Genomic DNA, 121,896 nt, shown 5'->3' on the forward strand with positions numbered 1-121,896 from the left:
TTATAATTAGGCACCCCAGGGCATGTACCCAGAGTGCCACTTTTCCCCCCTCTGCCAACAAGATAACTTGGTCAGTGGGATGGGGGGGCTGCGGCACTCTGCTGATGGCTGATAACAGAGGGAACAGCAGCAGTGATTACCAACCAGGACTTGCTCTGAATCTGTTATACTGCAAGAACAGAAGGGCCCGTGATTAAGTCACCATCATGTGATCAGAGCAGAAGGGGGCAGAGCTCAGCACTGGAGGGGAGAAGTGGTGGTGAAGGACCTGTGAGGACGTCACTGATGTGATCAGAGCAGAAGGGGGCAGAGCTCAGCACTGGAGAGGAGAAGTGGTGGTGAAGGACCTGTGAGGACGTCACTGATGTGATCAGTGTAACAGGGGGTCGAGCTCAGCAGTGGAGAACTGGTGGTGAAGGACCTGTGAGGACGTCACTGATGTGATCAGAGCAGAAGGGGGCAGAGCTCAGCACTGGAGAGGAGAAGTGGTGGTGAAGGACCTGTGAGGACGTCACTGATGTGATCAGAGCAGAAGGGGGCAGAGCTCAGCACTGGAGGGGAGAAGTGGTGGTGAAGGACCTGTGAGGACGTCACTGATGTGATCAGTGTAACAGGGGGTCGAGCTCAGCAGTGGAGAACTGGTGGTGAAGGACCTGTGAGGACGTCACTGATGTGATCAGAGCAAAAGGAGGCAGAGCTCAGCACTGGAGGGGAGAAGTCGTGGTGAAGGATCTGTGATGGCATAATGTGACATGAGGGGCAGAGCTTTGTGTGGAAGAGAAGAAAGTAAAGTGATGGATTCAGTGTGAGTCAGTGAAATACTTGGAGTTGTAGTTCTCTCCTCGTAGGTCGCATTCACACAAGCGTATGTCCACCATACCCATGTTGTGGACCACAAACTGCGGGTTCGCAAAACACGGGCACCAGCCGAATAAACTCCACATCACAGGGTGGACCCATTGACTTGAATGGGTCATCGATCCGCAAGATACAGCAAAAGATAAGACGTATCCTATCTTCTACGGAGCAGAGGCACAGACCTGGAAGCCCACAGAAGGGCTTCCGTGTGTTTCCGTGGGCTTCTGGGTCTGTGCCTCCGATCCGCAAAAATAGGACGCGTCTTATCTTTTGCTGTATCTTGCAGATCGCGATTCAGAGTTCACACTGCTGTTGGCTGTGTTTTGCGGACCTGTGCGGGGTCTGCAACACGGGCACAGCGGCCCTGCGGTTGTGTGAATGGGGCCTTACTATAATCTGCCTCATGGTGTTTTGTAGATTTGTAGGCAGTGTGGCTTTCAGTTAAGCGTGCATACCTATGAGGGAGTTGGGATAGCTGATGGCCTACAGAGAGTCCAGTTATCTAAATTATGTGGACATTGGAGGTTGTGGTGGGGGCACTAAAGTGCCTAAGGCAGCATGAACTGTAAATACGGCCCTGGATGTGGGGTGTCAGACCCCTGATGATCAGATATTGATGGCCTGTGCCAGACGTGTCCATTAATTCGCACAATCTTGATCTGCATCTATTAAAATTATAGTGTTGCCTCAGCAAACAGGATGATCTTATTATTTTGTCTGTAGGCTCAGTCACACAAGTCCGGTTTATTTATATATGGGGATCATGATTGAGCCGGATTTTATTTTGTCCAGTCTCTTACAAGATAAATCGTCTTCAGTGCAATTCCTGGGAATGGAGAAGTGAATGGCGGAATTATTCCTGATAGTCAAGCCCTTGATTTCTGGTTTATGCACGTACCCCGCTGTGCGTGGAAATAGATATGTTGTTTTATGTTTCTGAAGTTCTTCTGTCCCCATATGTTAGGATTGTAATTATTTGTTCAGCTGCCTGAGCACCGTGGGAGATGTCCATAGTATCTTTCCGGATCAGTATAAGGACCACATTCTACACTGAAATCGCGGGATTTTACTGTGTTGACAAAAAAAAAAGCAAAGAAACAAGTTAGAATAAAATGTGGGATTGAGCTATATTTAATACGTCATTTTTCCCCCTTTCTTCCTGTCATTTTTGGAGAATTACAGTATATGGACTGTATAAAATACATGTATTTTTTGATCTGGTATAGTCTCAAGGACGCGACTATAATCTTTTATAGCTTTGTTCTATTTGAAACATATCAAAACCCTTTAAATGACCAGTCACATACAAGTACGTTATTGGTCGCAAGAGGATGTATGGAGCAGGCTCAGGTGCCGGTATTATTATACATCTGATACATGCCTGCAGTACTATATATATAGTTTTTTTAGTTTTACTACTTTTGCACAATATAAACTCTTACAAAAAAAAAATAGTTTTTTTTTTTATCTCCACATCCCAAACTTTTTTATTTTTCTTTCTACAGAGCTGTATGTGGGGCTTCATTTTTGCAGGACATCTTGAGGTTTTCATTGGTATCATTTTGGGGTACATAACATTCTTTGTTCACTTTTTATTTTGTTGTTTTTTAGTGGCAAAAAACAGCAATTCTACCGTTGTTTTATAGGCATTCATCATGCATGATAATTGTATAGTTCGGGTTGTTACAGATGCGACAATACCAAATATGTGGAGGGGATTTTATTTTTGCAGCTTTTTATCATCGAAAAGCATTTTTTTTTTCAATGGAAAGGTGTATTTTTTTTTTTACTTTTTTCTTTTCGAAAACTTTTTCACCTTTTATTTTTACTATTTTTTACTCCCACAAGGAGACATTGACATGGGATCCTCTGATCGCTTCAATAATGCACTGTACCACTTTATGTATCACAGTGTATTATACTATCAGTAGGATACTGACAGGTAGCATCAGGTCCTCGCATTCTTGAGGTTTGACCTGCTGGAAAACTTTGAGCATAGCTAGACGCTTGCAAAAAATAATACAATGTTTTGAGGGACAAAGTTTATTCTGAAAGAGAGTACCTGAACACAATTCTGTCACAGTTTTATAGATTTTATGGCGTTCCTTATGCGGTAAAACTAGCCTGTTCCCTTTATTCTCTGGGTCTGTACTATTACAGCAATATGACATTTATGTAGTTTTTTCTTGTGTTATAATACTTTGGAAAACCAGTACATCGTCTTATTCTGACCCCCATAACTTCGGTTAATAGTTACAGGCTGCGGAAAGCATGGTAGTGTCTAGCAGGCTTGAGGCTATCACAGTGAACACACGGCTTCTCCATTCTCCGCACGGCGAACCTGTTGGGACCCTGGGAGCACAGCGCTCCAGGGGAAAGTTGCTCAGGTGCTGTGGTAACCATTGGCATGGAGTCTTAATCCTGCTTGATTTTACACTAGTTTGCATTCAGATAGGTTCAAAGACCGTCAATGGACAAAACATGTTATGCTGCTCTTTATAGTGAAGTGTATACCGAAAGAGGAATACGATACCGCAAGGTCCACCAGTGATTCCCTGTGGTCATTTTCCACCTTTATCCAGTGTCCATTACACAGATGCTACTGGTGGACATTTAGTTATTTGGGATTGGTTCCTCAGCTTCTATGCCCTGTATATGGAGAGAGGAGAACGGGGAAGCATATAATTTCTGTTTCCCATACCAGTTCTTCATCCGAGTTTTTTTTCAGCCTTACATACAGTAACAGTATACATTATCAAAGGATGCCACCAGTCACGATTTTTAGTGTGTCCACCCCTTAGAAAATCATCTTGTGGGACTCTCTTCGGAGCTCAGGCTGAGGACGTGATCCACCACGTAGAGAAGAAGTAGTAGTAGCACGTCCCATACACACGCTCCATCATGCAACTCTGCACTGGTTTCAGCCTGACTTTAGGTCTCTTGGCCAACACTATGGTTGCGTGCGCAGTTTCTGGTTATTCATACCACACTGCGTTCAAGTCTCAGGTAGATGTATACCTTTGATGGAAGACTCAGACGTGTACTAATGCATAGTTGGATACATCGCTAATTAAGAAAAAAAAAAGGATATTTTATATACCGTTGGAAAAAACAAAGCTATGCCAATCCATACCTCCCCAACTGAGGCCAAAAGGACACTCTTCGCTTCTGTCGGGGGGTATGGAACACTATGTACAGTGAGGAACAGAAGTATTTGAACACCCTGCAATTTTGCAAGTTCTCCCACTTAGAAATCATGGAGGGGTTTTAAATTCACATTGGAGGTGCACTCCCACTCTGAGAGAATTAAAAAAAACAATTCAGGAAATCACATTGTATGATTTTCAAAGAATGTATTTGTCTTGCACTGCTGAACATAAGTATTTGAACACCTGAAAAAAATCAGGGTTAATATTTGGTACAGAAGCCTTTGTTTGCAATTACAGAGGTCAAACGTTTCCTGTAGTTCTTGACCAGGTTTGCACACACTGCAGCAGGGACTTTGGCCCACTCCTCCACACAGATCTCCACTAGATCTGTCAGGTTTCGGGGCTGTCTGCTGAGCAACACAGAGTTTCAGCTCCCTCCAAAGATGTTCTATTGGATTTAGGTCTGGAGACTGGCTAGGCCACTCCAGAACCTTGATATGCTTCTTACGGAGCCACTCATTGGTTATCCTGGCTGTGTGCTTTGAGTCGTTGTCATGTTGGAAGACCCAGCCATGACCCATCTTCAATGCTCTGACTGAGGGAAGGAGGTTGTTGCTCAAAATCTCACAATACATGGCCCCATTCATCCTCTTCTTAATACAGTGCAGTCGTCCTGTCCCCTTGGCAGAAAAGCACCCCCAAAGCATGACGTTACCACCTCCATGCTTCACAGTAGGGATGGTGTTCTTGGGATGCAACTCATCCTTCTTTTTCCTCCAAACACGACGAGTGAACTTTAGACCAAAAAGTTCTACTTTGGTCTCATCTGACCACATGACGTTCTCCCCTGGATCATCCAGATGGTCATTGGCAAACTTCAGACGGGCCTGGACATGTGATGACTTGAGCAGGGGAACCTTCCATGCAATGCATGATTTGAAACCATGACGGCGTAGTGTTCTACCGACAGTGACCTTTGAATCTGTGGTCCCAGCACTCTTCATGTCATTGACCAGCTCCTCCCTTGTAGTTCTGGGCTGATTCCTCACCTTTCTTATCATCAGTGATACCCCACGAGGTGAGATCTTGCATGGAGCCCCAGTCAGAGGGAGACTGACAGTCGTCTTTAGCCTCTTCCATTTTCTAACAATTGCTCCAACAGTTGATCTATTTTCACCAAGCTGCTTGGCAATTGCCCCGTAGCCCTTTCCAGCCTTGTGGAGGTCCACAATTGTGTCTCTGGTGTCTTTTGACAGCTCTTTGGTCTTGCCCATGGTAGTAGTTGGCGTCTGACTGACTGTGGGGTGGACAGGTGTCTTTAAAGAGCTCAGACAGGTGCTACTAAGTAAGATTAATGAGTGGAGTAGAGGTGGACTTTTTAAAGGCACAGTAACAGGTCTGTGAGAGCCAGAATTCTTGCTGTTTCTCAGGTGTTCAAATACTTATGTTCAGCAGTGCAAGACAAATAAATTCTTTAAACATCATACAATGTGATTTCCCGAATTTGTTTTTTTAAATACTGTGTCTCAGAGTGGGAATGCACCTACAATGTGAATTTCAGACCCCTCCATGATTTCTAAGTGGGAGAACTTGCAAAATCGCAGGGTGTTCAAATACTTCTGTTCCTTACTGTCTTTGACATATATGCTAGGAACTCTTCCTGGCAAATACACCAAATGAAGGGCTCTGACCCAGTGTGCAAAGACCCTTGTAATGGCGAGGAAGGTTTTGTGAAGAGTTCTGCGTCTTGTCTATGCAGATCTCAGTTTCTCTTCTTATTAGTGATGTCGCTTATTCACATAATGTATTACTGTGTGTGACCTACACTTCTGTAGAACGGAATAATCTAGAAAAAAGGTGGAATCAAATCCTAACGTTAAAATTGTAAAAATCAAAGGTGGTATGTAAATATGGAAAAATGTAAGCTGTTTACTCCAGGCCAATAGTACATTTACAATATGCATTTTCTTTTATAAAAGTTAGTTATTTTCCTTTAGGTTTGCCATCCTTTGTGGGCACCTGTCAGAGCATGAAAGCATTCAGAAGCGCATTCAGACAGGATATCTTTTTAAGGTAACCGCTGTTATTGTTTCTCCGCTCTTTGATATAGGGCAGGGATGCTCAACCTGTAAAACTACAACTCCCATCATGCCCTGCTGTAAGCTGATAGGTGTAGGCTGTTCGGGGCATGCTGGGAGTTGTAGTTTTGCAACAGCTGGAGGGCCGCAGGTTGGGCATCCCTGGTATAGGGAATACAGGAGATTGACTCCACGTATTTGCCGCATACGACAGCTGCTCTATATAATCTCATCCATCTGTGCGCGCTGTAGCAGTGGCTATATAGTCCTAACTCAGATTAGGTGCCCTATATTTTGCCTAAGTGGTTCCCAAGGGTGCCCATTTTTATGCATGGCTTGAACTTTCATGGTAGAAGTAGCTTCTCAGTCTACATCTCTTTTTAGGAACACATTGAAAAGGCGATTTTATTACAGCCAAATGATGCTCAGTGTTACTACTTGCTTGGCCGATGGTGCTATGAGGTAAGTGTGAATATTCTGCAGCACGGTTTCAAGTGGAAGCAATAAAAGAACAGCCTGTTGGGTGCTACAGGTTGTGGTATAGCAGCGGGTGCCTACGGGCACTGGGACTCTGTTGAAGCCTTCCTTCTCCATGGATTCCTAGGTTGTAATTTTTTTATTTTTCGGGCGAACGCTGCACTTCCAGTGTAATTCTGTTTGTTTTAGTGAATTCACCATCACCACCTCCTCAGGCACAGAGCTCCATAGTCTCACTGCTCTTACCATAAAGAATCCTCTTCTATGTTTGTGTACAAACCTTCTTTCCTCCAGACGCAGAGGATGTCCCCTCGTCACAGTCACAGTCCTGGGGATAAATAGATGATGGATAGATCTCTGTACTGACCCCTGATATATTTATACATAGTAATTAGATCTCCCCTCAGTCGTCTTTTTTCTAAAGTAAATAACCCTAATTTTGATAATCTTTCTGGGTACTGTAGTTGCCCCATTCGAGTTATTACTTTAGTTGCCCACCTCTGGACCCTCTCCAGCTCTGCTATGTCTGCCTTGTTCACAGGAGCCCAGAACTGTACACAGTACTCCATGTGTGGTCTGACTAGTGATTTGTAAAGTGGCAGGACTAAAATAACAACCTTTATGTAGTATCAACATATTCTACCGCATTGAAAATTGTAGAATTTTTTTAGTGGGCCAACCCCTTTAACGCCCGTGCAACAATATTTTGTGCCACGCTGTTTTTTTCACACCGCCTTTGACACTGAGGAGTAGCAGCGTTGGTGTAGCGGTGTGGTAGGGGCTGGGCTCTCAGACTTGGCACAGGGGATACCAAAGACCGATGCAAAACGCTGGTCTATAATAAATAAAACTTTTGATATGTCATAGAAACATGAGTGCTAAGACCGCCACGGATTGCTAGAACGAGGGGAGAAGCTCTCGGATATCGTGCTCTCTTCTCGCTGCAGGAATCGAGACGGGCCATAGACTTTCGATTGAGTCCGTCTCGCTCCTTCTCCTGCAGTGAGGAGAGAGAGCACAATATGGAGTGCTTCTCTGTTCTCGTTCTAGGGATCGATGGTGGTCTCAGCACTCAGACCCTCACTGATCAAAACTTTTGATACTCCTCTACGACATATCAAAGGTTTTATGAAAACTCAGTGACCCCTTGATTTGCTTCTTACTAAATTGTCCCTTTGTAAAGGTCTCTAATCTTGGCTGGCTGGAAAGGAAAACTGCTTCTGCCCTGTATGACACCCCACCAAGTGCCACTGTGGACGAGGCCTTACAAAACCTCCTGAAGGCAAGTGTGAACAAGTACCATTTTTATATTTTCTTTGCTCATTCTGGAGCTGTTGTACTTTTACATCATTCTTCTTATTTGTTCTTCATAAAGGCTGAAGAACTTTCACCAGGATTTTCCAAGGCCGCAAGAGTTAACATTGCAAAAGTAAGTGCTAATTCTTACACGTTGACAAGTACAGGTGAAACTCGAAAAATTAGGATGTCGTGCAAAAGTTCATTTATTTCAGTAATGCAACTTAAAATTAGAATATTGTGAAAAGGTTCAATATTCTAGGCTCCAATTGTCACACACTAGTCAGCTAATTATTCCATACCCCCTGAGCAAAGGGTACCTGAGATTGTGACTTTATGGCTTACAGCTTATGAAAACCCCAATCATCCAAATTTTAACAAATAAAGGCTTCAAATATCTCGCTTTGCATGTAATGAGTCTCATATGTTAGTTTCACCTTTTAAGTTGCATTACTGAAATAAATGAACTTTGCACGATATTCTAATTTTTCGTAAATTTTCTTATACACATAATTATATACCATACATATGATAATAAAATATTGTTTAAAAAAAAATTAAGTAATTTTATGGAAGACTGAAAATATGTTTTTCCCTAAAGGTTCTATGTCATTTACTTTCCTAAAAAGAGTTTTCCAGAATTTTAATATTGATAGCAGTATCTGATCGGCGGGGGTCTAACACAGTTGATCGGTGGGGTGTTAGCCCTCCGTGATCAGACATTGATGGCCTGTGCTGAGGATAAGCCATCAGTATTAAAATCCTGGAAAATCCCTCTAAGGGGTTTATTTGACGTCCTGTAAAAATTGTCTTTGTATGTATCTAGAGTGTTTCAGGAAATATGTATTTTATGTATTCGTGTTTTGTATTACTCGCCTTTACCCGTATACTCCCCCCAAAGCATATATGAAATTTATTTTGTGCTTTTATCCTGAAGACGTTTTTAATATGTATTGCAAAACTTGTGTGGAGCGTAATGGGATGCAGTTGTAAATTTGTATATGTGCCAGGAAGGGGTGCACTGGGGAGTAATGTCTTTCTATAAGTTGTATTTCTTTTGGATTTATTGTGCGTTTACTGTGATACATTATATAAATATGTACTTCATTAAATTGTGGGGGAAATTAGGAAATTTGATACAGACTACATCCCCAGTTCTGGTGTTATAACCCTTACTTTGTTCCTCATATTAATTGGCAGATGTTTTGTGGGAACCTAGCTCTTCTTAGGAATGGTCCTTCCAATACTGACCCCTGAGCTACCCCACTAGTGACAGTGACCCAATCTGAGTGTGTACCGCTAATAACCACCCTCTGTTTTCTATCACTCAGCCAGTTACTTACCCACATACAGACGTTTTCTCCCAGTCGGAGCATTCTCATTTTATATACTAACCTTTTATGTGGTACAGTGTCAAATGCTTTGGAGAAGTAAAGATATACGACCCCTATTACATTATTTAAAGGGGTTGTCCGGGTTCAGGGATGTATGCCATCTGGACCCGGTGATTTCTCTATTTTAATCTTTTTAAGACACTGCTGCACTTATTCCTGGGTCAGACAGGGCACTTTTAATAGGGAGTTTACTTTGACACTCTGCATTTCATCTTATATTTCATTTTCCTTGAATGCAGTGGAGAAAAGAATATTTTAAAAATATTTAATAAATTAGCTTTTTCCTCATTGCTCTCAGTAACTTATCAGGGCCAACACTTTCAGGTTTAAACCTTTTACTATTTATATAATTGATAAACTTTTTAGGGTTAGTTTTACTCTGACTGCCTCTATCTGTCTTTTACATACCGTATTCAGTTTTTGTTTTTTTCTGATTATAATGCTGTACTCCTGGGGAAAAAAAACTTAAGTACATGTCTCCAAAATCCCCCAACATATTTTAAACTTCAAGTTAAGTTACTGTTGTAAAATGATAACTGTATGACAGCCCCTTGAATTTCTTTTTAGCAAGTTAATCCTCAGCACTAATAGTACAGTGCTGTAATTGCCTGGGCTTTAGGAGCACATGCCCTCGTCAACCCCTATACAGATACAAATGGAAAAATATAAAAAAGGCTAACGTTGCTACTGGTATCAACATTAGCCCATTTTTCCATTTGTACCACAATCCGCTGTTGCCATTGGAGGTGCTGCTTTAGATTGAGCTCAGCGTTGTGCCTGAAATCTCAGCTCCTTTTTCTCCCCTGTACTGTGTCCACAGGTGATGTGCTAGGATGATGCTGTGTGTTTTTTTTTCTCTTGTTACACCTGTATACAGGTAGCAATCTGATAACGTTGATGCTGGCCATTTAACCCTTAAGATGCCGCTATCCACAGCACCTAAGTAGTTAGAGAAATGGGGCTCCTACGCTCACCCTGTCCCCGCAATGTGATTGCATGGTGCCATAAGGTTGCTATTTAGCATGGTCCCCAGACTTGCCGTGTACAGATGGGCTTTGTATCCGTTTTTAGAGTAACTGACATAATACACTGCAGTACAGAAGTATTGCAGTGTATTATATGACTGATCAGAAGACTGCATGTTCAAGTCCCCATGTAATGAATAGTTTTTTTACTGTAGTACAGTAGGTGTGTGACTGTAAAGGTATATGTTAATCAGAAGCCAAAAACACCATGACCATATAGCCTAATGCCATCAAAAATACTTGATACTAGATTAGAAATTAGAAACCAGATTCATTGTAAATTGGTGTGGTCTGTTCCAAAATGTCCCAGGGAACTATTAACAACTGTGAACGTTAAAGAGGTTGTAAAATCATTTCAGACTCCAACGATTTTGAGTAATTTTGATTTATGAAGGGGAAAATTAACCTTCTTTTTTGTTAGTGTTACAGGGACTTGGGTAACACTAGTGATGCAGCCCACTGGTTGAAATTGGCGGCAGAGCTTCCTGAACGCACACGGGAAGTAAGTACTGACTTTAAGTAAAGACGTTATCCCACAAAATTTTCAGGAAAGCTGATAAATGACGGATTAAGGGGCTTCAACAGCTAGGACCCCCAGGGATCCCAAAGACAGGGTAGGAGCGGTGGTGTGCAGGTCAGTCCACTGCTCCATTCACTTCTGTTGGGACTGATGGAGCATCGTCTTGAGCAGTGGACCAACATTTGCACTCATTTGCTCAGTTCAGAGAGAGGACTCAGAATCTTGGTCTTTGGCCTCGCTGGGGATCCGAGCAGTTCGACTCCTTACTATCTGGCATTGAATAAATACCATTTTGTGGGTTAACCCCTTTATATTTTAAGTATTTTTAGGTAGTTCTTGAATGTTCAGAAGCTGTGAGGTTTGTCATTTGACTGTGCCTTCATGGTTATGGTGTGAAAGGACAAACCACCACGTTATGAGGGCCTCAGATGCAATCCCTCTGAGGACTACACATTCCATACAATGTCCCATGTTTCCTTTTAGAAGTGAAGAAGTGGCCACTCTGCTATTGGAAATATGGAAAATGCTAGACACAAAACTGTTCATTGAATCCTAGCATAGGACAGCCACTGATGAGACACGCGTGGCATAACGAATGGTTAGACATAAGTGTGGGGGAAAGTTGCTGCCACCCATTCATAGTGCCAACCACTTACCGTCTCATTCTCAGGGAAGCCACATGCCCTCACAGGTGTAGAGCACCTCATTGAGCTTTTGACAAATATCCTGGGTGGGCTGGATTTTTTTCCATATCATTTATGCTTTTATGTGATGCAAGAATGTATTTTTTCATCTGAATAATATCTCCCATTAATGTTGTGTCTCCAAACAGGATAAGGAGAGCATGTCTGCCATTGAGGAGATGTCAGCAATCACTACTTAAATGAATCGCCAGGACACAGATTATAATTTTATTCATTCTTGGGGAGATATCATTATACTTCTAAAGAATTGGTATTTCATTAAAAATCATATTTTCATCAGTCATTAGAAAGGGGGGCATATTGACATGAATCCATGTTATTAAAGGGGTTGTCTCTCACTTCTGCAAATGACAGTAGTCATGTAGAGAAAGTTAATACAAGGCACTTACTAATGTCTTGTGATTGTCCATATTGCTTCCTTTGCTGGCTGGATTCATTTTTCTTATTCATCTCATTTATACACTGCTCGTTTCCAGGGGTTATGACCATCCTGCAGCGAAGATACGAGGTGTCTGGGATGGAAGCTGCTGCGCATGCGTGCTTATGTGCGCTCCCACAGTCCTGTCCACCAGAGAGGATTGCAGCGATGACTGTAACCCCCAGTAACGAGCAGTTCATCAAAAGTTTCTGAGGAACTCAGGAGAAGAGTTGCTGATGCTCATTAGGCTGGAAAAGGTCACAAAAACAGTCTCTAAAGAGTCTGGACTCCACCGATCCACAGTCAGACAGATTGTGTACAGATGGAGAAAATTCAAGACCGTTATTACCCTCCCAAGGTGTCACTGTGCAACAAAGATCACACCAAGAGTAGAGAGGCCGGCACTTTTTCCTACACTGCTGCATTGCTCTGTGGTCATCACCATGGAAACATGCAATATATAATGTGATGGAAAAAATTATGAAGCCAGCAAAGGAGGCAATATAGAAAATCACAATACATTAGTAAGTGCCTTGTATTTACTTTCTCTACATGATAAATGCCAATTGCTGAAGTGAGACAAGCCCTTTAATGAGGACGAGTAACCTCTCCTGACATGTCTGTTTCAGAAACTATCTGCATTCCACAAGTAATAACAATTCTGTGTCCTCTATTATTATAACTGTATGTTGTGCTATTACTTTATTATTCCTCCTAGAACCGTTATGAATAAATGGACAACTGGGTGTTACCAGTTGGGGGTGTGTCCATGAACAGTCCGACACTGGCAGCACTGATTGGATGGAGTCAGACTGTACAGGGACACACCCTCACCTGGTCACACCCTGATGGACCTTTATTGCAGACTGCTGGCAATTCATTCAGCAACTTCTAGCAGGGATAATCAAGCACCAGAACAACTTGGCTCTCTTTCACGCAGCAGATTACCCGCACGGCACCCGCTCGTGTGAAAGAGCCCTTAGAATACATGTATGTACTAAGACGTAGGCATATCAGTAGAAAACCAAGTCATTGCAGTGTACTACGTTCTTGGATCCTGTCCTTTTCTTAGCGCAGTGGCTGTGGACCTCTGTAAAGCTGCTTGTTCATGTAAAGACAGACGTGTGGTGTCGATTTTCTGGGAATGGAGTCAAAGTAAGCAATGACTATGGACCTCTGGTCTCCTAGCACCGCCACATAGAGGCCCTATTGTGGAAACCTTCCATTTCTGTGCCTTAGTGCAAACTGATATTGTGCGCAAAAGATTACAAAAATCTACATTCCTTTCCTATCGTTTTAATTTTAGTTTTACCTAATAAAATATATGACTTTTGCGCTCAGATGATCTAGATGTGCTGCCTTCTGTCTGTGAATGCCGACTACGTACCAGAATGAGGTTCTCACACCTTTTATCACTTATGCTTATTTTATCTCGACAATCCCTAAAAGGTAGAAACTGCCAATTATATATATTTGTTTTAATTTCAGTGGAAATGTTCTTTTTAATGTGAACTTTTTTGTTTTGATTCAAGACTTGATTCCATTTTGTTAGCTGCTGTCATTAGTACTAGATTGTCATCGACTTGGATACACCAGCGCTTGTTCAGATCTCCCAAAAAACAAGCGCATATTGTATTACATTGCTAAGAGAGATTTAAGCTACTGACAAGAAGTAACCTTCTGGCAAGTTAAAGGATTCAAATGTGACAAACAGTTGTAATTATACTGCACCGCCACTACAAGTGAGATGGCGCACAGATAAACTTTGTGGCACCAACAGCACTAGGTCTTCTTGTGGAGAGCCCCTAGTAGGCCTGAGGAGTCTTATAGCCCAGGCAATGCCCCTCTGGGTAAAAAATATGAAAATCAGCTCTCGTTCCAAAAGGAAAGATGAGCCTCTAACACCACCAGATATAAGGTAGCTATCCCATAAGTCAGTGCTTGACTTTTTAAGCAGAGGAGCATTGCTTGGCCTTTGAGACTCCTTGCGCCTACTAGGTGCTTTCCATATGGCGAAATAGTACAGTACCTCCGGAATCCTGACGCAGGCCTCTTACACAGCTAGGTCAGTTCTCTGTGCATTGATGAGGGGCAATCACCCTGAAACAGCTTTCTGCAGATGGGGCACTGGCTTAGCCATAATTCAAGCTATGTCTGAAGGCCTGTTTAAAACGCAAGCATTGACTTATTGGATAGCTACCTTACATCCGATGGCGTTAGAGGCTCGGCCTTCTTTTACTTTTGGAAAGAGAGCTAACTTGCATACCCTTTTCCCAGAGGAGCATTGCCTGGCCTACAACACTTCTCACACCTACTAGGTGTTCTCTTAAGCCTGGCCTACAACACTTCTCACACCTACTAGGTGTTCTCCTAAGCCTGGCCTACAACACTTCTCACACCTACTAGGTGTTCTCCTAAGCCTGGCCTACAACACTTCTCACACCTACTAGGTGTTCTCCTAAAGTACCTACAAGTCAGAATATTGGGCAGGGTTCAAGATCTCTGTTAGCTTCACCACAGATAAAGCCTATAGTTCTTTAAAACCTGCAGGATGCATTGTGGGAGTTGCATGTCCATTTGATTCTACATTCCCAAGTGATATTTCTAGCCGAATGATTTGTGTTTACTTCACGTATTCTGCAAAGATAGGCACTGAGCACAGGGGTAAAGATGAAGGCTCTGGGCCATTCGTTCTCCTTCACTTAGGCCTGGAACATTGCATAATTTACTGCATGTGTAAATCTAGCTTTGCCATACGTTGTATGGATGCAGATGATAGTGTGAGAAGTGAACCATTTAGACCTTTGTCATCCATCACGACTGACATGCCACACATGGGAAAGTGAGAATTCCCTACATGGCTCATTAAGCTGACATGCGGTGATCGGACTTCCCTGGGGGTGATCCAGGACCTTTGTCACGTATCTGGAAGTTTACATATCATGTAATTACTGTGAATCTATATTGTGCGATCTGTGACTATTTTTTTTTTGTATTTTTTCCATTTTCATGCTTAAACCTGTTACCATAAAAAATGCAATACAATCCACGAACAGCAAACCATAGAGCAGAAGGAGCTGAGCAGATATATCATTTTGTGTGAAAAGATTCTGTATAGCTTAGTTAAATTCAGTAGACCATAACTTAAATCTCTGCCCATTCTATGCTAAGGGGTCCAGGAGACGGTCCTACTCCGTGACTGACTATGCTTACAGAGATGGGTCATGTAGGACTGCCCACATGACTCCTAGCTCAGAATGAATTTAAAGAGTAATTACACTTTTATTACATTTTTGATATGTCATTGTCATAGGGACATATCAGAAGTGTTGATCGGCAGGGGTCCCAGTTCTGAGACCCCCGCCGATCGTTAGAACAAAGGATCAGAAGTGCTCAGGTGAGCACGAGAATGTAGACAATAGAAAGTCTATGAGCTCGTCCAGAGTGAGGAGAAGCTGTGCCCGGCTGTGCGCTTCTGACTCCTTATTCTAGCGATCGGTGGGGGTCTCCGAGCTGGAACCCCCGCCGATCAACACTTCTGATATGCCCCCATGACATATCCAAAATAGTGCAGTTACTCTTTAAGTGAATAAGTTACATGCTTTAGTCAATCTCCCTTTAAAACTATACATCAATCTGCTCTGCTCTATAACATCGTGCCTGCTGATTGCTCTGCATTTTTATGGTGAAGGGGTTGTTCCTTTACAACAACGTATCCCCTATCCACAGGATAGAGAATAAGTGCCTGGTTGGTGGGGGTCTGACCACTGGGGCCTCCACCGATCATGCACTGGTACTTGGTTATCTTCGGCTGCCCCATAGAGCACATGTATCTGCTGCTCCATTCCCATTCAAATGGGGGATCACAGCCCCTATTCCTGTGATCGGCAAGGACCCCAGCAGTCAGACCCCCGCCATTAGACGCTTATCCCCTATCCTGTATATCGGGGGTAAGTTGTCTTGATAGGACAACCCCTTTATCATTGCCATAATTAAGTCATGGAAAGCAGTATGCAGTTGGGGATACAAAAATATATGTCTGCCTGCTAAAAAGACTATGTACACCTTTGAAATAATTTTATAATGTGCCAATGCAACTAAAGATAAAAAAAAAAATAAGCAGTTTTGCAAATAGTCTTTACTAAACATTGCTTTATATCTGATATAGAGACCCAACAAACCCACCATCGTGAACTCATCTGCTCACCTGTCTCCACGCTAAAAATACATTTTATAGGTTAATCAGAGGCAAATGGGAATAGACTTCATAGAGTTTTACAATGGGAACATTGTAAGCATCGGATCTGTACCCGCAAAACAATGAGGGATTTTTAGATGCACTTGAGCAGTAAAAAATGTCTTTTAAATTATATTTCACTAGAAATCAGCACATTTTCCTGTACTTTAAACTGACATTATATTGACTGAGTATATTTTTAAGTGTAAAACTAATATGATTTTGAAGTGCACTGAACAATAAGGTGATTTGTGTTTTTTATTTAATGATGGCTCTAAATAAAGTCATAAAATATTGGTTTGTAGTTCTGCTTGATATTCTACTGTAAGGCACAAAATTGTGAATTGAAAAATAAAAATATTTGGACATTGTTATTGATTTAAATTTTACATCATTTCTTCTAACGGTCATTTCCAATTGTCATTTTATAAGCATCAACTCTTTTTAAAATGCTGACAGCCACCGAAATCCAGTAGGCCAGATTCCTGACATGATGTATAATGGAAAAATGCACCAAAATCATCATCATCCTGCTGCAGTAGTGTGAATAAATCTTATGTGAAAAAGTAAAGCAAGCCAGTTTACAGTGATGTGTTCTCGTCCTCATGTACCCAGCCTTGACCCACTCCACCTCTCAGATTGCCCTCTATGTACCTATCTCCCAGCATAAGGGATAGGACTTGGCACCCGCAGCACCCTGTCCTAGAAGTTCCACCTAGCGGATAAATAACTGGCCTCACCAGTATTACCAGCAGGAGGCCTTTGACCGTTTTGGATTTGCACTAGCTCCATTATTTGCCAGTAATTTTGAGTAGCCAAAGAAAGTATGAGATACCTTCTTGCATGGGCATAAACAGATCTCACAGGCCCCATCGCAAAACTTTGTATGGACCCCCACCCCACCAAGTTTCCCAGTACTTCCTGGCATAAATACACCACCCCTGCAGCCACCACTAAGGGCTGTTGAGTCTATTGCGGGAATCACGCTCCGTGTGTGAGTGTGATCCTCCGCTCTGGACTTGCAGGAGCGCACGGCATGATCATGATTTATAATGCTGTGTGTCTCTGCATGGCCTTTTTTCCACAGAATCATAGTGACATAAAGCTGTCGGTATGATTCTGTAGAAATAAGGTCAAGCAGAGACACACAGCATTATAAATCATGATCATGCCGTGCGCTCCTGCAAGTCCAGAGCGGAGGATCACACTCACACACGGAGCGTGATTCCCGCAATGGACTCGCTCGTGTGAAACAGCCCTAAGAGTACTTTCACACTTGTGGCAGAGGATTCTGGCAGGCAGTTCCGTCGCCGCAACTGCCTGCCGGATCCGGCAATCCGGACGCAAACTGATGGAATTTGTCAGATGACTCCAGATCCATCTGACAAATGCATTTTTAAAGGTCTGCGCATGCACAGACAGGAAAGCCGGATCCGTTTTGCCGGAACACTTATACACTGCCGGATCCGGCATTCCGGCAAGTGATCAGTATTTTTGGCCGGAGAGAAAACTGCAGCATGCTGCGGTATTTTCTCCGTCCAAAAAACGTAAGAGGGACTGAACTGATGCATCCTGAACGGATCGCTCTCCATTCAGACTGCATTAGGATAAAACTCATCATTTTTTTTCTAGTATTGACCTCTTGTCATGGAACTCAATACCGGAAAAGAAAAACGCTAGTGTGAAAGTACCCTAAGGCCCCTTTCACACGAGCGAGTTTTCCGCGCGGATGCGTTGCGGGAGGTGAACGCATTGCATCCGCACGGAATCCTGACCCATTCATTTCTATGGGGCTGTTCACGTGAGCGGTGATTTTCACGCATCACTTGTGCGTTGCGTGAAAATCACAGCATGCTCATCTTTGTGCGTTTTTCACGTAACACAAGCCCCATAGAAATGAATGGGGTTGCGTGAAAATCGCAAGCAAGTGCGGATGCGGTGCAATTTTCACGCACGGTTGCTAGGAGACGATCGGGATGGAGACCCGATCTTTATTATTTTCCCTTATAACATGGTTATAAGTACAATACAATAGCGCTGGAGGGGTTAAAAAATTAAAATAAATCATTTAACTCACAGTACACTTGATCGCGATGCCAGCATCTGCTTCTGTCCCCTTTACTGAATAGGACCTGTGGTGAGCATTAATTATAGGATCAAGGACCTTTGATGACGTCACTCCGGTCATCACATGGTACGTCACATGATCTTTTACCATGGTGAATCACCATGGTAAAAGATCATGTGACGTACCATGTGATGACCGGAATGACGTCACCACAGGTCCTGTTGCTGCACAGAGATCAGAAGGAGATGCCGGGCCGCGAACAAGTGGACTAAGGTGAGTTAAAAATTTATTTATTTATTTTTAACCCCTCCAGCGATGTTTTACTATGCATTCTGTATTCAGAATGCTATTATTTTCCCTTATAACCATGTTATAAGGGAAAATAATACTATTTACAGAACACCGATCCCAAGCCCGAACTTCTGTGAAGAAGTTCGGGTTTGGGTACCAAACACGTGCGATTTTTCTCACGCGAGTGCAAAACGCATTACAATGTTTTGCACCCGCGTGGAAAAATCGCAGGTGTTCCTGCAACGCACCCGCACATTTTCCCGCAACGCCCGTGTGAAAGAGGCCTAAGGGGAGCTCAGTGCATAGGAATTTATACAGTTACCATTAATATCAATGGATACTATAAATAATTTCACACTGAGCGCCCCCCCCCCCCCCCCCCCCCCTTAGTGGTGGCTGTTGGGAAATACAGTAAATCTACATTGCGAACAAGAGAAGCAGCTGAACGCGATGCCACCCGGACTCCATAGAAGTCACATGGTCTGCCTCCATGGCCGGTTCGCCACTGTGTCCTTGCTACTAATAGTCTAAGCTTTAAAACAAGACCAGGATCTTGGTGCTAAGAACATTTATAAAACAAGTAGTAGTAGTAGCTACACATATTACCTGCAGGAGTTAGGCTTCATTCACATCACCGTTCAGCCTTTCGGTTCTCCTGCTCCGTTTAGGAGTAGGAGAACGGAAAGGCCGGAGAAGGCACATAACGGAGCCCTTAGGACCCCATAGACTATAATAGGGTCCGTTATGTTTCCGCTCAGAAGATGATTTTGAAGCGGAGACAAAAGTCCTGCATGCACAACTTTTGTCTCCGCTACAAAATCATCTTCTGAGCGGAAACCTAACGGACCCCATTATAGTCTATGGGGTCCTCCGGCTCTGTTTGTCTCAGTTATGTGCCGAATCCGTCCTTTCCGTTCTCCTGCTCCTATAACGGAGCAGGAGAACAGAAAGTCTGAACGGTGATGTGGACGAAGCCTAAGTCATTTTTTTTGTTTTGTTTGGAAAGGTGGCAACCTGTCCTGGTCCAAAGCATCTGTCATGGCGGTGAACCACAGCAGAGGGGACAGGGAGTCGAAACCCCGCCAATTATATATTGAGGCCCTGTTCTGTCCCATATTACACAGACAGCCCACTGATTTAAATGGGCACTGGGGAAATTCACAGAAATTGCAGACATCCATATTTGCATAAATCCGTTGCAGAACACTAATTCAGATAAACAGCTGATTTTTCAGCCACAGAAATGTCCACAACATCTGCTGCGTGTGAATTCGGCCTCATGCACATAGCTGTATCGCTTTGTGGATCTGCAAAATGCAGGAACCGGACGTGTGCATTCTGCAATTTGTGTGCCCCAATTTTGAAATGCCTGTTCTTGTCTGTGAAACGAAGAATAGGAAATATTTTATAATTTTTTGGCCTGGCCACACAGATGCGGACAGGACATGGATGACATCCTTTGCTGTCCGGCATGAGGCCTTTAGCAATTGTCTAGTATCCTGCTGCCAGGATTTCCCCACAGGGGACACTATACAATCAGTTTATTGTCAAGAGACTATTGTACCAGTGGCATAGCGTCGATTGCCAGCACCCAGGACAAGTCAAGTATTGCTCCACCTAACATATGGAGACATGCACCACTTTGATCCGTGATGCGGACCAAGCACGCCCATTGAAGTCTATGGGTCTGTGAAAATCATGGACACAACACGTTTGGCATTCATGGTGCATCCGTTTTTCATGGAAGACAGATAGAAAATGCTCTTGAAATTAATTTTCAGCTGAGCAACGTCCGTGGATTACGGATGACACACGGACGATATACACGGACCCATCATGGTCATCTTCACGGAAGATACACGGACGCTTTCTTTCATGGACACGGTGGACGAGGTATAACTGACCAAATAACTGAAGTGTGACCTCCGCCTAATCAATGCAGAGATCCAGGTAAGGGCTCATGCACATGGCAGTGCCCGTATTGCGGCCCACAAACAGCGTCAGCAATGCGGAAGGAGCGGTCCGGGATGGAAGCACTAAGGAGCGCTTTCATGGGGTTTCTCTCCGTAGCTCCGCACCGCAAAAAAATACGTTATATATCTTTGCGGTGCGGTCACGGACCCAATAAAGTTGAATGGGTCTGGATCTGTCTGCGGCAACCGCATGGATGGTGCCCGTGCGTTGCAAGGAACAGTTGGCATACGTTCATGTGGCCTAATTCTGTACTAGTGTTCACTTACTTTTCCCCCCAAATAGATTGATCCATGATGAGTGAAATAAATTATAGTTTCAGAAAGCCAAATCTGGACCCTTTGTCAAAATCATCCAACTTTTATCCCTCTAAAAGTTGGATGGTCTTTCTGACGGTTGGTCTGCGGTTGCAGGAACCTTCTGAGCCGCGGGGAGAGCACATGGCATTAGGAGAAGGAACGGCGCGGAGCGTTCTTTCTTTATTGTTTCGCTCTGTTGAGAAGTAAATGATAGGAGTATTTGGCCGATAACTTAGCAGAACTAACGTCTTTCAGGTGAGGTTACTGTGAGCTGTACATGAATAACGTGCACGTATAATTCGCACTAATAAAGAAAATGTGCCGCATTCACTTTCCTATCAGAAAAGCCATATTTTAAAAACTTTGGGAAGTAAAGTGTAAAACGGTAGATATGTGTCAGGCGGCTGGTGTGCTGTAAGTCTAATAACATTAGACAGGGAATGTCATAGAAGAAAGCCTTAGTGACACATAATATATATGGTTGTCCTGTAATTTAAAGTGGGTGTTCAGGCCTACTCTCCCGCTTCACTGATAAACGGGCATGAAGAGACTGAATGCATGCTGGGTGGTCGGGTTGCAGTTCAATGGTGGCCTCTGCATGCAATCTCCATTCTGGCGGTAAGGTATGCCTGCACATCACCTTTAAGACTTCAAGTGAATGCCGCTGAGCTGCAGTAGCGGGCACAGTCCGTCATCTGATTCTGGAAAAAAATCTGACCTTTTTTTTTCTAAGCCAAGACAACCCCTTTAAGCTTAAAGACATGTAGTTGTTGTGCTTTGCTGATATTGACCCTCCTTGGGCTTTTCTAAAGTTGCAAGGTATAGCAGGAGGCATTACACTGTATGAGGGGCAGAGCAGAAGCAATATAGTGTGAGTGGACCCGTAAGGGGCATCACTCAGTATAGGAGGGGTCACATTAAGGGCATCATACTGTGTTGGAGGCACCTAAGGGGGCATCATACTGTGTTGGAGGCACCTAAGGGGGCATTATACTGTGTGGTGGAGCACAAAAGGGGGCATTATACTGTGTTGGAGGCACCTAAGGGGGCATCATACTGTGTTGGAGGCACCTAAGGGGGCATCATACTGTGTTTGAGGCACCTAAGGGGGCATCATACTGTGTTGGAGGCACCTAAGGGGGCATCATACTGTGTTGGAGGCACCTAAGGGGGCATCATACTGTGTTGGAGGCACCTAAGGGGGCATTATACTGTGTGGTGGAGCACAAAAGGGGTCACCATATTAGTAGTGTAACAGGGTGGAGCTTAGTGTGTGACAGTGGCCCCTAAATATAACCTTGCTTGGAGCCCCAGAGACACCAAATCCACCCATTGTATCAAGTGTCCAGAAAGACATAAAAAGTTCTGATTATCAGCTCATCTGCAGTGGTTGACAAAGCACAAGACATGGTCATCTTTATTCAGAAGTGTTGGGGTTAAAGGGGGTGTCCAATCTCATACATTGGAGGCATATTGATAGGATATGCCACCAATGTCTTTCGTACGCCCTATTAAAATGAATGGGCAGCGCACCATGGAAGCGTGGCCACCGCTCCATTTGTTTCTATGAGGCTTACGGAAATAGCTGAGCCAGCGCTCGGCTATTTTCATCAGTCACATAGAAATGAATGGAGGTTAGCTGCGCGTGCGCAGTCCACTCTCTTTGCAGGCTCTGGAATCTGCACCTATCAGACATTGGGGGCATATCCTAGCAATATGCCCCCAATGTATGAGATGACACAACCCGTTTTTTTTCAGAGCCGTGGACCGGAAGATCGGGGGTGCGCTCTGGAAACGCGGATGCACACTGTGTGCTGTCCGCACCCATTCCTGCCCCATAGAGAATGAATGGGTCCGCACCCATTCTGCGGACGTGTGAATGGGTCCGTACTATCTTACTATATACACATTTGGTATAATTCTTTGCTATATATTGAACTCCTGCAGCGACTGTACAAGTGCAGGTTTACTCCATCGAGTACCCGGGATGTTTTTAGTGTGGATGATGTACGGTATTACAGAATTGTGGAATAATCCGCTCCTCATAGAAGATGGCTTCCATCAGCAGAAGTCTGACACAGAGACAAGCTGAAGAAACACATAACAATGTGAATAAGGCGAACTCTCCAGCCTCTCATTATATTGTTATTGGTATTCTCCGTTTCTGTAGTCTGCGCAATGTCCATCTGAGCGAAGTGTCATTCATGACTCATGATATGGCCAAGTGTCAAATGACATCAAGTGCAAACAATGGCAATGTTCAGATCGGATAATTACTGACTGTCTGAAATGATTGGGGTCAATTATCAAACTGGTGTAAAGCAGTGCTAGCTTAGTTGCCCATAGCAACCAATCAGATTCCACCTTTCATTTTCCAAAAGAGCTGTCAAAAATGAAAGGTGGAATCTGATTGGTTGCTAAGCCAGTTCTACTTTACACCAGTTTTGATGAATCTCTCCTAATGGAGACGGGTATAACCCACACGCCAGTGACTGGAGTGAGATGCTTCTCAATAAATTAGCTACATCTCTGCCATACACCAGAAACTGAATTCTAGGATATGTCCCCATTGTCTGATCTGGGACCCACACCTATATCGAGAATGGAGCGGGGAAATTACCTGACTCCTGTATGTCTAATATAATAAATGCTTGTATTAATTCACATATCAAACTCCCTTTAAAAGGAACCTGTCAGCCCACGATTAGGACAGCATGAAATATTGAGGCATTTCAGAGAAAACATTTTAAAAAAATGGACATGATTAGAAACGTCCACTGCCCCAACCCCACCTGATTGACAGATCTGTCACTATATGCCACCTGTCAATCAAATTTAGCAGCAGGGAGCGAAGCGAAGCCTCTCCCAGTGCCCGACTCTTTTTACAATGACATTTTCTTTGAAACACCACAGAATTACAGAGTAAGGGTCCATTCACACGTCCGTAAGTGTTTTGCGGATCCGCAAAACACGGACACCTGCAATGTGCGATCCGCAATTTGCGGATCCGCACATCACAGACACTATAACAGAAAATGCCTTTTCTGGTCCGCAATTGCGGACAAGAATAGGACATGTTCTATTTTTTCCAGGAACGAAATTGTGGATCCCGAAAAAACGGATCCCGAAGAAAACGGATGCGGATCCAGGAAATGTGGATTTGCATCCGTTCCAGCCCCATTGAAAGTGAATGGGTCCGCAAATTGCGGAACAAATGCGGACCCAAATCACGGACGTGTGAATGGACCCTATAAACCATTTAGCCTGTCGCTGTCTCACGCTGCTTGTGGTTAATGGTTATTAATAAACCAGAATTCTTCAGTAGAATATTTCATAATCTTTAGTTATTACCTACATATTATAAATGATTAAAATTGTCTATTGCCACATCAGCGGCTTTATAAGAGGTATTATTCTCAGTATAATACAGGAGATATAATACATCAATTGGCTCAAATAATGTTAGAAATGAATATTTTTTATTTGCAATAAGCTTAAAGGGTCACTAACTTTTCAGAAAACTTTTGATATGTCTCTAAGGGCTCATGGACACGACCGTGTGTATTTTGCTTTCCGCAAAAAATACAGATGACGTCCGTGTGCATTCTGTACTTTGGCCCCTAATAGAACAGTACTATCCTTGTCCGTAATGCTAAATTTTTTTGCGGAACGGACATACGGAAATGGAATCCACATGGAGTAATTTTTTTTGCGGACCCATTGAAATGAATGGTTCCACATACTGTCCGCAAAAGAAAGGACACGGAAAGAAAATACGTTTGTGTGCATGAACCCTAAGACATATCAAAAGTTTGGTCAAAAGTTAGTAACTCTTAAATTATTTATTAGAAAATCTGATAATATATACAAAACCCATTAGCCGATATCTCTAGGTTCATTCCTGAAGTGTCCATTTCCAGAAATAAGACTCCCAGAAGCAGAAGATACAACAGAAAGTAGAATTATATTTCCAGAACAATTGAGAAGATATTGCTGCAATATACTAGAAAAAAAAGAACAAAATATACAGAGTATTCGCAGTTAAAAAAAATTCAATGTAAAATATTCAATCTATTTCCTATGTATTTTAGTTTTAGAATACATAGTAAATAGTGAAGAGATGGACACAGACAAGGTGAACCTGTAGGAGTATGTGTGTGACCCGAGCACTGTATTAACTACATTGAATGGACAGCAAATAAAATGTCAAATGCAGCATAGTAGTAAATTAATGTGTAATTTTCTAAAATATGATTGTTTTTAATAATATTAGTTAATGAGATGTAAGGCGTGTACTATTTAAAATAAAACATATATACTACTATGTACTTCAATCTCTATAGAAACATATCCACAGATATGTGTATATAGAGATCTAGGCAGACATAGTATCCCGTAAAGGTATCAAACGGCAGACAGAAGTATATTTCAGGATAACCTTGTAGGAAAGAGCTTTCAGTCCAGAGTCTCCTGATTTGTGAGCTGTCTCCTGGCTTTCACAGATACTCCAAAGGGAAGAGGCTTGAGGGCCAAGCTATTGATGCAGTCCATTGTTAGCTCCTGTTTTGGGTCTGAATGGAAGGAGCACTGCTGAAGGAGAATAGAGGTGAAAAGAAAAAGCTGCAGCATGGAAAGCTGATCTCCAATACATCTTCTTCTCCCGACTGAGAATATCATCACTCCATGGATGAGGTCTTTGTTAAGCTGGTTATTTTCATCCAAGAACCTGTCAGGTTGGAACTGGTCGGGATTTGTCCATTTGTCCACATCATGGTTGACAGACCACTGGTTGACAAAAATGATAGTGTCTCTGGGGATATAGAAGCCATCAATAAGGACATCACAGGTGGTAGAGTGGGGAATGGTCAATGGCACAAAGCTACTGAAGCGCATGGACTCATAGATAAAGGCTTGGACATATGGGAGCTTGGCTCTATCTTCAGCAGTGGGTACTCTGTCCTCTCCCATGACTCTGTCTATCTCCTCCTGTAGCTTCTTCTGTATATGAGGATACTTAACGAGCAGAAGAATGATCCAGGTCAAGGCAGTAGAGTTAGTGTCTTGGCCAGCACCGAATAAATCTGTGACTGTGCTCTCCACGTATTCCTTGCTAAGCAACTCTCCAGCTCCCACACCATGATCAATGAGCCCGATAAATGCATCACTCATATCTCTGGTGACCTCAGGGTTGTAGGTCTCTCGGTGCTGGCTGACCTTATCCTTTACAAAGTCAAAAAACTCAAGGTTCAAGTCTTTAAAACTCTGGTAGAGTCTTCTCACTGGGTTTGGGAAGGCCTGTAGCCAGGGTAGGAGGTCCACTAGGCTACCTGCACCCACAGTTTGCCCAAATTTGTCATTCCTTCCTACAAGAGCTTTAAACTCATCATCTTCATGGCTGTAGCGTTTACCAAAGCACAATGCACATATCACATTGGCGATGGCCACAGTGCACTCATGGTAAGGGTCAAAGTACTTACCATCAGTGCTGCGAAGAAGAAATACCTGTATAAGATCTTTAACTTCAGCTGCTACATGTTGTTCAAACTGCCTGGTGGTTTCGGTATTTACAGTGGAAAATGCTCTAAGGGTTGAGTGAGCAATTTTCTTGTGAGCTTTCCACAAATCGCTGTATGCACCAAATGCCATACTTCTGCCGCCGGATACTATTTTGAAAGAGGAGAAGTTTGGTCTACCTGCAAATTCTTCCCTGTGCTTCACCAAAGCTTGTCTGATGGTTGACTCTCCATTTAGGACAACAATATCACGAGTACCCAGCTTAATCTTGAAGACATTTCCATATATTTGTGCCATCTTGCAAAATGTTAGATGAGGCATTTGTCCTAGTTGCATGGCATTACCCACAACAGGCCAGGGAAAAGGACCTGGGGGGCTCCTCTTCTGTCCATGACCTCGGACCCACAAACAGGCTTCCAAGCAGATCAGAAATACAAAAGAGAACATCAAAGCCGGGTGGACGCTATGCTTCCAGTCTTCCCATGGTCCAGCTGCTTCTATGTCATTCATTGGAGTCATCTTGCAAATCTTACTAGTTGGTGTGAGTAAATAGATCTACTTCATGGGTTCCTCATAACTCTGTAATATCCACAATGCATAAGAAGTGCCTGATTCTGTAAATTCTCAACAACTTTTTTTGTTTATCCTGCTCTTAAAAGTGCCTACTTATTGAAGTGAACTGCTTCTGTCATTTATAGCATGCAGGAGTGAGGTGGGTAGAGCATGTCTCCTCCCAATCTCCTGGACCTTACAGTACATCCCCTCCAGCCCCACACTGCAAATTTTCATGTGCTCCTATTCTGCACACAACTCCAGTCACTTTCTCAGATGTAAAAGTAGTGAAGCAAACAGAGAAGTAGATAAAAGTGTCACAGTAGTTAGACCCATAGCAATAAGGAACAGAATAGGAAGCATTAATATGGACCTAGAACTATACAAAGATAGATAGATGGTTTAGATGTCATGTAGCATATTATTATCTCAATATATGATAAATAGATCGATAGACAGAGACAAACATTTTAGATCTTTAGATTATCCCCTGTATATTCACTGTAGATAGTAGGGATCGACCAATTATCAAAAGTACCGATATTCAGGATTTTGTACATTATCAGTATCGGCATCTAACCTTGCCGATATACCAATAATGCATATAAAGCGAATACTAGTGAGCGATTCCATTATGGAAGCGTGCACTAGTATGCATCGGGTGCCGGGAGCGGGGAAAAAGCGCAGAAAGCGCTTCCGATACTTGCACTCCCTGGTCTTCTTTGATGGGGCCCGCGCTGCACTGTCCTGACCCCGTACAACGTCAGGACGTAGTGCACGCAGGTGACAGTGCAGCAAGGGGGGGGGGGGGCACAGGGGAGCGAGACGCCGGACCCGGAGATGAAGAGGAGCCGCGGCGCAGGAGAGGTGAGGAGTTTTTTATTTTATTCATCTGAGGTCTGATAGGGGTTAATAAAGGTCTGATCTGAGGTCTGATAGGGGTTAATAAAGGTCTGATCTGAGGTCTGATAGGGGTTAATAAAGGTCTGATCTGAGGTCTGATAGGGGTTAATAAAGGTCTGATCTGAGGTCTGATAGGGGTTAAGAATGGTCTGATAGGGGTTAATAATGGTCTGATCTGAGGTCTGATAGGGATTAATGAAGGTCTGATAGGGGTTAATAAAGGTCTGATCTGAGGTCTGATAGGGGTTAAGAATGGTCTGATAGGGGTTAATAATGGTCTGATCTGAGGTCTGATAGGGATTAATGAAGGTCTGATAGGGGTTAATAAAGGGCTGATCTGAGGTAGTGATAGGGGTTAATAAAGTCAGTGAGGAGTGGGGGGGGGATTGGCATTTGGCACTAGTATATTATAAATGTAAATAATAAATTGACTACCAACTAAGGGCTTTATTAATTTACATTTATAATATACTAGTGTCAAATGCTCATTTCCACCACCTCAGTGACTACCAACTAATATAATATATATTATGAGATAAAATATCGGTATAAATTATCGGCTATTGGCCTGAAAGTTTACAAATTATCGGTATCGGCTCTAAATAATCAATATCGGTCGATCCCTATTAGATAGATAATAGATATTTTATGTCATGTAGCACATTATTATCCCCTGTACAGTCTTTGTAGATAGATTTGATCTGGATAGACAGATTTATGGATATATATCTGAGATCCACACAGTCCTCAACCAGGAGCCTGCAAAAATGCTTGTACATGCCCTCATCATCTCCCACCTAGACTACTGTAACATCCTCTAAAGTGGCCCCCGGTCTAGTACTCTCGCAATCCTCCAATCTATCCTCAACTCAGCTGCCCAACAAATCCACCTCTCCCTCCATTACTCCCCTGCCTCTTCTCTCTGCCAACCCCTTCACTGGTTCCCCATTGCTTCCCAAGAATCCAGTACAAAACACTATGAAATACAGGACTGTAACGGAACTCCTAACACCCCGACCGGGTACCTCCGTTGATAGATGCTCCTAGTGCTTTCCGAGGACTCCAAGCACTCCACTTAACACCGTACGCACTGCAGACCCCACGAACCGCCGAAGCTTGGTTGAGGTCTCACCGTCTCCTACCTACCCTGGACCCACGACAAGGCTCCAGGCTCCAGTGGGTGGACCTCTCCTAAAACCAGAGAGCAGGAACAGCCCTTAAAAGAGCTAGTAGTTATAGCCAGGGGAGTATAGCAAATCTCCCAGCGTATAGCAATCCCCAGCGTCGATCAGTTACCCAAACATCAGCCTCAACATGATAAAGGGTAAAACAGGAACTCCCTGTACTTCACGTACAGCCTCTTTTATTCACAAACCAAAACATAGTACTGCCCACAGGGTTTTGAAATACAACCAATCAATATGTTACAACACATCCCCACAATGCATCATGGTTTCCTCCTCTCTGCCCTGGAGACACCCGAGGAGTAATCCAATTATCTCTCAGGACAAAGGGGAATGGCCAATACACACGTGGGGACAATGGAACAGACATCACTTACTCAAACATACAATGTCCCACCCTTTACAATACACATAGACATTAACACATTCCCAGACAGCTCAAGTCTGAGTGCATATTATTAGGTGAATGGCACTCAGACAACATGAATACAATAAAATTAGCTAACTGGGTACCCTCACATAACATACAATACAATTACACAGACAGATGGTTCTGTCACACATCTCAAAACCCCACATGTCCCCATATGGCTTGGATCTGAGCGCTCAGATGCCACAAACACAGTCAAATCGCCATGGGGTTTAAGTTTTGCATGGGCTGATGAGAGGGCCCATAATCCTGGGGCAAGAGGCTGGTAGCCAGGCCCCTCCAAAACCCAGTGGCGAGGTTGGTTTCGCCACAAGGACCATCCACAACCCTTCCATACATCTGTGACCTGATTTCCCGATACCATCCTACACGCAATCATCAATCCTCACAAGACCTCCTTCTCTACTCTCCTCATCCCACAATCGCCTCCAAGATTTCTCCAGTGCACCCCCCATACTCTGGAATTCTCTACCACAACACATCAGATGCTCAACTACCATGGAAATCTTCAAAAGAAACCTGAAAACCCACCTCTTCAGACAAGCCTACAACCTACGGTGACCCTGCTGCCACTATACTGCCATATGACCAGCTTTACCCGCACCTACTGTGTCGTTCCTCCATACCTTGTAGAGTGTAAGCCTTCGCGGCAGGGTCCACTTTCCTAAAGTTTGGAACTGATCTTGTTCATGCTCATTGCAATTTTTACTTTATGTAAGTACATCCCATTTCATATGTACAGCGCCATGGAATGAACGGAGCTTTAATAATAATAATAATAATAGATATTTTATGTAGCAAATTATCTCCTGTATATTTTCTGTAGATAGATAATGATGATCGATAGATAGATATGAGATAGATAGATAGATATGAGATAGATAGATAGATAGATATGAACTATAAAAGATAGGAACTGATAGAAAAGACATAGATGATAGACAGACAGATATGAGATGGATAGATAGATGTGAGACAGATAGATACATAAATATATAGATAGAAACTATAAAATATAGGGGACTGATAGAGAAGATACATTTTGGTGGTGAGCTGCTTCACTGTTGCGTGTCGGTCCCTCTTGCTCATCCAAAACCCAATAATCATCCCTTTTTTTTTTGCAACTTATAGGAAGTGGTCATAATAATGGGACTTGACCGTGTAGAATGACATATTTATGAGATATATGAAAGAAAGATGTTTTATGCCATGTAGCACATTATTATACCCAGTATATTCTCGATATAGATAGACAGACAGATATATATATATATATAGATATAAGATAGATAGATATTAGAGAGATAGATAGAAACAGCAAACAGGCAGCACTCCAGAATAATCCAGAAATAAAAAATGAAGATCTTTATTCACCCATGTGGAGAAAGGCTCTAGGGTTGAGCTGAAACGTCGTGTATCCACATGGGTGAATAAAGATCTTCATTTTTTATTTCTGGATTATTCTGGAGTGCTGCCTGTTTGCTGTTTATGTACATTGGGCAATAGTCTAGTCCCTTTCCTCTTTTCTTTTTTTATAGTGCTGCCAGATTTTTTCTCTTTAGATAGATATAAGATAGATAGATAGATAGATAGATAGATAGATAGATAGATAGATATAAGATAGATAGATAGATATAAGATAGATAGATATAAGATAGATAGATAGATAGATATAAGATAGATAGATATAAGATGGATAGATATAAGATAGATAGATATAAGATAGATAGATATAAGATAGATAGATAGATAGATAGATAGATATAAGATAGATAGATATAAGATAGATAGATAGATAGATAGATAGATATAAGATGGATAGATATAAGATAGATAGATAGATATAAGATAGATATAAGATAGATAGATAGATATAAGATAGATATAAGATAGATAGATAGATAGATATAAGATAGATAGATATGAGATAGATATAAGATAGATAGATAGATATAAGATAGATAGATAGATAGATAGATATAAGATAGATAGATAGATAGAAGATAGATAGATAGATAGATAGATAGAAGATAGATAGATAGATATAAGATAGATAGATAGATATTAGATAGATAGATATAAGATAGATATAAGATAGATAGATATAAGAAATATAGAAAAAACTTTTATCCAGCTCACCTTGGTATGGTATATAGTCCCGGCTCCAGAGGCCCTGGGGGAGTGTTCCCGTAACAGGCAGAAAACAAATTGGAAGGATTCTGGAGACAAATAAAGGTCCTCTTTTCAGCTCTTCTTTATTGAATATTTCTTAAAACCGACATAGTCACTGTCCCCACGGCATGGTCGCTGACGCGTTTCGGGTGAGTACCCTTAGTCGTAGCTGAAAAGAGGACCTTTATTTGTCTCCAGAATCCTTCTTCCAGATAGATATAAGATAGATAGATATAAGATAGATAGATAGATATAAGATAGATAGATATAAGATAGATAGATATAAGATAGATAGATAATAGATAGATATGAGATAGATAGATAGATAGATAGATAGATAGATAGATATAAGATAGATAGATATGAGATAGATAGATAGATATAAGATAGATAGATAGATATAAGATAGATAGATATAAGATAGATAGATAGATAGATAGAAGATAGATAGATACTGTAGATAGATATAAGATAGATAGATATAAGATAGATATAAGATAGATAGATAGATATAAGATAGATAGATAGATAGATATAAGATAGATAGATATAAGATAGATAGATAGATATAAGATAGATAGATATAAGATAGATAGATAATAGATAGATATGAGATAGATAGATAGATAGATATAAGATAGATAGATAGATAGATAGAAGATAGATAGATAGATATAAGATAGATAGATATAAGATAGATAGATAGATATAAGATAGATAGATAGATATAAGATAGATAGATATAAGATAGATAGATAGATATAAGATAGATAGATATAAGATAGATAGATATAAGATAGATAGATATAAGATAGATAGATAATAGATAGATATGAGATAGATAGATAGATAGATAGATAGATAGATAGATAGATAGATAGATATAAGATAGATAGATAGATATAAGATAGATAGATAGATATAAGATAGATAGATATAAGATAGATAGATAGATAGATAGAAGATAGATAGATACTGTAGATAGATATAAGATAGATAGATATAAGATAGATATAAGATAGATAGATAGATATAAGATAGATAGATAGATAGATAGATATAAGATAGATAGATATAAGATAGATAGATAGATATAAGATAGATAGATATAAGATAGATAGATATAAGATAGATAGATAATAGATAGATATAAGATAGATAGATAATAGATAGATATGAGATAGATAGATAGATAGATATAAGATAGATAGATAGATAGATAGATAGAAGATAGATAGATATAAGATAGATATAAGATAGATAGATAGATATAAGATAGATAGATAGATAGATAGATATAAGATAGATAGATATAAGATAGATAGATAGATATAAGATAGATAGATATAAGATAGATAGATATAAGATAGATAGATAATAGATAGATATGAGATAGATAGATAGATATAAGATAGATAGATAGAAGATAGATAGATAGATAGATAGATAGATAGATAGATAGATAGATAGATAGATAGATAGATAGATAGATAGATAGAAGATAGATAGATAGATAGATATAAGATAGATAGATAGATAGATAGATAGATATAAGATAGATAGATAGATAGATAGATAGATAGATAGAAGATAGATAGATATAAGATAGATAGAAAGATAGATAGATAGATAGATAGATAGATAGATAGATAGATAGATATAAGATAGATAGATAGATAGATAGAAGATAGATAGATAGAAGATAGATAGATAGAAGATAGATAGATAGAAGATAGATAGTTGTTAGTTGTTGTGATTTCTCTTCACTGATTGGACGTCCAGTGTTAATGAACAGATAATTGACATTCACTGGTTTTAGAGAATACTGTAGAGAAGATAACGATGGAGTTCTCAAAAGCTTGAGAAGTAGAAAGCAGTGAAGATGATAGAAATGCGGCAGTAATGGCGGCACCACCTCTGCGTGCTTTCTGATAATACCAGGCCTTGTTCAGAGCCAGCTTTCTACTTAAAATAACAAAACACCAGATTTCCGTTTGACTCCAGATCCAAGACTCCTTGCTCACGTCTTGATTGATCTCATGCGTCACCAGCCTGCTAATTAGGAGAAAGATATATTTCTAATTGTGAAATATAATCATTGTATCAGGAGAGGATGTTCACAGTGAAAGGGATTCTAAAAGAAACAGATTCATCTCTTTTCTGTGGCATCCAACATGCTGGATTATTTTGTTTTTTTGCGATTCTGGGGGTTCCGTGACCCCAATCAGGAAACATGCTGCACACCTCCATAACACACTGGACACATGCCCCAAACATCACTAACATGCTGGACATGTGCTGCACACCTCCATAACACACTGGACACATGCCCCAAACATCACTAACATGCTGGACATATGCTGCACACATCACTAACATGCTGGACATATGCTGCACACATCACTAACATGCTGGACATATGCTGCACACATCACTAACATGCTGGACATATGCTGCACACATCACTAACATTCTGGACACATGCTGCACACATCACTAACATGCTGGACATATGCTGCACACATCACTAACATGCTGGACATATGCTGCACACATCACTAACATTCTGGACACATGCTGCACACATCACTAACATGCTGGACATATGCTGCACACATCACTAACATGCTGGACATATGCTGCACACATCACTAACATTCTGGACACATGCTGCACACATCACTAACATGCTGGACATATGCTGCACACATCACTAACATGCTGGACATATGCTGCACACATCACTAACATGCTGGACATATGCTGCACACATCACTAACATGCTGGACATATGCTGCACACATCACTAACATGCTGGACATATGCTGCACACATCACTAACATGCTGGACATATGCTGCACACATCACTAACATGCTGGACATATGCTGCACACATCACTAACATGCTGGACATATGCTGCACACATCACTAACATGCTGGACATATGCTGCACACATCACTAACATGCTGGACATATGCTGCACACATCACTAACGTGCTGGACACATGCTGCACACATCACTAACATGCTGGACATATGCTGCACACATCACTAACATGCTGGATATGTGCTGCACACATCACTAACATGCTGGACACATGCTGCACACATCACTAACATGCTGGACATATGCTGCACACATCACTAACATGCTGGATATGTGCTGCACACATCACTAACATGCTGGACATATGCTGCACACATCACTAACATGCTGGACATGTGCTGCACACATCACTAACATGCTGGACATGTGCTGCACACATCACTAACATGCTGGACATATGCTGCACACATCACTAACATGCTGGACATGTGCTGCACACATCACTAACATGCTGGACATGTGCTGCACACATCACTAACATGCTGGACATATGCTGCACACATCACTAACATGCTGGACACATGCCCCAAACATCACTAACATGCTGGACATATGCTGCACACATCACTAACATGCTGGACATATGCTGCACACATCACTAACATGCTGGACATATGCTGCACACATCACTAACATGCTGGACATATGCTGCACACATCACTAACATGCTGGACATATGCTGCACACATCACTAACATGCTGGACATATGCTGCACACATCACTAACACTCTGAAAAACAATAATAATATGAACTTCTTGTGTTCTCTTCATCTACTAACCTACCTAAACCTGAAATCTCCCTCTCAGTGTGCGGCTCTACCATAACGCATTGTCCCCTGATCTAACTCCTCTACATATATAGCCCATTTATCATCATTTTGCACCATGCACATTCATACATTGAACAGTTAGGCTCCATTCACACGTCCGCAAATGGATCCGCAATTTTGCGGAACGGGTGCGGACCCATTCATTTTCTATGAGGACGGAATGGATGCGGACAGCACACAGTGTGCTGTCAGCATCCGCATTTGCGGAGCGCGGCCCCGATCTTCAGATCCGCAAAAGATAGAACATGTCCTATTCTTGTCCGCAGCTTGCGGACAAGAATAGGCATTTCTATAGGGGTGCCGGGCGGGTGTGTTGCGGATCCGCAATTTGCGGGTCCGCAACACACCACGGACGTGTGAATGGAGCCTTAAAGGGGTTGTTCACCTTTTATAAAGTGATGTCCTATCCTTCAGATAACTGATAAGCTCATCTGTTCAGCAGTAGTTCCATTGCCAGAAGCAGACATGACAACTTTGTAGAGGACTGAGCTCATCGCTGCAGCACTGTTTACATTCAAATCTAAGGGAGCAGCACTACAGCGACGGGCTCAGTATATGCCATCACTTTATGATCAGCTGGGTCTGACCCTGCGATTGCTGATTCAGCACTCACCATAGGAGATCAATCCAGTGTTCATTTCAGCATATCCGTATGCGGGCGGTACACATGGAGCACAGGCATACTACAGTGGCCTACCGCCGTTTCATATCACTATGGCTTTTCATCGCGGTCTGATGGGATATCGCTGAGTCGTGCTTCAATATCGCATAAAAAATGACATTATATCATAACATATAAAAAAGATAACTATACAACATAAATATCACATAGATCATTCCTATCATTCCTAATAATGCACATTGTAATAATCCTTTCTGCGGGTGCAAATATGCGCTGAAGTTTTGAAGACGTTCATTCAATCTAAATAACTTTTTTTTTTTTATATATATATAAAATAATCTAGTTTTGAATCCCTAGAATTTTTGCTCCTATTCATTGAAAACAGTAAATAACGTGCGAGTAGGAGTTAGTAAAAGAATTTCCTTCCTAAGAAATGAAGACAACGCCACCCTGCAGTCCCCCAGAATAAGCCCCATGTCCTGCTCACCCTTAGCAGTGCGTGACAGGAGCTGAAAGTAAGGGGAAGTGAGTGCTATAAACAGTGATCAGTTCCAGAGAGCGCAGTCGCTCTATTCGTGACTGCCAGAGCCCCTTCTCCTAGACTGCCAATAATCTCACATGCAAGGTTTAAGTGAGATCCTGGCCAAAGAAAAGGGGGTCAGGCAGAGGAAGGAAGAAAGTAGGGGGTGTTAAATGTCTTCAGTGACTAGGAATTCCCAAAACACAAACCTAGACCACAAGAATAAGGGGAGGGGGGGGGGGCACCCTGTGCTATATTAAAGAAAATGTATAATGGCAAACACACAAGTGAGCTGGGAGTAATTACGCCTGGAAACACTAGCGCTCAATGTTTAGGATTAAGTTACGAGAAGTCATTCTTGATGCTGACTCATAACTTACTTTTTTCTCAATGGCGTGTGCTTGAATGGAGTCATCCTGCCAACTAACCCCGTGCTGACCAAAATGGAATGTAGCTACAAATGCCGTACATTGTGGGTTTCACCTCAGATTATGGCTCGAATTATGTACACAATATTCCTTATGCTTTTACTAAAGGCCCAACACGGTGGCGGGCGAGAGAGGACAACTGAAGAATATTCCACAAATGAGACCATGAAGGCTGGGGCTACACGGCGAGCTTGGCCTCGACACCCGTGGTGGCATGATCAAAGATCGTTGTGTAGCATTGCACAAGTTGCTGAATTGTAAAAAATCCAGCAGTGTTGAATTTTTTGCAATTCTGGGGGTTGTGGTCGAGGCAACTTGTGAGGCCCACTGAGACCTCATTGGTCGTGCAATGGGTATCAAGGCCAAGATCGCAATGTAGCCCCAGCCTTAGGGTTTAGACACACGGTCAGGTTTCCTGATGCCGTTTTGGAAGCTATAAAAGGAGAGAAAGTATACAGGACACATAGGACTTCGCCTCTTTTTTTTAATTTTTGTATTCACTCCTGGTTTTGGCTTCCAAAACTGCATGCAGAAACCTGACCATGGATGTATGAATGATAAGTTCTACATGCGTTTTTTTGACCATATTTTGGGTCTTTCAAAGGTGCATAGAGGACACGGTGGCTTTGTACTATTGGGCCCCTGTGTAATGCCTCTAGGGGAAAATGAGTTTGTAATAAAGCATCCAATGAAACAGATTCATAGGGATGTACATATGAAAAAGGAGGCATTAGGGGCTTAGACACTATGGGTGGCATTTGATGGCTCTGTACAGGTTATATTATGGTCGAATTCCATTACTTGTATTATTTTCATGTGAATCTTACCAATAATTCTCAAACACAAACTACAGAAGCACTCTGCAGAACCTTCTCATGTAAGGTCACAGGGAAGGTCCTGAACTAAGGGAGTCGCCTCCTCTTGTAAAGAGCACCTGGGGTCGTTCCTCCATGTCATCATTCCGAGAGGGAAACCATCATAAGCCAACCAGAGTAATACCTCCAATGTGGTATAGTGATATCAAATATATGCAATCACAATACAGTACCTGGGGTCAGGACAATGTCCAAAACCCCAGTACACCCGCCTGATTAATGGGGGGGGGCTGACCTCTCGGGTCCCTGCTGATCATAGGACTACAGGCCATGTGTTATCCTGGTTTGAATGAAATGGCAGTCATGCGTGCTAGCTGCTGCTCCATTCAACTCTACGGGACTGCCAAGATGGTCCAGTGCTTGTACTCGGCTATTTCCAGCAGTCCCATAGAGTTGAATGGAATGGAGAACGGTGTAAATGGTGTTTCCAAATATTGATGACCGATCCCCACAACCCCCAGAAATCAGCTGTTGGCAAGATGCCAGCGCTCAGTCAGCGCCGCGGCCCCTTCCTAGGCCATGTGACGTCATATGGCCTAGATAAATGGGGCTGGGCTGCAATACCAAGCGCAGCCATGGTACCATGTATATAGTGCTGTGCTTAGGAGAGAGGCAGGGAGCTCCGGTAAGTGTGGCGGCTCTCCATAACAGCTGATCAGTCGGGGTGCCGGGACTCAGACCCCTGCCAATCAGATAATAATTACTAGATAGCCCCTTTAACAGATGTCTTTTTTCAGCCTTACAAACTGAGTTAGTTCATTAAAAAATTCTGCCTGCATCCACCTGAAAAAAACAACAAGGGGTCCACTAGGGGTCTCATTCCACCTAATTTGCAGTCCACTGCCTTCTGCCAGACAATTTCCATCCCTGGTAACACAGACTCCGCAGACAGTCAGATAAAGCGGGGGAGTGTCAGAGCTAGCTGAGATCCTGAGCCTATAAACGAACTGCTTCTGCAGTGTCCCACTATGTGCTATATGTGGGCACTTTAAACTTTTGCTACTAACTGTCATATTACATGTATTTCCTAATATCAGGCTGGCATTGTCATTACATCTATTCGCCCCTAGGTGGTGCTGGCGTCACATATTATATATGGGGTTTGTTAATAAAGTTAGTTTGAGTTGAATTACATGTTGAGAGAGAGGAGAAGGAAGTGTATGGAGGAGCAAAGCAGGGTCAGTCCAAAATGTAGCTGCCTTTCTTTCCTCTGGTCCCTGATCAAGCCTAGCACAAGACAGTAAGGCTCCATTCACACAGCCGCAATTCCATTCCGCATTTTGCGGAACGGAATTGCGGACCAATTTATTTCCATGGGGCTGCACGATGTGCGGCCCCGATCCAGAAATGTGGACCCGCACTTCCGGGTCCGCATTTCCGGTCCCTAAAAAATAGAACATGCCCTACTCTTGTCCGCAGTCGCGGACAAGAATAGGCATGTTCTATTAGTGCCGGCAATGTGCGGTCCGCAAAATGAGGAACGCACATTGCCGATGTCTGTGTTTTGCGGATCTGCAAAACACACACGTATGTGTGAATGGACCCCAAGTCTAAGTATGAATATAAAGCAAGTCTAGTAAAGATTAGAGCTGAGTCTAACCAAGGGACTTCACAAGCACAAGTGACCAGGAGTAACTTAAAGGTACCTGGACACAACTGGATGATTAGTGCGCAGAATTATCCTTTTTCACCAAACACCTTCTGGGACATGGTGGACCTGAATTTTTCAGGAGAGCTTCCTACATCAAATAATGTAGCAGAGAGTTTGCCTGCCATGAGGGAGAACGCCCTTATTGGATTGCTCAATATAAAGTAAGGAAACTATTATATTCAGTACCTGAGTGCTAGAGATTGGACTTAAAGTAGAACTATCTAAGAAGAGAACTTTTGTCTCGCCTGTAAAGTAACAGCATTAGGAAAACTCCTCAACTGAAAATTGCCAGACCTGTTATAGGGATTCCAGTTAAACCAACATCTGGATTATTGCATTTCTATATAAATGAACTGTACCAACTGTCCTGAGACCATTGATTCAGTAAATGTACAACTGTTTTTACTACAACTGACTCTTCATCCTTTCTACTACCCTCAACATTTGCACCTTATGGTGCTGGCGTCACGAACACAGGGGCCCAGCCACCAAAGCATCCTAAACACCTATACCATCAAGGGCACCTCAGCTTCCATCTGGCTGGTGTTCCCTGCAATAGAGAGTGCCCCGGAGGGTTTAGTGCTGTCTTCCCCATCACTGCACGCCGGCCCAGGGAGGCTCTGCTAACTGTGAGTAAATTAACTACTACCCCCATTGGCCCACCGTAGCCCGTGCGGTCCGGTCTGGTCCGCTGCACTTCTGAATGTCACAGGGACGTCCTGCCCTTCTGTAAGGAAGCCCAAAAAAGACCTATTCCTTCACAGTCATTATGCAAACTTATTTTGAAAACTCAGATACTCTTTAAGCTCCTGACAGAGGCATCCTATTAGACATATTCTTGTCAACCAGCTTTTTCAGAATAAGATACAGCTAAGAAATGGCTGTACAGATTGTTTAAACAACTTGAAATACCTAGCCCTGAATGGTAACATATATACATACAGCAGATACAGTAGCTGTGTACAGTGTTACTGGTACATATGGCAAATGTAGCGGCTTCACATGAAAGTTTTGAAAGGAGAATGTAGCTAAATAACCTCATTGATGTAAAAGGGACCTTATATTTATGTTTCAAATAACACCAGTAAGCAGAGGCAAACAGGTGATGATGATGCTAAAGAGGAGCCTGGAACCCCAGAAGGGTAAATATGGGTCTGGTCTGTGGTCGGAAAATATTTTCTATGCTAACCCTTTCCGGACCTCCACCATACATGTAGTCCGGTCTTTAAAGATGGCGCCTGCGAGTGAGCGACATAACCTCCGGGTTTCTGCTGTTTTACACAGCAGAGGTCGAGGGCTAATGTCCACGATTGGTGGTAATGCCGATCATGGACAATTAACCTCTCAGCCCACACTAGTAATAGGCCTAAGCCTGTACAAGGCTTCCAGGTGGATTACTAGCATATTCTAAAGCAGGCCTGCGGTGGCAGCACTGCATTGGAATATAATGAATTCAGTATTCTGTAATAGATAGATATTCATTAAGTGGCAATGGATTGTATATTATAGTCACTTAGGGGGACTTAACCTCTTAGGGACATATGACGTAGCGGTACGTCATGATGTGCTGGTACTTAAGGACACATGACATACCGGTACGTCGTGTGTATTTCCGATCACCGCTGCGCAGCGGGCGGTGATCGGAACTGGGTGCCTGCTAAAATCAATCAGCAGGCACCCTGGGACAATACAGAAGGGTCCTGTGATCGCCGCAAACCGCAGGTCAATTCAAACCTGTGGTTTTTGGCGTTTCCGGGTGGTTCGGGGGGCGAGTGCAGTGGCTATCGGGTCCCCGTGCTGCTGTGACAGGGACCCGATAGCAGGGAAGGCAGCGCGATGCCTTCCTTAGGCATCGGTACTGCCTTCCGGTGAAGAGCCTGTGAGATCCAGCCCCCTGGATCTCACAGGCCGGAAGCTGTATGAGTAATACACACTGTATTACTCATACAGCCAATGCATTCCAATACAGAAGTATTGGAATGCATTGTAAAGGGGATCAGACCCCCAAAAGTTTAAATCCCAAAGTGGGACAAAAATTTAAGTTGAAAAAATAAAGTTTCCCCCCCAAAAAATTTAAAGTTTCAAGTAAAGAAAAACAAAAACTTCATTTTCCCCAAATAAAGTTAAAAAAAAAAATGTAGACATTTTAGGTATCGCCACGTCCATAACGACCGACTCTAAAAAAACATATCACATGACCTAACCTCTCAGATGAACACCATAAAAAATAAAAGCTGTGCTAAATAAACAATTTTTTTGTCACCTTACATCACTAAAAGAACAGCAAGCGATCAAAAAGGCGTATGCCCACCAATCTAACCGTCACCTCATTCCGCAAAAAATGAGCCCCTACCTAAAACAACCGCCCAAAAAAAATAAAAAATTGGCTCAGAATATGGATACACTAAAACATCATTTTTTTTTGTTTTAAAAAAGCTGTTATTGTGTAAAACTTAAGTAAATTTAAAAAAGTATACATATTAGGTATCGCCACGTCCGTAATAACCTGCTCTATAAAAATATTACATGACCTAACCCCTCAGGTGAATACCGTAAAAAAAATATATATATATAAACGGTGTAAAAAAAGCTATTTTTTTGTCATCTTACATCACAAAAAGTGTAATAGCAAGCGATCAAAAAGTCATATGCACCCCAAAATAGTGCCAATCGAACCGTCATCTCATCCTGCAAAAATTGAGACCCTAACTAAGATAATCACCCAAAAACGGAAAAAACTATGGCTCTCAGACTATGGAGACACTAAAACATGATATTTTTTTTTGTATCAAAAATGAAATCATTGTGTAAAACTTACATAAATAAAAAGAAAAGTATACATATTAGGTATCGCCGCGTCAGTAATAACCTGCTCTATAAAAATATTACATGACCTAACCCCTCAGGTGAATACCGTAAAAAAAATATATATATATATAAACGGTGTAAAAAAAGCCATTTTTTGTCACCTTACATCACATAAAGTGTAATAGCAAGCGATCAAAAAGTCATACGCACCCCAAAATAGTGCCAATCAAACAGTCATCTCATCCCGAAATTAGCCCCTACACAAGATAGTCGCCCAAAAAATAAATACAACTATGGCTTTTAGAATCTGGAGACACTAAAGAAACATAAAAAAAAAAAAATGCTTTGTTATGTAAAACTGAAACAAACAACCCAAAAAATTATTTGGTATTGTCGCATCCATGACAACCTGATCTATAAAAATATCACATGACCTAACCCCTCAGATGAACACCGTAAAAAAAAATAAAAAAAATGCTTTGTTATGTAAAACTGAAACAAACAATCAAAAAAATTATTTGGTATTGTCGCGTCCGTGACAGCCTGATCTATAAAAATACCACATGATCTAACCTGTCAGATGAATGTTGTAAATAACAAAAAATAAAAACGGTGCCAAAACAGCTATTTCTTGTTACCTTGCCGCACAAAAAGTGTAATATAGAGCTACCAAAAATCATATGTACCCTAAAATAGTAGCAACAAAACTGCCACCCTATCCCGTAGTTTCTAAAATGGGGTCACTTTTTTGGAGTTTCTACTCTAGGGGTGCATCAGGGGGGCTTCAAATGGGACATGGGGTCAAAAAAAACAGTCCAGCAAAATCTGCCTTTCAAAAACCGTATGGCATTCCTTTCCTTCTGCGCCCTGCCGTGTGCCCGTACAGCGGTTTACGACCACATATGGGGTGTTTCTGTAAACTACAGAATCAAGGCCATAAATATTGAGTTTTGTTTGGCTGTTAACCCTTGCTTTGTAAGTGGGAAAAAAATTATTAAAATGGAAAATCTGCCAAAGAAGTAAAATTTTATCTCTATTTTCCATTAATTCTTGTGGAACATCTAAAGGGTTAACAGAGATTCTAAAATCAGTTTTGAATACCTTGAGCGTGTAGTTTCTAAAATGGGGTCACTTTTTTTGGAGTTTCTACTCTAGGGGTGCATCAGGGGGGCTTCAAATGGGACATGGGGTCAAAAAAAACAGTCCAGCAAAATCTGCCTTCCAAAAACCGTATGGCATTCCTTTCCTTCTGCGCCCTGCCATGTGCCCGTACAGAGGTTTACGACCACATATGGGGTGTTTCTGTAAACTACAGAATCAGGGCCATAAATATTGAGTTTTGTTTGGCTGTTAACCCTTGCTTTGTAAGTGGGAAAAAAATTATTAAAATGGAAAATCTGCCAAAATTTTTTAAATTGTATCTCTATTTTCCATTAATTCTTGTGGAACACCTAAAGGGTTAACAAAGTTTGTAAAATCAGTTTTGAATACCTTGAGGGGCGTAGTTTCTAGAATGGGGTCATTTTTGGGTGGTTTCTATTATGTAAGCCTCACAAAGTGACTTCAGCCCTGAACTGGTCCTTAAAATTTCAAGATTTGCTTCTAAACTTCTAAGCCTTGTAACTTCCCCAAAAAATAAAATGTCATTCCCAAAATGATCCAAACATGAAGTAGACATATGGGGAATGTAAATTAATAACTATTTTTGTAGGTATTACTATGTATTATAGAAGTAGAGAAATTGAAACTTGGAAATTTGTAAATTTTTCAAAATTCTTTGTAAATTTGGTATTTTTTTATAAATAAAAATGATTTTTTTTTACTCCATTTTACCAGTGTCATGAAGTACAATATGTGACGAAAAAACAATCTCAGAATGGCCTGGATAAGGCCTCATGCACACGACCGTTCTGTTTCTTGCGGTCCGCAAACCGCTGATCCGCAACAAACGGAAGCCGCCCGTGTGCCTTCCGCAATTTGTGGAACGGAACGGACGGCCCATTGTAGTAATGCCTATTCTTGTCCGCAAAACGGACAAGAATAGGACATGTTCTATTTTTTTGGCGGGGCCACGGAACGGAGCAACGGATGCGGACAGCACACAGAGTGCTGTCCGCATCTTTTGCGGCCCCATTGAAGTGAATGGGTCCGCATCTGAGCCGCAAAAACGGCGGCTCAGATGCAGACCCAAACAACGGTCGTGTGTATGAGGCCTAAGTCAAAGCGTTTTAAAGTTATCACCACATAAAGTGACACTGGTCAGATTTGCAAAAAATAGCCTGGTCCTTAAGGTGAAAATGAGTTAAAAAAAGTAAAAAAAAAAATAAAAAAATGTAAAAGTTTCAAAAATGTATAAAAATTCAAATACCCCCCCTTTCCCTAGAAATATAAACAAACAATAAAAAATTAAACACCATGGACATTGCTGCTTCCAAAAATGCCTGTACTATTAATATATAAAAAATATTATTCCCATACAGTGAACAGCGTAATGGCAAAAAAAATCTAAACGACCAATTCACCATTTTTTTTTTTGTCACTTCACTTCTCCCAAAAACTATTTGAATAAAAAGTGATTGAAAAGTTGTACACGCTCCAAAATGGTATCAATAAAAACTACATCCTGCAAAAAATGAGCCCCCATACAGCTCCATAAACTCAACTTTAAAAAAATTTATGGGGGTCAGAATATGGCAATGAAAAGAAAAACATTTTTCCCAAAGTTTTTATTTTTTTCAGCATTAAAACACTATATAACAACTCTATAAATGTGGTATTGCTGTAATCCTACTGACACAGAGAATGAAAGGGACAGGTCAGTTTTACCACATAATAAACGCTGTAATAGCAAAACTCATAACACTATGGCGCTTTAAAAAGTACAACAATCTCAGCCGGGGGAAGCAGTTACCGTGTTTTCATGTGACCACGGCATCTAAAGGGTTAAATGTCCGCAATCAGCATTATCGCCGATTGCAGACATTAGCCCCAAATATCTGCTGTGTGAAACAGCAGGCACCTGGCAGCTATGGCACTCGCTCCGCTCCAGAACGAGCTCCATCTTTAACCACCTCAGCCCCCATAGCTTAAACCCCCTTAATGACCAGGCCACTTTTTACACTTCTGCACTACACTACTTTAACCGTTTATTGCTCGGTCATACAACTTACCACCCAAATGAATTTTACCTCATTTTCTTCTCACTAATAGAGCTTTCTTTTGGTAGTATTTGATTGCTGCTAAGATTTTTCGTTTTTCCGATATTAATCAAAATAGGCCACAATTTTCTCAAAAAAAGTGTATTTTTAACTTTCTCTGGTTAAATTGTTCAAATATAATTACATTTCTATACAAGTTTGTGTCAGAATTTATTGTGCTACATGTCTTTGATAAAAAAAAATCCAATAAGTGTATATTAATTGGTTTGCGCAAAAGTTATAGCATTTACAAACTATGGTACAAAAATGAGAATTTCCGCATTTTGAAGCAGCTCTGACTTTCAGAGCACCTGTCATGTTTCTTGAGGTGCTAGAATGCCAGGATAGCATAAATACCCCCCAAATGACCCCATTTTAGAAAGAAGACACCCCAAAGTATTCGCGGAGGGGCATGGTGAGTTCATGTATGATTTAATTTTTTTTCACAAGTTAGCGGAAAATGACACTTTCTGCAAACTTCCATTTCTGCAAACTTCTGGCAAAAAAAATAAAAAATCTCCCACGGACTCACTATGCTCCTCAGCGAATACCTTGGGGTGTCTACTTTCCGAAATGGGGTCATTTGTGGGGTGTGTTTACTGTTCTGGCATTTTGGGCGGGGCTAAATTGTGAGCAACCCTGTAAAGCCTAAAAGTACTCGTTCGACTTTCGGCCCCTTTACGCACCTAGGCTGAAAAAAGTGTCACACATGTGGTATTGCCGTACTCAGAAGAAGTTGGGCAATGTGTTTTGGGGTGTATTTTTACATATACCCATGCTGGGTGAGAGAAATATCTCTGTAAATTGACAACTTTTCCAATTTTTTTATACAAAGTTGTCAATTTACAGAGATATTTCTCTCACCCAGCATGGGTATATGTATAAAGACACCCCAAAACACATTGCCCTACTTCTCCTGAGTACGGCGATACCACGTGTGACACTTTTTGGCAGCCAAGATGCGCAAAGGGGCCGAAAGTCCAACGAGTACCTTTTAGGAGGGCATTTTTAGGCATTTGGATTCCAGACTTCTTCTCACGCTTTAGGGCCCCTAAAATGCCAGGGCAGTATAAATACCCCACATGTGACTCCATTTTGGAAAGAAGACACCCCAAGGTATTCTGTGAGGGGCATGGCGAGTTCATAGAAGAGATTTACCAAACACTCACCATCTCCCCCAATAAGATCACAGGGGCAGTTTAATTACCATGGCAGCCAGAAGTCTTGGGAAGGCTCACCAGTTAGCCAGTGTAAAGGTGCTATTAAGCCGGGACTCATAGGATTATTGCAGTCTAAGTGATCTGCTATTCACAGGTTCAAGTCCCCTAGGGTTTAAAATTTAAGTAAGAAAAAAATAAAAAAAATAAAATCACCCCCCTTTACCATTTTTTTTTTGCAAATTTGGACCACTGTCCTGCCTTGTCTATGCAGAAGTGGGGGAAAAGTGGAAACGGATACTCTGGATTTCACCATGCTCTATCTTTTATTCCCACAGGAGATAAGCAGCTGCCAGTGGGGTCTGCCGTGTGGTTGTCAATTACGTGGTAATATTTTGCTGCCACTCTAAGGCCGCATTTACATGACCGTGTTTTTGGTCCGCATCAGATCAACATTTTTTGAGTGTGTTGTCCGCAACCGTATGTCCATTCCGCAGCCCTGCAAAAAAGATAGACCATGTCCTATTCTTGTACGTTGTGCAGACAAGGATAGACATTGTTACAATGGATCCACCAAAAAAAAAAAAGATGGATGCAACACAGACGTCATCCGTATTTTTTGCGGACCGCAAAATACAGTCGTTTGAATGAATCCTAATAGGTGGCAGCACTATATAACACTGCGGTTGGCAGTTCAGGGAGCTAATGTTCATCTACTCCGATCATCGCTGGGGATGCAGTGTTGATTCTTTGCGGTTAAAAAGTTGTTCCGCCAAGACAATCATTTGACCACTGCAGCTAGTATAGGCTGGCTATGTTGCGGTCATAGTCACGTGAATGACCCCGGTCCACCAGAGCTGATATTACACATCTTATATACAGGTACATTGATGATGAGACTTAAGGAAATGTTAGTGAGACCCAGACCGCAGAGGTCACCATGCTTCACCGTTCTCGTCTCGCAGCCAAGGCTAACTCGGATTATTTCCTTTTCCTGGTTGTAAGAACTGTTCGGTCCAGCATGTTGCCTAGAAAGCAGCTCGCTGAGCTTTCTTTAATTACTGTGTACTGATTTATGGAGCGCTTATTGTCTATTACTCTGGGATTTTACTGCCGAAACCTGAAGCAAACTGGTGGCTAATTACTGTAACATATGATCCAGGTTTCCATACGAGTACAACAAGGCTGAAAAATAGCGGGTTATTTTCCCCCTTCTGCTGGTTGCAATTTGAACAGTTAGAAAAGACAAGAAGCTGACACAACGGAGTCATCATCATAAGACGACTATGTAATTATGTAGAAACACGCTTAGGAGTCATCTGCGTGTCTGGGCTGCTCTGATCTTTCCTTGTAGGACATGACATTGATGAACTCGTCCATTGACTGAGACACGGTATGAGACATGGACACCTTGTCTGGAAGCGGTCATATTTTTCTGATCTCAACCCCCCCTTGTAGAGTTTATCACCAGGTAGGAACCCACACAACAGTGACCGAGGAAGACAGAAGTGTGAGAGTTGATGCTTCTTGTCTATTGAATCCACTGGTTGCTTGATTTTTGGTGACCAGTAGTGGAGTGGCAGGACAACCACTCCCATTTAGATTTCTTACAAAAAGAATAAGAACCAGAAACCGGATTGATCCGCATCTGATCAGCATTTTTTGCAGGTAGAATGCGGACCTATTCACTTCAATGGAGTCATAAAAGAGTCGGACAGTATGCCGGGTGCTGTCCGCATCCATATAACTGTTTCGTGGGCCCAGCAAAAAAATACAACGTTCCGTTCCGCAAAATGGCTGGTTTCAGTGTTTTGCGGATCCCCAATTTGCGGCATGCAAAAACTTCAATGGCCGTGTGAATGAGCCCTAATACAGCACCAGTTAAGTGTATGAGATTTTCAAAATCTCATCTACATGGTTCGGAAATTTTCCACACAGAAATAGACCTGCGGTGCGGAATTCAAAATCCACAACTTGTCAATTGTTTTTTACGGACTTCACCTTTTGCAATGCAAATGCGAATCCACGATAATATCTGAAAGTAACACAATGTGGATTATGGTGTGGATACGCTGCAAAAAAATAAATAAAAAATCTGCGAAAACACTGCCGTGCACATGTAGCCTAATGAACCGGGAGGCACAAGAAGCAGCAGAGGAAGGCGACTGACGTATGCTATAACAGGGATTACCTGATGGGATTGGATATCAACATGCCTTTGCAGTTAGAGATAAATTGCTGCCAGAGGAGTGGGCAGGCAGTGTAATCCCTCTCCTCACTGAAGACATGGCGCTGGATGAGTGTTGGACCGACAGCTATGAGCACTAGTCTAATCATTTGTGCTTTCCTTTTCCGCTATTGAAAACAGTCATAGGATCTCAATAACGGGGGAAAACACTTCCGTTTTGTCCCCATTCATTGTCAATGTGGACAAAATTGAACGAAGCGGAGTGCACCAGAACGCATTCCGTTCAGTTTCATTGCAAGCAGTGTTACTGAGTGCATCCTGGGATGCAGAGCAAGGACGGATTCGTCATGACTCGCAATGTAAATCCGTGGCTATTTTACAGATAATACAACCGGATCGGTTCATAACGGATGCAGACACTTGTATTATCATAAAGGAAGCGTTTTTGTTGATCCATGATGGATCCAGCAAAAACGCAGATGTGAAAGTAGCCTTACCTGTAAAGCTTTTGATGAACATTTGGCCATAGTGATAGATAAAACTACAAACCTCCCAAATAAAAATATTAAACTATGAATGGCCACCATAAGCCTCAGGTTACACAGAGACAGTGTGGCACGTCCTGCTGATTTACATCAGAAGTTGCCATTGCAATCGTGATTAGATGCTGCAAAGCAGTTTTCCATAGCAATTATCATTTGTGTAATTGTAGAGCCATCTAGGGGCGCAAACCGCACACTGCTGATAACAGATAAATAGCTAATAGTGCTGCTCCACTTCTGGACCAAAGGTAGATAAGAAGCAAGTAAAGCTGCTGGCATACTGCACGTAAACAGAAAGTGGGGACAAATACGCCTTGTGGCCCCAGTCACCGATCTAGTAGAGTCTAGCACTCCTCCACTGCAGCAGCCCTCTCCATGTGGTGTTCACATGCTCCTATCAACCCTGGTGAGAAGCCACTTCTAGCACGCCATTTCATACTAACCGGCCTGGATAATAGCTACAGTCACACCTCTGGCCACGTACAAGAGGCTCCTGGAGGCGTGACGGGGATACTGTGCACGGGTGACCACCAGCACCAGACGCTCTGAGAGGGAATAAAAGACTCCGAGAGACCACGGAACCTCAGAACCGCAGCCTCAACAGCCATGCCGTTAAACGCAGCTGATGTAAATTCAGGTGGAGTATCAGACCTTGGGAAAGGAGGTCGGGACGTAGAGGGAGGCGCCACGGCGCGTCTGCGAGTAGGAACAGAAGATCCGTGTACCATGCACAGCGGGGCCAGTCTGGGGCCACCAGAATCGCCAGAACCCGGGCCGACTTCAGGCGCTTGAGAACCCTGGGAAGGAGCGGAATGGGAGGAAAGAGGTACACGAGACCGAACTGGGACCAAGGAAAGACCAGAGCATCCAAGGCCAGCGCCTGAGGGTCCTGGGACCTTGCGAAAAAACGCGGGACCTTGTGGTTGAGACGGGAGGCGAAAAGGTCTATGTCCGGCGTGCCCCAACGCTGATACAGACGAAGAAACACCTCTGGGTGAAGAGACCACTCGCCCGGGTCAGGGTTTTGGCGACAGAGTCCGCCGCCCAATTGTCGACCCCGGGAATGTAGACTGCGGAGAGGACCGGAACGAAGGACTCCGCCCACCGAAGTATGCGAGATGCCTCTTCAATGAGCCTCATGCATCTGGTGCCCCCGATGATTCAGGTACGCCACCGCAGTGGAGTTGTCCGTCTGGAAGACCGTAGAGAAGGTGTGTCCAATGAGAGCGAGCCAGAAAGATCGCCCTGAGCTGCAGAATATTGATGTGCAGGGAGGATTCCACTGCTGACCACAGGCCCTGAGCAGATAGGGACCCGAAGACAGCTCCCCAACCAGTCAGGCTGGCATCCATGGAGATCACCTGCCAACGAGGGGGAAGAAAGGACTTGCCCAGAGATGGGGTGCGAGGTAGAAGCCACCAGCACAACTCCCTGCGAACAAGACTGGGGAGACGGACAAGACGGTCGAGGCCCGGCTGGGACTTGTCCCAGCTGGATAGGATCGCCAGCTGAAAAGGCCTGGAATGGAATTGCGCAAATGGGATCGCCTCGAAAGAGGCAACCATCCGTCCCAAAACCCACATGCACGTCCGAAGAGGTCGAGGGGACAGCTTGCGAAGGCGAACCACTGCATCTCGGAGAGCCACCACCTTGTCCTGGGGAAGGAACACTCGACAGAGGCGAGTGTCTAAGATCATGCCCAAGAAATCCATTCTCTGGCGGGGAACCAGGGAGGACTTGGGATAGTTGACCAACCACCCGAACTGAGACAGGACAGACAGGGTGATACGGAGGCTGGCCAGGTTGTCCTCCAGAGACGGAGCCTTCACCAACAGGTCGTCCAGGTAGGGAATCACTGCCACCCCCCGAGTGCGGAGGAGAGTGATAAAAAGGGGCCAGGACCTTCGTGAAAACCCTTGGGGCGGACGCTAAGCCGAAGGGCAGAGCCACAAATTGAAAATGCAGAGAACCCACCCCGAAGCGAAGGGACCGCTGATGGGCCACGGCAATGGGAATATGGAGGTATGCGTCCTTTTTGGGGACCGTAAAACGATTTGAATAAAATCCCTGGAAGCGTTCCGACTCGGGGACAAAAACGATCACTCCGAGGGATTGAAGGGAATGAATGGCCCGGGAAAAAATCTGCCGCCTTTACGGGAGACTTGGTGGGGAGTGGAAAACTCTATTCTGTAACCGGAGGAAATGATCTCCAGGACCCATGAGTCGTCAACGCTTGCACGCAGCGACTCCTGGAAGTCGAGCAAGCGCCCCCCCACATGTGGTAAAGCGCAGTCATGCATTAGAAGTTTTTGAGGCCTGGGGCTTTGAAGGCTTGGGGCGAGAGTGCCAGGCAGGTCTGGCCTTGAAGGAAGACCCTTGGACCTTGAAGTCGCCAAGGGAGGGCGACGGCGGTTCTGGGGGAGGAGGGAGCTTTTTCCTCCCGTGGCCTCTGAAATAAGCTCCACCAGGCGCTTCCCAAACAGTTTTTCGCCCTGAAAGGGGAGAGCAATCAGCGCCTTTATGGAAGCTACATCTGCAGCCCATGAACGGAGCCAGACCGTACGGCGGACGGCCACAGAGTTAGGCTACTTTCACACTAGCGTTCGGGGCTCCGCTTGTGAGCTCCGTTTGAAGGCTCTCACAAGCGGCCCCAAACACATCCGTACTGCCCTAATGCATTCTGAGTGGATGCAGATCCGCTCAGAATGCATCAGTCTGGCAGCGTTCAGCCTCCGCTCCGCTCAGCAAGCGGACACCCGAACGCTGCTTGCAGCGTTCGTGTGTCCGCCTGGCCGTGCGGAGGCAAACGGATTCGTCCAGACTTACAATGTAAGTCAATGGGGACGGATCCGTTTGAAGTTGACACAGTATGGCTCAATTTTCAAACGGATCCGTCCCCCATTGACTTTCAATGTAAAGTCTGGACGGATCCGTCTGAACTACTTTCACACTTAGAATTTTTTTTTTTTAACTATAATGCAGACGGATCCGTTCTGAACGGATCCAAACATCTGCATTATAGGAGCGGATCCGTCTGTGCAGACATCAGACGGACCCGCTCTGAACGCAAGTGTTAAAGTAGCCCTAGCAGCCGCCCTGCTAGATCGGCGAGCCGATTCCAGGGAGACATCACATAGGTACCGGGAAGCCTGGAGAAGCTGAGAGGCAAGAATGGAAACCTCACCTGGAGCGGAATCCGTCAGCAAACGGATGAGCTGCTTGGCCCAGACCACACAGGCTTTGGCAATCCAGGAGGCAGCAAAAGCAGGCTGAACAGCGGAGCCTGCCGCTACAAAAACGGCCTTGGCCAAGGAATCAATCTTCTTGTCAGCGGGATCCGACAAGGAAGCCGCATCGGCCAAGGGAAGGGTGGTAGCCTTGGCCAAACGGGCCACCTGAGGATCAACCAGAGGTGGGACTGACCAGAGGTTCACGGATTCTCCACTGAAAGGAAACAGAGCGTCCGGACCCTTAGAGATCTGCAGACGCTTATCAGGCTGACTCCACTCTTTGGCCAGGAGTGCATCTAGGTCCGGGTGGTTAGGAAAAACCAACACGGAACGCTTGGAACAGTGGAAGGACACAGGGTCCTGAAAAGAGGAGGGAGTACCCTCCTGCACATTGAGAGTGTCTCGAACCGCCTTAATGAGGTCCTGCATGGCCGCAGAGGACGCTGAGGATGAGCGGGACGCGGCTGAGATCACTCAAGGTCTTTTACGGGACCTGGTGTCAGAGCGGGGGTGAGCCCCTTCAGCAGCATGGTCCCTGTGAGGGGCAGAGACTGCCGCAATTTGAGCAGGCAAGCGGTCCAGCGACTGCACCATGGACCGGGACAGGCTGGCAAAGTCGCCTATGGCCTGGGACAGTGAGGCGACCCAATCAGGAGGAACCGTCACCGCAGGGGGGGCAGGGCGTCAGTAGGGGGCATGGGAGCAACGCACTGCGTGCTGAGCGAGTTAGGTTGCGGGGAAGGAAAAGCTTTACTGCACTTAGAGCAGGCATAGAAAATAGCTACCCCAATAGGCAACCAGGCTTTAGGGTCTGTACTAGCAGAGGACATGATGGCAAAAAGAAAAGAATTGTATAGCCAGAAAGGCTATCGCTCTGCGCAGCCTAGTATCAGAGAACATGGATTGCGCTGCTGTCTACAAACCAAATAAAGTACAAAGACTAGGGATCGACCGATTTTTGGCCGATATTTAGTATTTTGACCGTTATCGGTATCTATTTTGCGGATATTCCGATAACGTATTGGGAACACAGATCGCGCTGCTCTCAGCGCTCTCCGTGTTCCCTCAGCAGCACAGGGAAGGAAGCAGTGTATCCCTCCCCCTGTGCTGCTGCCGCCAATGAGAGGAAGGAGGACAAGAGAAGGGGAGGGGTTATGGCCACTGCGCCACCAATGAAGATACCTCTCTCATTTATTCATATACAGGAGGCGGGAGCTGCAGAATCACATAGCCGGCTCCCGACCTCTATGAGCGGTAGCTGCGATCTGCGGTAGTTAACCCCTCAGGTGCCGCGGATCGCAGCTACCGCCCATAGAGGTCAGGAGCCGGCTATGTGATTCTGCAGCCAGCTCCTGCCTCCTGTATATAAATGAATGAGAGATTTATCTTCATTGGTGGCGCAGTGCGCCCCCCCAAAGCTCCCCAGTATTAATCATTGGTGGCGCAGTGCGCCCCCCACCCAAGCGCCCCCCCCCCCCCCCCAGTATTAATCATTAGTGGCAGTGGCCACAGGGTCCCCTCTCCCCTGCTCTTCCGATCGGAGCCCCAGCAGTGTAATCCTGGGGCTCCGAACAGTTACCATGGCAGCCAGGACGCTATTGAAGCCCTGGCTGCCATGATAAGCTCCATGCTACTGTGTGCACAAAGCACAGAGCAGCAGGGACAGTGTGAGCTCCTATTCACCCTGATAGAGATCTATCAGGGTGAATAGGACAAGGGTTCTAGTCCCTAAGGGGGCTAAAAGTTTGTAAAAAAAACAAGTATAAATGAAAAAGAAAGATTTACAAAAAAAAAAAAAAAAAAAAATACACCCTAACAATAAACATATTAATTTTCAGCAGATTTGTGTATATATTCCCAGAATATCGGTATAAATTATCGGCTATCGGCCTGAAAGTTCACAAATTATCGGTATCAGTCCTAAAAAATCAATATCGGTCGATCCCTAACAAAGACATATTACATTGCAAATGCTATGCTTATAAATTAGAGATGCTTGGCAAATATATTTTGTACAAAATCAAGGCGATCTCTATAAGACGGGAACCTAACACTAAGTTCACCTGTTATGTGCCATGACCGAGACCATGAAGTTCAGGAGGTGTAGGTTCCACGTGCATGCTGGGCCCCGTTTGGTTTATATCTCTGTGGTGCCAAAATGGCCTCCATTGAATCCAGGGACTACAAGCACCCGCCTCCTGTATCTGTATTAGATGTTAATTATCATTGGTGGAGCAGTGAGCCCTCCCCCCCAGTATTAAAATCATTGGTGGCAGTGGCCACAGGGTCCTCTCCCCTTCATTGGTGGTACAGTGGCAGTTGTGATCGGAGCCCCAGTAGTGTAATCCTGGGGCTCCGATCGGTTACCATGGCAGCCAGTACGCCACTGAAGCCGGCTGCCATGGTAACCTCCCTGCTGCTGTGTGTACTATGCAAAGGGCAGCAGGGAGAGTGTAAAGTCCTAGTCAACCTAATAGAGATCTATCAGGGTGAATAGGACAAGGGTTTAAAATATCCCAGGTTCTGGCCCCTAAGGGGGCTAATAGTTATTAAATAAAAAGTAAAGTAAAAAATATAAAAATAAAAATAAACAAAATATTAAGTATAAATCACCCCTTTTCCCAATTTTCCATAAAAAAAAATATAAACAATAAATAAATATATTAGGGATCGACCGATTATCGGTTTTACCGATATTATCTGCCGATATTGAGGATTTTGACAGTTATCGGTATCGGCATCTATTTTGCCGATATACCGATAACGTAATGGGAACACAGATTGCGCTGCTGTCAGCGCTCTGTGTTCCCTCCGCAGCACAGGGGAGAAGGAAGCAGTGTCTCCCTCCCCCTGTGCTGCTGCTGCCGCCAATGAGAGGGGAGAAGACAAGAGGAGGGGAGGGGCTGTGGCCGCTGCGCCACCAATGAAGATGAGTCTTTCATTATTTCATATACAGGAGGCGGGAGCTGCAGAATCACATAGCCGGCTCCCGACCTCTATGAACGGCAGCTGTGGTCCGCGGTAGTTAACCCCTTAGGTGCTGCGGATCGCAGCTACCGCTCATAGAGGTCGGGAGCCGGCTATGTGATTCTGCAGCCAGCTCCCGCCTCCTGTATGTGAATGAGAGAGGTATCTTCATTGGTGGCGCAGTGCGCCCCCAAGCCCCCCAGTATTAATCATTGGTGGCGCAGTGCGCCCCCCCCCCCCCCCCCCCCAGTATTAATCATTGGTGGCAGTGGCCACAGGATCCCCTCTCCCCTGCTCCTCCGATCGGAGCCCCAGCAGTGTAATTGCGGGGCTCCGATCAGTTACCATGGCAGCCAGGACGCTATTAAAGCCCTGGCTGCCATAGTCAGTAACCTTGCTGCTGTGTGCACAAAGCACAGAGCAGCATGGACAGTGTGAGATCCTATTCACCCTGATAGAGATCTATCAGGGTGAATAGGACAAGGGTTCTAGTCCCTAAGGGGGCTAAAAGTTAGTAAAAAAAAAAAAAAAAACACAAAAATATTAAGTATAAATGAAAAAGATTTACAAAAAAAAATTAAATAATAATACACGTTAACAATAAACATATTAATTTTCAGCAGATTTGTGTAGGAAAAAAAAATTTTTCTCAAAAATAAAAATACCCAGAATATCGGTATAAATTATCGGCTATCGGCCTGAAAGTTGACAAATTATCGGTATCGGCCCTAAAAAATCAATATCGGTCGATCCCTAAAATATATATATCACATATTGCCACGTCCGAAAAGTCCAAACTATTAAAATATTTTTTAAAATCTCCTATCCGGTTAACACTAACAGAAAAAAATAAAAAATTAATAAAAACTGCTTGATTCCCCATTTTTTTTTAGTCACCTTGTCCCCCAAAAAATTTGGGACTGGATAAGACTGTTCAATTTTGGGCCGGACGTTCCATAAAATGCGGGATGCACGCGGCTTTTTGGTATTTTCTTTTTTCGCGTGGTATCGAAACCGAATAAAAATGTTGGTATCGCAACAACCCTATTTTATACACACACACTCTAGTCACATACCTCCAAGTACAAGTATGAAATGATTGTGTAGAAGTTTATTTTCCAATCATATTTCAATATATACAAGTATACACACCCAACAACTCCACATCTATACAAGTTCTACAAAATAAAACACATGTACATTTATTTTACAATCCTTGGGAGTACCACTGACTGCACTGTATCGGATCACAATGTATTTTATTTGCACATAAAAGGGAGTCTGTCAGCAGGTTTCACCATGTAAACCTGCTGACAGTGCTAGGCAGGGGACAGGGAGAGCAGGACAAGCCTAACTTTTGTGGAACTTTTATTATCAGGATTAGTGTGGATATTAAGTTTTATTCTGCCAGATTCTGGCCCTGCAAGTGCCCAGTGGGCGGAGCTTCAGTGTGACATGGTCTCTGCATTGAGCGGTTTCAAAGCCCCTTCTCCTCGTCTCCACATTGGATCCTACAGCTGAAAGCAGTGGGGTGGGGATATAAAGCAGCTCAGAGCCGAGCACATCACAGTGTAGCTCCACCTGGTGGACACCTGCAGGAGCAGAAACAGACAGAATAAATGTTTACATTACTCCCGATAATAAAAGCTCTGCAAAAACTATGCCTATCCTGCATTCCCCAAAATGTAATGTAGGGCTGTCAGCAGTTTTGTACGGTGAAAGCTGCTGACAGACTCGTTTTTATACATACATGTTCAGTAAAGTTTAATGACAATTTGACCTTAATGCACGTTAAGGCAGTCAGGACCATTGTGAAGGTCCTCTTAGGGTCTCCTGTGTTCACAGTAGATCTCAGCTCACTGAATGCAATCTTCAGAAGTCCAGGGATCTTGGTGTTCCATTTCTAAACTTGGTATCATCTACCATCAAGGTTAATATGGCCTTTATCAGTCCACCTCCTTGGTAGGATCGCGTTTAGTCCTTGGCATCACCGACCCCATCAGCATTAATTGCAAACATGGCCTCGGCCTCTGGCAAACAAGGAGAGTCGTAGATCTTGCAGATACGCGTTTCTCCTCTACCCTTTCGTAAGTACAATCTATGGGAAATAATAAACCAGTAATATTACATCTCCAGGTGGAAAACTTTACAAAAATTCTGGATTTAACCTCAGTACCAACTAGCTGATCGTACAACACCTGGCTATCCAATGCATCAATCGTACAACACCTGGCTATCCAATGCATCAATCGTACAACACCTGGCTATCCAATGCCAACAGCTAACAAGAAAATAGCAACTGGTGACTACTGGTAAACCCAAACCTTAGAAGTTTCACTGGGCAGGTACAGGAACCATCAAGACATCATGACACCATGTGGAGAACTATTACAGCTGCTGACTACCCAGCATAACTAATGGAAAGTAATCCATTATAACTTTATTCCTGGTTATTTCCATTCAGTCTTTGGCTTCCAGTTCACAGTATTGGAGAGACTTCTGCTGGGTATGCTTCCTTACCTGGTTGTGGATGCGTGAGCTATGATGTTTCCTCCAATCGGTTTTTTAGGATCAGCAGCGAACATGGCTGCTCCATCCACTTGGGCTACTACCTGGTTGGTAATCACTACGGCCACACCAAACTGGATAGAAAATACAATACATCAGCAATTAGGTGGAGGGCACTTCAGGGCTCAATGAAAGGTCACAACAATGACAACTTATTAAATATCTCAACTGGCTAGCCAAGAAATAACAGCGAATGTCAGACAGCTAACCCAACTTCCCTTTCATGGGTAGTGTCCGATCAACGGGGGTCTGACTGCTGGGGCCTGGAGTTCACCTGTTTGAATGGGGCGGCAGTCAACTCCTTTATGCTTGTACTATGCCATCTCCAGCCGTCCAACAGAATTGAATGGAACCGTATTGTATATGTGTGACCGCCGTTCCGTTTACACCAGTAACACCGGGACCCTATTCTCGTGATTGGCGGGGGACTAACCGCGGCTCGGGTCTTGAAATAGTCTGAATGGGGTGGCAGTCAATCGTGTGGGCTGCCAATCAACTCCTCTATGGAACTGTCAGATAGCCCAGTGCTTGCACTATGCCATCTCCAGCCGTCCAACAATTGAATGGAGAAGTATTGTGCATACTGCTAGGGACTGCTGGTGTTTTGGCGTACAAGGTTCAGGTTATCTAAGAATTCTGTTATGGATTCCCTACCACAGCCCATAAGTTATGATCCATGGTAGTGGAATCAATAACCCGAACCTCGTACGCTGAACTTGAAACACACTAGTGACTGCTTCTCCATTCACACCGGTAACACTGGGCCCCCGATCTTGTGGTCTAACCTCTGGGGCCCCTAGCAATCAAACACTTAGGATCCTGTGGATAGGTAATAAGTGTTAGTCAAGGGACAACCCCTTTAATAATCAGCTGAAGTTGTAGGTTTCTTGAGTCTCTGCATTTCAGCAGTTATTCGCTGACATGTCTGCAGGACACTTTTTTCACCACAGTTTGGGTGGGGGGATGGGAGTTTTAATTTTTTATGCACCTCATGGCTTCACCCTAAAAACATGCTAAAGTAATACCTCAGGTAATTACAGCTGCGTTGGCTTGTGAGTGCTTTGGGGGGGAACTCATTATTCCCCCTACATCTGTTTTTTTCTAGTCACAACTGCCATATTATGCTGCCCTCCCCAATTTTACAAATAGGGGGCGTAATGAGGGCCATCATTATTTACACCAGAACCGCACAAACTGCCAGAGGAGCCATGTCATTTATGACAAAGCCAGCGTAGGCCTCTGGCAGCACAGGCTCCATAAAGACTAGCATAGAAGTCTCCAGTCTAAATCAATCAGGGCCTTTGTGGGTTTGTTTTTTTGTCATAATGTATAAATGATAACATGTATTTTATTTTAAATCACTATTTTTATGAATTTTTACATTAAATAAAAAATCCTATTAAAAAATAGTCAGTCCAGTTTCAGGAAGAAACCAAACATGCGATTCACCTGCAATAAAGAGGTGATCATCACTTACCCGGTAGATCCTGCGCTGCTGCTCTGGATCTCCATGCCTGGCTCGGTTTACCTGGCTGCTGCGGTGACTTGTCGACAACATGTGACCACTGCAGCCAATCACTGTATCACCTTAGTGGTACACTGAAGAGAACAGCGATTGGTTGCAGTGGTCATGTCTTGACGACGTGATGTCACAGCTGCCGCTAGTAGGAGAACAAAGCCTGCCTGGAAGAACCGGAGAGGCGGTGGTGGGATCGGTCAGGTAAGTGACGATCTATTCTTTATTGCAAGCAGATCGTATGCGTTGTCCGGTTTCCTCCTGATGCATGAAAACCCTTTTAAGGGATTACTACTTTGTAACTTCACATTATGCTCTGTATCACAATGCCACAGGCCACTGTTAGGATAACACCTGGCAACCCCAACAGCTAGAAAGACATTCAGGCAGGCACTGCAGGGGTTAAACAGTAAGTGCTCCGCAACCCCATGACAATCCACCGAAATCTGCATGCCCGTCACTACTTTATACTGCCTCCTCAGTGAGGACCGCATAAAGTTGACGACAGGTTACATTTAAGCAGCAGTCAGGAGTCTGCTCTAATAACAGAAGTGCTCCCTATCCTGCAAATGGCAACCATTAAGACAGTGGGTGATTGTGGAGGATAATTAGTATGCTGTCTGTCCTAAAGTACTGCACATACACTCACCTCGTCAGCCAGCCTCAGCAACATCCTCAGGAAACGAGCCAAGTGCATCTGCCGTGCAGACAGTTCCCCTCTGCCCGAGTAATCAGTTCTGTATAGAGCGGTAGCACTGTCCACGATGAGAAGCGCATACCTGAGGAAAGGAGCGAAGGACTAGCTGTCAAACAACCATCAGCGCTCAATGGCAAGCAGCAGCTGCCAAAGCTAAGAAGATTTTGGGGTGCAGAAAACGAAAAAACAAACAAACACCAATGATCCAGATCTAATATTGTCCCCCTATAGACATTGCCACCATTGTGGAATTCCCCTGGATCAGCTAGAATGAGAAAGGTTAACCTGATGTCAATTTTGCACCAAATATCTAGAAAAGGTACTCCCTTTTTGCCCCACTCCCTATGGGACCCATATTTTATATTTTACAAGTCGCAGGGGACAAATCTGCCGTAAAAGTAATTAACATAGCTAATCAAATTCATTTTACAAACTGGCGTAAATACACAAATAGCTGTTTGCGCTCAATGACGTGTGCCAAATTTGCAACTTTCTTACACCAGAAAAATGATGTCCCTCAGTTCCTAAAATCTAACTGGTACACTTTATTGAGAGCTGGATGTAAGAGGCCAGGAGCACAGATGTGATTTCCTTCCCATTACCTAGATTCTGCCATCATGGCTGAAGCCTGGTACAGAAGCTGAGTCTGGTGATCCGTGTTGAAGGCACGTGCATAAGCTACATTGTCCAGAACATCACTGCCCGATAGTCCATACCTAAAACGGGACACACAGCAGCCTTATACACCGGGGCCATGCGCTTCAGGTCCAGAGAGGACATCATAACATGCAAGCCTTACCTTTCAGCAACGGCTAGTAGCCTTTCTGGTCTGAAGGTGCCCTCTGTATCTATGTACATAGCTTTCCCTTCACCACCACCCCTATCAATGGGAAGCTGAAAAATGCAGAAAAGTTAAAAACAGGCCCAAGAATGAAAAAACAAACCCAAAAAACTTTTTGGTAAAATATTGGAGCTTTGGGTTATTCAATTCACTGTAGAGTAAATGAATCTAAAACATACCATTAATACGGTCTGTGATAGCGGATCTGTCATGACACTCTGCTGCCCTATATAAGAGGGGCATAGTAACAAGTCTGCCCTCTACAGAACAGCACAAACAACGCAGTGCCCTTTGGCGAATAGGAGAAATGTGGCATGCTCCATCGTGTCTCCTTACATTGCTTTTAGGAGAGGCCGTCTCAGAACATACAGCATTTGACGGCGCCTGTGTGGCAGTGTACTAGGGAGACATACGAACTGAGAAACTAAGGGGGTTATTTATTAAGATCAGCGGTTTAGACGCCAGTCTTAATAACCCCTATATCTGGCGGTGGATCCAATGTAGTCATGTCTCGGCCTCTACATAACTTACCAGCTTACGATCTGACTTACATGTAGACCATTTTCTGAGCCGAAAACAGGCGTTACGAAATGGGCCTGCGGCCGACCCCCTTCCACTTTTATGGGGAAGGAAAAATCGCAGATTGCGGCGCAACTAACCGGTGCGCTGCAATCTGCGCCAGAAATACACCCAATATAGGAATATTTCTGGAAAAAAAATGACCCCCTAAATCTTTTTGTCTTGAAGGTCACGGCCAGTGGTCATCTGCAGGACAGGTCCTCACACAGACCAGAGTTATGGATGAGCAGAAATGACTGACCATAGCAGAACATGGACACTTACAATTCGGACTGTCTAAAACCGTACAATGAGCGAAAGAATTACAAAATAAGGAAAAAGGCCGGGGAACGCGGTCATTATATTATGTCAGCTAAATAATTTGTACAGAAATAAGGATCAGACATTTCTGAGTCTCAATGCCTACCTGACAGGTGACTGCTAGAGTGTGACATAGCTGCGTCTTCCCGGTGCGAAACTCGCCAAACATTTCGGTAATCGATCCTGTTTCGATACCCCCTAGAGAACAAAGACTGACTATTAACCCAAAGAACGGAGAATGGGGTATCCAGACAGGGGGCAGATGAGGAAGACCACAAGCACCTTGCAGTAACTTGTCCAGTTCTTTGGAGCCTGTGGAAACCTGTATGATCTCAGAACGCCTCTGATGGAACTCCGTCGCCGTAGTAAACCCCATAGGGACAAGCTTAGCCGCCTCTGCCTAGAAGGTGACAGGACATGTTTATTGATCTAGGCCCAGTATCCATAGGGCCCCATTCAGCGGAGCAAAGAGTGTCCCCCTGAGCGGTCAGGCCAGTATATCTTGTCTGCGGTATAGGAAGGCACAGCAGACTGCACTTCCCTGTACACAGGGCTCTGGTGCAACGAGCCAGTGGCCGACAGTCTATACCTTCAGTCATAAGCGAGTACACATGTACTAATACAGACATTATTACAGTCACAGGCAGACATCGGTGCATATTATTCTGCCTGTGTTTAGCTCTAACATATGATACGTCCGCCATCTTCAGGGGCCCCTAATAATAGATGCCGGGATCTCCAGATGGGAAACCTGCTACAAACAATATATACTAAATACTTGCACCCAGCAAGGAGCCGCACTGGGACCGTTAGCATGCGGCTGTTATTTCAGGAAGAATAGAACAACAAACTGCGATATACTGCACATCCCAACAAAGGATCCAGGACGGCAGTGTGAACAAAGACTAACCAAATCCATTCCTTCTGCAGCCTGGACAATCTCTGCAAACCTCACTTCTCGACTTACCAGGATTTTGTCTGCTTTGGCCTCACTTATCCCCTTAATATTAATCAGTTCTTTCTTCGGAGCATAAGCGACCGCCTCCACTGTGTGGAACCCAGCCTCCTCCAGTTTCTTCACGTCGTTTGCATTAATTCCACATTGCTAATTAAGTTAGAAAAAAACAAAAACTTTTGGTTAGACAGGGGCGCACTGTCAACATTATTATTAACGTCGCATTATTCCCAAATAAAGGTTGCTGTACTTCCAACAAACTTTTCAGAAATCAATAGTACAAGTGAATACAAAGAAACTTTGTAATATACCTTATCAGAAAAGCTTTATCCTCATTCCCTCCATAGACTTCTACGTGCAACATGTAATTCGAGCCCTCACTGTGCACATAGTCCGTCTCTCACCCCCCATACACATTAGTATACTGTGCAAGAATGGCGGGTTCAGCCAACAACCTGATGCATATGGGGAGCACCCTGATAGATGATACCAGGGCAGAGAAGGATGGAGCGCCCTCCCAGGAGATAGGCCGTCTCCAGAAGCAGTTTCCTTGTCTCTCGCATTAACACATACACACTTAGCTAAACTGAAGGTGCGAGTGTCTGGGGAAGTCGGGAGAGACAGGACGTGTATTCATCACTGATCAGGACAGAGGAAGCTCATTTCATACATTTACATGCAGCCATAATTCCCTTCGCTAGGGGATGAATGATCGCTACTGCAATCGCTCGTCCCATAGTTCCAAGGTTTGTCGGCAGCACATCCCTGTGATCACAGCACCTGCACGTTACCAATAATTGGCCTGATCCTCTGCATACATGAAAGCTCCCTTAGTGGAGGAGGGAGAATAGGGGAGAAAGAGGCTTTTTTTTCTCCGATAAAATATATTACACATTTTCTAATATTCACTTGTACTATTGATTTAGGCAAAGTTTGTTTTAAGTACAGTGACCACTTAGAGGTATTCCAGTTCTAACAATTACCAGTATTAATAGGAAGTCATCCAATATTTATATTTTAAATTGTGCTCGCAGACCTATATTATACATGAGCAGCAGCCGCCTCTCACTAAAGATAAAAATGGTACGACCCATTCAGTCCTGTGTAATACATCTGTAGTAGAGCTGAAGAGAGCTAAAACTGGTGTCAGTCATGGGAACCTTCCTCCTGTCTCGTATAAAGTTAAAGGGGTTTTCCGAGATTTTAATACTGATGATCTATCCTCAGGAGAGGTCATCAGTATCTGATTGTGGGGTCTGACACCCAGGACCCCAGCAGATCAGCTGTTTGAGAAGGCAGCAGTGCTCCTGTGAGCACATCGCCTTACGTAGTATAGCGGTTGTATTTGGAATTGCGTATTGAAGTGAATGGGGCCGAGTGCGATACCAAGGACACTACTATTTACCTGTTAGCTATCTGGATGACCGACCCTCAGGAGAGGTCATCAGTATGTGATCGGTGGTGGTCTGACACCCAGGACCTGGCACGCCGATCAGCTGTTTGAGAAGGCACCGGTATTCCTGTGAGCGCCAAGGCCTTCTCCCCGCTCACCAAGCACAGCGCCGTACATTGTATACTTGCAGCGGCATCCCCTCATGCATAGTGTTGAGCGAACTTGTGTTTTAAGTTCGGCGTCTAAAGTTCGAGTTCAGCTAAATGTTGCAGCAACCCGAAAGTCATAGAAAATCCAGTAGGTTCGGATTTATCACCTCTGCCAGGACGTGGTAACTACAAGTCGCAAGGAGACACCATTCACTTCTATTATGCTGCATGCGGCCAACCGTGCAGTCACCATGTAGCCCCAGCCTCACTGTGTCCCAGGGTCCGATGGTAAGACACGGCTATGGTCGAGGGCTAGTCTGTTAAAGGTGGCGCTGTTAGGTTGGATTCACACGTGGCAGACACAAATCCACCTCTAACATGTAAGACACGTGGATCCTGCAGCATAATATTACACCGCGTGTGAACCCAACCTCATGGTTTCCATGGTCCTGCAGGAAATCTATAACCGCACTGTGGAAAAACCCGGCTGATAAATGAGGAGAGGAGAGAGGTCCCCGTCTCTGCACCAGACTGCTCTTCTCACCACCACTGGCTGGGGATCCCTCACAGTCTTTTGCACTGAAGAACTGGTTGACTTCTACACGCATGAAATTTACCTCAAGACGAGCTATCGCTTGAGGTCCAAAAGATTCTTCTTCTGCGGTTGCTTCATACTGAGCTTGCATAGCCATGATACTCCGACAGCAAGAGAAAAACCTAAAACAAAAGCAACAAAAAAAGAAAAATTTAAATGGAAGGATTTTAATACTGATGGCCCAACATCCTGCCGCACCCCCACGATCTCCGACCACTGACTGCAGCACTGCTCCCATTCATTACAAGGTAATTGCCGATCAGCACGTTACAGACCACCGGCAATCGGGTACTGATGGCATATCCTGAGGACAGGCCCTTAATATCAAAATTATGGAAGGCCCCTTGAATATATACACCATTTCCATACTAAAAAGCTCATACAGTGACATGTTTAAGTCCCCTAAGAGGGCTAAATAAATGAATAAGAAAAAAGAAAAATGTTTGATCTACAGGGTTAAGTATCAGTTTGACACAGAACCCCTCAGGTTGCCGCTATGACAGCCCTTATCTCTGAGCTCCTTGCAGCCATATTCTTATCAGATTGATAATTTAGCTATAGTATTCACAGATCAGGGATGAGTATGAAACTGAAAGCGGGAAACTCTGCAGACAGCCTGAAATGTAACCAGCCTCATGTCTCCAAAGGGTTAACTGAGTGAGGGATGACGTCCCCACAACATGACAGAAGACAACCAAGGACTGGTCACTTCATAATGCTCACAAGACCAAGTGACCGGAGAGACGCCTCAAGTACCTGAGCCCGGGCCTCGTCTCATCGGGAAAAATAGCTAAAAAAAAAAACCTGCTTCCGCTGTTCTGTGCCCAGCACATTGGGTGCAGAAGGAGAACACCTAGTGCATGGTAGAGGGGCGCCTCCATACAAGGTACCAGATGGGCACCAGACCTGCTGTAACCCCGCGTGTGACAGCGACCTGAGCCTACGAGACCCCCACAAGTGTGACAGCAACCTGAGCCAACTCGAGAACCCCCCCCCCCCCCCCCGCGGGCGTGACAGCGACCTGAGCCAGCACGAGAACCCCCCCCCCCCCCGCGGGCGTGACAGCGACCTGAGCCAACACGAGAACCCCCCCCCCCCCCCCCGGGCGTGACAGCGACCCGAGCCAACACGAGAACCCCCCCCGTGACAGCGACCCGAGCCAACACGAGAACCCCCCCGCGCGTGACAGCGACCCGAGCCAACACGAGAACCCACCCCGCGCGTGACAGCGACCCGAGCCATCGACACCCCGCGCGTGACAGCGACCCGAGCCATCGACACCCCGCGCGTGACAGCGACCCGAGCCATCGACACCCCGCGCGTGACAGCGACCCGAGCCATCGACACCCCGCGCGTGACAGCGACCCGAGCCATCGACACCCCGCGCGTGACAGCGACCCGAGCCATCGACACCCCGCGCGTGACAGCGACCCGAGCCATCGACACCCCGCGCGTGACAGCGACCCGAGCCATCGACACCCCGCGCGTGACAGCGACCCGAGCCATCGACACCCCGCGCGTGACAGCGACCCGAGCCATCGACACCCCGCGCGTGACAGCGACCCGAGCCATCGACACCCCGCGCGTGACAGCGACCCGAGCCATCGACACCCCGCGCGTGACAGCGACCCGAGCCATCGACACCCCGCGCGTGACAGCGACCCGAGCCATCGACACCCCGCGCGTGACAGCGACCCGAGCCATCGACACCCCGCGCGTGACAGCGACCCGAGCCATCGACACCCCGCGCGTGACAGCGACCCGAGCCATCGACACCCCGCGCGTGACAGCGACCCGAGCCATCGACACCCCGCGCGTGACAGCGACCCGAGCCATCGACACCCCGCGCGTGACAGCGACCCGAGCCATCGACACCCCGCGCGTGACAGCGACCCGAGCCATCGACACCCCGCGCGTGACAGCGACCCGAGCCATCGACACCCCGCGCGTGACAGCGACCCGAGCCATCGACACCCCGCGCGTGACAGCGACCCGAGCCATCGACACCCCGCGCGTGACAGCGACCCGAGCCATCGACACCCCGCGCGTGACAGCGACCCGAGCCATCGACACCCCGCGCGTGACAGCGACCCGAGCCATCGACACCCCGCGCGTGACAGCGACCCGAGCCATCGACACCCCGCGCGTGACAGCGACCCGAGCCATCGACACCCCGCGCGTGACAGCGACCCGAGCCATCGACACCCCGCGCGTGACAGCGACCCGAGCCATCGACACCCCGCGCGTGACAGCGACCCGAGCCATCGACACCCCGCGCGTGACAGCGACCCGAGCCATCGACACCCCGCGCGTGACAGCGACCCGAGCCATCGACACCCCGCGCGTGACAGCGACCCGAGCCATCGACAACCCGCGCGTGACAGCGACCCGAGCCATCGACAACCCGCGCGTGACAGCGACCCGAGCCATCGACAACCCGCGCGTGACAGCGACCCGAGCCATCGACAACCCGCGCGTGACAGCGACCCCAGCCATCGACACCCCGCGCGTGACAGCGACCCCAGCCATCGACACCCCGCGCGTGACAGCGACCCCAGCCATCGACACCCCGCGCGTGACAGCGACCCGAGCCATCGACACCCCGCGCGTGACAGCGACCCGAGCCATCGACACCCCGCGCGTGACAGCGACCTGAGCTAATGGGTCACATGGAAAGGGCAGCCTCATGGACGATGCGGGCACATTACACGGCCTCTCCCGGATATCAGGACGGAGCCCCTCCATTTTGTGTATAGAGGCCGCAGGACACGTCCTCCTCACAGCCGGCGCCATACTGCAGGGAGCGGCTGCTCTGCCCCTCATACGGCCGCACATCCCCGGAGCCGGACACCTGTGGGGACCCCGGGACCCCCGGCCCCTCCACTCACCTGACCCGCGGACGCCGGAGCAGCGACCCCCGGTGATTACAAATGTCCCGCCAAACCGTGCGTGCGCGCGACACGTCCTGCCCCGAGCACGAGCTTCTTCCGGCCTCCGCCGGGTCCTAGCGCCGCCTCGTACTTTATTTCATAATCACTTTTACAAGAAAAGTCTTATTACTGTTCTTACTCTGTCCCTGCAGAGGACCCCGAGTCCCTCACTGCACCAGAAATGTTTTTTTTTTTTTAAGGAATTGTCCATCTTAACACCATCTCAACCGCGTCTCCTCCGCACCCCTAGCTGTACCTGTAGGGGCGGACATGGCGGCCGGTGGCGTGGGAGACGGACTGTAATGATTAGTCCTTACAGCCGAGGTGGGGCAGGGACACACAGCATTAGAAGTTCAGGGCCGCGTGTTTCTTGGCCTAAAGCCCCTTTCGTGAGCGAGTTTTCCGCGCGGTTGCAATGCGGGATGTGAACGCATAGCCCCCGCACTGAATCCGGACCCATTCATTTCAATGGGTCTGTGTACTCGTCAGTTCTCGCGAAAATCGCAGCATGTTCTAAATTCTGCGTTTTTCACGCAACCCTGGCCCCATAGAAGTGAATGGGGCTTCAGTGAAAAACGCATCGTATCCGGAAGCAAGTGCGGGTGCGATGCGTTCTTCACTGATGGTTTCTAAGAGATGTTGTTTGTAAACCTTAGGTTTTTTTCCACACATGTGAGAAAAAACGGACTCAAAAATACAAGTTCCCCTGAACGCACCTGGAGCCAAAACGTATCATTTGTGTGAAAGGGGCCTGTCTTCACTGAACGCAATCGCAAACAAAACTGACTGAACTTGCTTGCGAAATGGTGCGAGGTTCACTGAACGCTTCCGGAGAGAATCTGTAACGCTCGTGTGAAAGGGGCCCAATACCTGGCCAGTCCTCCTTCCACAGGGCATAAGAAAGGACTGGTTTGTACAAATCCCGGAGAACCGCTTTTAGGCCTCTTTCACACGAGCGTGAGCGGATTAGGTACGGATGCGTTCAGTGAAAAATGCGCGAGTTCATTCAGTATTGCCTGCGATCACATTCAGTTGTTTCCGCACAGGTGCAATGCGATTTAGGCCTCATGCACACGACCGTTGTTCTGGTCCACATTCAATGGGGCCGCAAAAGAGGCGGACAGCACTCCGTGTATTGTCCGCATCCGTTGCTCCGTTCTGTGGCCCCGCAAAAAAAATATAACATGTCCTATTCTTGTCTGTTTTGCGGACAAGAATAGGCATTTCTACAATGGGCCGCTTGTTCTGTTCCGCAAATTGTGGAAGGCACACAGGCGGCTTCCGTGTTTTGCGGACCGCATAAAATGGAACGGTCGTGTGCATGAGGCATCAATGCGTTTTGCACGCCAGTGATAAAAAACTGAAGGTTTACAAACAACATCTATTAGCAACCATTCGTGAAAAATGCATCGCATCCGCATTTTCACGCAGCCCCATTCATATCTATGAGGCCGGAATATAGAACATGCTGTGATTTTCACGCAACGCAGAAGTGATGCGTGAAAACAACGCTCATGTACGCAGCCCCATTGAAATAAATGGGTCAGGATTCAGTGCGGGCGCAATGTGTTCGCATCACGCATTGCACCCGCACAGAAAACTCGCTCGTGTGAAAGAGGCCTAATAGTCGCAGTTTTGCCGAGAAATCTACTATTACATTTCCCCATTCATTTCTCCAATTGTTCTGCTAGACTTAAAGGGGTTGTGCACTTTCGTTTAACTGATGATCTATCAGCTTCTGATCGGCACCCAGGACCCCCGCCGATCAGCTGTTTGAGAAGGCAGCGGCGCTCCAGCAGCGCCGCGGCCTTCTCACTGTTTACCGCCGGCCCACTGACGTCACGACCACTGGCCTGGGCGGGGCTAATCTCTGTTCCCTTGAATGGAGCTTAGCCCCGCCCAGGCCAGTGATACTAGTCGTGACGTCACTGGGCCGGCGGTAAACAGTGAGAAGGCCGCGGTGCTGCTGGAGCGCCGCTGCCTTCTCAAACTGCTGATCGGCGGGGGTCCCGGGTGTCGGACCCCCGCCGATCAGATGCTGATGATCTATCCAGAGGATAGATCACCAGTTTAAACAAACTGTTCAAGCTCCCAGCTCAGAGGGCGTGTCCTGTCTGCTGCAGCTGGTAGAAGTTGAAGGATGGAACTGAGCCTTTGCAGCCATCTCACTGAGCAGGACAAACAGCAGGTGGCGCTATACAGATGGATTTCAGTGAATAATTCAGTAGCTATAATTTATTTCTTTATTTTATGCACTTATATAGCGGTTCTCTATTCCGCAGCGCTTTACAGACATTAGCATCAGGCTGTCCCCAATGGGGCTCACAATCTAAGGTCCCTATCAGTATGTCTTTGGAGTGTGGGAAGAAACCGGAGAACCTGGGGAGAACATACAAACTCCAGGCAGATGTTGTCCTTGGTCTTGTATTTGAACCTAGGACCCCAGCGCTGCAAGGCACCAGCGCTAACCACTGAGCCCACAAAAGGGTTCAGATCCAGCTGCAGCATATTATTTGTGGGACAACCCCTTTAACATATTTTAGGCCTAGTGTGGAAATTGTAGGATTGTACACATCTTTTTCTAAGCAGAGATAGTGGAAAATAAAAAAAATAAATCACCAAAACATAAAAACGTGATTTGAACAATAGGCCATTTTCTGACGACACATTCCCTTTAACCATAAAGAGCACTTGTCAGTAAGTTGTTAATGAATAACAGAATACGGCTGCGGCTCACAGCGCTGCGTGGTTTAGGTCATGTCGCCAACGCCCACTGGCCCCCATGTCTGGCCCTACCCTAAGGCCTCTTTCACACGGGCGAGTATTCCGCGCGGATGCGATTCGTGAGGTGAAGGCATTGCACCCGCACTAAATCATGACCCATTCATTTCTATGGGGCTGTGCACACGAGCTGTGATTTTCACGCATCACTTGTGCGTTGCGTGAAAATCGCAGCATGCTCCTCTATGTGCGTTTTTCACGTAACGCAGGCCCCATAGAAATGAATGGGGTTGCGTGAAAATCGCAAGCATCCGCAAGCAAGTGCGGATGCGGTGCGATTTTCACGTACGGTTGCTAGGAGACGATCGGGATGGAGACCCGATCATTATTATTTTCCCTTATACCATGGTGATGGATCATGTGACGGACCATGTGATGACCGGAGTGAAGTCACCACAGGTCCTTTTCCTGCACACAGCAAAAAAGAAGACAGAAGAGATGCCAGGCTGCGCGATCAAGTGGATTAAGATGAGTTTAATATTTTTTTTTATTTTTTTTAACCCCTCCAGCGCTATTTTACTATGCATTCTGTATTCAGAATGCTATTATTTTCCCTTATAACCATGTTATAAGGGAAAATAATAAAATCTACAGAACACCGATCCCAAGCCCGAACTTCTGCGAAGAAGTTCAGGTTTGGGTACCAAACATTGGCGATTTTTCTCACGCTAGTGCAAAACGCATTACAATGTTTTGCACTCGTGCGGAAAAATTGCGCATGTTCCCGCAACGCCCGTGTGAAAGAGGCCTAAGGCTCAGCACCTACCCTAAGGCTCAGCACCTTAATTGATAGGGCCAGGCAGTGTGAACATGGTAACGCCTAGCCCTGACCTCCTAAAGTCTCTGTCCTCCATGCTTTAGGACGACGCCAGAACTAGCACTTTGAACGGAGCTGGAAGCACAGCTTCATTCGCAGTGTAGTGGCCTGCCAGGTTAATGCAGCTCCAACCCAAGTGAAGAGCTGGAATTATAGCTCCAAAGTACTAGGGAACGGCTGATCAGAGGGGGGCCTCCACCAATCCGATATTCAGGACCTATCCTCAGGATGTGGAGCCTGAAAAACTCCTTTAGATCTCCAAATATTACAGGAATGACAGACTAGCGACACCCTTTCTGTGTCCACCAGTGCCGACGTGGACGCACATGCTCAGTCTTGCTCCTTCTAGTATGTGGAGGGATCCCTGGTATGGTGAGCTGGCTGTTTCTGAAGCTGCAGCATCTTCTCTGCGTGTCAGGAGAAACGCTGATGACAGTAAAGCCTCATTCACACGTCCGTGCCCGCCCCATGCCCATATTGCGGACTGCAAACACCCATTGACTTGAATCTGCAATCCACAAGATATGGAGCGGAGGGCCATGGAAGCACTTGGCCACTATTTGCGGTTCTCAGCACGGGCACACATGCTCGTGTACATGAGCCATTTGGGAATACCGCTGCCGTGAAGGGTTGCCCTTGGTCTCTGCAGCAATGTTTAGGTAGGTGTTACGTATCTATAGGCTTCCCAACAGGACATTTCCCAGGCATACGGGCGGCTTCCGTTTTTTGCGGATCCGCGGTTTGCGGACCGCCAAAAAACGGAACGGCCATGTGCATGAGGCCTTATGGCCAATTTCATTCTGAAAATGGATGGTTCTTGGTGTAAATGTACTTACCTAACAGTTCTTCTACCTGGAACTGAACTGGAATGGTCAGCCATGGTGGAAATGAAGAAGTTTCTCAACTAAACTTGCTAACATTACAACATACCGAGACTATTTAACCATTACTATGATTTTTTTTAACGTTTTACTATATTCTCCAGTTTATATATATCTCACGAGAAAGTCCATCCTCCCAGGGATGATCCAGTCCAGTCATTAAAAAAATAATTTATTTTGCTTTCAAAACACACATTACGTAGGTATTCCAATGTCGACAAGTTACATCTTTCACACAAAATTTATTGTGGTAAAAAAATTCCACCCGTTTCGGCTGATCCCGAGTCTTGGTGTCTCCATGTCCAAGCTGACCATACTTTCCTAGAGTGGACAAGGAGGACACAGTGTTAGAGAGGGTATCCCATATATTTCAAACTTGTTTTACTCACTTTCTTCCCTTTCTGTAGGTGGGCGTTAGCTCCCATGAGACAATCCAGCACCTGCATCTCCCAGGATACACTGCCATCAGCTAACTCCTTCCTGCCCTGCATGAAAAAATAGTCCCTCGCATATGACCCCAGAGATACGTATGGTATGTGATGCCCACCCAATTTCCTTCTCCCCTGTCTAGAGAGAGATATACATTCCTATGGGATGAATGAATGAGAGATGTCTGGACCATGTCACCTGCTTCTCTTCGAGATCACTACACAAGCACTGAGGGGAGCGGAAGGAAGCAGGGAGGCTACATGTCAGTCCACCACTGAATGCAGGAGAAGGTGGACCAGAAGGAGGAACAGCAGGGGGCGCTACCAAAGAGGAAAATGTAATGTACATAAATAAACCTAACAAAATTTGTGGGATAACTCCTTTCCTGCCCTTTTACATGAACTTACCCCATCCCCAAGTGTACAGCTCACCACAACCTGTCAAAATAGAAAAAAAGATCTGTAAAATGAATGCTTATTGTTTCACCATAATGAAGTGCATTGTCCATCGATGCAAAGCACTGTACTGTCTCTCCTTAATGGGGTTGTCCCACGAAAAATATTCGACAGTTTTCCATCCAGCACCTGGATCTGAATACTTTTGTAATTGTATGTAATTAAAAATTATTCAAAAAAAATTTATCTGTATAGCGCCACCTGCAGTTTGTGTTTTTTCTTATTTCTTTGACCTGCTCAATGAGAAGGCCGCACATGCTCAGTTTCATCCTTCACCTGCCTCTTGAGCTGTGATAGGGAGAGCTGAGACACGCCCCCTGAGCTGTGATAGGGGGAGCTGAGACACGCCCCCTTAGCTGCAACAGAAAAGACACTCCCCTTGAGCTGTGATAGGGGGAGCTGAGACACGCCCCCTTAGCTGCAGCAGAAAAGACACTCCCCTTGAGCTGTGATAGGGGGAGCTGAGACACAGCTCCTGAGCTGTGATAGGAAGAACATGGACAGGCCCCCTGAGCTGTGATAGAGAGCTGAGACACGCCCCCTGAGCTGTGATAGGGAGAGCTGAGACACGCCCCCTGAGCTGTGATAGAGAGCTGAGACACGCCCCCTGAGCTGTGATAGGGAGAGCTGAGACACGCCCCCTGAGCTGTGATAGAAAGCTGAGACACGCCCCCTGAGCTGTGATAGGGAGAGCTGAGACACGCCCCCTAAGCTGCAGCAGAAAAGACACTCCCCTTGAGCTGTCGCTTGATATAAATCTAGCAGAGCAATGAATGAGGAGATCTCTGGATCCATGTGCGGTTCAGGGCTGGTTCTAGCTTTGTTAGAAAGGGATTGTCATCTACTATATGATGTCTGATTTTCACTTTTTACATTAGTCATGGGATAACCCCTTTAAAGAGACCAACTGTGTAAGGAGTGGCAATGCACCATGGGAAATATGCAAAGAAGTATCTCCCAGGGAAAGAGCCCACTTTTGGAAGTGGCTCCAGATAAATCCTTCACTACCAAAAATATTGGACAGTATGAGTGCTGGCTGCAACTATAATATAATCACCAGACTGTCTCCGTTCAGAAGACCATTCAGGAGAAGGGCTGCAGGGGAATCAAATTCCCCGTTAGGCCTCTTTCACACTTGCGTTGTCCGGATCCGGCGTGTACTCCACTTGCCGGAATTACACTCCGGATCCGGAAAAACGCAAGTGTACTGAAAGCATTTGAAGACGGAACCGTCTTCCAAATGCTTTCAGTGTTACTATGGCACCCAGGACGCTATTAAAGTCCTGGTTGCCATAGTAGTAGCGGGGAGCGGGGGAGCGGTATACTTACAGTCCGTGCGGCTCCCCGGGCGCTCCAGAATGACGTCAGAGCGCCCCATGCGCATGGATGACGTGATCCATGCGATCACGTGATCCATGCGCTTGGGGCGCCCTGACGTCACTCTGGAGCGCCCGGGGAGCCGCACGGACGGTAAGTACACTGCTCCCCCGCTCCCCGCTACACTTACCATGGCTGTCAGGACTTTAGCGTCCCGGCAGCCATGGTAACCACTCTGAAAAAGCTAAATGTCGGCTCCGGCAATGCGCCGAAACGACGTTTAGCTTAAGGCCGGATCCGGATCAATGCCTTCCAATGGGCATTAATTCCGGATCCGGCCTTGCGGCAAGTGTTCCGGATTTTTGGCCGGAGCAAAAAGCGCAGCATGCTGCGGTATTTTCTCCGGCCAACAAACGTTCCGTACCGGAACTGAAGACATCCTGATGCATCCTGAACGGATTTCTCTCCATTCAGAATGCATTAGGATAATCCTGATCAGGATTCTTCCGGCATAGAGCCCCGACGACGGAACTGTATGCCGGAAGACAATAACGCAGGTGTGAAAGAGCCCTTAGTTGCGGTCAGCAGCCTATGTTCTGAGGACGGTAATATCTCAAGGGCTTGAGCACCACTAACATGATCTACTAGTTGTAGAAGGAAGTCCTTACGGTTCAGCGCAGCAGTATGTCGGGATCCACAGCTGATTTTTGCTGCTTCAGTTTCTTGTGGTAAATCGATCAATGCCGGGAAAGGTTGAATTGCAATATAGTCACTGTCATCTTCTACCTGGCATCCAGAAGGTCCTTCATTAGAGGTAACCCCTGAAGAACAGTGGGGTACGTGCAGAGCGGCGTTATCTAGCTTACGTTCTTGTTGTAAAGCCTTTGAAGGAAGTCCCAACTGTCCAGATTCATTCCATCCCCAGCAATATAAATCTCCGCTTTCTAGATAAACCAAAGACATTAGTGAGTTTCACAACTAGATATTTTTCACATTTGTCATTTGAAGATAACTCCACTTAACCCCTTAGTGACCAGCCTATTTTTGGGTCTTACTGATCAAGCGTTTTTCTTCCTTTTTTTTCATCGTCGCCTTCCAAGAGCAATAACTTTTTTATTTTTCCGTCTATGTAGCTGCATGTTTTTTTTCGGGACAAGTTGTAGTTTTTAATGGTGCCATTTTGGGGTACACATACGGTAACTTGCTGATTAACTTTTTCTTTTTAACTCTTTCTGGGAGGGAGATAGGGAAAAACAGCAATACTTCCACTGAGTTTTTAATGTTATAAATATTGCCGCATTCATTTTTCGGCATAAATAACACAATATCTTTATTCTCTGGGTCAGTACGATTACAGAAAATACCAAATTTCATATATATTTTTTTTACGTTTTACTATTTTTGTGCAATAAACCCCCTTTTATCAAAAAGAAGTAAATCTATTTGCATTGCCGCATCCCAACATCCATAACTTTTTTATTTTTCTTTCTATGGAGTTGTGTGTGGGCTTGTTGATCTTTGACGTTTTGATCGCTTGTTATTAAGTTTTTTCTGTGGCGACTAAGAATAAATGAGCAAATTTTCTATTTTTTTTATGGGTTTTTTTCACGGCATTCACCATAGGGAATAATTTCCATGATATTTGTGTAGTGCAGGTGGTTACGGATGTTGAGATACCAAACATGTGGGGTAGATTTTATTTTTGCAATTTCTTTCCATTGAAAAGCATATTTTCAATGGAAAAAAAACATTTTTTTATTGGAATTTTTTAAATTTAATAAATGTATTTTTGCTTTATCTACTCCTAACCACTTAATAGTCCCACAAGGGGACTATAACAGGCAAACTTTTGATTGCTTCTAAATGCAATGCATTGTTCCTATAGTACATTGCATTTTAATGTCAGTGCTATACTGTCATTGACCAGCAGCCTGCTGGAAAACACTCAAGGCAGGCTTGGGGCCTACACCAGGTCCCAGCCGGCATTTACACACATCGGCACCCTGCGATTGCATTTGCGGGGTGCTAATGGGATATAGAAGGAGGCTGCTCCCTCTGTCACCCCTTATATGCGGCGGGCGCCATTGCCCGTGGCATGTAAGGGGTTAAGCAGGAGTGCCGATCCGAGCTGTTCGAGCAGGAGCACATTTATTTGGGGCTGTGCTGAGTACTGCAATCAGAAACTCTGTACCCTACTATTGTTTTAACCTTTTTTTGAAGAAGAAGAGGAGATGATTACCACTGATGGAAGCTGTGTGCCATCCTCCTGCTGCCACTTCACTCATGGTCACACCATGCAGAGCTTCCACTATACGAGGTTCTGAGACATCTTCTACATCTCCATGCCCCAGCTGTCCATGTCTTACAATCAGAGGCACAGTATAAGAAAGACAAACGATAAAACACAATCATACAAGACAAACCTTTAAAGTGACACATTCTGCCATACCTCCCGGCTCCCCAGGTCAGCACCTTCCCATCAGATGTCACCAGCACAGCATGTTCATTTCCCAGAGCCATCTTTTTAGCTTGAAGCGTGGGTGTAAGTTCCCTGAAGAATGGGGGCTGAGGCAATACATGCCCTTTGGCTACCAAGGGGAAAGCTACAAATACAAAATATATTAGATATTAGCCAAAATTTTCCAATTTTTTTTTTACTCAAGTGTTAAATCTAGTGGAATATGTAAAGGTATTTTTTTTAATCTGGTGACATCCTAACCAGTAAAACAGAGAGAAAGCTGTAGTGGTCATGACGGTTTTTGCATCCTGTATTCAGATTTTAAAAAGTCTTTAAAAGGGGGTCTAAACCTAGGGAGTGGTTAAAACCCAGGGTGAGGAGTTAGTGTCTAGACAGTGAAGTGAAAGAAGTGAAGACATAGCCCTGTGTAGTGAACCGGCCAGACAAAAAAAAAAAAAAAATGGAGAAAAGAGCAAAATATATTTGAAAAGCATTCCAGTGTTGAGATGAGGTGTGTGTAGATGCTCTGTGGAGATAAACTGCTTAACAGGAAGCTTATAGACTCCATAGCTAATCTGTTCGGGAGATTCAAGTCTTCTGGTGCCTTTAACAAAGGCAAAATCTGGATATGCCCACTACACTCCATTCTACCATGGAAACCAGTAGTCTAATGTTGGGGGCGGCCTCATGGTTGCACAGAGAGAAAGTGTTGTATCCCTATTTCTGGCCGCATGAGTGTGGGACAGAAAAGGGAAGTGTGAGCAAAATTGCTTTAAACAGACTTATTGGCCTATTGACTTTGCAGCCGTGTAACCTGTGAGAACTGTGGAAATTGCACATTGTGCAAGAACTGCCAGTCCATGTGTGCTGAGAACTGTGTCTAATATACCTGAACTTGATTGTTCAGTAAAGAAGTTTTCTACTGTTGGAGACTGCCTCATCATTGCCTCCACCGCTGCCTCACAATTCCTCACCATCAAGGGAACCCCGAACCACCACCAAGTAGGGGAACCTCAGAGCCAGGCTATGCCTTGGAGGGAAGGAAGATGCACCCTCTCCATCACTGTACGGCCCAGGGGGAGCGTCAGAGTGAGTAATAACTACAATCAATCACTCCTCTCCTCTGCCCCTCTCCTGGGCTCCCTGGACTACTTCTGCATGATGATCTGCATTGAACACCACTTTTTACAATTAGAGGTCTGTATATAAGTCCTATAAAGAAAGCAGAAGGGTCCCGAGAGGACTCCGTGTGTATAAGGAAGTTATGCAGTATGAAAATGACAATACCTTGGTAACAGAATGGCAACAACTGCATGCCGATTTCTCCCTGAATATCTTAGAGATGGTTTTGAAGCGGGATGAACTCGAACATAAGAAGAGTTAATTAAGATGAAGAATGAACTGCAAACTAGATTGACGGAAAATCAGATGCAAGCATTTGAAAAGAAATGAAATGAAAAATTGGTGATTACTCAAGCTGAAAAAGAGACAAATTCTTAAGAGACAAACGAGATTATGAAACAGGTAGGGCGTTCGACTGGAATAAAAAGAAGAAAACGCTACCAGAGACGCACACGGAGTGACTGCTGGACTACAGACTCGGACCCCAGTGTATCAGATGACACGAATAACGCTAATGAACAACCCGACCCTAAATATAAAAAAATCCCTTTAGGCGAAACATCGGAAGGAGCCGAAGGAAAACAAGGAAACGTCAGGAAATCCACCCGATAGAAAAAACAAGTGTCATGGAGACATCGAGTCTAATTACCGGACATGAGTTGAAAGAAAGTACTGTAATAACTCTGACACCTGAATGTATATCAGTCCTTCAGAAAGGATTGGGATATAGTCTGGTGGAGCAATCTGATTCTGTTGGCTTCGAAATAGATGTATTTAAAATGTTTAGTAATATGCCCCGAATAACGAGGGCGAGATACCAGTGAACATAAACCAATTGGGTTTTAGTATCTCAACTAAACCTGATGAAGAAGAAATATCAGATGCTCTGAGTTATTGACTGATCTGAAATTCACTGGTGAAGATAATGAGGGCGAGATGCCCCACGAGGTCACAGGGGGAATAAACCCCACACGTTGTCCCCCCTTGCCGGCTGGAGGAATTATTGATATATTCCATCAACAAATACTAAAAGAAACTAGAGCATTAATATATCCCAGTACTACTGTCACCACCAGACATCTGAGAAGCTCTGACAGACGTTCTTCAGAACCTCCCACTTGAGGTTTCTTTTGTTTTGCTTTCATTTTCTCATCTCGTTAGCCTCTCTCAGCTGTCATGTAGTTGCACTGATTGCATCCCTTTAAATCCCTTCCCATACTGCATCACTTTGCAGTTTATACAACTTCCTGGAGTGTATGCATGCTGGATGCTACTACTGAGTCTTCTACAGATAAGTTTTGTTCATTCATGTGTATTTTCCTGTTTGCTGGATCCCAGGTGACCCTGATTCCCTCCGTATCAAGTGTAGGGAGCCAATGGTCGTATCCCCTCACTATTATAGGGTGTTCAGGGATTATACAGTCGAGGTACGAGGATATGCGATCTTCTACCATTGAGAATTTTGCATAGGCTGAGCAGTTAGGGAGAGAGCCAGGTCTGTTGCAGAGCTATCCCTTTGGTTCCTTAGTTTTGGATCCAGTCAGTCGGATCTTCCTTTTGTGTCTTCTAGTTTGCTGTACACCTTCCGTGACAACTACTGAGAATATAAGCAGAAAAGAGAAGGAAGCTCCTAAGTGGATCTTATTGTAAAGCCACCCGACAAGGAGGGCAATGTGGTACTTATGTCTAGGCAATACTCCGACAGCTAAGAGATGAGAGTACCTACCAAATGATATCTAATAACCCCATTGCAGAGATCCAGAATAAATTAAAAAGCTTACCGGTAGTTTATAAGTATGTTACGTACGATTTCCTTTCTGATTATATGGCTGAAAAATTGATACCTCTGTTCCCTACCAAGCCCTCTTGGTATTTTTTACCCAAAGTGCATAAGTGGCTGACCCCCCCGGCTGCCCTATTTCGGCAGGGATCGGCTCGTATATTGATTGGCTGCTGAGACCTATGCTAAAGATACCAATGATTTTGTATTGGCATTAAAAGATACCCATTGGCAGGATGGATACAGTTTGATCTCCCTTGAAGTCGAGAATTTATATACCCGAATACCGCATGGGGCAGCTGCAGTAATGCATATACTGGGCAATACTGGGAAGAGTGAGTTGTTTTGTCAATTCGCTAGCGAAGGTTTGGAATTTGTACTCAGCAATAATGTATTCAGATTTGGGGAGCAGTGGTATAGACCAAAAAAGAATGGTGCGGCCATGGGGACGCCAGTATCATGCACCTTTACTAACATATAGCTGGCCAGATTCGAGGATAGGTTAATTTTTTCATCGGATAATCCGTTTTTGTGTTTTATAAAAACATTTTTACGATATGTGGACGATGTTTTTATAGTTTGGTCGGGGAATGACTCACAATGCATGGCGTTTGTTACTTAACGATATGAATATGGAATTTACCTATAATTACGGTAATCAGGGCTTGCAGGTCCTGGATGCGGCTGTAGTGGTGAGAGGCGACGAGTTGGTCACGGAGGGATTTCGCAAACCCACGGCGACCAACTCTTTGCTGCACCACGATTTGGTTACAAGAAAGAAGACCTAAAGGAAATCCTAAATGCGGTAATTGTGCGTTTTGCCCAGAATACAATTTTACATTTTGGAGGTGTCTCTCATAGATGGTTTTATCACTTGAGCAGGAAAAGGTTGTCCTAGGTCAATAAGTCATGTACGCGAAGCGCATGGAGGAAACTCGGAATGTCTAAAGTTTTCTGGGATAGAACAAGTACCCAACCCCCCGCAGGGAGGTGATCGACACCGCCTGCTATCACAAAAGGAAGCCAGGAGGATCGTCCGCTCCAAAGCTTTAGGTCCTTTAGGTTTGAACGATAAAAACGACCTCTGCGTTTTTCTATGATATTTTGGTGTATTGATATAGCGACCTTTTGGATGAATTGCTTGTTTTTAACTGTTTTTATCATTAGTATCCATGATGTAATGTGATGATTAATTATATGATTAATAATGCCAGGAAGCTTATAAAGGAGCATTCCCGAGACGCGATTACGTCGGTGGCCAGAAGAAGCGCAATCGCTGCTATGACCCGCAGGAATGTTTGTCCGCCCCACCATCTATGTACTGTCTTTTTTTAGACGAATAAAGGAAATGTTTTTCTACATGGTGACTGCCGCCTTACATTTCACCCTGCTACTTGAGAAATACAATAAGGTAGGATTTAAAAAAAATAAATACTGTCAAAGATTATCTGGCGGTGTAAAGGTGCGATGAGCGAAATGGTCGTTCATGTGGAAGGAGTGGTCAGTCCTCCTCTGGGAGAGGCAGCATTTGGGGAATACGTTATCTCCTTATAGACAGCGTCTAATCAGCGAGAGGAGTCGTATACGCCAGGCACCGGTCCTCTGCAGATAAGGCTTCAGCAAGCTCTGCCTCGAAGCGATGCCAGGGTCTGTGTGGCGAAAGCCACTTCGCCACTGTGTTTTGGAGGGGGCTGTTTGCCCGCCTCCTGCCCCAGGATTATGGCCCATACTAACTTTGAAGGAGAAGACAGACCAGATCTGTGGAACTGTTTTGGGCAGGAAAGCCATGCTTGCGGCCGGCCAAATGTGACTTCCATGGAATTCGGGAACCCCTGCTCGGATCTGGGTGATTTTTGGATATGTTGTTCACCCAGATCAGAGCTATCCATGGATGTATACATTATGGGGATATGTGGAGTTTTGGGGTGTTTTCTGTGTTTGGGGGACAAATGTGGGTTTTCTGTCTGTGAGTGACTAAGTTAGCCCATTACGTTTGGTAATTGTATTTTGTGGATTGCGTCTCAGACAATGCCAGTGTGTTAGTTAAGTGCGTCACAGACAATGCCAGTGTGTTAGTTAAGTGCGTCACAGACAATGCCAGTGTGTTAGTTAAGTGCGTCACAGACAATGCTCATTGTATTTTGTTGATTGCGTTACAGACAGAGGGAAGGGGATTTTGTGTACAATTGCTGGGAAGGTTTCAATACTGTAAATGCATGTGATTGGCTAAAATATACACTGTCACCGTCTTTTACAAGGGCCCCAGGGGGAGTGTCCCTTGCTAGGAGACCTGCATAAAAGGCTGAAAAATAACCCATTAAAGTGTTCTGCTTGACCTCTAACTGAAGTGTCGTCTCGTTATTGGGGGAATTGGATTGTATGCTGATTGCCAGGAGTGTAAGCCGATTGTATGCTTTTCCTGTTCAGCGGTTTCCAGTGTTCGTGTAGTTTGCAGTTCGGGAAATTGGTGCTTGCAGTAACTGCCTGTCAATCTGAAAGGAGGATATCGTCTGAACGGAGTTGTGTGCTGAACGGTCCGTTACAGTCTGCTACCAGGTATTAGGTGGCTGCAGAAGAGAAAAATGGTTGTATATAAGAAACATCTTTCACTATTACTTTTTGCTCCATGAACTCTTTTCTTAGAAGAAGTCAAATATGTCCTAAGGAAAGAAGCAAACTCCTTTTACTCTTTCTTAACCCATTATTAATTAAGAGGATGGGCTGGTATCCACGAAACTACATCAAGCAGGATTGGGACGTATTCAGATGGTCATAGGTCTAGCTCAACTGAATGTAATGATACCTTTCACTTGGTGATCTGTTTTCTTCATTCTGGAAAAAAATTACTTTCAATCCATAAGAAAATTAGCAGTTAAGTGCACCGAGGCCGGGCCCAAGCCACTCTGTGCACCCTTGTTCCTTCTGCTTCCTCTGCCAGCCCCTCCATCTCTGATCGGCAGGGCTAGGCAAGATGACTATGCAGGAACCGGTCCCTGTCAAGGCAACATTGTCACTGGACCCTGAAGGACTCCTAGGTCTCCTAGGATGTGTATACAACTGCACTTACCAGTACTGGACACATCAGATAACGCCATCTTCCACATGGGTTCTGGCAACGTTCCTTCACAATCCAGGTGAGTAACGTCCCAACATTCTGCCCGGTCTTTCATTAGAACAAGAAGATATTTTTCAGATGGAAGAACATCATGACAATCCAGCCCAGGGAAAGAGGTGAATTGGTGAGGGCTCCCCCTGATGCACCCAGATAGCTGGAGGGAACCTTCATCTGCAGATCAAAAACATCCTTAACAGTCAATGTGACTCTGGGACAGGCGTCAAAAACACTATGCTGCCGGTTATATTCACCATAGAAGGGGTCACTCCCAGCAAACTGTAGAGCACCTCCTAATTCATTCTTTTACTAGACCTCTACCCGTCCTGGAAGTAGTGAGCCCCAACCCCAGCTACCCAACACGGACTAACAAGCCATCAGTTTTTGGTGGGCAATGTACCTCAAAATCCAGCTGGACCAAGCTACTTTCAATTGTGCCTCATGTCAGTATTGGGCTTGTCCAGGACAACCAACACATATGGCTAACACTGACCATCGATGGAAACAGAAGTTGAAGGGTTGAAGGGTTCATTCAGATGACCATGTCTGTTTTGCGGTTTGCAAATGTGCGTTCCACATTTTGCAGAATGGAACGTCCAGCCCAAATCGGACAAGAATAGGACATGTTCTATCTTTTTTGCGGGGCCGTGGAATGGAACTACGGATGCGGACATCACACGGCGCACTGTCCGTATCTTTTGCAGCCCCATTGAAGTGAATGGGTCCGCACTCATTCCTCAAATGAGCCCTTAGGCTTCCACATAGCGGGGAATTCATGAAAGCTGATGGTTTATACTCTGGTCTTCTCCAGATAGAAGCCAGTGTAGATTTCATGTATACTTTATTCTTTTTGAAAAGGCCATTCCTTGTGTAAAACCTTCTAGAAGCCTCAAAAATTACTACAATTGGGGCTTACACCAAAATCTGCAGCTCTGTTTACACCAGAAACCTGGCGTAGGGAGGTTTTTTCGTTTTCGTTTTGCGCTCCCTGCCTTACCAGAGCCATAACTTTTTTATTTTTCCGTTCACAAAGGGCTTTATTTTTTTTATTTTTTTGCGGGACAAGTTGTACTTTCCAACGCCACCCTTTAATATTGCATATGATGTAGTGGGAAGCGGGAAAAAAATTCCAAATAAGGTAGAAAAAAAGCAATTCCTCCACAGTTTGACAGGTTTTTTATTTTTTTTATTTATGATGTTCAATATGCGATAAAACTGACCAGTTACTTTCTTTCTACAGAACAGTATGAATGTTTTTTCTTGCGTTTTGATACTGATAAAATAATTAAAACCTGTTTTCTTCTTTCATTGCCATATTCGGACTCATAACTTTTTGGTAGTTAGAGCTCATTTTCTGCAGGGTGATCTTTACTTTTCATTCATACCATTCAGGGGTGTGTACGACTTTTTGATCCCAAAAATGGTGAAACGGTCATTTTTTTTTTCTGTTTGACCGCTTGCCATATGGGGAAAATATTTTTATAGTATGTGCGTTTTCGCGTGTGACGATACCCATGATGTGTTTATTTTTATTTTGGGGAAAGGGGGTGAATTTTAATATTTTATTTTTTAAAAACATAATTTTTTTTTATATAGTGAATTATAACAAGCATCATTAAATTGCCTCTCTCATACACTCCAATACATTAGCACTGGAGTCTATGAGAGATGTACTAGTTTCCTATGGAGCCTTGCTACAGACATTCTCTATGACAGGGGCTCCTACGATCGCCACTGGAGGAAGCACGTGCTCAGATGGCGTGGTCAGGTTTGACCACGGCATCTGAAGTGTTAAACATCCGCGAGTGTCTGCTGTATAAAACAGCGCCATCTTTAAAGAGTAACTAAACCTTTGTGTAAAACTTTAATATGATAAAACTTTTTTCTAATATACTTTAATATTAATACATTTTTTGTTTTTCTGAGGCCTAGTTCACACGAACGTTTTTTTTGCGAGTGTACGGGCCGTTTTTTTGTGTTCCGCATACGGTCCGTATACGGAACCATTCATTTCAATGGTCCCGCAAAAAAAATCGGAATGTGTTCCGTATGCATTCCGCTTCCGTATTTCCGTTCCGTTGAAAGATAGAGCTTGTCCTATATTTGGCCGTAAATCACGGGTCGTGCCTCCATTCAAGTCAACGGGTCCGCCAAAAAAACGGAACACATACGGAAATGCATCCGTATGTCTTCCGTTTCTGTTCCGTTTTTTTCTGAACCGTCTATTAAAAATGTTATGGCCAGCCCAATTTATTCTATGTAATTACTAGGGTTGTCCCGATACCACTTTTTTAGGACCGAGTACAAGTACCGATACTTTTTTTCAAGTAGTCACCGATACCGAATACCGATACTTTTTTTAAATGTCATGTGACCGTTTTGGGGGATCTGTGGATCTGTGGATGACGCACTGTCATGTGGGGGATCTGTGGATGGCACTGTTATGGGGGACCTGTGGATGGCACTGTTATGGGGGATCTGTGGATGGCACTGTTATGGGGGATCTGTGGATGGCACTGTTATGGGGGATCTGTGGATGGCACTGTTATGGGGATCTGTGGATGGCACTGTTATGGGGGATCTGTGGATGGCACTGTTATGGGGGATCTGTGGATGGCACTGTTATGGGGGATCTGTGGATGGCACTGTTATGGGGATCTGTGGATGGCACTGTTATGGGGGATCTGTGGATGGCACTGTTATGGGGGATCTGTGGATGGCACTGTTATGGGGGATCTGTGGATGGCACTGTTATGGGGGATCTGTGGATGGCACTGTTATGGGGGATCTGTGGATGGCGCTGTTATGGGGGATCTGTGGATGGCGCTGTTATGGGGATCTGTGGATGGCGCTGTTATGGGGGATCTGTGGATGGCACTGTTATGGGGATCTGTGGATGGCACTGTTATGGGGATCTGTGGATGGCACTGTTATGGGGATCTGTGGATGGCACTGTTATGGGGGATCTGTGGATGGCACTGTTATGGGGGATCTGTGGATGGCGCTGTTATGGGGATCTGTGGATGGCGCTGTTATGGGGATCTGTGGATGGCACTGTTATGGGGGATCTGTGGATGGCACTGTTATGGGGATCTGTGGATGGCACTGTTATGGGGGATCTGTGGATGGCACTGTTATGGGGATCTGTGGATGGTACTGCTATGGGGTGGGATATCTGTGGATGGCATTGTTATGGGGTGGGGGGATCTGAGGATGGCATTGTTATTTGGTGGGGGATCTGTGGATGGTGCTGTTATGGGGAGGATCTGTGGATGACACTGCTATATGTCATCCACAGATCCCCCTCATAACAGTGTCCCCCAATACACCGGGCCCCGCGCTCACTGAAGTATTTATAAACGTGAATCCTTATCCTGTTATTAAGTTGAACTAACGCTGCCCTCTCCCATGTTCCCCTGTATCCCCCTGTATCCCCACAGCACTTACTTAAGCAGCTAAGCTTCCATAGCAGGCAGAGCGGACGGCACCAGTAACGTCACTCACTGACGTCGCGCGCCTGCTCCGCCTGCTTCATTCATAAAGTGGGCGGAGCAGGCGCTCTACGTCAGTGAGTGACGTTACTGGTGCCGTCCGCTCTGCCTGCTATGGAAGCTTAAGTAAGTGCTGTGGGGATACAGGGGGATACAGGGGAACATGGGAGAGGGCAGCGTTAGTTCAACTTAATAACAGGATAAGGATTCATGTTTATAAATACTTTGGTGAGCGGCGGGGCCCGGTGTAAGAGTACAGTGACTGCACCGGGCCCCGCCCATAGTTACGCCCATAGTATTCTATTTATGTATCGGGGCGGGGTATCGGCGGCTGAGTACCGCCGAGAAAACTCGGAATCGGTCCCGATACCGATACTAGTATCGGTATCGGGACAACCCTAGTAATTACTGTATACTGTACATGGCATACGGAAAAACAGAACGGTGAAACGGAAAGGAAACACAACAACGGATCCGTGAAAAACGGACCGCAAAAAACAATAAAAGCCATACGGTCGTGTGAACTAGGCCTTAGTCTTTTCCCTGCCTAAAGCGCACCATTCACTGTGCGCTTAAAACTCAGTTCTCCGTACAGTGCTGACAGCTCGGCGGTGTACGGAGTACGGACTGTGAGGTTTATCAGCAATGTGCTCCCTGGAGGATTACTAACTCTTGGCATAGTACATGGGTGCCCTGTACCCATGTGCTATGCCAGGATTAGCTGAGTGGAGCGGGCCACTAGATCCTGGGTGTGAAAGCACCGGACAGTGTACGTAAAAATCCACTGACATTTAGCACAATGCTCTGTTCCAGCACAGAAGCTAAACTTTAAGGCCTCTTTCACACGGGCGTTGCGGGAAAATGTGCGGGTGCGTTGCGGGAACATGCACGATTTTTCCGCGCGAGTGCAAAACATTGTAATGCGTTTTGCACGCGCGTGAGAAAAATCGCGTGTGTTTGGTACCCAAACCCGAACTTCTTCACAGAAGTTCGGGCTTGGGATCGCTGTTCTGTAGATTGTATTATTTTCCCTTATAACATGGTTATAAGGGAAAATAATAGCATTCTGAATACAGAATGCATAGTACAATAGGGCTGGAGGGGTTCAAAAAATAATAATGTATTTAACTCACCTTATTCCACTTGCTGGCGCTGCCGGCATCTCTTCTGTCTCCTTCTTTGCTGTGCAGTAGGAATAGGACCTGTGGTGACGTCACTCCGGTCATCACATGATCCATTAGATAATCTTTTGCCATGGTGATGGATCATGTGATGGACCATGTGATGAGCGCAGTGACGTCACCACAGGTCCTTTTCCTGTACACAGCAAAGATGAAGACAGAAGAGATGCCGTCTGCGCGAGCAAGTGGATTAAGGGGAGTCAAATAATTTAATTTATTTTTTTTAACCCCTCCAGCGCTACTTTACTCTGCATTCTGTATTCAGAATGCTATTATTTTCCCTTATAACCATGTTATAAGGGAAAATAATAATGATCAGGTCCCCATCCCGATCGTCTCCTAGCAACCGTGCGAGAAAATCGCACCGCATCCGCACTTACTTGCGATTTTATACAGTCGTGGCCAAAAGTTTTGAGAATGACACAAATATTAGTTTTCACAAAGTTTGCTGCTAAACTGCTTTTAGATCTTTGTTTCAGTGAAATCATGGGACTCTGAACGGTTACTATGACAGCCTTGGCCTTCAGAAGACTCCCAGGCCTGTCTTAGCGAGCTGCCTGCAGAGCTGAGCCTGAGGCACGGCCTGACAGGCAACCAGTGAATATCTCATAGGTGTTACTACTGCCAAAAAGTGAGCAAAAAGTCGTGTGTACCCCAAAAAGATACCAGTAAAAACTAAAACTCACCCCACAAAAAACAAGCCCTCATAGAGCCCCTATACAGCAAAAAAAAAAAAAAAAAGTTATGGCTGGCAATGCAAAGATAAAAATAAAAAAAAGGAAAAAATTTTCACCTCTGCCACAGGGCAGAGGTGACAGCAGGTTCACATGCAGTCATATAACTAATGACCACTAGGTGGCGCACCTGTCACGAGGGCAGTATAACTCCAGGACGGCACAGCTTTGACGATTTCTTTGCTGTCTATAACCTGAACAGGCGTTGGAAGGGTTAAGGCGAGCTCTTCTCCCGCCCCCAGCTGCCCAAACCCTCCGTATCCAAAAGCAAACCAGCGCATGAGGCTCCCCGGATACCCCCCAGGTCCTCACAGGGTAAATAATCGTGTTGTCTCTGTCAACTCTATGCGCCGCAAGGACCTTGCGATGTGACGAGGTCACGTGACATGATAAAGTCACGTGGGTGTGAAGCGGATTACTATAATAGACTGACTAAAACTATTGATGGGGACGGGGTGACCGGTGAGGCGCGCGCTCAAAATGTCACATGACCTTTGACGTCAGAAGGTCCTTACGGCGCAGGGAGTAGACTCTACCCTAATGTGGGTGTGGAGGTGAGTGCGCGGCTGTCAGTGCGGCGTCTGGGGCCTGACTGCGGTACCTGTGCGGTAGCAGTAACGCAGGCCGCCATAGCTTCACTTTATGGAAGTTTCCAGCACACAGCCGGCTGGCTGCGACATTCTAGATGTGAGACTACAACTCCCAGCATTCCTTGGCTACCGTCAGGGGAAGGGAGCCACAGGTTGTAGTCCAGTGCTTCAAGCCTCTGTAGGACTCTAAAGCAAAAATATATATATATTTAATATAAAACGCAGCTAAAAATGATGCATTTATTCCTCATGTGTGAACAGGTCCTTATGGAGAAGTAGTGCAGAACACCTCCATCCCCTGCTGCCCTATGCAGGAGGAAACCTTTCACGGGGGCATATTCACTGCAGGGAGTCGGTGTAGCAGAGGTATTATAATGACTTTGATTAGTCGTCTGTACTGAATTGTACGAATCGTTAGGGTTCAGGTCGGGCAGGAACATACAGCATTGTACGGCCTCGTGCACGCCGTCGCTCCGTGCAGTGGGGACCGCAGTTTGCTTGAATGGTTCCGTGGTCTGTCCGCACTGCAAAAAATAGGGCATGCGCTGTGGGGTTCCGGAGCTCCCAGATTGCGGACCCATTGAAATGCCGTCCAGGAAACGCCTCTGACACGCGGGGCGCAAGCTCGTCTGTTTTTAGGCTTTCACTTAGGGCTCATTAAGACGGCTGTATGCTGTCCGCAAAAAACGCGGATCCATTTTTTTGCGGGCAGTTCAGTTTGTCCTAAAAAAAAAAACGGATTGAATTCCGCATTTTTGCAGACCCGTAGCCTTCAATGGGCCACATCCTGATTTTCACTGACCAGTATAGGGCATGTATTATTTGTTTTGCGGAGCCGTAGAACAGAAGAAAAGGGCCCCATAGAAATGAATAGGTCTGCCTCTAAACGGATCGGCATTTTGCATATGGCCACCTGAATGAGCCCGTAGTCCAGGCGTATTTCCTTCATGCATTAGACTCGGCGTATTGCTATTAGTCTGACCTCTAGTGGTTCTATATCAGTATAACGGGTTCATATTCACTAACACTGGTCTAATTAGTATGCGCATGAAAACGTGGCGCAACTCAAAACAGACATAGAAATTAAGGGGCAGCTACATAAATGGGTCAGAAAATGGGCGTAAAAGTTCGAAAACTTCAGAATTAGTCTAAAAAATCTGAATAGGCAAACAAGGTGCAAATACCTCCAAAACGGACACATTTTCAGTAGTAAATGTGACTTAAAAAAAAAAAAACGTGTTAGGCCCCTTTCACACGAGCGAGTTTTCCGTAAGTCTGTTCGCGCCTCTGCAAAAAAATCTAACATGTCCTATTCTTGTCTGTTTCGCGGACAAGGATAGAACATTATTGCAGGAGACAAATACATGGCGGCCGGCTCTCGGCTGGTGTCCGCGATTTGCAGCGTATAAAAATGGATCCGGTTGTGTGACGCGGACACCGTAGTATTATACCCTCCCTGCAGTGTAATGGCTAGCACTAGAGGCGCGGTCTGCAGGGACTGAAAACGTAAACTGGACTGTGATACTACAACTCCCAGCATGCAAACATGTTTCATTTATGTTCCTTGTTCTCCCATAATGTAGCAGGAGAGATAAAAAAAATAAATGTAGATGTGACCCCCGCTTTCCCCCTCCCCGGGGGGCTGTCACTGCTGAGATCACACCCAGATAGGAATGTCGGATTGCTGAAAAGGTCTCGGGGCAGATATGTAAATGAAGCTCTGAATAAGGGCTCATGCACACACTTTTTTTATTTATTTTTTCGTGTCCGTTTGCTTTTTTGCTGCCTGTATGTAGAAATATTCACGGCGTCTTCGGTTGCTATGACGCCGTGCACTTCATGTACACTCGTATAGATCATACAAGTGTATTACTGTACTGCGGCGGTGGCGGCACAAAGCGCACGGCGTCCTAGCAACCAAAGGCGCCGTGCGCTCCTGCACTAAGCAGGACGCCAGTCCAGTATCTCACGGACCGCGCTCCGCGGACGTCTGCATGAGGCTTGAGACTGGTGTATGAAACGCCAGGTCTTTGTAAATGTGCCCCATGATATTTTAACCCCTTCAGTACCTTTGCCAGGAGCAGAGCCTGCTCCATACGCAGACACCTGCCTTTGGCAGCCATTGAATCCATCAGATGATCGGTCAATAGCGATCACGGCATCTGGGGAGAGTGCGATGGGATGTGCCCTGCAATGCAAAAGGCTCAAGTATTCAACTTAAGGGTTATGAACGTCGGCCTAGTGGCGCAAAGGGATTTGTAAAGGTTTTACTTTATTCAAAAGTAGTAAAACATCAAAAAATGTAAAAAGAAATTGGTATCCCCATAATTTCACTAATCCACAGGATAAACGTAGCTTGTCATTACCACACAGTGAACACTGTCAAAGTAAAATAAAAATAAAAATCAATGGCGCAGTTGCTTTTTTTTTTTTTTCAGTTAACATCCCATGAATATTGCGTTACAGTTTATGGGACGTTTATATGGTGCCGTTACAAAATTCAAGCTATTCCGCAGAAAACAAGCCGTCATACGGCTACGTCAATGGAAAAATAAGAAAGTTATGGCTCTTAGGCCCCTTTCAGACGGGCGAGTATTCTGCGCGGATGCGATGCGCGAGGTGAACGCATTGCACCTGCTCTGAATCCTGACCCATTCATTTCTATGGGGCTGTTCACACGAGCGGTGATTTTCACGCATCACTTGTGCGTTGTGTGAAAATCGCAGCATGCTCCTCTTTGTGCGTTTTTCACGTAACGCAGGCCCCATAGAAATGAATGGGGTTGCGTGAAAATCGCAAGTATCCACAAGCAAGTGCGGATGCGGTGCGATTTTCACGCACGGTTGCTAGGAGACGATCGGGATGGAGACCCGATCATTATTATTTCCCCTTATAACATGGTTATAAGGGGAAATAATAGCATTCTGAATACAGAATGCATAGTACAATAGGGCTGGAGGGGTTAAAAAAATAATAATAATAATTTAACTCCCCTTAATCCACTTGATCGCGCAGCCGGCATCTCTTCTGTCTTCTTTCTTTGCTGTGTGCAGGAAAAGGACCTGTGGTGACGTCACTCCGGTCATCACATGATCCATCACCACATTTTCCCACAACGCCCGTGTGAAAGAGGCCTTAGAAGGCAGGGAGGAAAAATCATAAACAACTGGGGGTTAAAGGGGTTGTCTGTTTTCAATTGGAAACCGGATTACTCAGGGGATCAACCTGATGATTACGTACCTGACAGATTATCTGCCGCCACTCCAGTGGGGACCCCGACACTGTTGGAATGCTAGCGGGAGGCAAGTGTAAGTTGTTGTTTTTTTGTTTTTTAGCATGTGCAGCCCCTGGGACAGTGTTAATCTTACACTGGAATACCCCTTTAAAATAATACTAGGGGCTCATGCACACGACGGTTGCTGTTTTGCAGTCTGCAAATTTTGCGGAACGGAAGGGCCGACGTCCTAATAGAACAGCCCTATCCTCGTCCATAACGCGGACAATTATAGGACATGTTCTATTTTTTTATTTTTTTTGCAGGACAGCCATACAGACACAGAATGCACACAGTCCATTTTTTTTATTTTTATTTTTATTTTTTGTGGCCCCATTAAAGTGACTGGTTCCGCATACGAGCTGCAAAAGAAAAACCAGAACAGACACTGGCAAAAAACACGCTGGTGTGCATGAGCCCTAATCAATAGGATGTCATCATTAGAATGCTTGGAGAATTATAGGCACTTTCACACTTGCGTCAGTTCCGTCGTCGGAACTGCCCGCCGGATCGGCCGATCTGCATGTGACCTCAGCAGTGAACCTTGTATGTTCTGCACACTCAGATATCTCCGGTCTCCTTTACACAAGTGGATAGGAAACGACTAACCTCTAAACACTCGCCCCATACTGAAGATGGAAGCTCTGTCATCTATGAGCAGGCCGTGGCCATCAAAGCAGATGACCGAGCATTGTAGGACGCGGGTCCCACACCGAGAGAGACTAATAACTCCCAAAACTAGCTGCTATGCAAATATATAGGTAAAAGAATTAAAGGGGTTATTCCTCAGGTCGTGGGGGTCCGAGTCCCGTCCAGGCAACCAGAATATTTCTTTTTTTCAGAACAACTTATCCCAAAATCGCGGACAGCCAATATATTTTTGGACAAATAGGAAAACCATAATGAATAAGTAATACACGTCTATAGCTCAATATACTGATCAGAACTCATCCCCAGCATTTACTGGGAGCTGTGAAATTATGATAATCGCCACCAAAATAATTTAGTCAAGTACCATGAGCCTCAAAAAATCACGGACACTTCTATTTTTTTTTTTTTTTTTCACAGACACAAGAAAAAAAATCACCTGTTTTACAGACGGCCCAGAAGTTTCTGGCCGGTTGGCAACCCAGGTCCCAGCACCCCCCATGATCAGCTATGATCAGGTCCCGGCACCCCCCATGATCAGCTATGATCAGGTCCCGGCACCCCCCATGATCAGCTATGATCAGGTCCCGGCACCCCCCATGATCAGCTATGATCAGGTCCCGGCCCCCCCCATGATCAGCTATGATCAGGTCCCGGCCCCCCCCATGATCAGCTATGATCAGGTCCCGGCACCCCCCATGATCAGCTATGATCAGCTATGATCAGGTCCCGGCACCCCCCATGATCAGCTATGATCAGGTCCCGGCACCCCCCATGATCAGCTATGATCAGGTCCCGGCACCCCCCATGATCAGCTATGATCAGGTCCCGGCACCCCCCATGATCAGCTATGATCAGGTCCCGGCACCCCCCATGATCAGCTATGATCAGGTCCCGGCACCCCCCATGATCAGCTATGATCAGGTCCCGGCACCCCCCATGATCAGCTATGATCAGGTCCCGGCACCCCCCATGATCAGCTATGATCAGGTCCCGGCACCCCCCATGATCAGCTATGATCAGGTCCCGGCACCCCCCATGATCAGCTATGATCAGGTCCCGGCACCCCCCCATGATCAGCTATGATCAGGTCCCGGCACCCCCCCATGATCAGCTATGATCAGGTCCCGGCACCCCCCCATGATCAGCTATGATCAGGTCCCGGCACCCCCCCATGATCAGCTATGATCAGGTCCCGGCACCCCCCCATGATCAGCTATGATCAGGTCCCGGCACCCCCCCATGATCAGCTATGATCAGGTCCCGGCACCCCCCCATGATCAGCTATGATCAGGTCCCGGCACCCCCCCATGATCAGCTATGATCAGGTCCCGGCACCCCCCCATGATCAGCTATGATCAGGTCCCGGCACCCCCCCATGATCAGCTATGATCAGGTCCCGGCACCCCCCCATGATCAGCTATGATCAGGTCCCGGCACCCCCCCATGATCAGCTATGATCAGGTCCCGGCACCCCCCCATGATCAGCTATGATCAGGTCCCGGCACCCCCCCATGATCAGCTATGATCAGGTCCCGGCACCCCCCCATGATCAGCTATGATCAGGTCCCGGCACCCCCCCATGATCAGCTATGATCAGGTCCCGGCACCCCCCCATGATCAGCTATGATCAGGTCCCGGCACCCCCCCATGATCAGCTATGATCAGGTCCCGGCACCCCCCCATGATCAGCTATGATCAGGTCCCGGCACCCCCCCATGATCAGCTATCTCAGGGAGCGCTGAACATAGTCTAGTGGCCGTGCTTGGTATTGCAGTTCAGCCGCATTCACTTCAATAGGGCTGAGCTGTAACTAGGCCATGTGACCGATGTACAGTGACATCACATGGCCTAGGAAGAAGCCGCGGGGATCCCAGGTGTCAGATCCCATTCGATCTGATATTGATGACCTATCCTGAGAATAGGTCATTAATAATAATTACCAAATAACCCTTTTAAGTGACAAAGTGCATAAAGGAACATTTGTCTGTGAGATTAACCCTTTTAAACCATGGGTATACCTTTGTTAAGCTGTTATTGAGTAATGTGTTTTTTTTTTAAACGTTATGCAAATGAAGTGCATCAAGGATGGACCCTATCCACTCGGTGCACCTTAGCTGCCCCGCTCGGCATTGCTGCACAGTCCCCTCCACTTGATTGACAGGGCCAGACATCAGAAGCATCTTCTCTCCTGGTCCTGTAGTCCTGCACCATACAGTACACTCTTGCGCAGTAGTCTTCTGTGCTGAAGGGGAAGAAATATCAGATCTACTGTGCATGCGCCAAAGGCGTAGTGTGCGTCACAGGCGCAGAATTACACAGACAGGCAAGAAGATGCTTCTGATGTCCGGCCCTGTCAGTCAAGTGGAGGGGGGACAGTGCAATGATGAGGAGCTAAGGTGCACCACGTGGATAGGGTCTGCCCTCAGTGGTCTTGGAGGCGTTATCCCATGAATAATGTAAAAAAAAATCAGACATCCTATATAGGGATGAGCGAATCGACTTCGGATGAAACATCCGAAGTCAATTCGCCTAATACTTTGTTTGAATACTGTACGGAGCGAGCGCTCCGTACAGTATTAGAATGTATTGGCTCCGATGAGCTGAAGTTATTACTTCGTGAAGTCTCACCAGACTTTGCATAATAACTTCAGAAATCAATTTCCCTAACTCTGGTTCGGTTCCAAGGTACCACTTGTAATAAAGTAATTCTACTTTTAGGGTTTAGATGGCGAGAGAAAACATGGAAGAGGTCCCATATGACAACGAGGTGATGCGTATCTAATTGGTGGGGATCCAGCCGCCGACCCCCACTGATCACAAGAACAGGGGTCCCCCATATGAATGGAGCGGCAGTCAGACACATGCACTGCTGCTCGATTGAAACGCAATGGAACTGACGGACATAGCAAAGTTCTGTTCCTTCCCATAGACTTTAAGTGGAGCAGCAGTGCACATGCTCGAATGTCCATCCAATCAAACTGGAGACACACGGTCCCTGATTTTACATTTATAAAATACAGTTCTTATATCCCCGTTACATCCCAGTTTGGCTTGGATTTAGACACTGAATGCTTAGTCTGTGTTATATACAGATAAGGCTCCGTTCACATCTGCATAGGACGTTCCATATTTCTGAAAAATGGTAAGCAAGCCAGAGATGGAGCCATCATTGTCACATTGTCTGAGCCTTACTGATCAGGTAGTCAGGAACTTCTAGAACATCAGATCTCCAGTCTTGTATATGATACATTACCATGTCCTGTGTTTCCTCTCTCATTGACAGAGCAGGCTGTGGCCCCTCTCACTGGTTTTGTGACATGAGCTCTTTTTTACGACTGGCCACCATAACGCTACCATTTGGACTCCTGTTTACAAGGGTCATGGCTTGGACTTCTAGTGGGAAAACGCACACTGATCTCATCAACAACCTCCGAAGTGAGTGCGGTCTCTTGTTTCCTCCACTTCTCATACATCTGTTTCTCGGGTACATTCACACGACCGTATGTATTTTGCAGTCAACAAAACGCAGATCCACAAAGTATGGATGACGTCCATATTGCATCCGTTTTTTTTGCAGATCCATTGACTTCAATGGGTCCGTCAACCACATTTGCGTCCAAGAATATTTTTCCAGGACGTCCTCCATGACAGCACCCATGGAGGATGTCCTTACTGGTTTCTGTTGGGACAGGAAGAGAGACAGTTTAAAGGGCCCCTCCCCACCCCCTTGCTCCAGTGTTCTTCCTGTCCCAACAGGGATAGGAGGAGTTAGACAGCTCTCTCCTAGAAAGTTAGGTAGGGAACGGGGGCGAGTCTGGTCGGGGGGTTCCTACCTCTCCTCTTCAGACTCCGGCAGGCCCCCGAACCAGCACCACTCTGGGAAGCGGTCCCCTGGTTAAGTCCCCGATTCTCTCTCTGGCCGGCCGCATGAATCGGGGACGCTGTTGCCGCTTCTCCCCATCGGAGCTCTGGGCTCGGCTTCGGCTCCTGCCTCCTCTGACGTCAGTTCCTGGCCGCGCTCACGTGACCGGAAGCCGGAAGTAATGACGACGCGATGCGGAAGTAACAAGCAGCATGCTGGAGACACGCCGATCCGGTGGTCTCGCATGTCCTGGGGGTTGACTCTTCCCCGGAATGAGTCCCCCTGGGAAAGAGCAAGTGGAGGCGGAGTCAGGCGGCGACGGGCGGACCGGTAAGTCACCTAAATCTTATTTAAGACGCCAGATGGCAGCCCTCTAGGTTGCATCATGGAGGTCCAGGCGTCCAGCAAGCTTGAAACTTGTTCAGACTCCCCCGTCCAGGCCCCTGTAAGTAGTCACTTGCATACTTTGTACAGGGATAGGTCTTTGGCTCAGCAGTTCCCTAATGGCCTTATCCTCCCTTTCTCTTAGACTTCTAAGGAACCAGGGCACAGGCCTCATGGGGATCCCAAAAAGAAGGGCAGGAAATGCCCGACCTGCCAAACAAAGCTGCTAGAGTCATATAAGAAGCAGCTATGCCCAGAATGTATTTCCAAAATTATGAGGGACGAACGGGCATCCCTGCTTTCAGATCTAAGGGATATTGTAAGAGAGGAGGTGCAAGCGGCAACCTCTAGCCAGACACTCCCTCCTCCTTCCCCCCCCTCCTCCAAAAAAGCCAGGATCCAGTCAGGCTCTGACTCAGAGGAAGAAGGGTTATGTGTCTCGGACAATGACGACATAGAGTCCCTCCATCAGAATGAGCAGAGGAGATACTTCTTTTCGTCCGAGGACTTAGATTCCCTGCTCACCGCCATTAGACAGACCATGGCTATTGAGGAGGAGGAACAGACCCGTTCGGTGGAGGACGAGATGTTTGGGGGTCTGAAAGTCAGGAGAAAGAAGGTCTTCCCAGTAAATGAAAATCTTAAAGATCTCATCACAGAGGAATGGGCTGACGGCGAAAGGAAGCTCTTTATTCCCAGGGATTTTAAAAATCGTCTGCGCTTCGACCCAAAGGACACTAACCTCTGGGACGAGGTTCCCAAAGTAGATATCCAGGTGGCCAAGGTCGTGAAAAAAACCTCAATACCCTTTGAGGATTCGTCACAGCTAAGGGACCCCATGGATAGAAAGCTAGACGGCCTGTTGAAAAAATCCTGGGAGTCAGGGGCAACCGCAATTAATACCAACATCGCAGCTACTTCGGTTTCCAGAGCCTTAATCTTATGGATTAATCAACTGGAGAATCACCTCAGGGCAAGAACATCCAGGGAAGAAATCCTAGAGTCTCTCCCGCTTCTAAAGATGGCCTCTAGTTTCCTGGCGGATGCCTCAGCGGAGACCATTAGATTCGCAGCCAAGTCCCAGTCTCAGACTAACGCCGCTAGACGGGCCCTCTGGCTCAAGTCCTGGTCTGGGGATGTAGCGTCAAAGAACAGACTCTGCTCCATTCCGTTCTCTGGCTCGTTTATGTTCGGCCCAGTTCTGGACTCTATTCTCCAGAATGCGCCAGATAACAAGAAGGGGTTCCCTGAGGAGAAGCCTAAAAAACCCCAGCCCTTTCGGAGACCCTCGGGCCAAAATCAGGCCAGGGCCTATAGAGGGAAAGGAAAATCGGGCCGCTGGAGCTACCCCAAGGGTAGAGGTAGGGGTTTCCTCTTCAACCCCAACACCAATACAGGGAAACCATGACGCCAGACCAGTGGGAGGGAGACTTCGTCACTTTTGGGAAAGATGGAAGAGAGTTACCTGCAATCAATGGATCCTGGACTCCATCAGAGACTGCTTCAGGATAGATTTCAGAACTCCTCCTCCCCAAGTGTTCCAGGTGACCTATTTCGAATCTCCTCTCCTCCAACAGCAACTAAGGTCACATATTCAAAACCTCCTGGCTCTGGGAGCTATCACCCAGGTTCCTCCTCCCCAGCAGTTCACAGGCCATTACTCAAGACTTTTCTTTGTGAAGAAGCCAGACGGGTCGGTGAGGACAATCATCAACTTAAAGTTTCTGAACAGGTGAGTGACGTACTACAGGTTCAAGATGGAGTCAGTAAAATCCTCCACTCCTCTGATCCCTTCAGGTGCTCACCTTTGCACATTGGACCTCAAGGATGCGTACTACCACATCCCCATACATCCCCAACACCAACAGTATTTAAGGTTTGCGGTCAGGTACGGAAAGGAGACCTCTCACTACCAGTTCCAGTGCCTGCCGTTCGGTATCTCATCTGCCCCCCGCCTATTCACAAAGGTAGTATCCGAAATGATGGCCTTCCTTCGCCAGAATACAATTACAATCGTGCCCTACCTGGACGACTCAGCAGACTCAGTTCAAAAATTGCTGGGGGACATCCATCAAACCTTAGCCCTATTCAAGGACTTGGGGTGGATAGTGAACTACTCAAAATCCGACTTGATACCGGACACAAGAAAGGAATTCCTAGGCACTCTCCTGGATACAAGAATACAACACTCCTTTCTTCCAGAGAGAAAACAGACCAGTCTGAGACAAAAGATAGAGTTGTTCAAAAAGAGGAAAACCCACTCAATCAGGGAAGCCATGCAGATCCTGGGACTCATGACCTCCTGCATCTCAATAGTACCCTGGGCCCAGTTCCACTCCAGGACCCTCCAGAATGCAGTTTTGACAGCTTGGAACAGAGATCACCGTTCTCTGAACTCCAGGATGAAAATATCGGGAAAAGTGATAAAATCCCTGTCCTGGTGGACAGAACCAGGGAATCTGGAGAAAGGAGTCCCGTGGAATTTGACTCCAGCCATAACCGTCACCACGGACGCAAGTCTGAATGGCTGGGGGGGGGCATGTGGACCAGCATCTCTTCCAGGGTTCCTGGGTCCTTCAAGACAAGATAAGATCCTCAAACTACCGGGAACTAAAGGCAGTGCTGAAGACTCTGAGAGCAGCCAAACATCTCCTTAAGGATCAGCACGTCAGGATCCTATCCGACAACATTACTACGGTATGTTATCTAAAAAGACAGGGCGGTACCAGATGCCCGCTCCTTCAGGATCTAGCAGATCAAATCTTCATATGGGCAGAAAGGGAAGTTCGGTCCATTTCAGCAACCCATCTAAAGGGGTCTCAAAACTAGAGAGCCGACTTCCTAAGCAGTCACAGGATAGACGCGGGAGAATGGAATCTAAACAAACAGGTTTTCAGACAGGTCTGCCAGCTATGGGGTTATCCAGAGATAGACCTCTTCGCGTCCAGGGGGAATTCTCAGCTGGACTGTTTTTACTCGCTAAACCCCAGCGAAAACCCAGTGGCAGTAGACGCCTTAGCCCAGACTTGGGACATGAAACTGGCCTACGCCTTTCCTCCTTTTCCCCTAATCCCGGCAGTCCTAAAGAAGATGAGGACCAGTGCCACCACTCTGATCCTGGTCGCACCAGACTGGCCCAAGAGAGCTTGGTATCCCATCTTGAGGGAGATGTCGATCAAAGACCCGTACCCCCTTCCAGACAGGAAAGATCTGTTAACACAGGGACCTCTGGAGCATCCCAATCTCAACAAGCTGAGACTGACTGCTTGGATCCTGAGAGGCAAACCCTGAGGAAAAAGGGTCTCTCCGATCAGGTAATATCAACACTGCAGCAATGCCGTAAACCTGTGACTTCAGCCATATATCTCAAAATATGGAAGAAATTCTCATCTTGGCTAGTTCAGAATCATCCAGAGTCTAGTATTCCATCCATAGGCAATATACTAGATTTTCTCCAGAAAGGGTTCGATATAGGTCTAAAACCAAGTACCCTCAAGGTACAGATCTCAGCCTTAAGTTGCTGCTTAGATATACCATTAGCAGAACACAGGTGGGTCAAGAGATTTGTCAGAGCAGTCTCCAGAATACGACCCACCCTGAGACAAACAGTTCCTGAGTGGGATCTAAATATAGTTCTAAATGGCCTATGTGATGCTCCCTTCGAACCTATTGAGGATATTCCCGTCAAACTTCTATCCCTCAAGGCGGTGTTTTTAATAGCTATCACTACTGCTCGTAGGATAGGCGAAATTCAGGCCCTGTCAGTTAGGGAACCCTTTTTGAAAGTCCTAGACGATAGGATAGTTCTTAAGCTGGATCATTCCTTTCTTCCCAAAGTTGTCTCAACGTTTCACAGAGAACAGGAGATAATTCTCCCTTCGTTTTGTACCTCCCCCAAAAACATACAGGAGGAGCGGTTCCACTGTCTTGATGTGAGAAGAACGGTCCTCGCCTACATCAAGCGGACAAAATCCTGGAGAAAGTCAGCGAACCTCTTCATCCAATTCGGTGGTAGAAACAAGGGAAGCAAAGCCTCTAAAACCTCTTTAGCCCGCTGGATCAAGGAGACCATCAGGGAATGTTATAGACTGCAGAGTTCATCCTGCCCCATAACGTTGAGGGCTCATTCTACCAGAGCCATGTCTGCAACCTGGGCGGAGAAAGCTGGAGCTTCCATCGACCAGATCTGCAGAGCGGCAACCTGGTCCTCCTCCACTACCTTTGTCAGACACTACAGACTGGACTCTATGGCCAATCAGGACTTAGCTTTTGGCCGTAAGGTCCTACAAGCAGTGGTCCCCCCCCCTAATATGGCGTTCTAAGTTGTTAGTTCTCCATGGGTGCTGTCATGGAGGACGTCCTGGAAACATATGTTTAGTTTACCGGTAAACTGCTTTCCAGGAGTCCGGAATGACAGCACCCAATACTACCCCCCTATTTTCTGTTCCTTCCGGGACACTTTTTTGGTTTGTATATTTGTACTGCTACTGTATACAGTGTGAATTAACACTTGTTCTTGAAATAAAGATGTGGCAGCCTATCCGGTGTAGTAAGTTATAAACACTGGAGCAAGGGGGTGGGGAGGGGCCCTTTAAACTGTCTCTCTTCCTGTCCCAACAGAAACCAGTAAGGACATCCTCCATGGGTGCTGTCATTCCGGACTCCTGGAAAGCAGTTTACCGGTAAACTAAACATATGTTTTGTGGAAACGGATATATGGATGTGTAAAGTATCTACAAAAGATAGAACATGTCCTATACTTGGCCACAAACGGGGTTCATGTACCCATGGAAGTCAATGGGTCCACAAAAAAACCTGGATGCAACACGGACGTCATCCGACTGCAAAATACATACAGTTGTGTGAATGTATCCTAACCCGTACCTTCATTTCTGTAAGATTCTTCACTTGATTATCAGTCTTGAATAGGTCCTGCGTAGAAGAAGCAGCCTCATATTTGGTGGGGATGTTTAGTGAAAACCAGGCTTCCTCCCTAAATTTGACAGTGAAAATGTTTTTTTGTTTTTTTTTCTTCTCTTTATTGTACTTTGTGTTTGTTTTGCTGACTAATGCTGGGCTTATTAATGAGTATACAGCCATATTGGGTCCTGGGGAAGGGAAATTTAAAATCTCAGACAGAATATATCAAGATGTTAAAAGGGTCTTGTCATTAAAGGGGTTGTGCGGGTTCAGAGCTGAACCCGGACATACCTCCATTTTCACCCCGGCAGCCCCCCTGACTTGAGCATCGGAGTAGTTTATGCTCCGATGCTCTCCTTTGCCCTGCGCTTAATCGTGCAGGGCAAAGGCATTTTTAGGAGATCCGGTGACGTACCGGGCTCTCCATGGGGCTGCCAGGAACCCCGGTGACGTCACTAGCACTGATGGGTGGGCTTTAGCTCTGCCCTAGCCAGTAATACGGCTAGGTCAGCGCTAAAGCCCGTCCATCAGAGCCAGTGACGTCACCCAACACACTGCTGGGCGGAAGCTTCCGCCCCCGGCAGTGTGTTATGATAAACAAAAGAGCCCGTGCCCTGCGCGATGTAGTGCAGGGCAAGGGCGCGCATCGGAGCAGGATATGCTCCAATGCTAGCCTCAGGGAGGCTGCTTGGGTGAAAATGAGGGTATGTATTCATTGGTAAATGACAGTGATGGTATATTTATTATAGTTAAGCAGTATGTCGCTGTAAACTACTTTTGCTTTTATCTTACTGACGTCTGAACTTTGTCCTTTAGAAAATGGAGTGATCCGATCTCAGCGTGTACATGATGTTCTGATGACCACAGATCGAGCCCTTTATGTTGGAAATTTCCCTTATATGGATTCCCCCCAGAGTATAGGTAGGAGTTTTTGAAGCATTGTGGATTATTCTTAGGGTTATAGAGCATACCTTGCTTCATTCTAAATCTACAGTAAGGCAGTGGTTTGTCATGCTCACATACTTTTGGTAGATTAGTAAGAGATGGAGGACAGATGGAAGGGTGTATAACTGCAAGATCAGACTACATAGGATTTCCTTGTAGTCTGTTACCATGGAGACACATTGGTCTGCTTAGGAGTTAGACACAAAGCTGTAGTAGGTTTTTAATATAGGCTGTCTGCAAAGTTTCTTCAGTTTCCATTTTAGATGAGTGAATTATCTCAGGCGTTATGTGTTCACCGTTCTCCTAAGAAGTGAGGGTCCCAGATGTTTGTTACTGGCCAGAATATCACTTTAAGATGTCATGTATTGTTCCATATTATATACTGTTTATTGCTCCGTATTCACAATTATTGCTTCTAGGGGAGCCCATGGTCTGATCTATAGTATCCTATTAAAGATATGTACCAAAATATAAACCTCTCCCCTATCCACCCGATAGAATATAAGCATCTAATCATTGGGGGTCCAACCACAGTGACCCCTACCAATCGCAAGAATGGGAATTCTCTGGATAGGGGATATGTCTTGGTACAAAGTCCTTAAAGGACTCCTCACACAGATTGTACTTCCCGGCACCCACATCTCTCATGATGCGATGCTAGGGCGGCTCGTTCCCAACGCAGCCTGCTATTTGCTGTCCCCCTACCCCCCCCCCCCCCCCACTAGGGGCCCGGGCATTTTTGGGGTTGGATAACCTTTAAGCAATTATTAAATGGTAACTATCATGTCTTTATCAAAAAAATCTCAATATGTTACTGCTGCAGGAGCATTATGTATAAAGCAATCTTTAGTTTCTTCACGTACCACAGTTTTCCTTGAGTTCTTCCCTTAGTTACGGCTGTTTTAACCTCTACAATATGAGGACCTTCTCTAGATGACTCCTCTGCCAGTTCTCTGAGGCCAAAACTGCTTTCCCTCACTTCCCATACACACTTGCTGTAGCCAGCAGTTTCCTGCCAGCCAATCAGATTGGATTACTGAGAGACACGCCTCCTCACTCTGAAGCCTAATGCAGGCATGCAGTGTGGAGGACCGCCCCTCCGTCTTCTGTTTATACTAAAGGGAAGACAGACAAGCCAACTGTCATTTAAGGGAGCAGTGGAAGGGGACAGAGGACATTCATGAAAGCTGTTATTATAAGGTAATTACAGATCTTTTGACAATCATTGACAGACTAACTCCGGTATACATGCCTAGCTCTAAGAAACTAGCAAATAAAAAAAATATGATAGTTACCCTTTAATTTTTAATGCAACCTCAAAATAAAATAAAAAAATGTTAACTGGATCTATGTATTCCAACAGGGTTCAAGGCTACGATCAGTGCCCCCCACATGGTGAGTGCTTTCTGAAGTGAGGGTAGTAGTTTACTATTATTTCTTGCACCCTTTCCTATACTAGTGCTTAAAAACTGATAGTAAAATGTAGCAATTTTGAAAATAAAAAACCTTTACAAAAGAAATTATTTCATGACATAAACTGTAAGGTGATGTGACAAGAACAGAGCGGAGATATTTGTGGCCAGGTCTGGTTGTGTTTGGGCCATGGACTAATAAGTAGTGTTGAGCGAACTTGTGTGTTAAGTTCGGCTTCTAAAGTTCAGGTTCGGGTTATTGAAGAATCGGGTTAATGCAATAAAAAGCAAACGGTACGCACCCGCAAAATTCCTGGACTAATAACGTGCTGTACATCCACATAACTTCTGCAGCCAGTCACAGGCCTCAGCAGTGATGACAGGAGGATATCCAGCATCTGTATGACCATTACCTTGCCAGAGTGGCAGCCTGTATCGCAGCAAGAGGAGTGACCCGGCCTCAGCATATACCCTGCTGCAGAATCCATAATTAAAGGCTATGTTCACCTTTTTAGAGGCAGTTTTTTTCATTATTATTGCATGGTACTCATTTTGAGCTAAAAGTAATATTTTTTTTTTTCAATTGGTCTTAAAAAATGATTAACCCTTGTCTGTATACAGCCTTGATTTTCATCAGGCAGCTCAGCTGATGGCTCTCTGATCTCTGACCTCCTAAAGGTGGCGTTTTTGACCTTTTTAGCAATTTAAAGGCCTTAGAAGGTTTATGAGATGACCAGTGAAAGTACCAGTCACACAGCTACACAAACAGTTAGCGCTTTGTCACAGAACGCCTAATATTTTTAATGAAGACAAATTTGAAAAAATTGTTTTTAGCAATCATTAAAAAAAAATGTCCCCCGAAGGTATACTGTACATAGCCTTTACAGGAGTTGTCTGAATTCAGAGCAATCGTGCAGTGAACGGGCTTTTTCTGGATATCCGGTGACATACCAGGCTCTCCATAAGGAATGCTAGGTGGGGCTTCCGCCCAGCAGTGAGCCCAGTGATGTCACCGGCCCTAATGGGCAGGCTTTAGCTTGTAAAACATCTAGGGCAGCACTAAAGCCCGCCCATCGGTGCCTGTGACATCACCGGGAACACTGCTGGTGGAAGCCTCCGCCTAGCAGTAAAAAATGTAAACAAAAAAGCCCTTGCCCTGCGCTATACAGCGAAGGGCAAGGGAGAGCATCGGAGGATGAAATGCTCATATCAGAGGGGCTGGGCCTGGGTGAAGATGGGGATATGTCTGGGTTCAGCTCTAAACTCGGAAAACCCCTTTAAGGATGCACCACCTCGTTCTGTGATCATTGAACAAGCACCACTAGCGGGTTATAGTTTCAGTCTCGGCTCAATCACATTACGTTTTCCAGGCATCCTTTTATTTTATTTTTTCTGCTAGTGTATGTATAGATAGATAGATGGATATATAGATAGAGATATGGGACAACTCAGCAGTCACTTAGTTCTCAGTTATGGCCACCTTCTGGATAAGATGGTTGGCACATCTCAAGAAGTCTCAGTAGATTCTGGTTAGGAATTGGCCACAACCAGCTTTATTCTCCATCTGCTCTGAAAGCAGGTGGTGACCTCACAGTGTATACTGAGGGTCACGTCAGTCTCAGGACACACGACAGACTGGCAGCCCTGTTGGAAGAGCTCAGCACTTATTTAAATTATATAATTATTATTATATATATATATATAATATATTTTTTTTTGTAATACTACATGAGGTTAACAGTATATCTCTGTTTTGCAGCATGCACATGCACTGGAGTTGTTGGAAGATAAGCTGCAAGAAGGAGCCAAGGCTTTGGATGTCGGCTCGGGCAGTGGATACCTCACTGCCTGCTTTGCTAGAATGGTTAGCCTTCAGTCCTATACTCTCTTATATAAATGTTGGGCCCAGTAAGGTTTGTACAAATAAAACCCAGAAAACACTTTTAGGAGATGTTCCTATCTGCGTTGGAAGCTCAGTTTGGGGCCACCATCACAGATTATAGCTACGCTGCGTTGCGGTCATTTTGTTCAGTAGTGGTTTCTCATCATATAATCTGCCCGGATAAAAAGTCCTTTGGATTTCAGCTGTTGGACCACGTTTGTCTGGAGGGCAACCAGTAGTCTGTTTCAGGGACAACCAGCAGAGTTTTATAGAGCCGCTCTGGGTGTGCATAGTGTAACTCGGAGTCAGCGAAGCTAGGACAGTGTATGCCGAGGCAGTCAACATTTTATGTAGATTCCTATGCAATGGCGTCAGCTACTCGTCATAACTGTATTCTGTGGCATCAGACAATGAAAACGATACCAACCTCACATCGATTCTACTGCTCTCAGGTAGGTCTCACCGGGAAGGTTGTGGGCATAGATCACATTGAAAAACTGGTCCTCGATTCTGTTCACAATGTCCAGCAAGATGATCCTGAACTGCTGAGCACTGGACGTGTAAAGTTTGTAGGTAAGTTTGTTGTTTAGCTGGGCGACTGAGACACTTTAATGGGGTTATGCAAGAATTGTGGAGTTTTTGGCAACCCCTTCCCTCAAATTCTGCCAGAGCTGCCAAGGGAAGAAGACTTACCTGCTCCCTGCAGCTTCTCCTGCAGGCCTGGGCTCCTCTCGAAGTGAACATACGTTTTGACATCTATCGCCCCAGCCACTTACAGGCCATGGCGGTGTCTGGCTCCCCTTCCATCATGTGACCATTTGTCGTGATACAAGGGAAGCTGGACATCGCTGCAGCTTGTGTGATTGGCTGCGGCAATGTCAAACCGGATGTTGACATTGATGGAGCCCTTCGCAGGCCTGCAATATTAGAGGCGGGGAGCCAACGCCGGGAAGCAGGTAAGTCATCTTCCCTTTGTAGGTCTAGCAGAATGGGGAGGTTTGCCAACCCTCTCCACCATTCTTGTACAACCCCTTTTTAATGATTAAATATTAGAGAGCTACAGAGGGATGGCTTTACCTATAGGTACAGTAGGTACATGCCTATAGGTGGTCCTGCAGGAATGGTAAATTTACACATGAAAACACATCTGATCATTACTTATGTATATGCATATTCATACATTAATTAGGCATTGGCAGTGCTGTGAGTGTTAAGACGGGTTGACACATCCCGCTGTAATTATTGGCTCTCTAGTAATCAAACATATAAATAGTGTATAATTAAAACACAAGAATAAAATCATAGATATTTACACCTAATGAAATGCCAATGTCATATAACCAATCCTAATAGTATATCTGTGCAATAGTAGTGTACCCAACTGGGCCCTAATAGTCACACTTAAATCTCACATGGAAGACTGGTAACTGGTATAATGACCAGTTACACTAAAGCAAAGAATCAATCAATACTATAAACCATATAACAAATTAGCGCTCTAATAAATCTTTTCTTCATATGCTACTAAAAGTTCACATCCATAAGTAGTGTATATATTCTCCAATATCTCGCTGTCGTTGGAGTGTTTGCTGGTATTCTAGTAATGTGACCAGAGTAATAGATAGTTCAGTATGTCCAAAACATTTAAACTTCATTCTTGCAGGATGCTTACAAGCAGAACTTCCTGTTGGGATTTCTAACCAACCCAGCATGCTCTGCCTCGCTAACATGGAGAGCGGAGGTGTAGGGGGCGTGACGACGGCAACAGTATGGCAGGTGGAGTGAGCCCTGAGGAACATTACAGACTCAACTGATTGCCCAGGAAAGTGATGAAATCAGGAAGTTCTGCTTGTAAACATCCCGTCCAGATGAAATAATGCTGCAAACCTGGGAATGAAAGTGCTAGCATAAAAAGCGGGTATATGGGGCAAAATATGCAGTGTTTTGGGTACTCTGAGAAATTAAAAATGAATTTGTAAACAGCAGAACCCTTTTAAAGTTTCCATTCTCTACATTTGCAGTCGGTGACGGCAGGCTTGGGTATCCTGAGGAAGGCCCTTATGATGCAATCCATGTTGGGGCAGCAGCTGCAACAGTGCCACAGGAAGTAAGTACGTTGTGGGTGTCAAAAGCAATAACCATATTGTTGGTCACTGAAGATCCAATTATGTCCGTGCTTCCTATGTTAGTGATGGACACACTTTTCCACCTTGCACAACTGATGCACCCAAGTCTATTGTGTTGGGGTTAATGGTATATGTGCCAAAGCTCTATATTGCCCTTGGTTAGATTTGCCAGTTTCTCTACTAATAAGTGAGTGTAGCTGGCCGACGAATGAGATGGCCCAGTCATCAGACCAATCATGGAATTGGTGTGCAGCCCAATCAAAGCACCCGGTGTTGTCCCGGAATGACCCTTCACTTTGTTTGGTATTTATTTATTTATTTTTTAATTGCCATATTCTGACCACCATAACTTTCTCATTTTGTCTACAGATCTGTGTGGGGGCTCAATTTTTGCAGGAACATCTGTAGATTTTATTGATACCATTTTGATCACTTTTTTTTTTTTTTTCTTGGGGGAGATGAAAGTATGAAAAAATAGAGAATTGGACATTTTTATATTTTTTGGTTACACCATTCGCCGTATTGGATAAATGTTTTTCTATATTATTATCAGAGGCATTTTAGGATATGGTAATGCCTTTGGTGTGTGTGTGTGTGTGTGTGTGTGTGTGTGTGTGTGTGTTTTTTTTTGTTTTTTTTTTTGTTTTTTTATATTCTGGGGAAAGGGGGGTGATTTTTTATTTTAATATTTTTTTAAAAATAAATTAAAATTCAGGCCCCCAAGGGCCTATCAACATGCAATCCCCTCAGTGCTGGATGAGATATAGATAATATTTATATCAAGCACAAGACCACCCAAACTTGCTTTTAAAATGGTCTTCTGGTCCTCTGAAAGAAGATGGCCAGTATATATAGGATATGATGGAACTGAATGTCAGCCACAGAAAATTAGGTCTAAGGGTCCATTCACACGTCTGTTGTTTCTTTCCTGATCTGTTCCGTTTTTTGCGGAACAGATCTGGACCAGTTCTGTACCCATTCATTTTCAATGGGTCCTGCAAAAAAATCATGGAATAGCCTGAGTTGGACGGCACTCCTCTGGTGTCCTTTTGGTACGGTGCTCAATGGTAATTTGAGGTAATATAGTGAAGGAAACCACGGCACTCGTTTATAGTAGTTTTGAAAATTTGTATTTTTCATTTCATAATATTTCATATCATTTTCATTTCATCATTTATCATTCTATTTTCCATAGCATCATCACGACGGCATACAAGGAGATTGACCCCTGACCTCTGTAGGGGCAGGAACAGAGAAAGGTTAAATACCCTCCTCCCACCACCAACACCAGTGTTTCCTGTCCCTACAGAGGACAGGGCAGAGAAAGGTCTCCCTGTATGCAGGGAGATGAAGCTAAGGAAATGGAACCTGTATATTTTTTATTTTTCCGTTACCTTTGGGAAAACGCCGGCATCCAGCATGGCGTCCCCCTGCCCTCCCGCGGTCCAAGTACTAACGCTGGGCAGGGGGTTCAGGGCCTATCTCGTCCTGGTTATTCCGGGGCCTGTTCCCTGGCGCAGACCCCCTCCTAGCCTACTTGGGCGATAGCTGGGTGCGCGCCGGCGCATGGAGCGCATGTTTATGACGTCACGGCCGGCGACCCGGAAGTGACGTCGCGGCGGCAGCGTGGAGCCCAGTTTAAAACCGAGGCATAAACGCTGGTTACCGCCAGTGTCAAAACGCTCCCAGGATCGGTCCCCACTGGTGCGGAACCCTTGCCTGCAGAGAGGACGATGTCGGCATCTGAGCGATCCCCCAGAGCTGAGCCACCGGCGCTGCTACCAACTGTGAGTCCCCTTCGGGGGTATTGTTTGTGCAGGTCAGGGAGTCTGTTGATCCCCCTCTCCTGCTGTAATAGGTGGAAGGGGGAAAAAAGAGAGAGAGGAAGTTATTTCCAGGGGCAGCTAGCTCGCTTCTGCTGACCCCCTCTTGCTCTCTCTCTCTCCCTCTAGTGGTCATACCCTGATGCCCTGCCTTCTCCTCTCTTTTAGGCTAAAGAAGCCCCGAAAAAAATCAAAAAAACACTCAAATGTATCTCCTGCAATAGCAGACTTCCTGACTACTACCCTAAAAAGTTGTGCAAGTCTTGTATTTCTAATATTGTACGGGATGAAGCACCCTCCTTAAAAGAGGAATTGAAAACTATGATTCAGGAAGAGATCCGTTCATCCCTGGCCCACCTGTCCACTAATCCCCCCGACTTGCCGCAACCTAAGAGGAAGCGGGCTAGGTCTCCGTCCCCTCCGGACCTAGAAGTTATGGCGGATGAAAGTGCCCACTCCGTTAAGTCATGGGAAGAGGGGGAGAGAGTCTCTGATACAGACTCAGTGGATGACAGTCGTAGATATTACTTTTCTACAGAAGAAATGTCCGACCTATTAAAGGCAGTAAGGTCGACCATGGGCGTGGAGGAAGTGCAACGTACCCATTCAGTACAAGAAGAAATGTTTGGGGGCCTAAGGGTCAAGAAAACTCGTGTGTTCCCCATTAACGAGAGTATTAGGGATATGGTCCTTGATGAGTGGGCAGATCCAGAAAGACGTCTGGGAGTCCCGGCTGCGTTCAAAAATAGATTGCTTTTTGATCCAGAGGAATCTAAAATTTTCAATGAAATTCCCAAGATCGATGTACAGGTGGCCAAAGTGAACAAGAAAACATCTCTCCCATTTGAAGATACCTCCCAACTTAAAGATTCAATGGATCGTAAAGCGGACAGTCTTCTCAGGAAATCCTGGGAGGCGTCCATGTTCAATATTAAAACCAATATTGCGGCTACCTCAGTCGCCCGATCCATGTATCTTTGGTTGGGAGAATTGGAAACTCATATTAAGGATAGAACATCTAGGGAACAAATTCTTAGTTCTCTCCCTCTTTTAAAATCCGCCACGGCCTTCCTGGCGGATGCCTCTGCCGAATCAGTCCGATTCTCCGCCAGAGACGCGGCACTTTCCAATGCAGCCAGAAGAGCCCTCTGGATGAAGTGCTGGTCGGGGGACAAGACGTCTAAATTGAAGCTCTGTTCCATACCCTTTTCTGGAGAATATGTGTTTGGCCCGGTGCTAGATAAGATTCTAGAGAAGGCCGCGGACAGAAAGAAGGGGTTTCCGGAAGATCGCCCCTCCAGACGCCGGTATCCTTTTCGCCCCTCCTCGGGTCAAGAAAAAAACTACAGGGGGAAAGGGAAATCAGGACGTTGGAGCTATCCAAAAGGAGGAAGAGGAAGAGGCCAATCCTTCTCCCTCCCAAAATCCTCCGATAAGCAATGACGTCGGGGTGGGGGGAAGACTCTCAAGATTCCTGGGGTCATGGGAATCCATCTCCCAGAACCCCTGGATTTCCAAGGTAGTCGGGGCAGGCTACCAAATAGAGTGGTCTTCAAGACCCCCAAACAAATTTTCACTGACACGGTTCCAAATGAACCTTTGGCAAGGAGTCCAGAAACTTCACTTAATGAATGTAATCTCACCGGTCCCGCCTCCAGAAAGAGGCAGGGGTTTCTATTCTACCCTATTTCTAATCAGGAAGAAAGAAGGCACTTTTCGGACTATCATAAACCTGAAACCACTAAACAGATTCATCCGTTATCAAAAATTCAGGATGGAGACCCTAGCATCTACAATCCCTCTGCTAAGCAAAGACGTCTTCATGTGCACAATAGACCTACAAGACGCTTATTACCACATTCCCATTCACACCGACTCACAGAAGTTTCTCCGGTTTGCAATCCAGGATATATCAGGGAACGTCCATCACTACCAGTTCAGGGCCCTTCCCTTCGGGATTTCATCTGCGCCAAGAATATTTACCAAAGTAGTGGTAGAGATGGTCGCCTTTGCCCGAAGACAGGGACTTATGATAATCCCTTATTTGGACGATTTCCTTCTAGTCAGCGAAAGTCTCAGCCAAATCAGTTCGAACCTGAAGCTTTTTCTCTCCATCCTAGACGATCTGGGGTGGATCGTGAACAAAGGAAAGTCCGTCCTCACCCCCTCAAGGGAAGTTCGTTTCTTAGGGATGATCCTAGACTCCCGAAGGCAAGCGGTATTCCTACCTCGAGACAAAATATCAGTTCTCCAACAAAAGATCAGGTCCTTTCAAAAAAGAAGATCCTGCTCTATCAGAGAGGCGATGAGTCTGCTGGGCCTGCTAACATCCTGTATTCAGGCAGTTCCCTGGTGTCAAATACACTTCAGACCCCTACAGTCCTGGATCCTGAGTGTCTGGAACAGGTGCCAATCCTCTCTAGATCATCAAGTAAGTCCACCAACTCAGATTCTGCAGTCCCTAAATTGGTGGAAAGACCACGGAAACTTATCACGGGGAAATCCGTGGCAGAAGACTCCACAGGTCCAGGTAATAACAGACGCAAGTCTGTCCGGCTGGGGTGCAAAGGTGGGGGATCGTATGTTCCAGGGCACTTGCCAGATTCGATCAGATCCCAGTCATCGAACTTCAGGGAACTGAGAGCAGTCTGGGAGGTGTTAAAGGTAGCAGAGGAGATGTTGTGTCATCATCACATAAAAGTGCTGTCGGACAACACTACGGCCATTGCCTACCTTTCCCATCAAGGGGGAACGCGGTCCGTAACCCTACAAGCACTGTCAACAAAAATCTTTGCTTGGGCAGAACAGAATGTGGCCTCGATATCGGCAGTTCATCTGAAGGGAATACTAAATCAGGAAGCGGATTTTCTCAGTCGCCACAGAATCGACCATACAGAATGGTCTCTAAGTCCAGAAATATTCGGGCTAGTAGTAAGGAAATGGGGGATGCCCGACGTGGATCTATTTGCCACCAGGGCAAACTCAAAGGTGGAAACATTCTGTTCCCTAAACCCCAGGGACAGACCTCATGCCTTAGACGCCTTCGCCATTCGTTGGCATTGGAATCTGTGCTATGCCTTCCCTCCACTTCCTCTAATTCCGAAGGTGGTACAAAAAATTCTTCAAGACAAGGCCACGGTGATTGTGATCGCTCCCCTATGGCCAAAGAGAAGCTGGTTCTCATCCCTCCAAAAATTTTCCCTACAAGATCCATGGCTCCTTCCTGTGCGGGGGGATCTACTCCAGCAGGGTCCAGTTCTACACCCAAACCCGCAGTTTCTGAAATTGGCGGCTTGGATCCTGAGTCCCAAACCCTGAAGCTTCAGGGCCTGTCAGACGAAGTTATTTCTACTTTGAAAGCCTCCAGAAAGAAGGTAACGTCAGCAATTTACCTTAAGATCTGGAAACGTTTTTGTTCCTGGAGTGGGGACGAATCGCCACATTTGCGTAAACCCAACATCCAAAGAATACTGGATTTCCTACAGCAAGGTCTGGACCTGGGACTTAGACCCTCTACCTTGAAGGTCCAAATCTCAGCCCTAGGTTGTTTCTTTGACCAAGATATAGCCGGCCATCGTTGGATCAAAAGATTCATTAAGGCGGCGACGAGGCTCCGCCCAACGATCACCGCCCGTGTCCCTTCCTGGGATCTGAACGTCGTTCTTACAGGCCTTACTTTACCACCCTTTGAACCCATGTCTGACTGTCCAATAAAGTTATGGTCCTTGAAAACGGCCTTCTTAATTGCGATAACTTCGGCCCGCAGAGTAGGGGAATTACAAGCCCTATCAATCAGGGAACCCTACCTCCGTATTCTAGATGATAGAATTATTCTCCGTTTGGATCCTGGATTTCTCCCCAAAGTCGTATCCAATTTTCATCGGAGCCAGGAGGTTACCCTACCTTCTTTTTGCCAGCACCCCTCTAATAATAAAGAATCAGCGTTTCACTCTCTGGACGTTAGACGGGCAGTCCTAAACTATATCACGGTGACGGGGAAGTTTAGGAAATCTGACAATCTTCTAGTCCTGTTTGGAGGAAGATTTAAGGGCCAAAAAGCCTCCCGGTCCTCTATAGCTAGATGGCTCAAAGAAGCCATTAGTCTTTGTTACCAAATACAAAACCTTACATGTCCAGTCAACATTAGGGCCCATTCCACTCGGGCCATGTCTTCCTCTCAGGCGGAGAGAGCTGGGGCTTCTCTGGAGGAAATCTGTCGTGCTGCCACTTGGTCCAGCATTCATACATTTATAAAGCACTATCGCCTGGATCTTTCCAGATCTTCTGATCTGTCCTTCGGGCGGAAAGTCCTCCAGGCTGTAGCCCCCCCTTAACTGATATATTTTTTATATCTCCTTGTATGCCGTCGTGATGATGCTATGGAAAAACCGGAATTAGTCTTACCGGTAATTCTGTTTCCATGAGATCATCACGACGGCACGTTATTCCCTCCCTATGATTTAAATCGTTTTTGACCTAGTAGGTCTCTAGAAGGTATGAAGTAATACCTTTGTTTCACTATTTTTCACCACCGGGTTGCTCTGTGTGATTTTGGAAACACTGGTGTTGGTGGTGGGAGGAGGGTATTTAACCTTTCTCTGTTCCTGCCCCTACAGAGGTCAGGGGTCAATCTCCTTGTATGCCGTCGTGATGATCTCATGTAAACAGAATTACCGGTAAGACTAATTCCGGTTTTTTGTCAGCATCCAGGAATATAATTTGCACAGACTGGCCAACGTTTCGGTCCTAGTATGGGACCTTGATCACGGCCTTAGTCTTTGTTGCATGTTGCCTGTGTGGGATGCGCATCCCACACAGGCAACATGCAACAAAGACTAAGGCCGTGATCAAGGTCCCATACTAGGACCGAAACGTTGGCCAGTCTGTGCAAATTATATTCCTGGATGCTGACAAAAATAGAATGATAAATGATGAAATGAAATATTATGAAATGAAAAATACAAATTTTCAAAACTACTATAAACGAGTGCCGTGGTTTCCTTCACTATATTACTGCAAAAAAATCAGACATTGAGCTGTCCGATTTTTTTTTATTTTTTATTTTTTTTTCCCAGGACCCATTGAAAATGAATGGGTACAGAACTGGTCCAGATCTGTTCCGCAAAAAACGGAACAGATCAGGAAAGAAATAACGGACGTGTGAATGGACCCTAAATAAGGGGTGATATCTTCGGCAGGTTCCACTGCATATTTTTAAGTTATTTTTTTTAGCCATTTACTGTTTTATTCTTTTATCTCGAGCAGCTGCTGAATCAGTTAAAGCCAGGAGGAAGACTGATCCTACCTGTGGGACCGGAAGGTGGAAGTCAGGTTCTTGAGCAGTACGATAAAGATAGCGCTGGGATTATCACAAAAGTTCGCTTAATGGGTGTGATGTATGTTCCACTGACCGACAAAAAAAGGCAGTGGCCAAAGTAAGAGCAACGTGAGATTTCTATCAATGGCTTAAAGGGAGTCCGTCACCAGGCACAAGCTCAGCTGAATGTAATGACACCTTTCACTTTGTGATCTGTTACTTCATTCTGGGGGAAAAGGATTTTTAATCCATATGCAAATGAGCAATTAGGGTGCACCGAGCGCGGGTCCAAGCCGCTGTGTGCACCCTTGCTCCTCCCCCTACTTCAGGGCCAGTAAGATGACTATGCAGGAACCTGGTCTTAGTCAAGGAGGAGTTGGAGGTGCTTGGGCCCACCCTCTGTGCACTTAACTGCTCATTTGCATATGGAATTAAAAGTACCTTTTCTCCAGAATGAGTAAAGTGAAAGATATCCTTACATTGGCATCGTACCTAGTTCGTCAGTTTATTTCCTGAAGACCGATTCTCTTTAAGGACGTATATTTTTGAAAAACATATTCATCAAGCAAGTCATAAATGCAATAAATGTAGTTAAACATTTACTGTCATTTCTACTATAGCAACTTTTTATTATAGACTTTTTTTTTTCATTTTTATGTGCTCTTTCAAACGCCATCACATAAAAATGTTCTTCCTAACAGTTGAGCTGTATTTCAGCCATGTGAGTTTAACGTAATTCTGCAAGTTATTGGTCCTCTTCTTAAGGAGGTTATCCCACACAAACTATCACCTGTCCACACGATAGGCGATCAAAGGGCTTTTCCGAGATTCTTTTTAACGGAGGACCTTCCTCTGATCAGTCGGCTACTCCTAGAGTCGGCGATCTTAATCCCATCACTAACACAATCGGTGGGAGTCTCAGATTCACACCCTGCACCTTTAGTGGTTAATAGGAAATATGTGGCATATAAACTCCACACATAAATCAGGGTCCATAGTTCCTTGTAACCCCAAGAGGTCTGAGGGGGTCTCCATAATTCTGGGTGCATAGTCCATAGGAAGGAGGCTAGCCCTCAGGCTTCTCCGGACGTTTCAGTCTGTCACACCAGCTATTAATTTTGCAAGCAAAGATTTAGTTCCTGCGTGAAGAAATCTTTTGAATGAGTCTATAGATCCCAAATGTTGCCTCGATCACTGATTTCAAAACACAATCTCCTTTGTGGATGAAGTAGATCCAGTCTTGATAAATTAGACCGTTTCTCCTTTATTTCTCAGGTTCCTCCTGTGTCAGGGAACTATGGCTCAACTCCTTACCAAAAGGCAATCCCAAAGGCCTGATGTTCTCCTTACTCCTTCCACAGTCTACATTGTCCTACAAAATAGTTGAATGTAAGAATGAAGTTACACCAGGCATCCTAAAACATGTTTCCCCTTTTCCATAGGGATGATCTGTGAAACGCGTCTGGTTCAGCAGGAGACAACACGGTGCAGAACAGTTGGTTACCCAAGATGGTTTCCATGATGATGCTGAGATGTACGTCAGGAGGCAGCTTTGTTGAGGATAAGAATGGTGTTGGGCTATAAATTTACCATATTGGCTTTAGTCAAAGCTTTATGAATGCTTACCAATATTTATATATGGATGCCACGAGGATAGGTAGTAACATGGGATTAGGAGGCCGTATGTAACTGAATATAGCTTCCTGGCCTCCGCGCTGCTGTTACAGGGGGAGGGAGCTGACAACGGCTGTAGTTAAAGATGTTGTCACTTTTTTTTTTTTTGCACCTTTAGGTAGTTTTTTATCCATTTGGCTGTGACTCATGCCAGAATTTTATGCATCCAGACCGTCCTGGCTGCTTCTCCCACAGTCGCATTTAAACCACCTTCAGCCAAATGTGTGGCTGGAACTTCCCTTTAACAAATTGTCCTACACAATCCTAACCAAATCATGGTGTACTGTGCATGTGTGTGTTTCTTGTCTACTTATTGTATTTTTAATTTACCAGTAAATAGGATCAAAATGTAGTTCTGACCAGTTTCATAAACTATGTACATACAGAGCACCAGCTTCCCTTCACATAACCATGGAGGTATGTGATGAAATTCTATGTACCTGCCATCGCCCCGTGAGCAGCTTGTGGATACAGATGTTATACTGCTCAGTTACTTGGTAAGATCCACATGGTGACATCTGGGGGCCGAGAGACGTTTAGTGTTTAAAGGGTCATTAACTGTTCACAAAATGTTTCATATGTCATAGAGACCTGTGAAAAGTTGTGTTCTGAGGGCCGGGACCTTCACCAATCCTTAGACGATAGAAATGCTTGCATATCCCTCTCTTTCTCCTCGCTGCGGAGGATGGAATCCAGATGTCCCTATAGACTTCTCCCTGCAGCGAGGAGCGAGAACGTGATATACTCGCTCTTCTCTCCTCTCATTCTAGAGCTCAGTGGGGGTCACGGCCGCCCCCCACCAATCACAACATTTCATAGGTCTCTCTGACTAGGGATGAGCGAAGCAAGCTTCGGATCCTAGATCCAAAGTTGCTTTGCTCAAAACTTTTTGGATTAATGCTCTATGGAGATCCGTCTCCGTACAGCATTAAAATGTACGGCCTCCGATGAGGCGAAGTCTTGTAAGACTAAGATGAATAACTTTGGTATTTGATTTTTAAACTGCAAAACTATATTAACACTTGGATCAGTTCCGTTTGGTACCTCGAAGCTGAGTTCAGATCCAAGTTTTAAAATGGTTTTGCAGTATAAAAATAAGCTACTAAAGATATTCATTGAAGTCTTGCAAGACTTCGGCTCATCGGAGGCTGTACGGAGACGGGTCTCCATACAGCATTAATCCGAAGTTTTCAACAAAGCCACTTCGGATCTAGGATCTGAAGATCACTTCACTTATCCCGATCTAGGACATAGCAAAAGCTTTGTGAAAAGTTAGTGACCCTTTAAAGAGGGTTGTCTCACTTAAGTAAATGGCATTTATTATGTAGAGGAAGTTACTACAAGCCACTTACTAATGTATTGTGATTCTCCATATTGCTCCCTTTGCTGGCTGGATTCATTTTTCCATCGTATTATACTCTGCTTGTTTCCATGGTTACGGCCACCCTGCAATCCATCAGCGGTGGTCGTGCTTGTACACTATAGGAAAAAGCGCCGGTCTCTCTGGTGGCTGGGACCATCGCACCGGACATAGGCCAGTGCTTTTTCCTATAGCGTGCAAGCATGAGGGTGGTCATAACTATGGAAACAGAGTATAATGCAATGGAATAATGAATCCAGCCAGCAATATGGACAATCACAATACATTAGTAAGTGCCTTGTATTAAATTCCTCTACATAATAAATGCCCCTTTAACTCTAGAGAAGCCTGGAATTTGGAGCTAAAAGGAGACCTTATAAAATCTGAGAAATTTGCATTTATTTTGATAAAAAGACAGATCTATTTTTCCCAGAAAGGATCTTTAAATCTGTGGCTTGAATCCCAGTTGTTCCCAATGTCGCACTTACAGGAAACTGGTAAAATAGAAGTGCAGACTTGTTCAGGCGGCGAGTTGTCCGGTCCGCTGTGTCACATAGGGATATATAATGTCGTCATGTGTGAATGAAGATTGTAAATGATGTTTTTCTCTGACAGGACACCGATTGTCATGTTTGTCTTTTCAAATAGTCAAATATTGCTATTAAAATGTAATGATCACATCAAGTAACTCTGGCTGACTTGTCTCATATCCATATGTCAGACTGCTGAATGACTTTAATGTCCATAAACTACATAAATACATGTAAAAGGTGTCATTTTTTCTTTATCGCTCTTATTGTTGATGGCAATGCATGAGTGCTTGACATTAATACATGAGGAACATCTCAATATAGCGGCCTACAATAAGTTAGGCCAGATACTGATGACCAGGTCATTGTCCTGTTGGAAGGTGACATCTCTGACAGACTGAAACAGGTTCTTCTCAAGAATTGCCCTATTTTTACTGCCATCCATGTTTTCTTCAATCCCGACTAGTTTTCCAGTCCCCACAGCAGAACACCGGCACCACCAGGCTTCGCAGTGGGAATGGTGTTCTTGGGTTAATGGTAAGTGTTGGATCTGGGCCACAGACTGCGTTCCTATGATGGCCAAAAAGCTCAGTTTTAGACTGTTTGCACCCAGTTGGTGTTTGATCTCACACTCCGTTTTCCCAAAATATTGTTTTCATCCATACACCATTTGATAGAGTGGAAATTTTTACCCATTGCAATTAGGGTTGTTTCAGGTATTGAATTTTCAATACCCAATTGATACTTTTGTCTGGTATCGACCTCGATACCAGGATTTGCATTTTTTTTCAATACTAGGCTTCGCTACTGCGCAGTCTATTATCAGAGAACAAGGAGCGCACTGCTGTCAGCGCGCTCTGTGTTCCCTCAGCAGCACAGGGGAGAAGGAAGCAGTCTCTCCCTCCCCCCCCTGTGCCGCCGCTGCCACCAATGAGGAGAGGGGGGCTGGCGCACTGCGCCACCAATGAAAGTAAATGTTTAATACAAATCCCGGAGGCGGGTGCTGGCGGGGAGCTGGGATTAGCGGCAGTTAACCCCTCAGGTGCCCCACCCGCCTCCTGTATTAAATGTTAATTGTATTATCATTGGTGGCTCAGTGCGCCCCCCCCCCCAGTATTAAAATCATTGTTGGCAGTGGCCACAAGGTCCCATCCCCTCCTCCTCATTGGTGGTACAGTGGCAGTTCCGATCGGAGCCCCAGCAGTGTAATGCTGGGGCTCCGTTCGGTTACCATGGCAGCCAGGACACTACTGAAGCCCTGGCTGCCATGGTAACCTCCCTATGCACAGCAGGGAGAGTGTGAGGTCCTAGTCACCCTAAAAGAGCTCTATCAGGGTGAATAGGACAAGGGATGAAAAGATCCAGCTTATAGCACCTAAGGGGGAAATAGTTGTTGTTTAAAAAAAAATAAGTAAAAAGAAAACTTAAAATTTTAAGTATAAATCACCCCCTTTCCCAATTTTATATATAAACAATAAATAAATAAACATATTGCCACGTCTGAAAAGTCCAAACTATTAAAATCTCAAAAACATCTATGCAGTGAGCGCTGTTACAGGAAAAAAATAATAATAATGCACGATTTGCCATTTTTTATTTAATTTTTTGTCACCTTGTCCCCCCCAAAAATAGGATCGGACTGTTCTATTATGGGCCGGACGTTCCATAAAATGCGGAATGCACGCTGCTTTTTTTTGGTGTTTTATTTTTTTTTTGCATGGTATCTAGTATCGCAATACTTTTTTATGGTAAAATTTTGTAACAAAATCGATGAATACAATCTACGCGTTTCGGACCCTCATGCTTCGGTCCTTAATCATGACATGAGTAACATATACCAAGCAGTTACTTATATACTCCTCCCACACCAGTCCGTAGTGGTTTGAATGTCACATGACTATAAACTGCTTGATAAAATCAGAACACATAATAATCGTTCTTTAACCACTTCCCATCTGGGCCCTTTGCCCCCTTCCTGACCAGGCCTAATTTTGCAAAACTGACATATCTCACTTTATGTGGTAATAACTTTGGAACGCTTTTCCTTATCCAAGTCATTCTGAGATTGTTTTCTCATGACACATTGTACTTCATGCTAGTCATAAATTTGAGTCAGTATATTTCACCTTTATTTATGAAAAAATACCAAAATTACCAAAAAATGTTGAAAAATTCGCAATTTTCTAAATTTCAATTTCTCTGCTTTTTAAAACAGAAAGTGATACCTTATAAAATATTTATTACTTAACATTCCCCATATGTCTACTTTATGTTGGCATCATTTTGGAAATGTCATTTTATTTTTTTAGGACGTTAGAAGGCTTAGAAGTTTAGAAGCAATTATTCAAATTTTTTTGAAAATTCCCAAAACCCACTTTTTAACCCCTTCACGACTGCAATCCGTCTATATACGTGCTATTTGCACATACCACGTGTATAGATGTCATGGCAGTTCTTTAATCCAAGCGCTAGTAATGCCGGCAAGGGACAAATCAGAGTGGTCCCTTGCCGGCAATCGATCCGATTGGTTAGTCTGTGCAGACTAACCCATCGGATCGCGGCAGTGTTAAAATGCCGGTTTCAGGCTCTGATCTGCGCTCTGCAGATCAGAGCCTGAAA

The 121,896-nt window shown here is 45.1% G+C and overlaps 5 protein-coding genes across 9 annotated transcripts in view; 2 read left to right on the top strand and 3 right to left on the bottom strand.

Annotated features, from left to right (window-relative positions):
* Positions 1–12,432, top strand: part of RMDN3 (regulator of microtubule dynamics 3) — a 76,480-nt gene extending 64,048 nt beyond the window's left edge. Inside the window, exons 8-13 of the mRNA XM_040412248.1 lie at positions 6,005–6,080; positions 6,470–6,547; positions 7,746–7,844; positions 7,938–7,991; positions 10,699–10,779; positions 11,630–12,432. Coding sequence (XP_040268182.1) covers positions 6,005–6,080; positions 6,470–6,547; positions 7,746–7,844; positions 7,938–7,991; positions 10,699–10,779; positions 11,630–11,680 — 439 coding nt within the window. The 3' untranslated portion in view covers positions 11,681–12,432. The remainder of the gene's footprint in view (positions 1–6,004; positions 6,081–6,469; positions 6,548–7,745; positions 7,845–7,937; positions 7,992–10,698; positions 10,780–11,629) is intronic.
* A 12,480-nt stretch (positions 12,433–24,912) lies between these two features.
* LOC120981935 (cytochrome P450 1B1-like) lies at positions 24,913–26,977 on the bottom strand. Its single transcript, XM_040411740.1, has 2 exons — positions 25,177–26,977; positions 24,913–25,141 (listed from the first exon to the last, which is right to left on the bottom strand). Exon 1 carries the CDS (start codon positions 26,816–26,818, stop codon positions 25,241–25,243), a length of 1,578 nt encoding a protein of 525 aa, XP_040267674.1. The 5' UTR covers positions 26,819–26,977; the 3' UTR covers positions 24,913–25,141; positions 25,177–25,240.
* Positions 26,978–56,560: 29,583 nt separating this feature from the next.
* Positions 56,561–68,003, bottom strand: RAD51 (RAD51 recombinase). The gene is made up of 10 exons (XM_040411595.1): positions 67,928–68,003; positions 65,062–65,161; positions 62,915–63,052; positions 62,230–62,347; positions 62,054–62,145; positions 61,027–61,121; positions 60,830–60,943; positions 60,180–60,309; positions 57,967–58,088; positions 56,561–57,544 (listed from the first exon to the last, which is right to left on the bottom strand). The coding sequence occupies exons 2-10, from the start codon at positions 65,134–65,136 to the stop codon at positions 57,421–57,423; spliced, it is 1,008 nt and encodes a 335-aa protein (XP_040267529.1). The 5' UTR covers positions 65,137–65,161; positions 67,928–68,003; the 3' UTR covers positions 56,561–57,420.
* Positions 68,004–72,560: 4,557 nt separating this feature from the next.
* Positions 72,561–88,871, bottom strand: RCCD1 (RCC1 domain containing 1). Of its 3 annotated transcripts, XM_040411264.1 has the most exons (8): positions 88,658–88,871; positions 83,077–83,295; positions 77,099–77,252; positions 76,889–77,010; positions 75,516–75,593; positions 75,318–75,470; positions 73,285–73,314; positions 72,568–72,769 (listed from the first exon to the last, which is right to left on the bottom strand). In XM_040411264.1, exons 1-8 carry the CDS (start codon positions 88,806–88,808, stop codon positions 72,621–72,623), a joined length of 1,056 nt encoding a protein of 351 aa, XP_040267198.1. In that variant the 5' UTR covers positions 88,809–88,871; the 3' UTR covers positions 72,568–72,620. The 3 variants fall into 3 exon arrangements, with proteins under 3 accessions (XP_040267197.1, XP_040267199.1, XP_040267198.1); XM_040411263.1 differs by having other exon boundaries at positions 72,561–72,769; positions 75,318–75,593; XM_040411265.1 differs by lacking the exon at positions 76,889–77,010 and having other exon boundaries at positions 72,562–72,769; positions 77,073–77,252.
* LOC120981662 (protein-L-isoaspartate(D-aspartate) O-methyltransferase-like) lies at positions 88,715–118,475 on the top strand. Of its 3 annotated transcripts, none has more exons than XM_040411269.1 (9): positions 88,715–88,842; positions 96,326–96,477; positions 103,025–103,129; positions 104,517–104,548; positions 106,325–106,429; positions 106,900–107,020; positions 108,469–108,554; positions 115,662–115,831; positions 117,156–118,475. In XM_040411269.1, the coding sequence occupies exons 2-9, from the start codon at positions 96,360–96,362 to the stop codon at positions 117,166–117,168; spliced, it is 750 nt and encodes a 249-aa protein (XP_040267203.1). In that variant the 5' UTR covers positions 88,715–88,842; positions 96,326–96,359; the 3' UTR covers positions 117,169–118,475. The 3 variants fall into 3 exon arrangements, with proteins under 3 accessions (XP_040267203.1, XP_040267200.1, XP_040267202.1); XM_040411266.1 differs by lacking the exon at positions 88,715–88,842 and adding an exon at positions 88,993–89,081; XM_040411268.1 differs by lacking the exon at positions 88,715–88,842 and adding an exon at positions 89,001–89,081 and having other exon boundaries at positions 96,331–96,477.
* The last annotated feature ends 3,421 nt before the right edge of the window (positions 118,476–121,896 follow it).

Source organism: Bufo bufo, chromosome 11, assembly GCF_905171765.1.
Source record: "Bufo bufo chromosome 11, aBufBuf1.1, whole genome shotgun sequence".
Lineage (NCBI taxonomy): Eukaryota > Metazoa > Chordata > Amphibia > Anura > Bufonidae > Bufo > Bufo bufo.

What these genes read in the sequence shown, in the direction of transcription:
- LOC120981935 (XM_040411740.1), bottom strand. Translation starts at nt 26,818, where the DNA reads ATGACTCCAATGAATGACATAGAAGCAGCTGGACCATGGGAAGACTGG.
- RAD51 (XM_040411595.1), bottom strand. Translation starts at nt 65,136, where the DNA reads ATGGCTATGCAAGCTCAGTATGAAGCAACCGCAGAAGAAGAATCTTTT. An exon ending in ACTGGACAAGTTACTGCAAG is followed by an intron (nt 62,146 to 62,229) that starts GTGCTTGTGGTC and finishes TTTGTTCTCTAG; the next exon opens with GGGGTATCGAAACAGGATCG. An exon ending in CTACTAGCCGTTGCTGAAAG is followed by an intron (nt 60,944 to 61,026) that starts GTAAGGCTTGCA and finishes GTCCCGTTTTAG; the next exon opens with GTATGGACTATCGGGCAGTG.
- RCCD1 (XM_040411263.1), bottom strand. Translation starts at nt 88,808, where the DNA reads ATGCGCTGGTTTGCTTTTGGATACGGAGGGTTTGGGCAGCTGGGGGCG. An exon ending in ATCTGATGTGTCCAGTACTG is followed by an intron (nt 77,253 to 83,076) that starts GTAAGTGCAGTT and finishes TTGTATTTGTAG; the next exon opens with CTTTCCCCTTGGTAGCCAAA. An exon ending in GCACACAGCTTCCATCAGTG is followed by an intron (nt 75,594 to 76,888) that starts GTAATCATCTCC and finishes TGGTTTATCTAG; the next exon opens with AAAGCGGAGATTTATATTGC.
- LOC120981662 (XM_040411266.1), top strand. An exon ending in TCTCATCAACAACCTCCGAA is followed by an intron (nt 96,478 to 103,024) that starts GTGAGTGCGGTC and finishes TTTGTCCTTTAG; the next exon opens with AAAATGGAGTGATCCGATCT. An exon ending in TGGACGTGTAAAGTTTGTAG is followed by an intron (nt 107,021 to 108,468) that starts GTAAGTTTGTTG and finishes CTACATTTGCAG; the next exon opens with TCGGTGACGGCAGGCTTGGG.